Source organism: Ixodes scapularis, unplaced genomic scaffold, assembly GCF_016920785.2.
Source record: "Ixodes scapularis isolate PalLabHiFi unplaced genomic scaffold, ASM1692078v2 PGA_scaffold9__187_contigs__length_104089568, whole genome shotgun sequence".
Classification (NCBI taxonomy): Eukaryota; Metazoa; Arthropoda; class Arachnida; order Ixodida; family Ixodidae; genus Ixodes; species Ixodes scapularis.
In genome coordinates this window covers 13,888,628-14,032,806 of record NW_024609884.1, presented here as the reverse complement: position 1 = coordinate 14,032,806, position 144,179 = coordinate 13,888,628, and the positions used below count along the sequence as shown (strand labels likewise).

General features: G+C 44.3%; 1 protein-coding gene across 1 annotated transcript; it reads right to left on the bottom strand.

Moving 5' to 3' along the window:
• Positions 1–23,020: 23,020 nt before the first annotated feature.
• Positions 23,021–132,445, bottom strand: LOC8039004 (iroquois-class homeodomain protein IRX-4). Its single transcript, XM_040499170.2, has 8 exons — positions 132,142–132,445; positions 77,238–77,507; positions 65,657–65,751; positions 64,367–64,523; positions 61,634–61,811; positions 42,271–43,275; positions 25,342–25,447; positions 23,021–24,901 (listed from the first exon to the last, which is right to left on the bottom strand). Exons 1-8 carry the CDS (start codon positions 132,184–132,186, stop codon positions 24,883–24,885), a joined length of 1,875 nt encoding a protein of 624 aa, XP_040355104.2. The 5' UTR covers positions 132,187–132,445; the 3' UTR covers positions 23,021–24,882.
• Between the last annotated feature and the right edge of the window lie 11,734 nt (positions 132,446–144,179).

Sequence of the window (144,179 nt, the reverse complement as noted above, 5' to 3'; positions counted from 1 at the left end):
AACACTGTTTTATAATATTGAAAAGAAAAAAACATATACAAGCCCTTGGTACCAAAGTACAGAACTCACATGTGAAGTCAATCAGACTGCTCGCATAGTGACACAACGACGGTAGCATGCGCCGTGCTAACAAATTACCCACAAAAAACAAGTTAGTCGTTAATTGTAGACAGCAGAACTTTAATCTGCCAGAGTATGGCGACATTGTTACCCACTGTAGATGAGAAATTAAGCCAGTGCAGTATGACTTCTAGCCCGGGGTTTTTAACCACATGACTGCTTGCCGGTACGATGCTCTTCCAGATCGAAACGGCAAACTACCCACACCGCACACCCGAACGACTTGCTTGAACGACTGACTGAATTGAAGAGGAGAAAGACAACGAAGGCCTGTCAAAAGATGACTAAAACAAAAAAATGACATAAAAAAGAAAACAGGCGATTTGCTGTTTTTAAAAAGACGCACACAATTTTTTTCCCCTGCGTCCAGGGCTCTGGCCAACTGGCGTCCCGGCGACCGGCGCCGCAGTGTCGTGCTCGTCGCGGCTTCGCCTCTTGGCGCTCCCAGATTTCGCCACAGCGGTCCAAACGCACCGACAGCCGTCAACTTTTTGTTTTTATTTTGATGTCTATGATAGATTTCTTTTTCCTTGAGGAATACTGCTTAGCAGCAAGGAAAAAATACACACACACACACACACACACACACACACACACACACACACACACACACAACGAATAGCTCTTTGGTCTCTCGGCATAATCAGGTATAGTGGCGTCATCCAAGGGAGGGGGGGGGGGGGCGCTGACCACCTCGGGTGCAGCGCTCAGTGGGGTGCAGCTGGGCAGTCAAAGGGGGCGTGGGGTCGTAATGGGCCTTCGCTTGGTTTCCGCTGACCCTAGTGACGCCACTGGTCAAGTATACGCCGTTTCACCTTGCGAAGTGCCGCGATGGACGCTACAAGCTACACGAGCCAATTCATAGATCGTAGCTTGTCTTGTGACTTCGCACACCCCACGTCGCTCCGCCCAACCGGGAAGACACGTGACACCCTCCGAGCTATGAATTGGCTCCGGTAGCTCGTGGCGTCTTTTGCGGTCCATCGTGACGTGAAACAAGGTATTGCAGTGTAGGCCTCCAGGCTGACTCGCGGCGCCGATTCCTGCTGCACCTAGACGTGAAATATACTTATTTGTTTCATAATTATGGTCCATGTCGTCGCTGCCATTTGTTTAGTCAAAATTGAGCCGCTGACGCCACCGTCGTGAATATTTATATACTGTGAGCATTTATATGCTCACATTTTATTACGCCAAAGCGTTTCCAATGAACCGGTAACCGACATATGAGATTACTGTTCCGTTCCGGTTCGGGTTCAATGTAAAGTGTTTGATTTGAGTTACAGTTTTGTTCCGGTTCAGTTAAAGATAGCAATTTTGCTCCGGTTTTCGGTTCGGGCTCGGTTCGACAGTATGGTTAAAAGCTACCTGCTAATCTCGTATGATTATAACAGCCGCTTTATCGCGTCTCGCGACGCCCCCGCCCCTGCCCCGCCCCTGCCAGGGGCAGGGGCGGGTACGATCCATGCTCCTGGTCCAATTTTTCGCCAGATCTCTTTTCTTTCCCTTCCCCCAACTTTCATGGAATAAATTTAATAATCACTTTCTCCCCTTTTCGTTCACAATATTACTATGACTGCACTTGTCAATCTTTCCTTACTCTCAATATTTATATGCTGTAAGCTGTCCCCATGGGGAGAAGTGGGTCCCTAAATACCGTGAAAGATGTGTCCCTTTCCCACATTCGCAAACTGAAATGACGTGCTACGTCATTGCCTCCACTCGGAACTTCCATGGACCTTAAATCAGCAACGGCTGTCGTCTACCCAGGTAAGAAAATTCGAAACTAACAGTACGCAAAGAGCTGGTAAAAAATTGAGTCCGCCGAACCCAGTGGCCGGGATGGTCTCCCTTACAAAAATATTGAGCGAGGCAGTATCCAATTTGTATACAGAATTGTGGATTCAGTGAATAGATTACTTATTGAACGTGTATCCAACTTTTTATCGCGTTTCTTGAGCTAATTGGCCGACCACTGGGTTTCGAAAAGCTGTAGACTAAAGTGTCTAAAATTCAGATGGAATGCCTGTAGACTTTCTATCCAATGTTAAGACATTTTATTGTATACCTTTTGTATCCAAATTGACGTGCCAATTAACTGAAGAAAGTCGTTAAAAATGGAGATACATTGTGGATAGAAAATACTGCTAGAATGTCTGTAGATCTTCTATCCAAAGGTCAGACACTTCAGTCTACAGCTTTTCGATCCCGAATGGTCGGCCAATTAGCTCAAGAAACGCGATAAAAAGGTGGATACATTGTGAATAGAAAAGGTTTGCTAGAACTCCTGTAGACTTTTATTCTGTAAATTTCAGACATTTATGCCTATATAGTTTGTATCTAAAGTAACCGGCCCCGGCTGATGTCGTCATCCGTGTCCACCGCAGCCATCTTTAGGTGGTACTCCAGAAGCATGTCATCTGGGAGAGCACGACGTCGGACCGGGCAGAGCATTGCACAGAAGGAGTCCTCGCTCACCCCCAACGCCTTGAGTCCTCGCGAGCGTGTAGGTTGTCGTACAGCGTCTGAGGCGTGACGACGACACATGAGGAATATCCATCAGGCCCTCCTTGTGGTCTTGGATGAGTGCTTCCTGGCTTCCGAACGTCTTCCGCAGGAGGTCCACGGCGTCGGAGTAGCACTGTGTAGTGGGCTGTTAAGCCGGCAATGGCAGCTGCTCCATCGCCACTCAGCGCTGATCGCAGGTAGTTGAACCTTTCCGCCGGCGATAGGTCCGAGTTCAGATGGATGGCGGTCTCGAACTGTTCCCAAAACGGCTGCCATTTCTTCCGTTGACCGTTGAATTTCAGAAGTTCAAGTTTTAGGAGTTTGATTCTCGACTTCGCTGGCGTTGGTGATCTGTTAGTGCTTCCGATCAGGCTACTCTGGTTGGATGGATTGTCGCGTTCCGCACTGCATCTTAGCTGGCTCTTCAGCTTTGTCATGTAGGTCACATCTTGTCCGCATATTCGAGGAGGTGGGTGAATTCGAGGTCTCCGTCTTACTCCGAAATGAGTGGTTCGATGGTGGCGTCGGCGGTGTTAAGTTCACCCTGCTCCGCGATCAGTCGTCCGATGAGTAGCTCAAGGTCCTCGGTGTTGGGAACGCATCAACGTCGTTCACTACCCGCGTCACTTGTGACCGAATCGCCTTGCGCTTTTTCTTGTGAACTTCCGTGCTGTCGTCCTAATAGAAGGAAGAATCACTCACTTTTCTTTCGGCGTTCGAAGTGTTCGCAGTGCTGTAATCCCGGGTTTCCAGCATAAATTTTTCTGTTACAGCTGTTTTCTTTTGCTGGCAGATGAGGCGCTACTTCACTACAACAACAACAACACTTTTTTTAACTCCGCTGCGAACAGATTTCGTTCAATAGTCAAAATGTCGTGCGCAGAGACTCGCTTGCGTTCGCGTTCTGGCCGTCTCCGCATTGTCCTTCTTTTCCTCGCCTCCCTCTTCGAAAGAGAGGAGGACCCCAACCGCCACAGGCGACGGGGGAAGATGCAGCCATTTGTGCCTGCAAACCGGTTCCGATCCGGGGGGTCACGTACGGCGCAGTAGAAGTCACCGGGGGAAAGGACGCTCTTGTCTCCACGAGAGAGTTCGTCCCGAATCTGGGATTCTTTGTTAAACGTTACTACACAGTGTTTTTTTTAGCTGCGCGAAGATTTTTAAATAAAGGGGGGAAAAATAAAATGAATGCGGTTTTCAATGCGTGTTTATATGGCTTGACGGACACTAGAAGGGAATATAACCATCGCTATTATCAGACTAATCAACTAAACTCTGGTATTTAACTTTTTAGTTACTGTAATTAGGATATATTTTTATTGCAAACTTTGAGGTGGTCGTATGCCAAGACTTTCATTTTGTGTAATTCGAATAGCCAGTGTGTGTTCCGCGACATTGCTCCCCGAACTTTGCACTTTTATCCGACTAATGTAGCGAAGGTTTGCAGGAGGTGAGCAGAAACAAAAAGTCAGAATAAGTAGGAAATTCGGGGGCAGATATTTCGGAACACGGAAAAGACAGAAATCTCAAAATTAAAAAAAAAAAAAGTAATTTATAAAGGCCAAAATAATAGAATGATTGAACTTCAATAACAACGCGTCGACCCTGGTCTTGTCCAAAGCAGGCTTTCCGTCCACATCTTTTGGACGTTGCTCTTTACACAGTACAATGGTTTTATATGGTCTCAATGTAAGCTTCAATCTTGTAAAATGTGAGTTCATTAGGCTAAAAAGAGCAGAGTTCTGCCCACTGTGTATTTATAACTTCCGTGTTCATAGAAAGTGGAAAGAGGCTCACTTCTTTATACTTTACTGATCTGTCAAGTTATTTAGTTTCATAGACCACTGATGTTGATAAAAAGTATATAAGAAGGAGGAATAAAACATTAATCTAAATTTAGCACATAAAGGAACAAGTGCAGTGTATAGGCTTTTGTCTCAACAATTAAAGGCTATACAAAGTCTCAACACTACCATTGAATGAGAGTATATAAAAAGTGGATCATAAAAATTAATCCGATCTCAATACATATTGTAACAACTGCAGTGTATAGGCTTTCGTATCAACAAAGGCCATACAAAGTCTGAAGACTACAATTGATAAAAAGTATATAAAAAGCGGACGATAAAAATTAATTCCATTTTGATACACATTGTAACAACTGCAGTGTACAGACTTTTACCTCAACAAAATCTATACAAAGTCTGAACAATACCATTGATAAAAAGTATATACAAAGCGGGCGGTAATAATGAATCCAATTTCGATAAACATTCTAACCACTGCAGTGTATAGACCCGTGTCTGAAAAAGGTGTACACAGAATGTATACAAATACGTTGTTAGAAAGTGGGTAGGGAAGAAAGTCGCAAGGATCGTTAAGAAGTCGCCAGGATTTCAATAGACTGGGCAACGTTTTTTTTGTAAGGGCTAATCGCAACCTTCTGTTTCCGGTACTCGAATGGCTGACTTCTCGGGAGCCGTGATAACGGCCTTATCTGGCTGCGGTTTTGAAACATCTGATGTTCCTCAGGATTATCGAATTGGACTGCCGCCCCTGCCAACAGGTATCATCATGCACAACAGCATTTTTCTGCACTGCGCTGTCTCGGGAAGGCCCTATAAGATTAACAACTTTAAACAAGGGCCTCAGACCGTCGGGGTCTTGCAAGAGCTCAAGGCATTTAGTTCATACCAGACAAACCGTCTTCGAATTTCTACCTTCCGCTCACTGGTATCCAAGCAGAAGATCCAGGTCGCAAAAGAACTGCTCGTCAAGGGCAAGCGGTGCCTCATGCTGGACCTCAACAAGGCTGAGGTACGCTTAACACTGCATTAGGTGCCCTGTGACGTCCCTGATGACAGAATCCGGAGGGCTCTCGAGCCTTACGGGACCGTTCAAGGCGTTGTTTGTGAAAGCTAGCATGAAAAAGGCTTCCGAGGCATGGAGTCTACTACTAGAGCGGTGCGTCAGAAGCTCAAGGACAGCGTGACCTTAGAAAGGCTGCCGCACCAACTGCGCATGCCGCATGGCTCAGTTCTTGTCAACGCCCCGGGCGTGCACCAATGTGCTTGCGTTGCCCGAACGACAGGACACGTTCGACGTGAGTGCAAAGTGCCACGCTACAAACTGTGCCGATGCTCTGGTCACGAAAAAGACGGCTGCGTCAGGACTATACGCTGCAGTCACAGAATGTGCGGCCGGAAAGGACGAATTTGAAGACATCATGGATGAGGAAGAAGCTGAAGTCGCAGCAGGTGGCAGCTTGCCGGCCAGTAGCAACACTGACAGCAGGCGGCAACTGCAAAGGACACCACCCCATCTCCGCCTGCCACTCTCTCAGCCTCCCCAGTGTATATTGCTCCTGCAAAGGAAGACACCAAGAACAGCAGTGCAGAAGTCAGTGCATTTTCGAAGGCTGCTTCAAACCGCCAGGAGGACCGCCCCACCGAAGCACTGACGTAAAGCCGATGCAAGCTGCACCGACAGACACTGTCATGGCTGTCCCGGAATCACTGAAATGTGAAGACTGCGCGAGCATGGACGAAGACGGACAAGGGCGTTATGCCATCGCCATTTCACACAGCGCGGGGACAGTCGCACTAATTAAAAAAAGAGAAGCGGTATCACAGCATTCCCTAAATGGACGACGGACCAGAGTGGGAGGAGTTGCGCTGTAGACGTGCTATAGGCAACCTGCAATGCTGTTTGGTTTAGCGTCATCTAGCGACTGAAGCAAGAAACATTGGGTATGCCTGGGAGTGTGGATTGGGTTGTTCAATCGTGAGCTACTCTGGTGGCGCCGCATAGTGTCTGAAGCAAGAAATACTGTGCATCCCAGGAAGCTGGGATCGCGTAACATGCCATTACGGCGGGAGCTACAGCCCTTGCGGGCCAATCGGAACGTGCTTTTCGCTGTATCAGGCTTTGCGCTGCGTCATGCTCCAATATGTGTGCACTGCGCTCGTATGCGTAGCGCATATCGAAGCCGTTGGCACGCATTTTGGGGCTTATCGTTCACCCTTTGCCAAGTTACAGCAAGGCAGGGTATAACCGTGGGCTTTCACTCTGCTGGCGCCGCCGTGCCGTTGCCGGCTGGCTATACAATAATGAAGCAGTGTGGATAATCGCAGCTCATGCGCCAAATCAATCGAAAGAAAGAAAATATGTTTTTGGAATCAGCTCCGACAACATGTCAGCACCCAGGCTCACACACTACTGGGGGGTGATTTCAACTGCGTGACTCGGGCAAAGATTAATCCAAATGACTTCGACAGGACTCCAGCATAGTAGAACTTAAGATGCTACTTAGAGATTTCGATTTACAAGACGTAACTGAATTTGTACAAGCACCATCTCCAGGATCAACTCATTGGCAGAAGTAATGTCACTCGCGACTCGATTGCATATATTTTTCAAGTTGCTTGACGGCCATTACCTCAGCCTATAACGTTCTACCGGTAGCATTTTTCAGATCACGCTGTCGTTACGGCGCAGATAGGGAAGGCAAAGAAAAAGCAAAACCGTGATTCATCCTGGAAAACGTGGAAACTAAACGAAAGCGCGCTTGAGGAGGAGGAGCACCGACAAAAGTTAAACAAGGCTTAACACGGAAAAAGCGAACAGTCATAAAGTGAACGCTGAGCACTGGGAGCTGTGTGAAAGAAGAAATAAAAATGTGCGCAATCGCCTTCTGCCAGAAAAAATGTATGGAAAGGAAAGCCGCTAAAAGAAACGCCTGGCTTGTTTACGGCTGCTGGAACAGCTAGACGAGAATATCCTTGTCCTGGCAATGGTGAGGTCAAGGTTACGCAAGCTCGAACGGTTAGAAGACCCCACAAAGATATTCAACACGCGCGAACGCGAGCGAGCGTGTCGCAACGACATCGGTGAACTTCAGAGCGGATAAAACATACTCTCGAAACCTGAGGAAATAGAATTAGAGTTAGTCGAAGTGCTAGAAGTTATGCTCATGGTACCGGAGAAACGGGTGGAGGTCCTTAACGGGCCCATCAGCGAGGTGGAGGTACAAGGTGTAATTAAGGAACTAGCACCAAGGAAGTCGCCCGGGGTTGATGGTCTCGGCGCAGCTTTCTACAAAATGTTTTCCTCGGGACTAGTTCCAGTTTTAACCGAAAGTGTATGCGGATATATATAACCCAAACCTTCTCTCCTCTTCAATGCGACAGGTCACAACGGTACTAATTTCAAAACGGAAAAGCGAGGGCCGGGTCAATCGGAAGCAGCGAAGACTTTCAACCAATCACCCTTCTGACAATGGATTATAAGATCCTGCAAAAATTATCTCAAAACGCCTGGAAGTTGCATTCCGTACCATAGTTGGAAACCATCAAACGTATGGTTTTAAACATAGGTCGATATTCACTAATCTGCATACTATGAGGATTATAGCGAAAACGGCAAAAGTGACAGGACGTCTATGGCTGTCCTACAAATAGATTTGAAAAAAAAAAAAGCTTCTGATAAAGTGTCTCTCTCCTTTTTATTTTCATTATTAGAGCACTGCGGAACCGGATAACTTCTGGTCAATTTCATTAAAATATGTTACGGGGACATAATCACACGGGTTCTAATCAATGGACGGAAGTCACGCTCCAATCCCGTAAAGTCGCCGGTACGCCAAGGATGCCCAATGGCGCCCATGCTTCTTGCTATCTATTTAGAACCGAAGTGAAAGGAAATCTTGAATGACCACATCATAAAGGGCACAAGCCTGGGTGAAACGTCAGCACGGTTGCTAGCTTACGCGGATGACGTCACCCAAATTGGCCACACTCAGAAAGATGTAATGCGGGTGGTAGAACGTGTAAGGCAGTTTAGTGACGTTTCTGGAGCTGAAATGAAATCAAAATATCTGCTGGAGCCTGCTGGCCTGTGCACCCAAGCCAGAACATTTCTTGGGCATCGTGTGGTCCACATCAATCTCCAACTGTCTTGGGGTTGGGCTGGGCACAGAGCATCTAAGGACATGACTGGAGGGCATTCACCATGTAGGCAACTCGATGTGCAAAAAGTGCATCGGTTTTGTGCAAAGTTTGCGTGGAGCTCTGGGGTTTAAAGGATGCGCAGAAACAATCTCTTTATAAGTAAGCAGAAAGGAAGGCTCTTGTCAACTTAGGCATAAAAATGAAAGTGCAAAGTTTCCTTGTACTGCGAAAGCGATCAACCAGCCCCGTGTTGACGGCGGCATTGAAAGAGCTGGATGGACCATATTTGGCTCCTTGGACGAAAGAGACCGCTGGCACTCCAGGAAGGATTTCGATCCTACGATACTATGAAGAAATTAGAAATGCGATTCATTTTTTTTTTCTAGAACGTTTTTTATGGAAATACCTAAACAGCGTCAAACGCTATTGGGATAACCTAGACCTTGTAATGCCGCCTCCAAGGTATCGCCGAATAGTTCCTTAATCTTCAAAGGTACTGTAAACTTCACTAATTTTACGGGTTCTTTGGGAAAAAGAGTGATACATTGGCCGCGCGTTTACGTCTGCATTCCGTACAGCCATACCGCTTAGGCCACGCAATCACGCTTGCACGGATGCGAGGGAACGAGCGGAGGTTTATATTTATAGCTATCGCGTTCCACTCCTAGAAATGAAGCTTAAGCGTCCTTCTGTATTTTTCCTTTCGCGTTTCATTTCTTGATATAGACGCCACGTGATGACCGTGGATTGTAGCAAGGACAGTCAATGCTCCGATTTACTCAGAAGAGCAGCGCTTTTTCTTGTTTTCAGCCTGATTTAGTTATTTCTTGATATTTAAATATGTTTTGAATTAAACGCACAATCAATTTATAGACGAACGGGAAATATTCATAACTATTTCTTAATTATGTTTGTTAGAAAAGGTTTCATTGGAATCATCACAGTAAAACCGGTGAGATTTAAATAATGATGTAAAAAATCTTTATATCCATTCTTCACTTTGATCAGGGGCCGCAAGTTCGCTAAATTATGTTTTATATCGCGTGATATGTACAGGGTGCTGTCAACGCACTGTCTTCTCTTCTCTCAGACTTCCTGCGTCAGATGTTATGACGCGGAGTTACAGGGCAGAAACGGCACGAACTACACACACTGTTACATAAAAAAATGGATAAAGAAGTATCAATCCCTGTATTTGTTTTGCACCATATGCGAATGCCAAGATAGAGGTAGTTCTTTCTTTATTTTTTGCTCGTGTGGATATTTAAAAAAGTGTAACACAAGCGTTGTTTAGCTTAATTTTGATGCCGTGACGCACATGGTTCTCTTTAAAGCTGCCTATCGAGTTGACGGTTACGAAATACAGTTTTCCCAGTCGCCAGAATTGTCGCTTATTACTGTCGGCGAACGCGATCGTCATGTTGCGCTGTTCCAGGTGGCGTGGGAAATATAAAAACACACAACATATAATTCAACCTCTGTTCTCCAGTTGCTTTTTAAGCGACATTCGTGCAACTTACAATTTATGGCTCTAACACATTAGGAGCCCGGTAGACGCATTGCTATAACGGGATTTATATACATAGGGTGTCCCAATCACCAGGCTCGATCTAAACTGGAGCGTAAAAATTGACACCTGCACGTAGCATTTTAAACTTTTCGTCAAAGGTGTATTTCACAGGTCGGTTTTTTTCTTGTAAAATTACCAAGCGTAGCCCTGTTTCTGTACAAAATAGGGTCAAGAAACTTGCCAGGGTCTACGGCGGGCGGCGGACACGAGGATCAAGTCGTGTTGCGGGGTGTGTTTCGAGCGCGTATTGATAAATGGCGTCTGGAGCAGCGTCCGAAGGTGTAGCCGACAAGCGAAAGAAATCAGACGACACATGCACATACGAAATCCGTTGGCAGCAAAAGCGCCGTTGTTATGCAGACGCTTTTTTTTCTTTCAGTTTTGCTTTTATTGTCGGTATTTAGTTTTTAACCGAAGGTGCATTACAAAAAAAAAAAAAAATGTTCATTTTAATAAACCATGGTAGTCGCGAGCAGTCTTGTTAAGGAGGTAGCGACATCTATCAATACGAGCGCCAAACGCGCCCCGCTACTCGACTTGGTTGTCTGCGTCGCCGCCCGCCGTTGACACTGGCAAGTTTCTTGGCCCTACTTTTTTACACGAAGAGAGCTACGCTTTCTAATGTTACAACAAAAAAACAACCTCTGAAATACACCTTTCCCGAAAAGTTTAGATTGCTACGTGCTGGCGTCGATTTCTACGGTCCAGTTTAGATCGAGCCTAATGAGTCATGACCAGACATGTACACATTACCCAAAAAAGGAACTAAATACCGTTACTCGTTACTCGTTGCCGATTCCCAAAAGAAACGCCTTGCTTTGCCTCAAAAATAACGAGTTACCTTTCTCGTTACTTTGACGACCAAATACACAACTGCTTTTGTTTCATGGTTTCTTTTCAGTAGTTGTTGCTCTTGAGCAGTAGCCCCCTCAAAGATTTCATCAGTTATATTTCCCCGCTTTATTGAGGATACATCTCCGTTAACGCTGAAAAGTCGCTGTACTGACGCGCTCGAAGGAACGGCAGTCTTGTGCCTCAGGAAGAACTGATGAATCTGGGATTCCCCTCTCTATTTTGTTGTCTCTGCTCTATAGTACGAAGTTGACAATGGGTTCTGTACCTTCTCGCGTTGACAACGTCGGGGTTTACATTCGGTCTGTACACGTTTCTGGAAAGTTCAACCAACGAACTTTACTGCGTTCTCTGGGTGAAGGACATTCCCAACTGTAGAGTTCGACTGACGGGCTCAGCTATAAACGTGGCTCCACTGTCGTACTGTTTTGTTGTTTCTCGGGTTGCCCATCTGCCTTTTGACGCAATAATCGCGTACTCAGGCAAGAATTGAATCGAGGCTGCTTAAACGGTGTTGTACACGTTACTCCTCGAAAGTAACAAAATACCGTTACTCGTCACTTCGCCTTAAAATAACTAAGTACGCTACTCGTTCCTTTCTTTAAGAAGTAACTAAATACGTTACTCGTTACCGAAAAAGTAACTAAGTAGAAGTAACTTCTTACTTGTAAAGCGTTACGTACATGCCTGCTAATGACTAAGTAAATAATTGAAAAGTATGGCATGTGTTATTTATTGATAAATATTTAACTAAAATGTGTGACTGGACTTACAAAAAGGCATCGCGGTGCTTTACTTACTGCTCATCCCGCTTAGCGTAGGCAGTAGTGGTACGAAAAGTGAAACATAACGCCAATAGGAAGAAACCTCTACTAGCAGAAAGCTAATCAGCTGAGCAACTTGCCTATGTTTTCTGAGTGCATGTTGCCGGTGAGGTATTGATATTTAAAGTAAGTACCCGAATTGTCTATTTTAACCAATCAATCGGTTAATAAATTTGTCGGTTATTTCCACACTTTTTGATTGATCGCTTTGAATCCTCTGGAGGAAAAAACAACAATCGCTATTACCTACTAAAAACACGCGACTTAAAAAAAAAAACCGGAACACATATGTTCTCCTTCTCAACACGGGACACCATGAAATAAAACTAATATGTTCCTTATTTACTGAAACATCCAATGAAAGTGCAACAATACTTCGTCGTTGTCTTTTTAACGAACAGTATCCTAAGCTGCGGCACTTCCCCTATATGCCCCCCCCCCCCCCCCCACCCCGCCCCCCTCCCCAACCCGAGTCACTTCCTGAGTTTTGTATTGTCGGGGTCTCGACTTCACTACAGGTATGCTGAAGCCGGTATTGCAGGGTTTTCTGATATGACATTACTATGCGGAGCGCAAGTTCGTTTGTTTCTTGCGAAGCGGATGCGATGATGTCAGAACGCCGAGCTCTTATTGGTTGATTAAAAATATAGTGGGTCTAGGTCTGGCATCTACACTGTTAGCAAGTGCCGTGTATTTGGTGAATATTTGGGGTGAAAAACACGCTATTTACACAAATTACCATAAATTTACACGATGAGTAACGGATAATACGTTCAGATATCATGCGAGGTTGTAAAAAACGTGTTTTGGTTCGGTCATACACGCATAACCGTGTAGCCGACCTCGATAACACGCATCGCCTCCGGCGACGACCGCGGCATTGCCGGCTATTGAAGCACCGGAATGCTTGGGGACACACTTAGAAAGGACCGTCGAGACAAATGCCGCGGAAAGAAACATGTCTCGGAAACAGATAAGCACCAAAAGCAATTACGCCATGTCGCGGGACGTTGGCGAAACCCGCGCTTATCGTGGCTCGCCGCCATTTTCTGGTCGATGGCAATGCGGCTTCCCTCATGTCGCCCATGTTTGCATTTAGTTCAGGGCTCTTGATAATAGTTTCTTACACACCACAAATAAAGTCATGGGTCCAATTATTCGTGCAAAACAGTTAAAATGGATATAAAAAGCGTGTCCTCGATGTGAACACGTGACATTGCAGTTGGTTTCGTTTTTGCTTCAACCTTCAACTGCAAGCGATCTGGCCACGGCGCAAGCGCAACGCCGATGTACGCTGGAAGCAAGCGCCGGTTGGCTTTCGTTGTTTTTGTTTGACCGGAGAAAATCTGGCAAGTACGCATGGCGCCGCTACGGTTTTGGTTTGACGGGACGCGAGAAGCTTCGCATAGAGCTTCGGAGTTTGCGAGCACATAGTGAAGACAATTCGTGCAAAACAGTTAAAATGGATATAAAAAGCGTGTCCTCGATGTGAACACGTGACATTGCAGTTGGTTTCGTTTTTGCTTCAACCTTCAACTGCTTCAACTGCAAGCGATGTACGGTGGAAGGAAGAGCCGGTTGGCTTTCGTTCTTTTTGTTTGACCGGAGAAATTTCTGGCAGCCGCTATTGTTTTGGTTTGACGGGACGCGAGAAGCTTCGCATAGAGCTTCGCAGTTTGCGAGCACATAGTGAAGACGTGACCGGAGAAGTGCCCCTGTGATGTTCCCGGAAGACGGAAAGTACCATTCGTCGTGTGTGCTTTGAAAGCGAGGGGAGTCACAGGGTCCACGAGTGCGCAACCACAAGCCAAGGTTCACGACAGCGCTGCGTTCTTCGGCGATCTCGTTCTGTTTGGGGCAACACGGCGATGCGAGAAAGGGCCGAAACGTTCGTGGTGTGTGGTGCGGTGCTTGTAGGTAGAAACCCGCACTAACGCGGAGCTCATATTGGTTGTTGTGGGGTTGCGTTTGACGGGTTTAGCCCCGTCGTCGTCAGCTGATCCGGTCCAGCTGGTCGGGGAGGACGCAGCGAGCGTTCTTAAAAGTAAATCTTCCTTCGTTCCGTTTCAAAATGTGGAAGATTCCCTACGCATACCGTGAGTAAAATGCTGCGGACGTTTTCAACAAAATTACGTCGTTTTAATTGAACAAGGGACTTCGGATAGTTTCCCTAAATCTGCCGTTTCTATGCTTCGTGTCGTTAGACTGCATTTGCACAGCGACGTGTTCGCACAGCGACGCACACCGCTCGAGTAGATGATTCGGTCCCGCAAACGACCGGTTATACAGAATTTCAGGGAAACTTAAGTCACCACCGATGTTTTCCTGTAAATCTCGTGTGACTCGTGTGAGTTTGTTGCGCTCATCATGCGGTGTGAATAAACTAGGGCAAGATTTTCTACCTGCCCACAGATGCATGAACTGAGACCAATTTTTTACGTAGAGAACATAGTGGTTTTTCTTTACATTGGGAAGAGGCCCGAATTTGTCTCTTTTCCCTCTGGCACTGCCCCAAGTTTCAAGTTGCAGTTTCAGTAGACATACCTACTAACAGGTACAAACTGCTCTAAAGCAGGTAAAAGACTGGGAAGTCAGGACGGTGCGGACACCGTGTTTTGCGCTTCTCGCAAGGTGACTGATGCTTTTGCGAGGTATGCGGAATATGCAAACGATTTTGTTATGCCCTTCGTTTGCGTCTCCAGAAAAAAGAATAAGATTATTTACAAATTTTGGCGCAATCACAAGCCAAGATTTACGATAACAGTGCGTTCGCTTCGGTGGTCCGTGTAGTGGTATTATACGCTGCTTTCTGCAACACCGCGTCATGACGAAGAGCTGGAACGGTCACGGTCTGTGCTGGGCTAGCGGTTGACAGAAACCCGCATCGCCCGCATCGGCACCGAGTGCACTTGGGCTGTTGATGCTCGAGCCTTTCGTACGCGGCTTGTCGCCAGCTGATCCTGCTGCTCGACGGTGAGGAAGCGGCGAGTGTGACCTCTGAAGTAAATGTAAATCCTCGTTCATCCAGTTATCCAGTGTCAAAGTGTGGAAGATGTCCAACGTGTACTGAGGGCGGGAACTACGAGCGTTTTGCCTTGCTTTTATAACCGAAACCAGAGCAGCGAGATAATTGCCTTGCGTACTCCAAAATGACGCAAGCAATAAGTTTCAACAGGTCGAGTACGTCACCGCGGATGTAGGCGAGACTGTGCACTGTTTAAACGCTTGCAGTATCCACGAGTGCTACCAGAAAAACGTCAACAGAGAAGGAGCTCGCGATTTTAGCATAATGCAGTGCCACGGGCTCGTGAATTTTCAATGTGGCTATATAGAAATATATATAAAAAAAAAAAAAAACGCAACAGCGCCACATTAATGATCACGAATAACACCGGTCACAAACTCCCAAGCCTCACCGCTTCGCTCGACACCAACACGACATACGACAACAATCTGCATCAAAACGCCCCAAAAGTGAAGGCGTCTGCTCCCGTACGCGTACTACAACTAGCGGAAGTGAAGTGTTGGGCGGATGTCCTTCACAATAATATATATAAAAAATGCCTTGCGCAAGTATAATTTCGATTGATTATTGAATACGTACTGATAAAATCCCAATCATTTGTTTTTCCATCTGATTCAAGCGAGTCGGACTGCTCATAACACTGGTCGAGCATGAAAATAACAAAAATTTGAACTTTTTCATGGCTGGTTTACGATTTATTGTTAGTACATCGTTGTTTTTCGCAAAGGACTAATTTTACAGATTTTGCCTCCATACTTTTTAAATGCAAACAGTTCTTACATACGGCTGTCCATTGTGCCGTGTTTTGTGTCTTCTTCTATAAATCGGTAACGATCAGCGACCAAAGAGCTCACCCGTACATGTCAAGCATATATACGCCGCGGGGAGAGTCCGTTGTTAGTAGTTTGTGTATGTGTCGCTGCTGTGTTCTACGTGGTGCTCGTGTTGTCTGTGATGTATGAGAGTAGCAGTCTACTCGTGATAGTTCCCAGCATATTAACCCGTATTAACCGACTCCTGCTTTTTTTTCATTGGTTGCTAGAAATCGCACTAGGTGGCGCAAGTTACCGCCCGATTACAAGAGTTTGCTTGAGCTATTTATCCATGTAAGTTCAATATTCGTTTTTTTTTTGTTTTTGTTTTTGTCTAGCGGTTTTGTCGTAGCTGCCGACGCCACCGACCGCCGACGATGCACGTAGGTACCTTTGCACGTAGCTACGTCCGCCGCTCAGAGACTGTTTACTGTGCATAAAAGACATCGAACGAGAACGAACGCGTCCTGTATGCTTTCAGTTCGGCTGAAAGGCGCGGCTGGCTGGGCTCGTCACTCGCCTGTTCTCGGCTGCTGGCCGCCATGTTTCATAAGGAACACGTTGAACCGTGCTTCTCGGAAGGCAAACACGGTGTAGCGTGTTAACTTTACACAGCACCTCATGTGTAGACGAAAAACACAGATGGCTCCGTGTAAAACGAACACGTTTCGACGTGTCCGCTATGGGACAACGGTTTACACGTCTGGGCGTGTTATTTTTGCTAACAGTGTAGCATTGAGGTCTACCCACTATCCTTCCAATCAAAGCCAATCAGAACTTGGCGTCGTTCTGACGTCACAACATCCTCTGCGCCAGACGCAGACGACTTGCTCTCCGAATTGCCGTTACTTTGAAGGCGCGAACAAACGAACGCTCATAGCCCTCCTACAATTGCCCCGACCAAAACTGGATAGTTAAGATAGTGAAGAAGAATATCCATACGGCTGGCCTCAAATAAATTTATCTATTTTTTTTATGACCTCCCTTAAGAAGATTACGAGGCACGGCAAGATAACAAAAAGAAAACAACCGCACGGAACTGTAGATTGCCTTTGCAGGATCGCGAACATTTCGTCCCTTACGTCATCACAGGGCCCCAGTGGTACGTACTGCGCGTCACTGCTCGAGACGCGGCGCGAAATAACGGATGGACCAACGTCTAAGATCGCAAATTTTACAAGAGGTCCCGACAACGGGCAAGTTCACAGAAACATGCGGAACACTGCGTTCGGGCTCGAACGGGGGATTCGATCCGAAGCGCGGCGACGTTGAGTCATCGAGTCTCTCGGCGCATTTGCGGGAAGCCGTAACCGTGTTCCGCATTATAGAGTCCGAGCCCTCTCAGGCGGCCTTCCGAAGGAGGCCAATCTGCGCCGAAACTGGAAACGGGAGGAATTTGAAAGAAGCGGTCGTTTAGAGCGCCCCACGCCGCTTAAGAGTTCCGCCTGCAGTTTCTCTTGACTCCCGCGCCCGACCGCTCTTCAATATTGATATTACAGCGGCGCTCTCGAGGTTTTTCTTCTCCCTCTTCGTTCTCTGTGTTTTAGAGATGGCAATTTTGAGCAGATCTGCGGGACAGGAGAACAGGGGGAGGGGGGAGGGAGGAGAAGGAGGGGGGAGGGGGGCGGGTTGCCCGGTGAAGAATGATTGTCGGAACTCCGCCTTTCCGGTGTATATGAATGCCGCAAAACAGAAGAGCTTGGAATGATTATTTGGGCTAACGGGGAGAGTGGCGGGGAGCGGGAAGGTCAGGGTTCGAAATGATCCGGTGGAGATATCGTAGGGAGTCGAGTCGCTCCTCCCTCAAAATTTTTCATTGTCCACGATTACTCGCTTTTCTACGAGCTTTTGACGGCCCATTTGGTATACGCGGAAGATCGACGAATTACGCCTCTCACCTCTGCATTTTGCTCATATTGTCGTTGTTGTCTTTTGTGTGACCTTCCGTCGTTTAATTCGTTAGACCGTTGCCAGATTACCCCAGCTTTAACAATCGAAAAAATTCTTCTACAGATACGAACTTTCTATACTTCAGATAACAAACAACCATTTTCATTGATTATCAACCATGTTTTCCAGTGAGCGACATGTTTTGGGAAGTTTAAGATGTTGTGTCTACGTGCTTGTGAATATCTACTTGCGTTTAACGTTTGAATTTTATTTGTGTTTTAATATTTTGTGTGCCAGTACGTTGTGCAGTGTCTGCTCTTCCAATTTTCGGTATGTGTATAAATTTAATGTGTTTTGTTAAAGTTTTTTTATCAAGCTGTACAGCAAACCCCCTCCCCCCTTTTTTTTCTTTTTTTAGTGTAATGCCAAATAGGCTTTTATTGTATTTTGAATAAATAAATTAACTTACCCCGGTGGTGTGACGATGCCCTTTTTCAAACCGCAAAAGCCAATAAAAAGCGCTTAAAATCGTTTAGAGCAGTTTTTCAGATATTTTACTTGCCAAGGATACTATGCTCATTTCGTATACAAGTGAATACATGGTGTAGGTTAACTTCCGATGTATATCTAGTGCTGCTGGTACTACCTGATTGGACTACGGGACTTGCGGGTTCGCCAAGGACGAAAAAACTCGAGAAGCTCGTTCTGTTATTTTTATTTCTTCTGAATAGGGAGGAAGTATTCTAACCAATTCACTTTTGCCTTTATTCGGGGCTGCTCCCGCCGCCGTGTATTTGTTCACCGTCTCGATTTTCTGGATATATAACATGTCCTATATACCTACCGGACACACTTTACATCGGTGATAAAGTGCTCCGTCAAGCAGCTGCTCTAGCGAACAGAACTCGAAGCTAAGAAGCCCTCAGAGATTGGACCCCTTATGCATCCACCACCAAAGAGTGGACACCTATGTCGAACTCGTTGAGCACAATTTTATGCATGGACTTTAAAATATCGTTGAATAAAATAAACCAGTAAATAACCCCCCCCCCCCCCCCCCAAAAAAAAAAAAAGGATGCTAGAGATTGAGCGCTTACACTAGCGGATACATTATAGTTGCAAAAAGGCATCACGTACATACATGGCCGTTGTCATAAAACCAATAAGCTTCAATCGACTTAAAAACACGATAAAAAAAACAAAAAAACTCACGCTGTTTGAAAATTTTGAAAGCTCCTTTCAGGGTCGCCAGTAGTAGGGCATTCACCCGGCCAGACACAAGTAAAACGGCATATGGGATCAGTAGGGGCATCTCATCATTGTAGAGCAATGTTGACTATTATTGTGGAGAATACAGAACAATGCAATTTAAATCGTGAATTAACTAAAAAAACTAGTCTCTTTTTTTTCCAAAAATGGGCTTTGAGGTTGCCTATAAGTTATAACCAAGAAGTTTACCTGCATCGATGGAATCCCATTTTTGACAACAGTGTTCTTCAATCCGTACTTTTTTAAGTAAAACACATCTTGCAGTCCTAATACAATGCTAACACAACAAGATTCGCAGCTATTCGAGAGAGCCGATAAGCACTTAATGGGAAATCCATGGCTTTATCTGAATCACGATTTGTATGAATGAACGATACGATTGTTCAGTTTGTACAAACTGAACGTGTTATTCTCTTGATAGCAGGTTTAAGAACATGACAGATTTCTTCACTCTCTGTAATTTCTTTTTCTTCTTTGGATTCAAAATGAAATGCCTCCAATACCAAATGTCAGCCCAGCAAGGTTAATGTTTCTTCTTTTGCCTCTTCCATTTTATCAGTCAATATATCTACGCGACAATTGCTGCCGTGGTTTCAACATGCGCTTAAAACTACTTTCGTTTCTTCTTGCCGGTTACAGTAATTCATAAATAAACAAATCTTTATTTTGTTTCATCACATAACGGGGGACCAAGACAAGAAGCTGCTGCAGCAACTTCACGGAGGTCCTGGTCCCTTTACAGCAGGCGATTCCCAGACAATTTAACAAAACGAACAAAAGAGATACATTGAGAGAAAAAACACTATTTTAAATGTAGACCAAAGAGCACACAAAATGAGGAAAAAAAGGGAAATTAAATTTATAGTAGCAGGCAATGGTACAGTGATCCGGATGCCTTAGCCATACCTAAGAAAACAAACCTAAAATAATGCTCGTGCCTCTGCCAGCGTCATGGCATGAATATCAATACCTTTTAAAAATAATTAACTTAATAAAGTAGTTAATTGGTAATTTAGTGTGTGGTTATAATATCATGTATGTGATGGTGAAACAAACCACTTTTATTTAGGGCGGAGTTCATATCAAGAAGTGGGAAGGGCAAGGTTACTGTGTAGACATCTTGTACGCCACAAGTCGGGACCTATAAATATTGAAACTGGTTTTGTATTAAACAATGAGAACAATTGTTCAGTATGATATGATCATAGTATAAAACATTGGCAATAGCGCACACAGCTTTTTTTTTGTAATATATGTAGGGATTTACATTTGCTTTTGTGTATTTCCCAAACTAGATGACAATAATAAAGTTGCAGCTTAACACAAGGCGGTAACAATGATTTAAATTTGGTCAGCAACCCGACTGTTTTCGATAATCTAGACAAAAGGCAATCAACATGATTATTCTTAGACATACTATTTGTGAACCAAACGCCCAAAGTCTTAATAGTGTCGACAAAATCAATTTCTTCATTGTTTAAAATCGGGGCTTGTGATCGTAACTGGAACATGTTGACTTTATAATAAAAGGGCTTTAGTGTTTTGCGAATTTAACTTAAGGTGACCAAGACGAAAACTTTACTTGTCCCATTGAGTGACGAATAGGAGTAAATGGCTATGAAAATTCGATTGAGCTGCACCCGCCGCTCAATCGTAGGCTCAAAGACGCCTCTCGTCCTTGTGGTCGTCCTAGAGGTCGTCCGAGACCTCTAGGACGACCTCACTTGTCACAGTACGTGAAAAACAAGCGGCGTCCGTCGGCGTTGTGATCGAAATATTGCCATAAAATAAGTCATCAAGCGTCATGTCATCACACGTCATCAGCGTGATGTCACCGCTGGAGCGCTGTGTTCAAAAGGTGCGCTCCGGACTTCATCTGTGCTCGTTGTGTGCTTCCTCCGATGGACTGTGAGGCGACATCTAGGGTAGCTTCCTCAGGCAAACGTGGCCGCCCAGGCAAGTACGCCGCACCCTCCTTAAGTGTCCTCCTCTAGGCGTCGTTCTTGACGTTGTCCTTATGGTCATCCTAGAAGTCGCGCTAAACGTCGTCCTCTACGAACGAAAAGTTAGGGCGTAAACGAGCTCGTGAAGGTCTTGGGGGTTTGTCTAGAATTATGTCCTAAACGTTGTCTCTAGGCGTCGTCCTTAAGGTCGTCCTTGAGGTCGTCCATGACGTTGTCCTTGAGGTCACCCGAGAGGTTGTCCTCGACGTCGTCCTCGACGTCGTTTTAGAGGTCATCCTAGATGCCGTACTTGGCGGTTCTGTGCTAACCGTTTCGCATTTGTAGCCGAATAAATTGATTTTGAGCACCTTGACCAGCCTCAACGAGCAGGCGCACGGCAAATCTATCCCCGTCTCTTCCGCCATCTTGAAACTACCGCACCGCCATCTATTGGGCGTTGAAGTTGAGAATACTGGGCCCACTTCTTTTAAATTTGTATATAAATGACATTGCAAATATTGACAATAAAGTTAAATACTGGAAACGACTTAATTTTCGCGAATATCGCGAATCGCTTACAATTCGCGAAAAATAGATCCCGCGAACAATTCCGGTAAAATGTAAACACAGTGGAATCTATATTGAGATTCCGCGGCGTCGCGAAAAATAGAACCCGCAAATTATTCCAAAACTTCAGCTTTTACGTAAATCGCGAAATATTGAGCCCGCGAAAAATAAGTCGTTTACAGCATGTTATTTCTGCAGATCAGTATATATTTTTCAGCAAATGGTGCCGAGCAAATGACAGATAATGCTAATAAATTATTAATTAGGCGAAACAATTGGACGGCATTAAATTCTTTACAAATTAATGACAGCAAAACAAAATCCGTTATATTTAGATCACGAAATACAAACTATCTTCACACGTCTGTCCTTTCGCACGGTACGAATAATATAGATATAGTGGTAAGTGTAAAAGTACAGAAAAACACATTTCATCAGTTCATGACCTGGGACGACACGGTGCACATGAATGTAATAAATCTCAAACGCTGTTGGCGTTATATATAAATATCGGCTTATGTTTCCCACCCAGCTAATCCTTTTAATTTTCAATTCTCTCTTTTCTTTAAGCACAATGTAACTAATGCTTCTTAGTCCGGGGAAGTACGGCTTTCACAAATCATACGCAAATATATTTATACTGCAGAAAAGGTATTCGTATTATGTACCGTATTACGTATCATAATCATAGAAAGTACTCTTTAATAAACTTATAATTTAGTAAATTTCAAATAATTATAACTATAAACTTGCTCCTTCATACAAACGATCTTTTAAACACAAACAAAAAGGTTTATATATAAATCTCTCACCTGTAGCATAGGGAAGCAGTACATGAAACTCGTAGGTCTGAGGCACGGACAGTACCGCACTCCAGAACGACTTACGGCAATCAAATGTTAAAATGTACCCTTGCCCGACTTCCAAATTGTTTTTGTTAGCATAGTATTGAAATTCTGATTGAATCTGCTAAAAATATAGGGTCATAGTTTGTTTGAGATTCATCCACCTATGCTTTAAAAGTATAACTACTAAATTAGTTGTATAATTTCATTTTTTTTTGTTATGTCTTACGTTATTTTTGTTTTGTATTTTGTTTTAAAAACAAATACAGTGTTTGTGTTTGCTTTCGTTGTTGCTGCTGAGGGAGAGAGAGGCTTGTAAATCAACAACAGAGTTGCTTTTATCTGTTTATCTTTTCAAATTATAGGTATATAAAGAATTTGAATTTGAACCTTCCAATTGGAGATTGGAGAATTTTTCCGATTGGGGGTAGAGATTACTGAGGTGGGAAGATAATTTTGGAAACTTAGTAACGCCATTGAGTTGACACTGCAGCACTTTGTTCAACGTGCACTGTTTTCATTGTTTCGCACCGCCACCGTTTTCGAATAAAAAATAAGTTAAATGTATACATCTGTGTCATTAATTCAAGCATCGGTCGAACAGACAGCGCGTCAACTGGTGGTGGTAAAAACCCGATGAATGAGGCAGATCTTGAACAACGAGGGATCACCGTGAATTCAATATGTCTGTTTATTATCTCAAAGGTCACACATTCCTTGTTGCTACACGTGAGCTTAGGTCTTGGTGAACCAGTGCCAGCGTTGTATCCAGCAGTGGCACAGAGCCGATATTATAGATCTAAGGGGAAAGATTGGGTTCGTCGTGACTAGGAAACCGGTGGAAGGAGGAAGGGGGGCCGGGGGGGGGGGGGGGGGAGGGGGGGGGTTCAGCAGGCGTTTGTACCTTAAGTTAAATTAAACAATGTCTCTCTCTAAATTAAAACGTAGTCTTTGGCTAACCTGTTCGCACAGTATTTGTCTTACGCAGCTGGTAATCATTAATTTAGGCTCACGCATTATGTCTATTGTTTACGAAGATGTACATTTTGTTCATCTTCGCGCGAGAAATAAAAAGTAACGTATATTGCCCAGAGACGACGACAAACCAGGTGTTCTCCTGCGCGAGATGACGCTCGTAGAATAGCAACTGGTTTCTCAGCTTCACGTTTATATTGGCGGTGAAAGAAAACCAAGAAATCGACGAGAGAAGGAAAGTGGACGCAGCCAGGAAGGAAGGTGGAAGGGACGGAGGCGAAATCTCGAATCTCGTGGGTGATCAGCCAACCTGCGCCGCGTGAACTGCGCAAAGGCAGCTGTTAGGATTTTTGAGCTGTTGTGCCCTGGTAAAGAACCTCTTGCGAATTTCCATTTCCATCTGTTAGGGTTATCTCACGATCACAAATTTCCCAAGGCTAGGATTCACCTTCCCCCACCTTGTTCTTTGTACACTTAATGTGAAACCTCCCGCAGCGGGAGCCCGCACTTCTGCTCACGACCTGAGTGATTGATCTCGACGTCCTCGATTAAGAATGCCTTCACACGAGCGCACAGGTTGCGCAAAAACTGTGGCTGCTACAAGTGCTGGACAGATACGATGAACGCGGATGTAATGCCCTTTCTCTAAAAGCGAATTCTAGAAGAAGAAAAAAAATATAGAACACTGGTGCGTCACAGGGTATATTCCTTCTCTACAACACCGCCGGTAAGTATGTATGTACATGCACATTTACCCGAAGCAAAGTGTGTCTATGTATATTATGTACAGTACCTTAAACCTACATAAAACGACTGTAACTATTATCAATTACAATTGCCTGCGTCTTTAGAGGATTTTCTTGTTGTTGTTATAGGTTCAAGCAGATTGCGGCGAAAAGCTTCTGTTCTGACCGAATCGACAAGGCAGACGAGGGGCTCACTTTCATCTTTGGGAGATTCTGGGTGTGTGACTGCTGACGAGGGAACAAATCTTTGGTTGCTGAGTAGATACACATCGTGAAGTGGTTGGCGCTGAAAGTAGCGCTCTTCTCTATTGCACAAATTATGTGCGATGGAAAAATGAAGCGCTGGCGTGAATGGCATGCGCACGGCTGTGTGCATATCATTCACGCCAGCGTTTGGTTTAAGATGGCCTGCCGCTTCCAGGTAGCGGCAGTAATACTGATGAACACTTCCTGGGACTCTATCAGGAGGGATACTGAGCGCTGTAAAGCTGCTGATCGGACATTCAAGTGTGATTTACTAGTGGCATGACATCATGTGTCCTCCTGGTGTAACGTCCTGTTTACCTTTGGTCTAACGGTTGAAGGCAGAAGCCTACGTTTCTTGAAGTTCGACACATGGGTCAGCAACGTAAGCTTGACTAAAGGAAGTGCCGCCCCTTCCGACGGCGGGTGTAGCACACACCAGCTACACGTACCGTCCGTATCCCAGGGAGGCTCACGCACAACTCGAGTTTGTGGAGAGGAACACAGCGGGTGCAAACACGGTTAGTCAGTCTCTGGAGCACTTTTGACGATTAAGTCACTGGCGCACATGGTCCTTGTCTTCGTAGACTGCCCGCCACTTGGCGTTTGCGCGTCTTGGATCTCAGGCGAAGTTTGAATATGTGCACTGTCGTCTTATGGATCCTTGCTAAAAGCTCTCCTGCGGCACACTGCTCTTGAAGTCTTCGTGGAGCCAAAAAGCGTTGTTCTGTTCCAACTCTTCTTGTCAGATGGACTTCGTATCACTGGAAAGAAGAAAAAACGCAAGAGCAGAGATTTAATTTTTAACATAAAGGCATGAGTAGTATAACTCGTCCAGGCTACTGCTTTCTGTCAGTGTGCAGCCGAACTGTCTGGTAATTCAAATCTTTATATCTATATATATCAAGTTAAAATTGATACATTCTGTATCACCTGACTATCGCGTAATGTTCAAACTGAAGGCCGCTTTTCCAATGAATGCAAGTAATGCAATGCAAGCATATGAAATACCGTTAGAAGGATGGCAGAAGTAGGGTTCGCATAAAAATCATAACGAAGCACAAAAGACGCCGAAGCTGGTATGGCGTTCTTATAGTTAGGTGGTATAACAAAACGGCAGGTACTCGTCGGAGGATCCCATGAAGGAAACTCCTAGAACTCTCAGGCAGGCCGTCTCAAATAATGGGTTTGGAACACTACGCACCTTTTGGAGACGAGTTTGAAGGCCGTGTTAGAGGCGCAGGATCCCCCGTTGCTGTTGCCGAGGGAAGCGTTCGACTGCAGGTGCGGAGATCCAACTTTTGTACCAACTGGGTGAAAGAAAAATGTCATCGGTTACTGGTCGTGCATTTCCTTCACCAGAAACACGCACATTTCTCGTTAAAAAACAACAACAAGAACAAAAAAAAAAAAACGCAGATAAATTTAACAATTTTTTTATGCACCGGTTTATGACAGTTATTGTGTGTCTTTCTAACAGAGAATCACGCTGATTTTAATTTTTTGACACATTTCCAGGATAACGTTTGAAGCATGATGCGGAAGACAAAAATAGCTGCATGTTTTGGTCATTCTGGCAAACGCGTTTAAATCCGGTATCTTTATAGGGTGAGTGGCGTTCTTAGTTCGGGTGGTGCCCAGGGTTTTGTATGGGAACAGATTACGTCTCACCATTCTCTCTTTGTGAAGTTGGGCGCGCTTCTCTTCAGCACCATACGTATTCGAAACCTTTGCGCTGAATTTTTTGAGTCACTAAAAGGGGGCGAGCGCGCTTTCCTGCCTTTCTACTCCTCGTTCCGCGCCTCCCTGTCTGCTGCTCTCTTCCTTGCCCTTTGCACCCTTCCCCGCTCCGCATGTTTTCTCACACCACCTGCTTCAGCTCCTCCCGTTCCTGCATGCAGGGAAGTGGGTCCGTAGCTCAGCCAGCCGCTCACTCGGCTTGCTAGCCGGTGGCCGGGGCTCGTTCCCTGGCACCGGTTGCTAATATTTTTCTTCTTTTTTTTTTGTCAAGATTGCTCAGCGGTTACGGACTGACCGACTTACACATTTCGTGTTTACGCGGCTCCTGAGGTTGGTTGGCCCTATATTAGCGCCGACATGCTTCGCTGGCGCGTCCTTAAGGTTTCTTTCGTGACGTCATGACCAGGAGTTGCCTCGCTGTGATTGGCAGGATTTGCCTCGCCATGAACAGGCGATTGGGCAAGCATTATCAGTATACAGGACGCTATGGTTTCACCAATCGCAAATGCCGATCAAAGCGACGCTTTCGGTCTTGCGCATCGGTAATAAAGCTAGTTCTTTAAAACGCTTTCCGTTTAATTGCGAGACAAAACAAACATTGTGACGCTGGACAGAGTCCTGATCTTATGCATAAAGGGCATCAATTAACGTTTTGTTTAAATCCACTAGTTTCAGTAAAACACGTATATGTTACTGAGGTTTGTTTTGTTTTTATTCAGACTCGATGGATATGGACCTCTCCGGGCTCGATGTTGTTGTGTTATACGGAGGTAGAAGAGATCGTGGCTGCTCTTATAATGCACATCTTGAATGCGCATCTGGGAAGCAGTCGTCCATTGCGTAACAAAGCTATCCCATACTGCGTCGTAGTGCCGAGCGACCGTCGCGATTGTTTAGGCAATGGATGCTGAGCGCTCGGGAATCGGTACAAATGCTGTCGCAATGCGACTGCTGGTGCGCTCGAAAACATGTTCGGCTTAGACGGGACGAACTCGCATCGAGAGGAATTTTGCACACCGGCGCCACGAGGTAGCCTGCATTGAAACCCCACCGAAGTAGAGCACGCCCTAGCGAGCGACTCGAAATCGCCTAATGGGCGCCGCATTGAAAGAGTCTGCACGAAGAAAAGAGGGGAAAACGCGAGCCACTTAATGGATGTTTGGGGCTCGGCGCTACGGTTTCCTCCCATATCATTAGGCGCATAAAGCCCGTATCCCTTCGACGTCAGTCACGCTTATGAACGCGGTGCTTTGGTGCGGTCTTGAATGGCAGCGTTCGTCGTCGTCGCCGCCGTCGCACGCCGACGGTCGCTCGCTCGGCAGTGAGCCGCCGCCGCCGTCGGAGCTAGTCGGGAATCGTTAATTTGTAGGCTCCGCCCCCGTTAATGGAAGCCATCAGGGGGCTCCCGCTGAATATTTAAATGAAGCTGCAGCCTCCGCGCCGCCGCGTGTCGCCGATGCTCGCGAAGATCAGCACCGTCGGCTCGGCTGTGTGCGGGGAGGGAGGCTTTTGCGGCTCGACTCTGGGCGGGCGGTCGCGACGCCCGCGCCATATAACCCGCTTCCCTCTCTCCCACGCTATTTCCCCGCACTATCCCCGCGTCACCGGCTTTTTCCCGGCGACCGGAGAATGCGACGTAATTGAGTGGGCCCCGGTAAAAAACGGGTCGCGCAGGCATCTCTCCGGGAGACAAAGTTTGTGTTTGGGTCCCTGAGGAGATCAAGTCACTTTGAGCGAGTTGCACCTAGCGCGGCGCGCCCGTGTGTGTGTGTGCGTGTGTGTGTGTGTGTGCTGTAGTGCGCTTGTGTGTGAATTTAAGCCCCTTCGTGCCGTGGGGAAACTTTGAAGAGTCGTGGCTGGCGGTGTCCGTCGGTAGAGTTGAAAGTTTGTTGGCCCGGCGAGGTGCGCCCCGTCACGTGGCGAAGCAAGTGCCGAAAGCGAGGGGAAACTTGGCCTTCCTGATTACACACACGAGTAGTACGGGGAGACTGCGGAAATGCAGGCAGGTCCGCGGGAACGTCGCAGTGGGCGTTCTCTGCTGTGCCCTGCTAATTTTGCCGGAAAGGTGTAGCGTCCATTAACTCGAATACGATGTAGTCGAATTTCGGGCGCGCTCTCTCTCGGACACAATAAAGTTGCGTTTTCTAGTTTCCCACTCACTTGCCCAGTCGCGTCGGTGCCTCCGAGACAAAGCGAAGGCGTGTTCTTTCGCCCAATGAAAAGCGAATAGACAAACAAACATGCTGCGACCGGCTGCTATCGAAGCGCTTTTAATGTCCTCCATAATGTCTCGTACTGCTCTGCAGTCATTCTTGGACGTTAGCCTCACAATTATGAAGTGGCTGGCGCTTGAATGGCATGCTACAAGACTCTGCCTGGGGGAAAACAAAAGTAAAACAAAAACGAACGATACAACAGAGTCCTGAACTGTCAGTATTTGATTGTTTAGTTCAGTTTGTTTTTCATTTGGATTAGTTTTAAAACTAGGCGTTCCAGAAACAGCTCTCCCTGGTCTTTTAATTTATCTCACTACTTAACCATGTACTAAAGCACTAGTATAGGATAAATGCTTTATAGTTATGTTACGTAACTTTACTCCTAAACTGATTATGGTGGCGTAAGTGCCACGTGCCTAGTGCACAAAATGTTGACCTCCCTTGTAACGCGTTGTAACGCTCTCATCGCAACCCATTTATGCCGACAATCGATTGACACGCTATTATGCAGTCGTTACGTAGTGTGCATTTCGCAGCACGCTTAAGAGTTAACGATACTAGCTTTAGACACAAATAGAGAAGACAAGCCAAGAAATCTGAGCGTTTTTTAGGGATTGCGCTCGCGCCCCCCTGGCCGAAAAAAACAGGCCCCAGTCTCACGGCGATTGTCTGGAAAGGCTACAAAACGGTTTTTAATTTATGAAAATAAATATAATTTGGATAATCAAAAGTAGATTTGGTGACATATTCCCTGTGTCATTGGCAATTCTAGGGTAATCTACTACAGTCGTAGGTTAATTAATAATATAATTAATGAGTAAATATTACCTCATGCTTCTCATTGTTCTTTAATATTACGGTTAAGAGGGTACTAATTTTAGACCGCGTACTGAGTATTCTCATGAAAAAGTGGACGAGAGCGTTTGTTTTAATAAATTTTTGTTTTAAAGTTATTTTTGTAAACAAAAAAGCTGTGTGGTGTAAATCACTTTAATAAAACACAATTTGAAAAACAAAATATTTTTTTAAAGCTTTTGTTAACTTTTTTATTATAATGCTGAGTACGCGGTGTAAAATGCTCACCCTCTGAACATTGATATTGGAGGACAAAAACGAGAAGCACGGGGCAATACTTACTCGTTTATTATCTAATTAGATAATTAACTTTTACAACTGTAATAGCTTGCCCTAGAATCACCAAGGGCACGGAGATAATGAGAGAAAAGTTACTTTTCAACATGTATTTTTTAAATTCTTCTTAAAAAACGTTTTGTAGTTATTTATTTAGCATACGACCGCATCATGGGGTGGTCGAAAGACGTGATAGAAGTTTGCTCTGAACCGTCTATCCATCAAATGCAATTTCTTCGGGCCGTGGTATACGCGTTTTCATTGTAAGTGCACCGGAGATGAATACGAATACTTTATCTAGTAGAGTGCTTTCAGTACGTACAGTGTGCTCAACTGTTAAATATAATGCACGAGCACTGGATGGAGAGCCTGCGTGCTTTATCTGTCTGGGAGGTCACACCGCAGTTCTTGTGTTACACTCCCAGTTTTAAATCGGTGACGAATTAGTAATTCGGCGATTAAAACAACAACAACAACATTGTTTTTTAAGAAATTTTTTCTGCTGCTTATATAAAAAAAATAAAAAAAATTGCACGGTAATCGAACTAAGGCGGTGCCTTGTGAAAAACGTGTCACACCGACTGACGAGGACGGGGTTTAATTTTAAATTGAACACGCGTGTCTGTGTGGGTATTTTGATTTGCCTAAATATATATCTATGTAGTAGCGGAAGGGTTGTTCAGTAATAAATAAAACCTTTGTTCGAGATTTTTTTATAAAATGTATTTTCTTCTACAAAAATTCTTAAGTAGAGCTAGGTGAAATGCTACACTTCGGCTGCTTGATTTTTCTACCCAGTTCTGCCGGTTGTTATAAATAAGTAAAAAAACGCTATTTTTTATACGAATGTATAAGGCGTGACATTTTTCTTTTAGTTTAAATTAAACTTTTTCGGTATAATTCACGCCAGAAAGAAATAAAAAAATTAAGAACTGCTAACATGGCAAAAAAAAAAAAGAATCTAAACAGCGTACCTTTGATGTTTTGGTGAGGTATTGGGAGATTTGTATCTTAGGATGAATCACAAATATTGCTTACTAAATAGTGTTCACCCGCAGTCCTCTACATGGGTTATCGACTGGTAGTACTTTAGTTTAATTTATTTTCGGGAAGTACTGTATATAACTTCTAAATTTTATCAAAAATTAAATTTAGCCATATTTCGGACTTCCGGTATTAAACAAGTAAATTTTTTTATTCATTTATAGTTTTTTTTATTATTATTGCCAATGATGTCACATATCGTTTGGCATAATCACAGTTTCCCCTCTTGTTTATACTTTTAGTAGAAGTGACCAAACAGAGATCCAGGGATCCGAATCGACGAAATGGTAGTTTCACAAGACGGTTTTACGGCAAGGATTTTCAGGCTCGAAAGTCTAAGAGCAGTGGCATTGCAAGTATTCGGAAGGAGAAGGGGTGGCAGTAGCTAACGGTGGAGGCATTCCGGCGGGAAAGAGGAGCGTGTTATGGTGAACGCGCCGCCATTAGAGAAAAAAATGTGTGCCCCGACCCCTCCGCTGTTCCGACACCAATGGCTACGCGTGTCTTTTTTCCCTTCATTTGAATTAGGGCACTTGATCGAGGTGTATATTGTTGTTTATCTAAATTTAGTAAATATAATATTTTTGTGTGCATAGTCTTGTTTCTATTTTTCAGCCTGTCGTGTTCTTTCGCTCCCGAAGAGGGTATGACTCGACACTAACGGCTCTTAAAACCCTGAAGACGAGATGTACCGCATTTACTCGAGTAATAACCGCACTGATTATGAAGAAAACCTGAGGGTTCGCTTTTCCGCGGAGCATGCGGCTTGCCAATCACCGCAATCGCATAATGATTCCAGCAATTTACAGGACAGAGATAACGTCTTCGCGCGAAGATACCATCTGTGAAGATTGCATTTGTATGGAGAATCGTGTTCTCGATCTAGTCATTCGCTATGTTATTTAAGCGCAACGCAATGATTGGCTGTATATGTGTTCTGCGGGAAAGCAGACGCAAGGGCCTTGTTCACAAATAGTGCGGCAATTACTCGAGTAAATACGGTACTATCCTGGTGTTGTGTGGGGTGGTTTCATTTGAAATCAAACACGCGTGCCAAAGTGGGTATTTTGATTTGCTTCAAAATATGATATATTATAGCCTCATTTCCGCAATGAACAAAACCATTTTTTTAGCAAAATTATTTTTTTTTTCTAATTATTCAGAAGGGCAAATGCTGAAATGCTATGTTTATGCAAGGTGAAATGCTCCGTTTATGCTGATTAACTCTGTCCTGTCGGATGTTATGAATAAGTAAAAATAAAAACACGCACTTTATTTTTTATATATATATTTTTCAAATGTATGACGAATTTTTTTTTTCATTCAAACAAAACTGCATTGGTATGTTTCATACCAGCAACTAAAAAAGGCCAAACACCGCATCTTTGACGTTTTAGTGACATAATTGGAGCCTTCTATCTTATAATTCATTGTATATTTAGCTTATTAAGTTTAGCATGTGTAGGCCTGGTGGCCTATACATGGGCTATCAACTGGTATCACTTTAATTTATTGCCAGGAAATAATTTATATATATTTTTAATAGCATTACAAAGTAAATGTAGCCATAATTTGAGCCCGTGGTATAAAAAAAGGTAGTTTTCTTTATTATTTTTCTTGTTCTCAATGATGTTGTCTTTCTGTGCGCATAATAAGAGCTTCCTCCTTTTTTTTTTTTTTGTATGAACGCTCAAACACAGGTACATGCACCCGAATCGGCAAAAGGGTAGTTTCGCCAGTTAGCTTTGGTGCAAGATTTTTTAGCCTTAAAATGTTAAGGGAAGGAGATCGTAAGTATTTGGGAGGCGAAGAGGCGATGTAAAGTGACGGTGGAAAGGGAGGAGTGGAGAGAGGTGTGTGAACGTGACCCCTTTAGGAAAAAAATTCTGCCCTTACACCTCCGCTGTTCCAACGGCATTGGCAACACATGTTTCTTTTTTCTTTTTTCAAGGGGGGGGGGGGGGGGGGGTATTTAGGACATTTGAATCGGGCTGCATATTTTTCTGTATCTGAGTAAGTATATATAATATTTCAGTCTCTCATCTCGTCCGCAGTTCTCTGCTGTTAACAACCATAAGACGAGATCAGCAACCGGCAGTCTTTGTGTTGCCGTTATCATTTCAGTCCTCTGCTCGAGCTTTTTACATTCGAAGTTGCTTGTGTTAAATTCTATCAATGGCTGTCGTTCACAGTTTTGATCAAGTCTCCTTACGATGGTCGACATAAAAAAGAAGAAATATCAGAATGAAAGTTTTTTCTCTCTGAAGCACCTCAACGTGGATCTCATGAGCCCAGCCATGACAAAGGCTCGTGGGTATCATCTCTTGCTTTGTACTCTCATCTTAGAGGGAGTAGATAAACAAATATAGAAATTGGTACATCACATATAGGGCCACACTGTCTGCTCTGAGTAGATCTTCATTCATTATAAATTATGAATCTTCATTATTCCGGATTACTCGTATAATCGCTAAATGTTCGTGCGTGTTCTTGAACGGTATTTCCGACCCTATGTTTCACTTTCGGATGTGCCACAGGGGTTCGTACTTGGACCAATGCACTTCTACTTTTTATAAATGATCTAAACACATGTGTCCAGCATTAACACATGTTACGGTATAGAGATGGTATCAAATTGTTTCGGCAGATCTCATCTCAGAGGGACCGTGACATGCTGATGAGCTATATAAGTTAAACCAGTGCATGATTGATATTCTAGAATTATGTTGACTCTTAACCCTTCTAAAACTGTCGTTAGGTCTTGATCTAGAAAGGTTAGACTTGTACATTTTTGTTATCGACTTGTCAATGTTTCATTACGCAGGGTCGAGTGCACGCGTGATCTTGGTGTATATGGGTGGTTTAATTTCAAATCGTGCACAGACAAATCCTAAAAAAAAAATAAAAAAATGTTGGTGTAAAATTTGTGACTAGAGAAAAACTGAATACTCTAACTACGGAACATCTTTTGTTCTTGAGTTTTGGGCTTCGAAAGGGCCATTTTTGCAGTTTTCACGAGTGACACCATATGGAGTCTCGAAACTTTTAGATTATTTTTTTTCGCAACAATTATGACTTCTTTTTACTGTTTTAAGACTTCGTATAAAAGGGTTAACGTTATCTAGAACTGTGTTTTTTAGTTTATTTTATGAAATAACAATTTTTTAATCTTGCACGTTTGACAATAACATTGCAAGTGTGAATCGAGCTAGCTTTCGATCAGACCTGTGCCCGTTACTTGAAAACAGTAATGAATTACAATTACATATTACCAAGCCTCAAATGCAATGGATTACCGTTACTAATTACTTTCGCTGAAAAATAGCGGATTACTTTACTCGTTTCGTTATAAATTACTTTCGCGTTACTTTTCCCGTACAATTATCAAGAAAACAATGAAAACAATTTTGGTGTTTTAAGAATGTTCCGCAACACTAATGTACATTTCTCATGCGCAAGCATTACGATAGTCCTTGAAAAAATAAAATATTGTATTTAAGACAAAGAACGTAGGTGCACTCCGTTCACCTGTAAGCTGGCAAGGCAGCGAAAGTTGCAAGCACACCCGCCATCCCGCTAGCTGAAGCCTCACGAAAACCGGAAATAATCCCTGGAATTCTCCGGACAAGGCTAGCGGTGCACATGCTCAGTAGCAGCGTCTATTTCTGCTAGGAGATCAAGAAGTCAACGCCTACTTGGCGTTGTCTTCTTGATCTTTGGTTTTCGCATATTTATATGTGCCTAGTTGTTTTGCTATTTGTTTTCTTCACGATGTTGTCTATTTTGTTTAACTTGGTATCTTTATGCTGCTGAATTGCCTGCTAATCTGGCTCCAGTTTCTGTATTATGTTATTAATCTTTTTTAAAGCAACGAGTAATTAAAGTAGTTTGTTGCCAATATTTGTAAGGAAATTACATTCCAAATTAGTGCCGCAAAAAAGTAACGTGGCAATTACAAAAGGGTGATTCCACGTCAGTTCATGCAATGATGGTCCGGGTCATAATTTAGATATTTTTGTTAAAAATATATATGAACGCCATGTTCTTGGGAGGAACATTCAGCTAGATATGAACGCCGTAACAATTGTTTTCGCTGAGATATAAAATAGAGAAGCTTGAGGCGTGGAAATTGAGAAGATTTCACAATGCTACTTTGCACAGTCGTCATTTCCTTATCGAACCTTTCACGGCACCATAACTTTTTTAATAGGTTTTACAAAGGTTATACAACACATACATAAAAAATTAAAAATATCCATAAAATATTTCAATGCAAACAAAAATATCAAACATGGCACAAAAACGCGTTTTAGAGACATATTCACAATTTTTTTGCAAATAAACCATCTTTCATAATACTTCACAAAACATATCAAAATGCGCGTATTTAAATATTCTTTACGAATATATAAAGATAATATGCCCACCCTTAAACATATTTTTGTTATCAACGCGGAAATTCGGCTGATTTCTCAAAATGTGGCAAGATTGGGCGTCGATATTTAAAAAACTCCATCTTTTATTTTCTTTAAACTCCCCTTGGCACTTTGCAGTGACTTGAACTAATCTGTGATGGCAAAAGATTGAGTAACATATGACCTCCAAGCGGGAAAAGCTACGACAAACCTTCACTCGGAGCGAGCCGACGTCTTCGTCATAGCGGCTTTGCCGCACAGCACCAAACGTTTGGGCGTTAGTTATGGCATGTATTTTATATTATTAAAATTCTTTTTTTATACGCGGTGAGTATTAGTGACCTCAAAAGGAACTTTGAGCTGGAATACCATTAATTAGCTTACAATTCACAGGAATAAAACGGCCCCACTCTGCAAATTCGCTACCTATGCATCATACATAAGCTTAAAACTCTCAGTTGCGCGAATGGCCATGTATACATCTGGCCTCTCGGCATATGATGACTTTCACAGATGAGTTTCCTGGATTCCTTTGACAGGTTTTACGGTGGTCCACTTTGCTTGCTTCACCGCACGAAACTCTCGAACTCGAAGACAGTTGTGAGCACTGCGCAGAGTGGTTTGACGCGTTTTGCGAAGTGCTGAAGGCATGTAGTTCCCACCAGGAACGCAAGCGATTGTACGTGCTTCTGCCACCAATCATCCTGAAGAAAACAATATTGCGTCTGGTGTCGGGTGCGACTGCCTACATGATTGATCAAACATAAAAACTGAAGCGCAAAGGTGGTGTTTGGGCAATCCCTGATCCCTACATGGGGAAAAAGGCGAATGCCGAAGACGTGGGGGTTGCAATTGAGTACTACACACGCGAAGACCTCGCATGCTCTGTTCAAAGCCCCGACAAAAAGGACGTCGTCAAAGCCATGATCAACGACATGTTCAAAGTCGTAAAAAGGTTTATGACCCGCTCTATTAAGGAAGCTTACCAGCTGTTTAGGAAGGACCATCCCCAATCCAAACTAGGCATCTCCAAATTTTATTCCCTACGACCAAAAAGGGTAAAAAAAAAAAGTCCCGAGCACGAGGTGTGCGCATGCATATATTGCGTCAATTTTCAGTTGCTTTTAACGGCAATAACAAATGCCCCAAAGAAGACATTTACTGAAGACGACCTCAAGCGCATCTACCTCTTCTGCGCTCCACAGAACGATTGCTTTCTGCGCCGTTGCGAAAAGTACCCAAAAACGCAGAGCATCTCGCTGCAGTCGCTTCATCTCGACGAAGACGAAGAGATCTGTTTCGCGTTATGGGACGCTGGCGAACTCGTCAAAAAGGTTATGGACACTTCTGCCTTCCTGCGGCGATAGGAGAGCGAAAAGTATATGAGGCATTCTTACATCCTTGACCTTGAACGAAGCCTGATACATGACACAAGAGCCGCCTTACCACCCAAGGCAGTGATGTTCCACTTCGATTTTGCGGAAAAATGGACAGTACTCTTTCCAACCGAAGTGCAGAGTTTTCATTGAAAAAAAACTCAAGTGTCTCTCTCCACAAGTGTGGTTACGTCCACGCAAGGCACGCAAAGCTTTGCCGTTGTCACCGATGGTACACGACACATGACACAGCTCACGCTCTTCTAGCCACATAGGCCATAAAAGAGTATGTTAATGTTCATTTCCCAGTCTTTTTAGAAATAATTTTTGTATCAGACGGAGCGGCGGCGCATTTCAAGAATCGATTCCAATTCCGCGAATTGTCTCGGAAGCCGCACTCTTCGGCAAGATGGATCTTTTCAGTCGCTGGACACGGAGAAAGCGCTTGTGATGAAGTAGGTGGAAGAACCAACGCTCACCCAAGTTGAGATCTTCGCTCAACTCAACAATTGCCACCGCTAAAGACTTTGTGGAAGTGCTACGTAAAAAAGTAACAAATGTCTGCATGTTCCACCTGTCTGTGGAACGGGTTCGAGAGTTTCGTGCGGTAAAGCAAGCAGAGTGGACCACCATAAAACCTGTGAGAGGAATCCAGGCTTCTCATCTGTGGAAGTCATCATATGCCGAGAGGCCGGATGTATACATGGCCACTCGCATAACTGAGAGTTTTAAGCTTATCTATGCATAGTTAGCGAATTCGCACAGTGGGGCCGTTTTGTTCCTGTGAATTGTAAGCTAATTAATGGTATTCCAGCTCAAAGTCCATTTTCGCGTCACTAATACTCAGCCCTTATGAAAAAAAGAATTTTAGTAATATAAAATACATGCCATAACTAACGCTCAAAACGTTTGGTGCTGTGCGGCAAAGCCGCTATGACGAAGACGTCGGCTCGCTCCAAGTGAAGGTTTGTCGTAGCTTTTCCCGCTTGGAGGTCATATGTTACTCAATCTTTTGCCATCACAGGTTAGTTGAAGTCACTGCAAAGTGTCAAGGGGAGTTTAAAGAAAATAAAAGATGGAGTTTTTTAAATATCGACGCCCAATCTTGCCACATTTTGAGAAATCAGCCAAATTTCCGCGTTGATAACAAAAATATGTTTAAGGGTGGGCATATTACCTTTATATATTCGTAAAGAATATTTAAATACGCGCATTTTGATATGTTTTGTGAAGTATTATGAAAGATGGTTTATTTGCAAAAAAATTGTGAATATGTCTCTAAAACGCGTTTTTGTGCCATGTTTGATATTTTTGTTTGCATTGAAATATTTTATGGATATTTTTAATTTTTTATGTATGTGTTGTATAACCTTTGTAAAACCTATTAAAAAAGTTATGGTACCGTGAAAGGTTTGACAATGAAATGACGACTGTGCAAAGTAGCATTGTGAAATCTTCTCAATTTCCACGCCTCAAGCTTCTCTATTTTATATCTCAGCGAAAAAAATTGTTACGGCGTTCATATTTAGCTGAATGTTCCTCCCAAAAACATGGCTTTCATATATAGTTTTAACAAAAATATCTAAAATATGACCCGGACCATCATTGCATGAATTGACGTGGAATCACCCAAAATTACTTGATAAAAGTAACGGCTTACCTCCCAAGTCTGCTTTTCATGTACAACTATTTAGGGCATAAGAAATAAATCAAACGAAAGCTTGTATCTGAGCCAATTTGAAAATTATAGCATTGTTAATTTAGGTACAGTTTATATAAAATAAACAACATCGTAAACTTGAGAAGAAATGCAAAAATACGAAAGTCTACAGTATTTAAAAAATACGTATTTTTCTCGTTTCTAATTTTTAATATGAAAAGCTTTCTATGTGTTCTTATATAGGAAATGAAATTTCTATGACATATACGGTTTTGTCATATAAGCAGTGCTTTTCAAAATAAGAAAATTTTACCTCCATTCTAAGATGAAAAGATATGAGCCGTTGCCAAATCTTTTATGTAACCATTCTATAGATGCTTGTAACATGACCATAGTATTTATGATATACCTCATGTACCATTTAGTAACATGAGGCATGACTGATAAGTTATAATTAAAAGAGTGCTCATGCACATGCCCAGTTAATTTATAAAATCTTAAGATGCACAACATTTTTTTAAATAAACTATTGAAACGTCTCTTCTTATTTAACAAGTATAAAATTTAAGTTTCATAAAATTCTGTCAGGCATGCTGCTTCACTTTTCAGGAGTACAATCGAGGGCACTCCCGGGGACACTAATGAGGAAAATCTTCCAGTGGTTTCTAGTTCTGACGACCTCAGGTTGTTCAAGGAGGCTTGGTAACAAGGCGGTAAGTTGGGCGAGTTGGTTGAACATCTTCAAACTCCCTCTTTCACTCGTCTCTTGTCAACTTTTTTGCGCTGTTTTCACGTTTGAAGAGGCTTGGTACTTGAAGACTCTCCCCACGTTATTCCACGCAGTTTTGGCGTGTACCGTAGCTTACAAAATAAATTAGGTCACCTGTTGTCACTTCGCCATCTCCTACATTTAAAACCTATTTTTGAAATGACTAACCTCCCCGTCGATGATGTGGACAACTTTTGTAAATATGGAATCTTTTCTTTCAGCCACTCTTCAACTGTGCTTACAGCGAACAGTGCGTGTGCTGTATTGTGCACGATGTCATCACGGACAACTCCGAAGCTGTCGATTTTGCACTTCGTTGTATCGACGCCGGTGAAGATAGACACGATTTCGTTCTTCCAATGAAAGCATTGTGCCCCTCGCGGTACAATGGTACAATGATACCGTTCTATTTTTTTGCAACATCAAAATGCAAAACAGTGGTACGAGCCTTGATATGTGACTTTTGTGAGCTTATAGCAAGCCGCTGAGCATGTTGGATGAATTAATGAGGGAAGTACTTTGTTACGCTCTTTGTGATCTCATTGCACAATGCGCTACTTCCCATTCTTTATCAGTTACCCACATTCCCACAAAGCTACTTCATTTATTCATCTTTCTTCATTGGCAACAATTTCAGGGTTAAACCATCTTTTTTTGGGCATACCTTACAGGTGAGCAAAACACACTCCTTAGTTGGGTTAACACACAGGCAAAGTCTCGTAATGTCTTCAAGATTGAATTTTTGGCAGCCCACGTTTAATATTGCTGTTTTTGGTTAAATTTTGGTTAACTGTGTCTACCAAACTGGGATAACATACCATGTATGTGGACAGCATAGAACCTGCCAGCGAAGCAAAACGAAAGGGAAAGGCTGCCGCTCTCGAAGGCGGCGGCTCGTGAGCTTTAGCTCTGGTTGCTCATCCTGGTAACCAAAGGTTGTCTATAGCTTCTTTCTTTCTATCACGTGCATGGATCGTCATATGATAGTCGTTTCTAATGTTCATAGTGACCCTGTCTGTACAAAATAGACAATCACGACAGCTATCCAAAAAGGGGATGCAACAGTTAAAAGGTGTGGCGGCATGTCTATGTCCCGCTCAGCCCATAGATTGCCCTTTCGTTCCCACTTTCCGTTGAAGAAAAATAGCCAGTGCACCTTACGAGAACCTTGAAGCTACTTAAATCTCAACAAGAAAAAGATATAAAAAGGACGAAATTAGGGAACACTCGCACATTGCAGAAAAGCGAAAGCAAGCGCCGAAGCGGCGTGATGCCATCAGAACTGATAGTTTCACCCCAAATCATTCTACGAGGTTTGGAACGTACGTTAGGTGTCGCAAAGATAGAAGTGCCTAGAGTAAAGACTAAGATTGGGATGTTCTAGCTTAGCTATAGTGTAAAGGAAGTTGTTTGAAGAATGAAAAAAAAAAAAAATAATGTACGCTTATTGACGTGCCCGGCGGGCCGTCGCTTTGAAAACCGTTTTCCCCACAAAAAGCTCTATTATCTCGCGGAAAACGTTTAAAACGTCCTATATATGTTTTTTTAATCTCACATGACAACGCTTAAACATTATTTGAGAGGGTTTCGATTTCTGGTAGTTTACAAAGTAAGCAAACTGAAAGTGCGGAAGAACCTCTTGCCATATTATACTAAAAATACAATCGATGTATAAGTTTTGCCGAACTGTGTGCAGACTCGAGAACCAATTCAAACTGGTCATGTAACAAAAATAATTCATATTTAAGTGAAAACCGAAATGACAGAGATATGCGTCACAGAATGACGGTCCAAATATGTATTCTTTTCAAACGTGCTGCTTAATATGACAAAACCATAGATGTCAAAGAAATTGTATTGCATTTATAAGAGCACATAGAAAGCTTTTCATATAAAAAAGTGCAAAAAGCTACGTATATTCTTTTAGCTAAAATTTTGTAATTTTAGCTAAAGCTAAAATTTTGTAATTTTAGCTTTTCTTCTCATGTTTACAGTGTTGTTTCTTCTATATAAACTATACTTAAATTAACAATATTATAATTTTAAATGGTCCTAAACACAAGCTTTCATTTCTAATATTTCTTATGCCTTAAATGCGCATCTAAAGCTAGATTGATTCAAACTTGACCCATTATTGTCAAAGGTGAAAGGTTTAAGAATTTTCACTTTATAAAATAAAATAAAAAAAGCACTTCTAGGGAACCTTATTCCTTCTTATAAACGATCAAAGGCAGTGAAAAAGTTGTCATTGTTGTTAAAAAATAATCGAAATATTGCGAGACTCCAAAATGTGTCACTCGTGAAAACTGTAAAAATCGCAAGACCTACCTTCTTCCCTATCAAAACACATAAAAACTAAGAGGCGAAAAAAAAAGTACGTAGTTCCAATTTTCAGTTTTGTTTTAGTCACAGATTGTCCCCCAAGGTATATTTTTTCCAGACGTTTTTGAGGAAACCATCACATTTTCTTGCATGGTTTTATATGACATAACCCATATATAGACTCGTTTGTCTTTAAGGTCGAGAGTAATAATATAATTGTGGCTTCTTTTTGTACGCCTGGGTGTTATTTCTAGAATTACATTCAAGATTTGCACGGCAACCTGCACTTACGAGCATACGTATCGCTAATTCGGTCCAAGCTAGAGTTTCATTTGTTGTCTGTAACTGTATTGGGCGTACAAGTCAGATATGGCAGAAAGTGTTCAAAAGCGTTTCTTTAGAATTTTTATGATCGTTATTGGTCGTACAATTTATTATGGATATTGGAGACTTTTAGAACGGTGTACTTGCCCCACTGAGTTCAAGACGCGAGACAGATTTAACATTTTTGTATAAATGCCTCCGTGGATTAATCTATTGCCCTGGTCTCGCGTCATCTATATTCATGTTCGCGTTAGTTTTTAGAGTTTATTTTACTTTTTCTTGTTAATCAAATAATCTTAATTGGCCCCACGACCCGCGTACAACATTTGTGCGGCTGATATCGACGTCTTTAACTCAAAATATTTAGCATTTAAATTGGTTTTGATTAATTTGTAATCCCGTTGTTTGTGCGTCATTACCAAGGAATCTGCTCTTTATGAGCACGAAAAATGAAGGAATGAATGATTGAATGAATGAATGAATGAAGATGGCCGCTGTGGGACCAGAGCCTTCAGAGCTCAAGATGCGTTCCGATACTAGCAGACTTAGTTGAATTTTACATGCATCCTTTCGCAATGTACTTACAGTGTTCACTCAACTTCTACGAAACACGCGAGCTGTGTTTTAACTCATGGGAGTGCTATCTTGGTGGCAGCCAAAGAACTGCTCCATGATGTAGCGCTCAATGGAAGATCCCAAATAGCGGACGCCACTCGCTCAAGGTCTAAATCGCGGCCGGGCCTTGGCCACCATCATAATTTTGCCGACCGGCCAAGCTAACCTTATCGCCACCTTTTCGGCGGCCAATAAAACTTGATTTAGCAAGCAAGCAAGCAAGCCACTTTTTCGTACAAAAGTGCTTAGATGACTGCCGATACCGTCAGTGACTGAATGACTCAGTCAGTAGGCATTTGATATTTCTGCTGAATGAATAATTAATAACTGGCAATTTCAGCGTATACATCGCCCGGCAGGCAAAATTGACTTGTTGTCCTCGGATCGGCCGCTATTTTGACCTTGAGCGAGCGACTTCGCTCACTCGGCACCAGGATACCATGATATAAGACGAAGTTGGCGTGTTCCGGCGATACGCTTGGTGAGCACTATACACGAATCAATGCAAACACTGCTGTCACCTTTGTCCATCTTGCCTCCGGTCGTCATGTACGGAGAATGGATCGGGAGCCTGGAGACCGGGAGGGCGGCAGCCGAAGTGGCCGTTTCCGACAGGCACGTCCCTTGAAGCGACACGAGAGACTGCTGTCGCCGGCAGAAGTTGGCTGTATCCCCCGTCGCAATGTCCAGAGAGGAGGACTCGTATACCCCGGCTTCGGGCTTGACCACGCACTGGTCCGAGTGCATGACTGCGGACTCCTTGTCTTCGCTCATAGAGAAACGCCTTCCGACGGTGGACATGGACGACTGCTGCGGCTGCGGGGATATGCAGCCCAGGCTGGACCGAGAGAGGACGTACGACGTGGGCGACCCTTCCGGAGTTAGGTTGAGCACGTCCGGGTGCCCTGTCGATGAGGCCGAAGACGGGGCCATGGGGGAGTGGCCGTTGAGCCAAGACTGCTTGTTGGACGTCTGGTGGCTCAGTTGCGAATGCAGAGGCTGCGTCGTCGACATGAAGCTCGGGTCCGTGTGTAGATCCCGGTAATAGCCTCCCGATGCGGCCGCGTTTCCGGCGTTGCCGTCACTGACTAGTCTCTGCTGGAACCCGTAGCGGTCGCCCATGGGCAGTCCCGGGGAGCGCCGGAGTCCAGGCGGGCTGTCCGAAGTCGCAGTTTGAGCCAAGGACCAGATTTTTGGCCTGGAGCCTTCTAAGGGGTCGACAATCACTAGTGCGTTTGCGGGGGAGCGGTCGTCGTGGTAGCTACCGGAATGACGCAGCGAAGAGTGTTGCATGTGGGGTGATATGGGGCCACTGCCGTCATCCGACGACGTGTCGTGGACACTGTGGTTGCTGCTGCTGTTGGCAGTAGAGATGGCGTTGCCGGAGTATGCTGGGAAAGCGGTCGCGTGCAGGGACGGGTGCGGCCCGCCCTGCCGCGCCAGTCCCTGCATGTCCAGGCAGCTGACGTCGGTACGGTCCAGGGAGCTTGGGGGCTTCCTCGTCTCCAGGTCCGAGTCATGCAGGTCTGGAAAGAAATAATGATTCGTGAGACGTGGTATGAGGTCCATCCTCTATGAACTATTCACACGTGTTTATCGGCACGAGTTGTGTGTAAAGGAACTTATCGCCCAGCACAACACATTTTTCGACGATGCGAAATGAATAATGCCAACGCTTGCTTCGAGAGCGCTCTTAACCGCTAAGAGTACAACGGTTCATGTCCTTGTGCGAAAATATATAAAATGTTTATATGTCCCTTTGAAAGGACATAAGGAATCACTAAGGCGGATGAAGGTTCCTTTTATGCTCACCGAGCGACATCATCAAGTGAGTCAGGCGGACACGTTGCATAATATTTTTTTTCTCTAAAACTGTATACGTCTTCAGAGCGTCTCCTACAACGCTCCCTGTCACACATGTTCACTGCCTCCGGTTGCATATCTTGTATCCATTTGCTGAAAACTCCATGTCAATTGTATAATAAATCATTACCCTGAAATAAGGTTTCTGAGTTATTTCGAGGAAAAAAGACCGAAACAAGTGTCGCGAGCACGCACAGTACGGAATAGTGATCACATAATTTTTTTATGTTCCCCTTGCAGCTGGACGGATGTGAAAAACTACTAATACTTATGTGGGGCGCCAACCTAGACAATAAATTGTGCGCGGTGTTCAACACTAGCATGTACTCCTATGAGTGGAGTGCGCAAAAGCGTCGATGCTCTGTTCGCTGGAGCTGTGTAAAGTAGTGTACATTTACGTGCTACGATAGGATTGAAACGTTTGCAAAGCACCATTTAAAATGTAAAAAAAAAGAACATGAAAAAATGTACAAGTAATTAGCCACCAGCCTCTTGGAGATAACTAAATATGTAATTTTCTTTATAAATGCTTATACATTTGAGTCCTGACAACTGATATGTAAAGTAGGTCCCGCTTAAAAATTAATGGAGCGAACGATTTCGAAACACGTCGTTTCAATCTCAGAAAATTGTTCGCTGGAAACCAAAGGAAAACATTACAGCATTTGTTTCTAGGAAATAAAAAGCTGATATTTATGCCACGAAAACGCTACACGCATAACAAAAATTGCCACCGCATTGCATAAAATCGGTATAGCCGGATTTGTTCCGGCCGAGCTGCCGGCAAAGGATATGAAAAGAGACATAAGATGGATCGTAATCAGCATTTAAAATTCATGCACGCTGCATATTCGCCGATGGCGATGGAGCGAGCGAGCCAAACCAATAGCCGCCGATATGTTCCCCGGTGGCTGCTTTCCTCGTCGTGTACCGGGACTGCTAATCGTCGGGATAAGAGTTAAAAGTGAACACGGAAAACATCTTCCCTTCCAATTAGCCCAGCTTTCACACGGGGCGTTATACGGGACGGGAGCTCCGTCTCGTGTATATTCTTCGCTTTTTCTTTTTCACCTCCGCCGGCGCTATGGCGTGTGACGTTCCAAAAACACACAAGCAGAACGAACGCCGAGGCTTATCACTTATTAGTAGCTAACTGACGCGTGTTACTTAGCGAAACGCTGAGGCACGGGGAGACACCGTTCCACAGACGAAACAAAACTAAGCAAAAAAATAGAGTATCTCTCTCTCTCTCCTTTGATTATTCCACTCCGTTTTGACCCCCGTGGGGATATCTAGGCCCCAGCAGAAAAAAAGGAGGCGTGCTCTTCGGGGCCTTTAATTAAGTCATATGACCCCCCCCCCCCTTTCCCCCCTCTCCCCTTCTTTTTTTTTGTCTCCTTGTTTGATTTACCCCGACTTCCTTTGTTCCTGAGCGGGCCTCGAGCAGTGCTTCGGCGGCTGTAACGTAATGGTTCCCAAGACATTGGTTGGGAGCGTAGGGTCCTACGTTAATGATAACAAACCTGCCCTCGTGGGGGCGTCGGGGCCCTCCGAATTTGGCCGGGGCTTCATTGTGCCGCCGGGTTAATGCGGAAGTGGGCCACCTAATGAAGCGATCAAGGTAACGGGCGGCCTCCAAACGCCGTGCCGCGTTGTTCAGAGCTCTGGCGCAGGTTCCGCTCAGGTATACGGGACAAGCTGGAGTCTCAGCTTCTGCCGTTGACGGCGAGGGGACATCAAAGGGGTGCCGTTACGTGGTTGCTTTTGGGGGTGTGCCGTTGTGCTGTGGCCGTGTTTATGGTGGTACTAGATACCGGGTAGAAAAGTAAAGTGTGTGCGTTTGTGTGTTTGTCGGGGAGGGGGGTAGAAAGAAGGAGCGGTAATTATTGTTTTAGAGCCTCGAGTTTTCGCTCGATTGTTTTGGGGATTGCTAAACAAACTTTGAAACGCATCGGCGCTTTCTGGTGGTAGAAATAAATTTTGCGCGCAAGTCATTTAAAAAAAAAATATAGGATAAAAAATGGGTGTATGTCTGTGTGCGGTGGGGGAGGGGGGGGGGGGGGGGGGGGTTCAGCCACAGTTTTCAGCATTTCTCATTTATCCCGAGTGAATTACACAGAAACCGTCCGACGAATGACTTATTTTTGTTCCTTTTTTATTGGGAGGGGGGGGGGGAGCTGTATACATTTAACGAAGAGAACATAACGAGTGCTTGACTTTTTATTCCAAAATTTCAGCGATTTGATCGATGAAAATCATTTACCTTGAGTCTAGACGTAATCATAGAATGGATGATGAAGACAGACACATGTGTGTATGGATGCATAATGGTGGCAACGCTCACAAAGGTTTAGATTAACAAATCGCAAGTTTAAACAGATAAAAAAAACTAAATAAAAAAAAACGTTATGAATTTAGGGTTGTCGACCGGATAAAAAGAAACTCTCGGTGACCAAGGAGCTGAAGGGGAGGACATCACGTGTGCCATATGTATTCCATCATCATGCTAAGTAAATTTTTATTGAAGGAATCGATAATTTGATCCCATATTCGGCGCCTCGGAACAATTCAAATCAAGGAACGGTTAGGCTGAATGATAAATGGTCTACAATTATCAAGCGGCGCTCGAGGATGAGCTACAGCTCCCACTTAAACGCGCTCGATCCTGTCGGCCGAAAAAAAGGGTTAGCTCACCGAGCGGTGAGACCGGCCCGAGGAGATTCATCGTCATGGGAGCGCGTCCTCCCAATGCATTACACGGCAGTTAAGAGGCGATGAGTCGCGAAAATGCTTTGTTCGCCTTCCTATGCACGCCGCGCGGGGGCCGCTTCGAGGACCAATTATACGCCGCAGGCGTTTCTCAGAGAGCGGCGCCGCTGTTCCAGCCTGGTGCCGCACCACCGTGTGCGGCAATTAGTGCCGCTAATGAGACGTTTTGATGCTGCTTGCGGGGCGACTTTCCGGTACGGTATCCGGTTTTCGGCTCTCGCCCGACCCTTTGATTATGTGGCACGCGGCCGCGGTGTTATCAAGAAAAGACCCGTCTGCTCCTCGCTCGGATCTCCTCTGCGACGCGGTGGATTAGCTCCGACTCATTTATTTGTATACACGTCACGCCGATGCGGTGGCGCTGCTGTCGGTACTGCGCATGCGCAGAAGCTTCCTCTCGCGCGAATCTGGTTCCCGCGCACGCGCAGTGCGCCACACTCGGTGCGGGTGAACCGCGGCTTGTTGGTAAACATCGTGTTGGTGTATAAAGGGCAGCCACCCTAAACTGGTGACACATTCCCATACACGTCCCGCGCTGAAGTAGTGCAACGTAACAGCTGGAGTAGTGAGGTAGACTGGAACCATCGGCCCTAAACGTTGCACGAATTTCCTCGTGGTTTCTTTTATCTGAATGTAACTGCGAGTTCTGTTTTTCGGGGAAGTTAACCTGACGCGGGCACCTGAACTCGTATACGTATATATTGCAGCCATTATACGCGGACGGTTTGAACGGCAGGCAGTAACAAGCAAGTCTCTTCCGGAGGGCCGTTGGCAGCTATCATTTATAGCGAAATTGGCCTACTCGCCGGACGAAAGAATATTGTTTCGACGGCCATTAGTCATTTTAGGATAGCTTCGAGGGTCCGAGGCGGGACGAAAAAGTTTAGCAAGTCCAATGTCTAAGTGACAGGCGAATTACGTCGTCCGCCCGTGCGTGGCTGGAGCACCGGCCCCGGTCGTTGGACTCTATTTAGGACGTCTTCATTTTCGCATTCTTTCCCGGACAGTAATGGTTTTATACAAAGCTGTCTGGGCGCATCATTCATCACGCTTCAAATCAACTTGCAGGCCGGAACAGCTGGCTTTGAAGACAAATTGCCGAAGATGAGCCTCGCGCCCGGAGAATGCACACGACGAACATGATTATGCGAATTACCCGCAACCTGCGCGATAAACGCTCTAGGAAGGGACGGCGTCCTCCTAGGAGTCCTAACAGTCTAAACATTATTTTTTTTTTTATATCTATACGTATAACTGGCCCGTAGTGAAAAACGCTAAAAACTATTTTTTTTTGTATGTGATTTTATTGTGCCCATCGTTAACGTAGTGATCTTGAATTCGAAACACATTTTTACTGCGTTATTTTGAAATTTGAACACACTCGCAACATTTAGTAGATGAATGTCTCACTTGTTTGTTTTTATGTGTGTGTGTGTGTGTGTGTGTTGTTATTATTATTTTTTTTTTTATAACGGAGATTTATGCATTTGTATCAATCCAGCTTGTCATGCGTCCGCAACGAGCGGTGTATCGGATGATAAAAGTCGGGATAGATTATTTGGGCGTCACTCTGATCGTCGTGCGTATAGGATGGGTGAGCTCTGCTTCGGAGCAAATATTACACCAGTTCAAAAATGATCAGAGGGCTCCTTTAAGACTTAGACTTAGTCTTGGATTTAGTCCAAAACAAGCCCGTTTGCATCCAGACCACGAAAGTTTGCTTGCCGAATGCACTTGCCGACGACTAATAAAAAGTGACGGAGCGGCTTCGTGCATGGCGAGCACGGTCGAGTCAAGGCTGCCACCACCTGCCTGCTGCCTTTGTGTGAGTTTTTTTTTTTTTTTTTCTTCCCAAATAGAAGAGCGCCATATTCGTTGCGCTTTTCCAGCAGACCGCGACAGGATATATCCTCATCACATGACCACAGCTCCACTACCCAGAGAACGGATTCCGTGTTAGCTCGCAGTTATACTGTCTCCATTCGACGAGCACGTCCTTCTGTCGGCACGATTTAACCAAGTGGAACAGGACGCCCGGCTTTCTTTTTTTTTTTTATTATTATTATGATTCTGCGCATGTTGTTACAGGATATGGCCTTTTTCTTGCCCACAGTCGAGGCTTTTGGGCCTGCGTTTCCTCTAATTGCAGCACTCGAGGAGGAATTTTCAATGAAAAGCATTTTTGGTTGGCGGGAATAAGACGTAAATGCACTCAAAGACGGGACACGAATGACATGGAATACTTATAACCTACAACAAAATGATTAGGGCTCTGTTCAGCAAAGATAATGCACGCAAGTTTGACGTATCTTTTGTTTTCGTTAATCTTTTTATATATTACTCTTCAACATCTGTAGGGAACGTAACCATAAAAGATTTTGCAAAAAAACAAAATTTTAAGAGAACAAAATTTTTGATTGCGCCAGAACGGCACATTACATTTATGAAGTTTTCCTTTATGTCATGTTTGGTGGCACCTACTACGCAGACTGGAAATATAAGATATTTTGTATATTTTCAATTAGAATAAATCATGAAAACTATTGGTTTAAATAAAAAAAAAAAAAGCCTTGTGGAGGTTCTATATTTTGCGTAAAAAGTGCGCAAACATGGCTCCTTTGATGTTTTGTCATTATATTTCTGAGCTGTTACCTAAACAAATGGCATAGCTACAACAGTGAAACTTATGTCACATATTGTTATTAAAACGCTCTTTCGAATGGTGTACACATTATTGCTTTATTTAAAAAAAAAATATATATTTTTATGTCGCTCCAAACTTGTTCTAAAGAACAAAGATAAGATAATTCAAGGAACATTTAAAATATTTTAAAAAATTTTTTTGATTTTTTTTAAAGTTTATAGTGATTGTTCTTCATCATATTCTTGCAATATTTCATAAAAAAAAACATGTTGCCATCGTTTTGTTACTTTCAAAGTTGCACCGCTGCAAAGTGTACTTCCACGCTGGCATTTTGCCCAATGCCACTGACGCGATTATCTTTTGATTCCGTGTATTTTTTGACTAGATATATTTTTGTGCTGTATTCAGGTATTGGGCTCAAGTTCAAGTATTTTACGAATTAACACAATACCTGCGTTGCTTTCTATTTAATTAATTTAACCAATAAGCCTCTTTTGCCCTTCAAAACTACAAGTTCTAAAAGCTTTAGCTGAACTTTTTCCACAAAAGCGATACGAAAACAATTGTAATTGCTACTAAAACATTTTTTTTATATAGAATGTAGTACAAAAGTAAGTACAGCGGTGCAAGTTATATGCGAGTATTTATACCTATATTCGCGATGGAGTGAGAATGTTTGAGCCCAAGCGTGTTACACTGCTATTCATGACTCTTGTACGCCCGGCTGACCGAGGTACACCTGCGGCTTCACTGGCGCACTTTCAGTAGGACGTCCGTTAATTTGTAATAATTGATCGCCATAAAAAAAAAAAAAAAAAACATTACAAAAATTACGAGTAAAGATATCGAGCGCACTAATTGCCTGCGTTGGCAGGAGGGCGTCTTGAGAAGTCCGTCTTTTGTCCCTCTTCATACCAGACTGACGAATTCCGCGAAGCACTCACCTGTGCTGCAATAATTCTAACGAGTGCTAGAAAATCGGTCAACTCCAAATGTGTCTATGTACATACATATAGGGAATGCACGAACTGGAGGATTTTGCGCGATCCTCTTCGGAGAATTAACATCCAGATCTTACACACTGCGAAAATGTCTTTGCTTTGCTATCTTCTTTTTGCCTTTTTGCGTTTACTAAGATAGTCAACACATAATACACTACGGACGCTGTAAGTCGCTGCCATAGCTGAAGACGTTCTGTCAAGACGCAACTACACGGGACTGACAACCACTTCGTTTGTTTATGACCGTAGCACGCGTGTTGTCTTGTCTCAAGACCACAAGACTCCGCGACCTCCCGGAAGCATGACAGGAGAGAGAGAAAGAGGAAAGATAATGCGGTATTAGTTTTTCTATGAAGCTACGCACAGAGTGAGACTAAGCATGTGATCATCAGTTCCTCCGAAAAATGCCCCAGGAGAAAACGGGCGATTATTGCGTGTTCTCTGCGGTTAATGTCGTCTCTGGTTCCCTAAAGGCCGTCTTTACGGTCACGAGGGGGGCCACCGCCGCCTTGTGTACTTTGCTTTCTGACTGAGCCAACGCCTTTCTGATTTAGCGCTGATTAGGTCGGTTCCGCTAGTACTGAGGAACCAACATAATTTTGTTTTCATTTTACTCTAATAAATAATTACAAGTATTCTTTTTTTTATTTTTTATTCTCGATTGTCGATTTATAAGATAATGAAATGATTTATATATTATTCGAAATAAAGTTTTATAAAAAATATATGACATAAATTGTAATATTGTAGCTATTCAATTTTTATTTAGATAGCGGCTAAAAAATCTAGTGACAAATCCTCAAAGGAGCCATGTTTGCGTATTTTATACGCAAAATATATAACACCCAGAATGCTGTACATTTCTAAACCAGTAGTTTCCATGATTAATTATAAGTGAAAAATATATAAAATATCTGACATTTGTAGTCTGCGTAGTAAGTGTCACCAAACACGACATAAAAGAAAAAAAAAAAAAATCGAAAATGCTCTTCTGGCGCACTTCCAATGTGTTTTTTTTGTTTTGTTTTCTCTTCAAATATTATGTTTTTTGCAAAAATATTTTTAATATGTTTTCTACACGAGGTGATTTCTAACACAAGAAAATCAACACAACAAAAAATATGTCAGGACTCGCGTGCATTATGCTATCTGAACAGAGCCTTAGGTTATTTTTGAAGACCTCTTGTAATGTTTTATTATTGTTTCTGCTGTTCTTGTTTAGAAACGCGAGACGGATTGCTCTTTATTGAAGGTCGCCGAGTCTGCCAATGCTAGTTCTTAATTCAACTAGAGCATTCCTTAGCTGTAATAATGAACAAGTCTTCACTAAAAAAGTCGTAAACGTAGAAAAATATTTGAACAGCAGTAGAGGCTTTATTACACGAAGTTCCGGGAAGAAGTAGAAATCTAATTGTCATATGTGAAAGAAATTATGCTCGGAATGCCTAAAACATTATTTACGCAAGGGATACGGGCGTTCATTTTATACTTCTTGATTCACGTTTCTTCGGTAAAAATGCATGTCCAGGGAATCTGTGTGAATAATTTTTCACCATGCTTTCACGCCTCTTTGAGTATCTAATTTGACCTTGAGTGAATTTCACATTGGGTTATTTTGCACCCATTTGGGAGGTTTATTTGTTTCCTTATGGTCGCCTTCGCCTTCTGAACTCCAATCAACAGCAGTGGTTTAGGGTGACCAGTTCTAGATATACACCTCTCTGTTGTCCGTCACCGAGACCTTTATTCCTGTATTATTTTTGATTCTACAAAAAACGGAAAAGCATTTTTTATCATACACAAAAAATGAGGGGCAAAAAAAAGCTTTTAACTTTTTTTTGCGATTGCTTTTTCGTTTTTTAAAAATAATATTGATCATCTGCTTGGCTCACCGATTTGTAATCATAATTAGTTTATCAATTTAGCATGGCTCCACTGACAGGCAGAATGGCACTTTTGTGGGCCAGCCCTTTAATTTGCATGACCTGATTTGAAATAAAAATTGAATAAAAAAAATTGAACTGCATATCAGATCAGTCTGCGAATATAAGCTAAATCGACGAATATGAATGGCCGCGTGGTTAGAAATGAAGGCCAATGAGACGAAGTCCACGATACAGCTAATCCCAATCGGTTCATCCATTTCTCGTAGTCTCGTTTCCACCACCTTTGCGCGATCGCCGCAATATTGAAAATACCAGTAAGAAAAAATTTGAGCCACCAAGGCGAGGAGTAGCGACTTGGCAGCTGCCTTTCTCCCCGCCGTCGAAATCCTCAGATTAGGCGTTCGGGACACCACGCCATCCTCGCCGACCAAGTCGCCAAGCAAGCGTGACAGCGAGCGTGAACGCAGAGTAGACACGCTTGTCACGGAGCCTCTGTTGTTTTTATGATTGTTAACGCGCTGCTTCTCCGTGTGTCACCGCCGCCGCTCGCTGTCGGTATTTCGCTTCTGGTGTTGTTGCTCTCACGCCACGCTTACACGCCCGAGCAACACGGCGGCCGCCCCCGCAGCCGGTTTGCTCGCGACGGTGACATCGCGTTCGGGACACTCCTGCCGGAGTCTTGCTTTGCGTATCGGACATCGCAGAGGACGCCGTTATTCCGGGCATTGATCGAGAGCGTGTTGCCTCGTTGCCGCTGCGGTTCCCCCTCAGCCTCGACTCGTCCTCGCTGGCGAGCTTGGATATGATTCCAATCGGACGACTGCGGTGGCGGCACTACGTATCTGCCGTCGGGATCTCGCCTGTGCATATACATGTATGCATGAAGCGTTAGACACGGCTTCGCTGCCGAGAAGGGAAGCGTTGCGGGTTGTTTGCATGGAAAGCAGGCTGTCGAATTGAATGGACTGGGAACAGAGGGAAGATGCCTCGCGTGTCGTGTGTATGGCGGAAGTCTTGTCGTTGATTAGCGACAAGGCGTTTGTCGGTTGTGGGCAGCATCCGTGCTGCACTTGATAAGCCGGTTCTATTTATAGCCGGAGAGAGAAATTCCGCCGTCGCACCACGCATGATCCTCCTGATAATTGGGGGCTCGTCCTGTAAGTGCCGCGTGACAGGTGATTATGCATGCGTGTGCGATTGCGTGCAGGTTGGAGACATGAATCGCGACGAGCGGGTGGATGCTTGCGAAGAAACGCTACGGTTGGAGTTGCGTGACGTAAAGACGGAATGAGTCAAACCGGCCAGTTTTTTTGTTTTTTTTCTTTCTTGGTCCTCTGCCTTGGATTTTCGCAACGCTCAAAGTTTGTCGTCTAATCTGTGTTCTCAGTGTTTTCTCTAACACCCTCTAGGACTTGATAACACATTTTCTACGCGCAGAACACATAAAAGACAAAATACGAAGAACTAACCTGGTTTGAAATTAAACAAGCTCTTGCGAGTAAAATGGTCAAAACAATACTGCCCTCAGTTGGTTAAAGTTCTCCTATGGCGATCGAAGAGCCTGGACTCTGTTCAATTGACCCAGAGTACCCCTAACCAACCGAAGGCAATATTGTTTTTGAGCAAGCACGAAGCATTGCATATTTTTCGCTTTGCTTCTGCAGCGGAACGAAGAAATAAGTAAAAACAAACCTTTGGGCGTGAAAGTCGTAAATAATTGGAGGCAGTGTGCATGTAGCAGAAATGCTACGAAAAAGGTGCGCTCTCAGTTATTTATTCACAATCGAAAGTGTCGACCCCAGACTTCTTACCAGATGGTATCTAGAACACCAAAACACAGAAAACAATAGGCACAGACGGCACTCCTGACCCACTTATTTTGCTTGCTTATATTACGTGAAGCTTTCACGCTCTCGTTACAGTGATACTCAGCACATACCCTCTTTTTGGGGTCAATTTTAAACAGACAAGGAGAACGTTTTGAGCCCAAAGTACCGCGTTTATTCGGTCTATGCCAGCGCTGTCCTCTCTATCTAGTCTCCTTCTGTCCTAACTTTTTTTTTTTTTAATTTATTTCGGAGGGTATATTAGATGCCAACGCCGAACGAATATTCTGTGGAAGACTATTCATAACCTATAAGTTATCAGTCAATTTTTTTTTTCATTTAATGTTTGTTTGTTTTTTAATGAAAAAAATGACATATTTTTTGTGTTAGTTGAGCACGCAATAGTCTTATTGTTTTTAAAGATCGTCAAATCGTAAAAGAAAAACATAACTGAATAATCTAACATTTCTTCCTTTGACAAACGAGTTCTTTTGCGCAATCATCATTAAAATTAGAGATAATCAGTCAGTCTATTAACGAACTGCGTATTGCTGACAGTAGTAACGCGCTACTGTAACTTGATTACTTTTTTTTTTGTAACATTAAGCTTTAACGAGTTGATTTTCTTTTAATTGCAACTCGTAACTGTAGTTCCGTTATTTTTTTTTTTTTTTTTTTTGAAGTTGCGATGTAAATAACAATGTGACTTTTGTCGCGACTTTTTAGTTTCTTGAGGAATAAGATATTGAACGAGTACAATCTACTCGTTCCCTGTACTTTCCAAATTATTTGTTACGACATTTCGAGGGTCCAGTTTGTCTTGCGCCAACTTGTGATTAAGTTGTTTCTCGCGAGTCACAACCCGAATATAACACCGTGTAAATTTGATTAAAAACCCTAGTTATCTTTACGCACGCTCGTAATCTGTTATTGAACACTTACACCGTAACTACTTGAAGTTCTATTTATGTTAAATTTCATGAACCACGAAACGATACACGCACAGGTCACTGCGTATGTTCCGTATCTTGATTAGCGCCACTACTCCGACCTGGTGTTAACATTCAAGGCAAAACTTGCTGTTATTTGAGCGAGGTTTGTTTTCATGGCTCGCTAGGGGCAAAGTAAAATACGTCTAGGCCTCTATATAAAGCCCAAAGCAACTGTCAACGAGCTAGCCTGTCATGTTCTACCAGGGACAGGGATGTTGATGAGGGTAAGAAGGAACTTCCGTGGTCGGATTATACAGAGAGCATTTTTTGATATGTTTAAAGGCGTTACTAATAACTTCACCGCAGTTTACAAGCTTTGCAACAAGTACTTCACCAAGAAGGCTTTGAGCTTCTACTGGTTGCCGTGATACACACCTTAAATTTATGTTTTCATGGATAGACAACGATGATCGGACCGTAGGTGACGAATGTGGAAGAGAAGGTGCTGCTGGCAGCGCAGGAGAAACATTCCCGACAAAATCACCCCAATAAATATGACGCCTTTTTTTTTTCAATTTCGCCAAAACGTTGTATCTACCAGTTAGGCGCAGCGGTGGCAAAAAAGAAACTGCAGAGGCAATGGCTCTCTGTAGCCTCAACGCCTAACCCGGCAATCAAACATCTGTTCGTGCTATACACAACAGAGTCATTCCGTCGATCGCGCCAGTCGAGTGCTTGTTCAACAAGGGGAATGGGTTCGCCACCAAACGAGGGAAACGTTCTGAAAATATTTTCGAGAAGCAACTGCTGCTTAGATACAATATGAAGTAAAACGCTTACTTTCCTTGCACTTCATGTAATAAACTTGGGGCGGGGCGCGCTTTCTCGTTTTTCCCCGCGATCTTTTATTTGTCATGAAAAAAATCATTGAAAGAACGCCGTTACGTTTTGGAAGTAACCAACCGTAACGAGTTACTTTGGCGCTACGGTAACTGTATCGGGAACTTGACTATTTTTTTTGTAAAAGTAACAGTAATTGTAATTAATTACTTTTTGAACGTAACTTACCCAAGACTGATTGGTGATATCCCATTTGAAGCTGAATATTGCGTGCGGCCTCGGGGGGGGGGGGGGTTGGCAGGCGGCGGGGTCGTCCTAACCTTACCTTTAGAAAGTTTCAGATAGGCAGGCATACTGGCACTTGGTTTCTTTGAGTGCCTGCCGCGCTCTGGCTTTTAACTATACAGCTTGCACACTGGCTCCGCGTTTGCCGAGGGGACTGAATCTCAAAGCTGCATGGGCGTGGCCGCCCGTAAGGTTGGCGCACTACTTTGCAAATTATTGCTGACCTTCGCAAGAATAATTGGGGGTATTTCAGTTATCCGTCCCATCAAGGAAAAGCGGAATTTGACCAAGTCTTACCAGGCTGAAAAAATTCGAGCATTTAAGCAAAAAGGAGCACACTAAACTAGCTTTCACAGCTTCGTGTTACTATCCCAGCATTGCATAAACCTTGAAAAACGGAGTAAAAACATATCCCCGCAGTATAGTTTTTTAACTCTACGAAGAGACATATCACTTCCATATTCGCATTCTGATCATACGAACATCAGACGCTTTTAATGTTGGCTCGTTAAAAGCGTCTGTAGCGAAAGTTATGTACACCGAGCTGGTGCTTCCCGCCATAGTGAACCTACATCGAAGTTTTCGACATATTGTAATCATCAATTCTCGATAAACGAGGGCAGCTGAACGCTTCTCCGAGAGGTTAGGGCCCGGTCACTTGAGCGACCACATTGGTAAAAACGTCTTTTCCACGTTGACGCTAAGAACGCATTTTGACAGAGCTGTTGCATCATACGCAGATGCCGTGTCGAGTACGAACTTCTCGTGGCCACCTCGCGGCGCCATCGAGCGATAACGTACTCCTAATGGGCGGCGTTCGTTGCCAGCGCCAATTAGAGTCCGGATGGCACAACAAACAAAGGCTCCACTTTGAGCCGTTACACGGAACAGGCACGGAAGCAATAAACGGGGCTCTATAACAGGCATTGTTTCGGTCTTTCGGGTCCTCGGCTTTCCTTGCGGGAAACCCCAACAGCCCCAAGCACGAAACGGAAAACGGCCATTAGACATGATAGCCTTCGTGATCGTATGCAATTGTTCTCGCAAGGCCCGCTGTCGACGCTGTTGATTATACCATTCCCGAAATAACGACAATTACGTGTAGAAAGATGCAGACGTCCATTCCGCACGCTGACAAGGCACTCGACACTGATACGGTCCGAAATTTATAACTACGTTTGCTAATACGCGACTCATCGCAGAGGACTCTATTCGGCGGTGACACGATAAGAGCCTTGTTTCAGGAGGATATTGAGTCATCGGTTTACGGTGGGATCTTTTTATAATACGTAATTGCACTTAATTGCATGTATATCTTGAATTGCTCGTGCTTTGCTCGTACAGCGGAAGTGCGAAATATAACCGACATCGAATGACTCTAGTTTTTCCTCGATGCGATAGGCACGTGCGTAGGGTGGAAATTTGTACCGATACATTAAGGCGCGATGCCTTATGCCGTTAAATCGTACACCATTTCTTTCATATATGACTGCACATTTTATAAAAAAAGGACGACAGACATGGGTGTCTCTCCGTCCTTTTTTTGTGTCCCCTCGCCCCAGGGTTATCATGCCTGTCCTAAACCAGCTCACTTCCCTACTTGATTTAACTGCACATTTTATACTGTAAAGCCAGCTTTTGCTTCAGGAAGAGTAAATAGCTAACTGAGTATCTATATCACACCCCGAACAACATTGGTAGTCGCCATATTTAAGGCAAGGTCTATATCTATCAATTCTTTTATGAACGTCCAGGAACACGATTGCATATTCTTTGCAGGTTGGCAACCAGACCCCTAGGCACAAACACCCTAGTAATAATTGTAGTGGTTGGAAGGTGGACGGTGCCCGCGTCTGTCCTCACTCGTGCACACGGGCTGTCCGGATGTGGAAGACGGCTGCGAGATTCGCTGTGCTATCGGTGTACGGATGTCTTACAAAACGGTACCTCAGCCGTTCCTTGGTGCGCCAGTACCACCCACTCTAGCCACCATGTATCATGGGCTCAACAGCTGCGATGCCGCGTCATGGCATCGGTTTCAAGTCTGCATTGCACTTCATTGAGCCACTTCCAAGATACACTTCGATGCTGCCTTGGTTGCTTTAGGCAGCGGTTGGACTGTTTTCTCCTTCGACCACGGAAGACTCCAGGGTGAGTAAAAAGTTATCCGCGCCCTGCCTGTATGATTTCTTTCATTCAGAACTTTTCCAAATCCAAACCTGCCATGAATTGATTTGCAAATGACTCGTTACATCATCCATCATCCACTATCATTTGTTTATCGGACAGAATCATTTCACGTGTACGCTCAGTATTGTCATCCGGTGTGGACGCGGACGGGCGTCCGGCTCCTTGTTTATTGCTGACACTTGTACGTTCTTTCTGTAACCTTTCAAACACACTTCTTTGCGACCAACCACTTCTTATTCGTGGTCACTATAGTTCCTATCGAAATGGCTGTCATCTGGATGAGCATCGTAAACAGCTGAACGAGATTCGATCTGGGACCTTGTAAGTAATTCTTATTTTTTTCAAATACGAGCGATACGAGGCCTTACGTCATACTTCCGCGCCAGGAAGGTGTAAGCAAGTGCCTTTATTGCGAAGCCGACCATCTAGTAACTATAGGGAGCGCGATTCTCACACCACGGTACTAGAATCACTGGAAGTTGCGAACACTGTGCACAAGGTCTTCGATAAATATCGCCACCAGACAAACACTCAAGCCACATGAACAGTGGCTCCCCCAACTTGTGCAAATCACAAATGGGGCAGCCATTGTTCTCCCACCTCAGTCACAACTGCTGTGCCCGGGGAACAGCGACCACGTAGAAAAAGCGCTGATAACAGTGTGCGGTAAACAGAAAACTCTTAAGATGATCGAAGTGTGGATAGTTTTTTTCATCACCCTCGCATATCGATTGTATAGTGCTCTGGATACGGCGCCAATCGCACGTCATGGCTTTCGGTCACTTTTCCTGGGATTTACCTTTGCTGGTTGTGGAAATCATCAATAAGTCGCGTCGGTCATCTCGAAGCACTGCGGTATATTTGATCCTTTTTCTATAGTCACTAAAAGCTCAAGAAGCGCAGGGTGTGGCAGATTATGTCCACGCTTCTTGCTTCGTAATTAATTCTTCGGCCTCCTCAGCGACTAATGCCGGAGTCTCATTGGCTGAGGAGCGACGATGCGATCCTTGTAACTCACCACACCCTGCGGTTCGTAAGCTAATAGTGACTCTAGCACTTCTAGACGTTTCGAACGAAGTTGGAACGGAACTTGGCCTCGCATTGGCTTTTCCTTCTTTCCACGTGGACTGTTCAATTTGCCCAGTCGCCGAGATTAGCCAGATTTGGCGTAAGTGCTGACAACCGCATGATTTCCCTGGCGCTCGCTAGAGCACGGTTGTCTGCAACCGAAAAGATTCCTACTGAACAGGAGGTGATCTGCGTTTTAGATAGGCTGCTTTATGAACTAGCAACATAACTTACGCAGGTAGAAACTGAGTGAGTAGAGGAAACAAGAGCGCGGCGAGGACGCCGAGGTCTGACTGTTGGGATTACTATGGGTTGTGCAGTTTACAAAGTAGTGCAGTGGACCAAGGCAGGTAACAATGCTCACTCGTCGAACGAGTTAGAACGCGGAGCGGCGGCGTCTGGCGTTTGACGAGTGCAGTGGAGACAAAGGGAGCGAGTTTTGCCAGCTACCTTTGTCAACTGCACTTTTTTGTCCACTACCATAACCTCCTGTATAATGACAAAGCCTGACAGATCGCCACGAGAAGCGGCCGCCGAAATGGAAAAGGTGGAGCGGCAGACAACGGATGAGAGGAGAGCCACGTGACTGGCGCCCCGCTGCGACGAGACGCCGAAACACACTTCTCTCGAGTGAACAAGTGTGTTTCGGGTACTTGCCGCTGCAAAAGCTGTGCGTTGATGTCCAGCTTTCCCGAGAAATGGCTCTTCGACGCTCTGTGCTACCATATCCTCGAAATCCAAATCTGCGACCGGGCACTATATGGCTCCGTCGTCGAACTGCCAGGCTTTGTGAGTATAGAGGAGTCTATGCCACCGCACAACTCACTAATCCTTCCAGTCAGAGCTCGGCGTACTGCCGTCCTCACGCGAACTCCGTTTCCTCATCTCTCTCACTTTCTACCTGCATAATTCGAATCCTTAATTAGTAATGCAGCGAAGACTGAGCGCAAGCGTGTTGTTTTGCGATGGGCCTGTATGCAACGGGGAGCAAGTGTAGTCCTGATGTTACTGTTACTTTAAAGGCTGACCTACAGAAGCGTCTTTTGTCGGGAAGGAAACCGGTTTCAGTTTCCTTCTCTCCACTCTCTCTCGCACTCTTTTATCCTCCTCTCTCCACGGGAACGGATCTCCGAGCTCCTCCAGACGACGTCGCGCAGGCGCACAATGACCGACGTTTTCTGCTTTCTTCAACGCCATCGTTCCGGCAGAAAGAAGAGAAGGTTTCTTTCTTCTCGAATGCAAAGGAGGAAGTGAGGGAGAGTTTCCCTCTTTCCGACTGCTCGTTGGCCTTTTAAGACAAAATTAAATAGAGAACACAAAATACTATTAATTGCCTCCTCTCTGCAGCTAAAAAAAAAATTAAAAAATAACGCTGATTGATCCTATGTTGTTGGCAATTGACCGCTCCCTCATACCCGAGTCCCACTAGAGCGACAAACAAAAACAAACGACAGCGACAAGCCTCCAACCCATGCAGCATGCTCGCGATGGTACCTTTGACAGGGGATTCGTCGTTCGGTGCTCGTGCACGTGTGATTGCAAGCCTGCCAAAATTACCCTCGCGTGCATGATGCTTGTGTTTCAGCATAGCCTCCTTTATTCTACAAAGCCAGTAAAACCTCGAAAGACTCTGGTTTGAGGCTTGTCGCAGTCGTTTGTTTCTGTTTGTCGCCCTAGTGGGACTCGGGCATCAGAGTGAAGCAAAAACAAGAACAAACGGGAAATTGAGAGAACTATTAACCTTGCTGCGCATGTTAGAACATACCGCGTTACATGAATAGTGAGCGTGGGTAACTGGGGTATAGATACCTTTGCAAAAAATCGCCTTCTGCGCGCTGCCATCTTTGTCTGCTGGGCTGTGGAATGCCTACCGAGCATGCGCTGTAACTCTGCTGTGCGGTACATCAGACGCTGCGGATGCGTCCACAGCTCAGTGACTCGACATTTTTCTCCGGAGCAATAGGCGATGCAAAGGTTTCTACTCCGTTTCGCTTCGGAACCTACCGCTGCCGACGCTGCATGCGATCCGACGGAGCCGAATCAAGCATTGGCAAAAGTGCCTCGCCAAGCCGCTTGCTGTATTTATGGGTATGCTACCGCCGACTAAACCAATCACGAAGAGCGAATGGGCAGCGATCCTGGGCTAAAGCGAAACGAAGTACATATGCAGACATCGCGTTCATGGTCGTATTGCTTAAAGTGACGCAAGAAAATCGGAGAGAAAACCAAGGCTGACTCTTCGACTGTCAATCAGGTTCTGTATCGACCAACACACTTGTCTATAAATAAGCCCACGTTTTCCCCCACCGGGTGTGGGCATTGCGCGTGCGCAGAATAGCCAATTTGCCCTAGGCGAAGCATCTGCGCATGCGCTGTGCCGACAGCAGTGCCACCGCAGTGCCGTGACGTCAGAGGGTTCAGTTGTTGGTCTATAAGGTTTTCATATATTTCCACTGATAATCGTTCGTCGTTCTTTTGACGTGAGCGGACGTCCGATTGTGTCAATGAAGGAGAGTATATACCTCGGTTGACCGACGACACGCATCGCGGGAGCTGAGTGCTCGATGCTGTAAATCACACCTGGTTTGACGTCCCGTTGAGCGTCACTGTCCGCCTTGTCTGCGCAGTCGTTGTCGGTGTCCGACGCGGCACCGTCGGCCTTGTCGTCCCCAGATTCGTTGTTCTTGTTCCGGGGTTCCCAGGTCATTTTATTTTCCTTCTTGAGCCGCCGACGAGCGTTCGCGAACCACGTGGACACCTGCGCAAGCAAAAAAGTGGAGCGTTCAATTCCCTGATTTAATTGTCCTTTCCCGCCCGCACTGAGTCGAACTCATGAACATAGTTGCAAACTTTCATAGAATGCGTAGATGGGCCAGTTGGTACATCATGGGAAATAAGCACCGAAGGTACACGGACCAAGAGTAGAATAACAACGACACAAAGCGCCACCAAGAGTAGATAAACAACGACACAAAGCTTTCCGCTTTGTGTCGTTGTTATTCTACTCTTGGTCCGTGTTCCTTCGGCGCTTATTTCCCATGTTGCAAACTTCCGTCGTGAAAATTTGGAAACGTCCTCCTCATTTGGGTAAGCGACATGGTAAAATTTACGGTCTCCATGATTCGGTTCTTGGGAACCGAACTCTCTCGCTGGGCCCTGAACTCGTGAAACACAAAGTTGGAGCCGAAAGTTCGCTGAGTGCGCAGATTGGACGTCGGCGAAAAAAGCGCAAAGTCATCGTCGTAATAGGACAATCGGTGCGCTCCGTCAACTTCGGTTCGAACTTTGTGATTGACAAGTTTAGCGACCCTTATGTGTGTAAATGCAATTTCCAATGCCTCCTTTATTTTTTTTTATTTTTTTTTTGCAGTATGTATTTTTATTATTGTTTTTAGCAGTTAAAATATCTTTTTTTTTTCTTGAGAGAAAAAATGATTTAGTGTTACCAGTTGTTTTGCACTTCCGGGTACCACGGCACTGCAGGTATGCGGCATGTATGCATGCCACCGAAAAACTCAAGATTTTGTACATGTTTTTTTTTTTTTTTTTTTAGGATTCACAAACTCTCGCGCGCACACGCACACATTATAACTTATCACCGCGAAATCATGACAGTGTGCGACTTTTCATGCTCCGTTCCCTTTTATTTTTCGCACAGCTGTATGCTGCGCGTCACATATATACGTATAGCGCAAACATGACATCAGCTGTTTTTTGGGTTTTACTTGAAAGATATATTTTAGTGCATAGGCAGCGCATTCTATAAGCACATTTCCCTACACAAGTATGCGCCGAGAAAGCGAGGGAGAGGAAGAGACGGAGAGGGACGTCAGAACGCCGAGCTCTGGTTCGAACGATTAGTGGGTAGACTTAAAGCAATAGCTGCCTTTGTCTCCACTGCGCTCGTGGAACGCGTTAGAGCGCGGAACGCCAGCGTCCGGTATTTGGCTTTCGAATTCGAACGCGTTCGACGAGTTCAGTGAAGACAAAGGCTGCTACACTCTAAAAACAAACTGTTCTTGAAACGTTCTTTGACGCCCCAAGACCTCTTTCAGCTCGTGAAGAACGGTTTCGCCTCAAGCTCTATCGCCTCCTGGCGCACTAGAATGGCAACAGGGCGATGAAGAACTCTTTCGCATCAAGAAAGCTTAAAAGAACCCCTATAGGTTTTTCAAGGACAACCATTTTAAGGGGGTGCTTAAAATAATTAAAAAATACAAAAATTCTAAAAAATAGAAGAGTCGAAAATATGGACAATCCGAAGAACCCCTTGGTTCTTCGGCTTGTCCATATTTTGCACCCTAACAAGTTATTTTAAGCAACCACCCAAAAAATTCTTCGTGGGAAAACCCATAAGGGGTACTTTTCAGCTCCTTTTTTGATGCGAAAGAGTTCTTTATCGCCCTGCTGCCGTTCTAGCGCGCCAGGGGGTAATAGAGCTTGAGGCGAAACCGTTCTTCACGAGCTGAAAGAGGTCTTAAGGCGTCAATGACGTTTCAAGTACAGATTTTTTTAGAGTGTAACTGTTGGTTTACCCTTTAATCATTTGAGCCAGTGCTCGGCCATCCTGACGTCCCCCGAACGCTATCTTCTCCTTCTCCGCCTTTGTTTCTAGGCGCATAAAATAACAGCTACCATCTGTGAGAAAAAAACAAAACAAAAAAAAACTGATAAGTTGGGGGTCAGGTGTTCGCGTTAACTGTGTCGCGCTCTGCATTACAGGGTGCTCGGGACTTTTTTTTTTTTTTTAATGTTTTGTTAACTGCAAAAATAAACTACGCACCGCCGAACGTTTGCTCTCCACCCACTTGAAGCACTAGCGGTCCGGACCAGGTACCAAAGTCTCAGAGTTGCCGTTTTGTTGGTTCAAAAGTTAAAAAACGATTTTCAGAAGTTTGCAATGAGAAAATAGGGTCCGTTCCTGGTAGCGGCACCCTTCAATTTTCGAACGCATTCGTGCGCTTCGTAGGCCGCATTTTTCCAATTAAAACGTTCCGAAAATCGCTTATGATTGTTCATTCAGACAACGGCAAGCTCCACACTTTGTCATAGTCTCTTTTTGCATAGTTGCATAGAATTTGTTTTTGACACCCTGTACACGGATCCGCTTAATTTCATCATTTGAATTCTAATGCATACCTAGTGCGAGGTAATTGGAATTGTTGCACCATTCCTTTTAAAATAGACACTGTTAATTGCAGGTAATATTACTTGAATACGTTAAAATAGTTAGCAGTAAAAATTTAATTTTCTTCGAAATTTACGGTGAAGTCGGATGCGTTTGGTTGCGTGGAACCTCGACAAGTGACTTGCCTGAGTGAGCGTCATCTTGGTGATGATGGCCAACATGATCTTCTCGCCTTTGGTGGGGTACGGGTTCTTGCGGTGCTCGTAGAGCCAGGCCTTGAGCGTGTTCGTCGTTTCTCTCGTGGCGTTTTTCCGCCTGGCGGCGCTGTCCATCGCTCCGTACCTGAGAAGTGTGCAGCCGGCCACCTTAGTTTTCAACAATGGTCTCGGTGTTCTTTGTTTTGATTTTTTTTATTGGAAAGGTGAACTTAGTGTAAAGTAATGTCGTTAAATAAAATTTCAGAAATGGACACTGAAGTGATTACGTTTTAATTCAACAAAGTCTGACGTTGTTAGCCTTCAAAGTGTGTGTGTTGTGCGTGTCGCCTGCTTGTGCTGTGTGTGTGCGCGCGTGTTTGTATGTGGGCGCGCGTGTGATGTGTGTGTGTGTGTACGCGCGTGTGCATCCCCAACTTTCTTGGACATCAACGCCTCGGCGTGTGCATTAAAATGGCAACTTCAACTGAATAACAAGAAACGACGCAATGCACCCCTGGAATATTTTAGATGACAGTAATAAAATATCGCTAAGCGGTAAATAAAATTTTGGTTTAATGCCTTTTGTTATCCGGCAGCAAAAGAGTGCGGAGATATTCGTGTCTTCGGCTTTACCACATGTGCAGTCGAGCCCTCCATTAAACCTAGAAGTTCGGGCCTGTGCCCACTCGTGCAGCCATTAATATTCGCGACTCATCGAAATGTCAGCTTGATCGTAATTGTGTTCCCAAAATGTGTGTCTTTAGTCACCGACAGCTTACGAAGTCCACTTATTTCTAGGTGATTTGTTTCTTTGGCATTTTCATCGAATCACGAAGCAAACTCATTTGCTACGAAGCCAATGGTTCCTTGGGCTCCCGCGCCCTCCCTTTCTTCAGCTGTCCGAGACCTGTCTCGGAGCTCAATGGTGGAGTAACGAACGTTTGAACACACACGCTCGTTGGGCAACGCCATCGCGTTGACGCTGCTGTCGGTACTGCGTATGCGCAGACGCTTCACTCCTCCCGAATTCGGTTAGTGCGCATTTCGGTTTGTGCCTTTGCCAGCGGCAAACGCACAAAGACAACGAGCGCCGGGACGGTTTGCACTCTTTGGTGTTGTTTTTGATTGACTCCAGCAAATCGTAGCGGTGGCTGCGCTTGGACACTTGGTGCGAAACGGAGTGTAGAAGCACCCGTATGGGTTTCCGGTGCTTTGTATTGCCAAATTCCGGCATTTATGGCTAAATTGCGTTATTCCGTGTACGACGAGAAAGCGTACCGGTCTCCATATGGACTGTACGCTGCTAACGCAGGGTCGTAAGGGTAGCAGGCGGCAGCGGCTTGTGGAATTGTTCCCCAGGTGGCTCTGTTGTCCTAGAAGAGAGAAAGAAGAAGAACAAAAAAGAGAGAAGTGTGAGTGAAACGTTTGATTGGAAATGGTTGGACATTTTTTTTTGTTCTTTCAGAAATTATTGAGGTTATTAATAGTTATTGCCCCGCAAACACTATCTGCTTACACTATTGGTAAGTGCAAAAACAAAATACCTATTATGACGTTCGCAAAGCAAGCGAAATGATTGCAGCCGCTGAAGTGTGCAGCTTACATCAGCTAAAACCAATACGCAAAAAAGGGATACTCAATACATGAATATTGGTTTACTAATTGTTTCTTGTCCTTAACATGTCCTAGACAGCCATTCAGATAAAGGGTGTCCTAGAAAGTTTTCAGGTTGAGCGGATAGTCCTCTTTAAAAACTAAACACAGCGCGAATAAGACGAAGGACCAGAGAAGACGGACGAAGCGCTGATTTTGAACTGATTTTATTAGTAAATCACGCACATCGAAGTGAAAAGAAGAGACAGAATTCCTTTCACTAAGTCATTGACTATGCAACCTGTCAAATGCACCTACGAACCCAAGTTCCTCGTCATATAGCACTATCGATGCAACACTAACAGACTTATCATTCTAGCACCGCGATATGAAGTATGCCTCTGCAATCTCCCTTTTTCATGAAGGCTATGTCTTCCCGGAAGGGTCGTATTTTCTAGCGTAGACACACACCCCCATCAGCTCCAATGAACAGCAAGATTGGCCGAGGGCGATGATCATAACTGACAGCGCGTGTTCCCTCAACCTGTCATTTACGCACCTTCCGGTCTGGCCGATTCACACTCCTTCACAAGATAGTGGCATCGACCAAACCGGAAGGTGCGTGTATAACAGACTAAGAGAGCACGCGCTGTCTGTTAGATCATCGCGATCGGGCAATCTCGCTATTCATTGCAGCAGATGAGGGTGTGTGTCTAAGCTATAAGATATGACCCTCCTGGGGAGTATGGCCAGCGAGTCACGAGGGAGATGCAGAGGCATACCTCATATCGCGGTGCCACATTGATAGATGTGTTAATGTGGCATCGATAGCGCTATATGACAAGGACCTTGAGTTCCTAGGTGCTTTTGACAGATTGCATAGTCAATAACTTAGCGAAAGCAATTTTGTAATTTGTTTTTTTCACTTCGATGTGCGTTATTTATTAATAAAATCGGTTAAAAGTCAGCGCTCTGTCCTTCGTCTTGTTCGCGATGTATTTAGTGTTTCAAGATGCATAGCCAACTCGCCCAAGTTTCTACCATTCTTCGGATAATCCTGTGCTACCAAAAAAGAATAAACGTACGGGCTGTGAGAGAGGGTTTTAAAATTATTTAATACTGCCAATAGGCCAACATGCGTATCGTGCCACTATATGGGGTGACGTTTTATTTCTTGCAACCGCTGTGCGTATCCTCCCAACAAGGAGCAAAGGGTGGAACAAATGTGTTTTGGAATGCAAAATAACATTTAATGACAACATTCCCAAGCGCTGTGCATGTTCCAGTGACCTTACATGTCACCATTAAATCTGGGTAAAAGCTGGAAGCGTTAGGGCAATCCAGATTATATTCTCAAAATGGTTTCATTTTTCCCCACTCTTCTGAACCCCTTCCAGCTTTTAAGTCCCGCGTCACTTCATCGAATCTCGTTTTTATTTTGAATTATTATAAAGCAACGAAACAAATTAATGAAGACGTTGTCTCCGTGAATGTGGTACTGTGCACGCTAAGTACTAAAAAAAAAAAAAGAGCGTCGCGTTTTCCAACGCCACCTTCCCAATTACAGTGGAAGGGAGGGAAGTGCTCAGCGTGGGTTTTGACTTCCCTCGGCGACGCCGTTGGATGTCTCTCTGAAGGGCAATCGTAGGGGGCGTGGAAACCCGCACCACTCTCGAAAAGCGAGCCTGTCCGTTGCAGAGCGCGAGGAAGTTCTAAAGACAAGATTTACGACTCGACGGCACACTCTGCCGCTGCTAATTACACTGGCCATTTCGTCGCGTTTCTCTTTTCCAAGCCGGTTGCGTATGCACCACGCGTACAACGCTGTACCGCCAACAAGAGGAAGATGCCCGAGAATCACTGCTAATGGCCGTAAGGACCTAACTTGCGTGTCCGCAATGCGTGTCTCGCGTTTTTCTTCTTCTTTGCTTTCTTTCGTCACCGAAAACGATGTCTTACTCGAAAAGCTGTGGGCCACCGACCCTCGAAGCAGTCGTTCAGTCCGTTTAGGGCGCCAGGGTGCGGCGTTTCGTTTTCCCATCACGTCTGCATTTTTTTTCTCTAGAATCTGATATAGGTGTCCTGGTGCGCCGCGGCGCGAATCTCTTTGGCTGTTTGTGTGTATTTCTCTGCATGTCTCGAAACCATTTTAATGATGAGTAATTTTCTTCTTTCGTCGGTTGGAGACGACGATGTAATTAGAGAAGATTAATATAATGTCTCTGTTACATGAAGTGGTCGTACACATTTTGAGATGACTTATGCTTCATACTCCCGAGAGTGTTGGCGTTTTGTGCGCCCCCTCCTCGTCCCCGAACCACCACCACCATCTTTACTCGTAGAAACCCGGGCATAAGGCATGCCACTCCGCTGAAATCTAAATTTTGAAAAAAACAAAAAAAGGAAAAAATTCTTGTTAATATAAACATTCTGCTCGTTAACCATATTTGTGTGTATTCATTGCCTTCAAAGTTTTGGTGATAGTGACAGTTTGCCGTATATATATATATATATATATATATATATAGTTGCATATTGCTTGTTTAGCATTTCTATTCATCTCTGAAATCGTAAACTAAACTAAAATAAAACAGCCCTAATCACTATGCGACCGTGCCCCTGCGTACACGTGAACATCGCAGCCAATACCGATCGCAACTACGAAAGAAGCGATGCTAAACGCGGTCACGATTTGCATCAAATGTGTCAATGCTGCACAATTACGCAAATATATTTATTAAAATGAAGGTTCCGTTTAGATTTATGGCTCACTCTTGGCGAAAATGGCATCGTGTTCTCATGCCTATTGTCTGGGACGTTGTCCAGGGCTGAACTTCAAGACTGTCTCAATAAGGTCAGCGGAATTGCTGCACTGTTTATTTGGAATATCATTTAGAAATATACATCCCTCACAAAAGTCCTGCTATCCACTGTTTTCAGAGCCAAACTGGACATTCTAATGACAGAATAACAAAGTTCTTTTCGGGACTAGGAACACAAAATATTTATCTTTATTTCATTTAAAGTGCCCCAAAACAACCGCAATGGTCTGTAGATCAGTGCACTTCCCGAAGAACACCGCAAGAAGCAAATATATACCGGATCGCACTGTAGACACGCTAATAGAAATGTAGTACAAAACACAAAAATATAAATTCATGAGGAATTGGTCAACAGGCTGCGGAACTCAGAACGAATACAGCGGACCGAAAGCCAAGAGCCACTAGCGCTTGATGCCACGTCGTCCCCTTATTTTTTGTTGGTCCCGAGGACATGCTCACCATACCATTCTTCATTCTTTTTGCGGCGTGCCTTTGATCATTCATGTTTGTTGTTTGTCTCTCGGATGATATCTGTTTCTGTAATAAACGTGATCATTCAGGTAAATTCCCTTCGCATCAAAATAGTCGTTAAACAACTTCCTTGCTCCCAAGACCTCGTGTTTTTGTAAAGGAATTTCTTCATCTCTACCTATATATACATGTATGTATATTTCCACCACTTCATGTTGTTGTTTCCTCCGTTCAGGCAGGATTAGCTAAAATTCCAACTGGTACGTTTTGGAACCATCATGATTAAATTTGTAATATATTTGCAATAATTAGGTACACATTTACGTGTTAATGACGTCGTTTTAGGTCTTTAAATAGCGTTGAAAATATTAACAGTTCTCCCGGAAACTATTTAGTCGTGAAAATGATCAATTTCAAACCACAACCAAGTTAAAACCCTGTGTTCAGTTATCATTATCACTACCACAAAGTGGGGTCACGTGACAATATAGCATTCCTGATTGGTTGCTGCGGCTTGAAACGACTCCGAGCTGTAGGAGTTGCTCGCCCGTTTCGATTCGGATCCGATCCCAGCAATTCGTGTTACGGCGCGAAGATCAATTTTCCCGGCGACCCCGAAACTGATCAAAATAATCCCTGGAGAACTGGAACAGCTGGGAAAATCGCCCCCCGTCTGAAGGGGGTCTGAGAAAACAAAGATAAATTAATTTGCATCGTAGGATGTCGCGAAACAGAAAGCAGAGATCGCAGAGCATCGGGTAAATTCACACAAAAAAAGAAGAAAAAAAGTAACACTAACAAGGGTCAGTTGAAGGTCAAGCCTCGTGCCTGAGAGCAAGAGGTATTTGGAAGATGGAGGACGAAAGGAAGATAAAGGGGGGATTTCCACCCCCTTCCCGGGAACTGTTGACTAAACACATCGTAAATGACCCCCCCCCCCCCCCCCCCCCTTTCCCGGGGGGGCGAAGCCGACATTTAGGACGTTTCTAGTCAACAAGTCCCGAGAAGGGGGTGGAAATCCCCCCTTTATCTACCCTTCGTCTCCGCATCTTCAAAATAATTTTGACGAGCCTAATTGCTTAAGCCAGATCGTCAGCCTACTTTCCTGTCGTGCAAGGTCAAGCTTCCTGACAGCAGCATAGAGAGGGCGCCTGATGTTCACAATGAGGGGAAGCAGAAATATTGGGGGGGAAACCACTCTGGCTTCGTTTGACCATTGTGAACAATTATTTTTCTATCCCAGCCAAAGGAGACGAAATGCTTTCGTCTTGAGTTCTGTTAGAGCTCCAGACCTCCACAGCGTGTCCTTCGGCTTTGGCTGGCGACCGATTGTCTTGTCGTCGCGAACACGGGAGGCGTGGGAGGCAAGTGCCTTGCAACGTCGTGTCCGAGCTTGTTTCGCCCGCGGGATGCCTCTCGATGGCTCTGACTCATTCAGGCAGACTATGTTTAACGACTGGACGGTCGGGGCGCTGGCCGGGGAAGGAAAACAAAGACCTCCGACATCTGAAAAGACTTCACCCCTCGCTACCCATCTAAACGTTGTGCCTACGTGTACGTACGTTTGTGTACCAAGTTTTTCCCAATTTCTTTATTTTTTTTTTATTTCGAACACTGTTACTTTGGCTGGTATACGGAACGAAAAAAATAATAAAACATTTCAACCTGGAATATGCGAGGAAAACAAGAATGTGTGACAATCACGAATTTTTTGTAAACACCTTCTAGCGGCGTGGCGAAATAAAAACGATGTTTTACCGCATACCAGAAGTGACGACATTCAAGATGGTTGCGCCCTTGTGGAAAAGCCACGGCGAAGATGTCATATCCCCCTTGAAAATATATCCGTACACGTCCGGTAAGGATCCGCGGTTTACATTGCACGCCGTGGAGTCATGGCAGATATACCAAGACTCAGACATGTACGTAACACGTTTCGAGGTCACAACAACAAAACTTAAAAGAAGAAGGTTGTTTTAGAAAAAAACTTTATAAAATCCCACGGTCAGTGGTCTTGACGAAATGCTACTTCAGCTTCGTTTGGAATCTCGAACTAACAAAAGAGGTTTGCCTATTAGCTTGTCAAAGTTCATTCAGGGCAACTGTTCGTGGTACCTGGATTTTTTTTTTTTAAATTTTGAAAATCGGGAACACAGTAAAATAAACTCAGAATTTCAGGAAATTGAGCATCTAGCAAAAATAAACTCAAATAAACCCCCATCTTTCAGCGGAAAATAAGCTCCGAAAAACGCGCTCTAAATTTCACAAGAAATAAACTCCGAAAACACGGAATCCTAGTTATAACTTATAAGTTATAAATAAAAACCAGTAACGGGAATCCCCTCTTCCTTTCAGTGCCCTACCTGCCTAAAAACGTCACACCTGAGCTAGATACTTTTGTGCGTGTCGTCGCCATTTTTTTTTCTCGGTCCTGGGCCACGATGTATAAAGTTCACCAGCTCGCCTGTATGTTTCCTGGTATTTCTATCAATCGTATTTCCTCGACAAAGAAAAAAAAATACTCCGGAGGTATTTAGAAATGCTCAAGAAGCAGTGTTCCAGCGAAAACCTGGGACAGGAAAAAGTTGTAATTGGTGACCTTTCGGCGGTAAGATGGTTTCAAGTTGTTAGAAAGAGCAATGTACGAAACTCGGGGGTTGGGAGGGGGAGGCGGAGGGGGGGGGGGGGGGGGGGGGGAGAGGGAGACAGCCGGGTGCCAGCAAGTGAAGATGTTCGCGGCGCGACTTTCTTGGGTTTTAATCTAGAGGGTTTTTTTCAGTCGGGGGGTCATCACTCTGTTTTAGGTGACAGCACATTTGACGTTATGGGGGTGAGTAGCTGAAGCGGGGAAGCTTGAAGGAGGGTAAAAAACAACGAGAAAGGAAGGAGGTGTGGCTTCCGCATTACTTTGCAGAATTACTGACCTGCCTTTGAACTAACGTTTTTCAATTTTACGAAATTATTCTGAGCTCTATCCCGCACTTGAAAAACAGGAATCAGGCAGGCAGAAAGTAAAAGGTTTAAGAAATGGCGTCATAAAAAGGAGGCGTGATTTTCTTTATTCTTGTTGCAGGAGGAACGGCGAGAATGAAAACGAGTGTTGACGAAGGCGGTGTTTATCGCAGCGACTGGCTCGACGCTTGTTCCGTGGAGAAGAGGACGTGGAATATACGTATATGATACTCGTCATGCGGCGATCAGGCTGGCTCTTATCCGCTCAGCGGAGGAGCACCTCTAGGGTCTTTCTTTAACCCAAAATAAATTCGTTTCTCTCTCACTGGAACGCTGGAAGCAAACATTACGAGCAGACTTGGAAGTAATCCGTTACAAGTAACGGAATTACTTGTAATTAATTACTTTTCTAGTAATTTTGTAATTAATCCGTTACTTTTCTGAAAATGTAATTTGTAATCTAATTTAATTACTTTTTCAGTAACGTGTTGTTACTGAAATTACTCGTTACAATTCTTCCGCCCCGTCAAAGAGGAAAATTGAGTGGAAGAAGGGCGATGCAACGGCCTTCGCGCTTTTAGCATGGTAACACAAGACGGGGGTTCGCTCGCGAAGAGAGTGCTGGCGAGGGAAAGGAATTCACGGAAACCGCGACAGCCCAGCCAGAGCCCGTTTCTGGACTACTCGTTCGTACGCTCAGCCAGGCTGGGAGGATTCGACTGTCTACATCAAGGCAACAAGCTTCGATTTGAAAACGAACGGACTGCTTCGAGCGCAGAAAAGAGCAGAAAACTAGCGGCCCATAAAACCGTCGCGTGGGGGCCGTGAAGAGTACAAACGTGGACACTGTGACAGTGGTGCATATGTTCACTCGCCCCCCCCCCCCCCCCCCCCCTCCTTTCCCGTCCCACACCCTGCGTGTTGTCCCCCAAAAACCAATCAGCATTTTTTTTTTGTCACATGAGACCGTCCTTTGCTTGTCGATGTTCTGCCAACACATGCCCATCCCGCAGACAAAAAAAAAAAAAATTGTAACGAAACCTTGATTCTCTTCTGTTCATTTTTGACAGCGATGTGAAAGCTAAATACTGGCTGGACCAACCAGCTTTGTGGCTTCTGCCACTTGACTTCGCACTAGCGGATGCGTAAGGCACAAACATAAGGGAAGTGATGGCAGCAGCTCATTGGAACAGAAAAAAAAAATTTAGCCTCAACAGTACTGTCAGTTCAAACAGTAACTTTCGACAGCAGGCGATAAGGTGGCCGGGGAGCACAGCCAAAATGGCTTGGGACTTCGAAGCTGAACCCATATTCCTAGAAACGAGAATGTTGGGGTTCTCGTCAGCGGATTGTGTCTGCGGGAACTTACTTCGACATTTTAGGGAAAGGGAACACAGCCCGAGGTTTTTGAGAATAGGCAGTGGCTGACTGGGACACAGGAGTTAAGGCAACGTAAGGTGGCAGTAAACGCGTGAGATACATTGAAGCCTGCTGTTCACTGACAATTTGTGCTTTTCTTAATAATTTCTAAACAAAAAACGTCAGCTTAGTTGAAAAATTGTGGATTAATATGTCGTGTGAAGTTTCGGTTTTTATTAGTTTGATGATCAAGAAAAAAAGATCAAGTGGGTCAAGGCCGGATAACAGCCTTCAACAAGCGGGACTCTGAAGTCTGCCCAAACGCAAATACCGCATGTAGATCTCACAGTCAGTTTGTTTTAGTGGCTGAACCAGCTCCTATTTAGGCAATATGCAGCAACCATAGAAAAAACACATCTTCAGGAGAGTCGTGTTTTAAAGTTTGCCGATGCCATGCATATTTCGAATGGTGTGCGTGCCTCCGCCGCCCATGTGCATTCGTCGCATGTTCATGGGATTCAGTTTTGTCCCGGGTAAACAACGCTAGTTTCGTTCATATTGAACACCTGTTCCAGTCCTTTACAGCTTTATAGATTCATCCTCCTAAAATTATTATCCTAAAATAATCGTTGGATATACTACTGAATCTGTTTTTATTATTGATGGGGCCCGAAATTCCCCCCACAAACACACAGTAGAAATTACAGGTATTTTGCGTGTTTCTTTGGAGTAACGCAAAAGTAATTGAGTAAAGTAACGAAGTAATTAATCGATTACATTTTACGGGGAGTAATTTGTAATGGTAATTCACTACTTTTTAGGCCAAGTAATTGTAATTGTAATTAATTACTTTTTTGGCGTAACGGGCACAATTCTGATTACGAGACGCCTTTGTTCTCTCACGCCTCATTCAGTTTGCTCCATCCGGTCACATATTCTGTAACACCGCAGCGGCTCGCGGGTGCTAACGCTAGCATAGCACGAAGGGACCCGTTCGGATCACCCTCGGACATTCGCTCAGCGTGGTGGATAACCGATGACACCTCTGTTCGAGGCAGAGAGGGTGCACGGAATAGCGCGCTGAATGACACGGGGGAACCTCGTCCTGTTGTTCAGCGGTTGTTTTGGCTCGTCGTATGTTTGTATCTGGCTTGGCTGAGCGCGCGTGTATAGACTCACTCGCCGCGCTCGCTTCGCGCAGAGGATATGGCGCGTGAATATAGGCTGCGCCTTGTTGTAAGGCGGGCGCGCTCGTGTTTTCTATTGTGCTACGAGGCTTGTGCTAGGGGGAGAGGAGGAAGGTGTAACCCGATTTCATGACGGGCTTTAATGTTTTATGTATGCTCTCGCGAATGAGCACCAGGACGCGTCTACTTTGGTTCTCGATCCGCTGGAATGCAGCGTACCTTATTTGTGACTGCCAATGCGTGCCCCAGGCTGCGTTTCTTTTTTTTTTTTTCTTTGGCGGCGTTCGGGAGCGTAGTACGGGCCTTAGTAGACGGCGTAGCGGCGGCATAAATTATGTCGGTGCTGCGCACAACACGGTTAATCTATAAGGAGTCCACAAGTCCGTGTCTCCAAACGCAACGCGAGTCCCTGATGACAGCTCGCGTGGCGTGCTGCTACAACTCGCGTAATTGGTTCACCCCTGGCTGGCCTCAATCTGCGGCTGGAATTGGTTTTGCAAGAGGGTATCCCTGAAAGGGTTCCGTGAGTTGATGTGTCCGCCTCTGCATGCTTCACCGGATCGCTGGTCGTACTTATTGTTTTGTTAGTTATTCTTTTGTTGCTTGTTATGAATGCACTATCGGTACGCATCACGACGTTTCCACACCTGGTCGCCCGTGTTCTTCACTTTCCGGTCCTTCGCGGCAATTCGATAAATCGTGCTTTACGTGAAAGCTCGTCAAGAAGGGATTAGCCAGGGATGCAAACAAAAGTACGGAAGGAACCCGGATGGATGTCGGTATGCTAGCTTAGCTATGCTTTTATAGCTTGATGCGTGTTTTTTTTTCTTCATTTGTAAGCACTTACGCGATAATATATAGGGAGATATCTCATTATGGATCGCATGCGCAAAACAAACGGGCATAGTGGAGCTGGCTACGTTCTCATGAATGTAACCAGCTGCGCTCTGACACTGCATTTAATGTTTAATGCATTTATTTGTAAATATTCGAGATGCAGAAATTATCGTTATTATAAGATGAAACAAGCAAATTTCCAAGTTTTCCATGCCGACTTTTTTTGTCTTTCTTCGAAGAAGTTTAAAACTAAAAAAAAAATCGCGATATTTTTTTTTTTTTTTAAAGGAAACGGGGAGTTTGCTACGTGAATTTTTAGAAAGCACTCGTAGACAAACGGTTGAAGAGTCGCAAGAATGAGTCGTGGAGATAAATGTAAGGGTCACCCGGTATTATGAAATCTGGAGTCGTGTTTTTTTGGGAAGCTATCCGAATCTAGTCGCACCGCATGTCCTAAGACCTACTGCATCTTGCATAGTGTGCTCAGCGCTATGATCAAAAACACACGAGATAGAGCAGTCCTACAAAATGCTTTGTTGATAGGACTCTTCGCACCGAGCAAACCTTTCCAGGAGTCACAAGCGGGTGGCAAAGCTGCACAGAGAGCGCTCGAAAATGCATATAATGAACGGCTCTAGAAAAGTGCACCTGGCCGCCGTCACTCTATGTGTCGGCCTGGTTGGAATTAGTCACTGGAATATTTTTAGCAGAAACGAGTCGTGCACTGCTGCAAAAGCAGTGTAATGTCATTTGCATTCTTGTTTAATGGAAACATTTTTTGTCACATTGCCATTTTGTAACGTCTAGAGAACCAAAGCGCTGATGCGATAATAAATTAATCCGATAGAGAGAAAACGAAAAGTACTTTAATTAAGGATGCAATTAGTAGCTTATTTTCTTTACATCTTTAGTTCCGTCTCATTTTTCTCTTTCCCTGTTTGTAGCTTGTTTACTCAGTAGCAATCTCATTAACAAAACACCGGAAGCCTTTATCGTCGCATCAAAGCCGTACATCAGAAACTATAAGAAACTTAATGTACCGTCTATCATCCTTATACCCTTGATAGCCTTTCTTTATGAGATATACTAGCGGTCTCGCCCCGAGACGAGGGATTGAACTATCGACCGACACACTGTGCCCGCACCGGGTGGGGACAATGCGCGTGCGAAGAAACCGGATTCCGAAGCATCTGCGCATGCGCAGCGCCGACAGCAGCGCCACCGCAGTGGCGTGACGTCAGGGAGTCGAGTTGGTCTATGTAGTCACAGAATGATTATAGCTGGGCACGCAAAATCGAAGCTGGCTAAAGCGCGCTTTGTATGACCTGGCTGGGTCAGATGTCCCTGGCACCGTACTCGTCGGCATGCTATTTCTCGCGCTAGTTCCACCGGTATATCTCGTTCGTCACTCGGTAGTTAGCTTACCGTCGTCTAAGACTGTACAAGAACAAAGATTGCAGTGGATGTGACTCGGTCAAAATAAGACCCGAGTGTATTATATTCGGAATTACTGAAAAAAAAAAAATACCAACACGAGGCCTCGAACACCATCGTGTGTCCGTCACTATGCACCCTGTTGCGTGTGACGCTGATGTCGTATACGGTTGGTTAGTCAACCCGAATAGCCGAGGACCTCACCAAGGACGGGTAGAAGGCTGCGGATCCGGTCCCGAGAGCGGCCACGTAGCCCGACTGGTCCGCGTATGTGGACGGGTAGAGTCCGTTGACGGCCAGACCGGTGGCGAGCCGCGGGTACAGGAACCGAGAAGGCTCGTAGCACACCGGCTGCTCGGCTGCCATAGGACTCTCGGGCGCGCCGCCGCCACCTCCTCCACTGGATGTGCTGGACGCCGCTCCCGAAGACGGCTCGGCGCAACCCGGCGACGAAGACTGCCCGGTGACCAGCAACTGCGCCAGCGAGCGCAGACCCTCGTGTACCCGGTCACAAGTGAAAGACGAGTGCTCGTCTTTTTTGCGGGGAAATATGTCAAGGGCTTTTTGCTCGTCAAGTTTGCTCGATAACAAATTCCACCCTGCCTCGCAACATCTCCTAGGTGGGAAAGGCCCGTTTAAACTGAGACTATAGACTTTAAGAAATGCCTGCGCGTCTACTTACCTGCAAAATACTCAAAGAGCCAATCATTGCGATCTAGGAAATCAGCTCAGCGAATGATGAGGCCGAACATCCGTTTAGACCTAAAAATGAAGTCTGCGCTGTGGCATTACGCAATGCAAACCGTCATGTTTGGATTGCGTAATGCCATAACGCAGACTTCATTTTGAGGTCTAAACGGATGTTCCGCCTATTCATTCGCTGTGCTGATTTCGTAGATCGCAGAGATTGACTCTTCGAATGTTTTGTGGGTAAGTAGACGCGCAGGCATTTCTTAGAGTGTAGGTTACAAGAGTTGTCTATTAGTCCTTGCTCGCCATAAAACTTTACTAAAGAAAAAGCTTCGCCCTTGGTGCTGTGCTTCACGGGAATGTATATTGACTGTCGTGAAGCAGTTTTACCTTTTTCTCCCGTAGAACGGGTTACTTGTTTACTGGTCGAACCTTCGACACCAAGCGGATCATTGCAGTCATGCTACAATATATCGCACGGCTCGTTCGCTTAACAATATGTTGTGTTGATGTTGTTTAATATTTTTTTAGGAACGCACAAACTGCATGACTGAAAAGTTCCGCGAGCAAAGAATGATACGGCCTGCCTACCATTTTATGGTACGGACGACACACACGAGCCTATTAACGTCTCGGTGCTTCACGTGATTAGAGAAAAAGTGGAAGTGCGGACCTTCTAAAGGTGAAAGATTTAAAATTCAGAATTTAATTATGCTTTAAATAAATCACCTAACGTTAAAAAAGAAATTAAACGTCAAAATGAAAGTTTGCTTTATTTTCTATCTTCTCCCTAACAAAGAAGATAGTGCGCTTGCGATTTCGGAACAACTCTGGTGCGAGCTGTGGTTTTTTACAGTTATTCCGCTGTGCCTACGTGGTTGACGCTCAGGTGCTGCCTCAGTGGTATAGGAAAAAAAAAAGTATATATTGCGAACACAATGAACTGAACAAACGAAAACACAATTAAAAAAACGAGTGCCTTAACGAAAATATGAAAGGCAGGAAAAAAAAAAAAGAAACACTCGGGCGAACGTTCTTTTTCAGGCGATTGTGCTAAAGGCCCGTTCCCACGCTTGCGCCTGACTATGGTGCCTGTATCGCGTCTCCGACTGGTGTGTTTAGCGTCCTAACCCGCTCATACATCAAAAGTGGTCCCAATGTGGCAACAAATGTCGCCACAGAAGCCGGAGTGTCATGCTGTTGCCTGTCGCGATCCTGGCGGTTGGCCGTAGAAATGCTGGCGAAAAGCACGAGCGAACGTGAGTGTCGCCGTCGTCACGGCGTCCCAGGCGTCCCAATTTCCGACTGCTGTAGTTTCCGTGGACTGTCACAGTGGAGAGCGACCTGCAGCAGAACAGGCGTCGGCTATGAATACCCCAACTGTTGGGACGCCGCCAGGGTCGCGACCGGCGACAGCATGACACTTCTATGACGTCATCAAGCGGAAATCGAAAGACCACTTTTTTGGCCACGGTAAACACACCAGTCGCAGACGCGTTCCAGGCACCATAGCCTGACTACGACTGGCTTAGACACGACTTGTTTTTCAGCGTCTTGCGATGGCTTACGACCGTCTGCGCGGCAATGCAGCCGGTCACAAGCTTTCACAAGAGACTTAAAAACCGGTCTTGTTTCAGCCTCGTAGTCAGGTGCAAGTATGGGAAGAGTCCTCAAGAGGTACCCCAGACAACGTGAAAAAAACATCCAGAGGGTGATGTCAAAAGGGGGCTATGGTTATCGGGTAAAGAACGACCGGAAAATGGCTTCTACTGCGTCATTGAACTAATTATTGCTCTAAAAAAAAAAAGACTGCAAAAAAAATTTGTAGAACTTTTTTTTTTCTTGATTTAGCCAATTGATGAGTTTATCAACGAGAATAACTTTCTCCCGTTCTAAACTTCCTCTAGAATCCCACTATTTGGGTTCGTACAGGTGCCCCAGCTTTATCTCCGTTCGTGGATACATTCGTGGATAGAACAGTAAGTGGGCGGCTTCCCGAAGCTGTGACAGGCTGTCGGGTGCTGCGATGTGTCGATGATTACCCTCTAGTTAATCTCGTAGATACCCCTATCATTTTGATTCTGCCCTGCCTTCTAAGCGCTGCAGGGAGTCTTAAGTTAAGAGAGGACTCTACTACTAGCGAAATTCTTTTAGTTATTAGATATTCGTTTGACTGCCAGCATCGGAAATTTCCTAATCATTCCAACTAATAAAAAAAAAGAAGGAAACTCCGTGCTGCCGTTTTGCAGTTCCCACTCTAGTGCGGTTAAGTTGGGTGGTGACAACTTTGATTTATTTCAACATCAAGAATCAAGTCTTGTGGTCCCCACTCAACCTCCAGCCTAAAACCGCAACTCAGAGGCCTGCTCAAGGTTTCTGAGCCTCTGTGCCGTCAATTTGTTTCTTTCTGACCACCCCGTGCCTTTTTTTTGCCCTTCTAATAATAACGAACTTGTTAACTATAGGTATCTAGACGCCCCATTCAAAGCACTGGGGTACCCTCAGTTTCGCCAGATTTCTGGTTTTATAACTTCAAAGACACTGAAGTCATACAACATATTTTTGCAAATTTTGTTAGTACATATCACTAAGCTTAAATTGGAAGAGTTGAACAAAAATCGAAAATTCCCTTGTTTCAAATTGATTTTCAAAATAATCCGTATTTAGTAAAATGGCCCCATCTGAGCATTTCTCGTAAATTGGTCGCGGTAATCAGGGTGTACCAAGGTTGTACATTTACATGTACGTTTTAAAAGCTCACGAAAGTGACGTATTGTCGTCTGACTGGTGGAAGAAATTGCCTCCACCAATCAGATGCCGATACGTCGCTTTCGTGACGTTTAAAATGTACGTGTAAATGCACAACTTGGCCCTCCAGGACAACAACGTTCAGCACAAAGATGAACAAAATACAAGGCAACATGCTGGCAAAGTTTGAAAATCCTAGGGTCTACAGATCTGAAGAAAACAAAATTTAAGCATTCTTTTGCAATGTGCCGTGTTTGCGATACAACCTAGCTCTCCAGGACAACAACATTCAGCACAAAGATGAACAAAATACAAGGCGATACGCTGGCAAAGTTTGAAAATCCTTGCATTTATAGATGTGAAGAAAAAAAAATCAAACTGTAAGTATTTATTTGGAATGTGCCGTGTTTGCAATCTTTCTTTACAAATTAACGACGTCCATACTCCGTGGTAAATACTTTAGGTCAATTCTATCTGTGCCTAATTTGTCAATAAATATTTCTAAACCCGTAGCCGCAGAAGTTGTTTTGGTGAAGGTGCCCGAAAATGCCAACTCTGCGCAATCCGCAGAGAGAGAGAGAGAGAGAGCTTCAAACTGAGTGTGCTTCTCATTTTTTCTTTCCTCCAAAGACATTTTTTTCCCCCGTAAATTAAGTTGGTTTGGTCTTGCTGGAATTATTGAGTCGACAAAATAGAATTTTCTTCAGAAAATTAAAAATGGTCGCAGACTCTACTCCGCCCACCCCTAAGCTGACAGTGCAGTGGAAGCTATGGGATCGTTGGACCAGTCACAAGCCTTTCCTTCACCACGTGATCACGCTCTCCCGCTCATAACCAATTGGAAAAAAAAAAAAAAAGCGGGGTCAAGGGATAAAAGGGAGGCGGCTGATTGGTCCGTTGGGTGCGTAGCTTCCACTGCACTGTCAGCGTCCTGGACCGGCGATTTCCAAAAAAAATGGTTGACTGCTCCCTGAATGCCCTCTTCTTCGGAATATTTCGACGAGCGTGATGACGTAGCTTAAAAAAAATGAAACTAAAACACGCCCAGGCAGAGTTAAAACTGCATAGCTCGTCCAAGCCTTCTTCTCCTCAAATACTTCCCCCCTCCTGCCCCCCCCCCCCCCCCCCTTTCCCGCTGCTTTCGCTCGTTAACAAATCAGCGTGCTCCCTTTTTGACATGCACTGTCGTGTAGTCCCTTTGCGCACTTTGACAAGCGACGGTGCATCAGTTGTCACTGAGCGCCTGCTCGAGAGGTTATGAATCTCCCGTGAGTCTGTTTTTCTGGGGCGTTCTAAGTTTTTCTATCTCGGCTCCCGTTCGTAGGTAAGCGAGGCCATCTCTCTTCTGTTGCTTTTCATCGGGAGCTTCGGAAGTTTTAGCATTACATAGTTATGGCAAATATAAATGCAATTTAAACTAATATTTAAAATGATACTGACGTTGAGAAGTAAATTAATTGCAATCACAATTACTTTTTATTTACAAAAGAAAACCAGAAGCGCCGAAACATCGGCATTATAGCAGGTACAGCCCATAAATTAACACGCTAAATAAAGAACAAAAAAACGGAACACTTTAACATACAGTCTCGGCTGTCAAGAAAGGGAATACACAAACGATAAAAATAAATAACATTAAAAGTCAAGACAATTTCCTGAGGTAAATGTTCCCACGTCATCATTAATAAAAAAAAAAAAAAAAGACTCGGGTAACAGGTTCCACTGAGCGAGTGTGTGTGGAAAAAATGAAAACTTCTTATTATCTGTTCTACAGAAAATTCCTATTATCTTTCTGGAATGATCCACACGATTTGAAATATAGTTTGGTAATGCTATGTATTTGCTTTTATCAATACCTGTCAAATCGTTAAAAATTGCGAGTAGGAACCTCAATCGAAAATCTTTGCGTGTTAACAATAAAGTTTCCCAACCAAGTACATTTTTAATCTTTGTAACACCGTTGTTTCTACAATAATTTCCTGCTACAAATCTCGCCGCGCGGTTTTTGAAGTTTCTCTAACTTATCTGTAAGGTACTTTTGGTGCGGATCCCACAAAACAGGTGGGTACTCCAGTGTTGGTCTAACCAAACATCAGTAGGCTGTCTCCCTTAGATTCGATATGTTTGTATACCTTTTTTTTATAGTGCAACCAAAGGGCTGTGATTGGTTTCTAGAATTATGCGCCTGCCGTATGTCAGGTGGTATAAAAACTTTATGGCTCCCATCAGGCGTTGAACAGCAGTTTTGTTTGTCGGTGCTTCAAGGTTTAAGACGGTTTTGAGAGAATTCGGGTCAGGTTTGTTACCTTCGTTGCTCACAACATCTCCGAGTAAAACCCCTTTCTGAATTCCAAATTTAATTTTTCGGCGTTCAGAGTCAGACCTGCTCCCTGTGAAGACTGCAGAGCCGATCACAGCCTCTCATCATGCTCGTGTCGTGTTGTTTAAACAAGCCCGTCATCTATGTAAACATGTGCAACCTTCAGTCCCTCGAAAGTTCGGACATCGCGCGCTGAAACACTGCTGGCGCGAATGCCATTCCAAACTTTAACCTACAAAATTGGTATCACGGGCGCTCATCTTGATTGTGCCGTCTGTACACGGCACGAGCATGACACAGATACGCAGCCTTTAAGGCCTGTTCACACACTTGCATCCGTCTACGACTGACTGAGACAAGGCCGGTTTTTAAGCCTCTTGAGGCGGCTTACAATCGGATGCGCTGCTGCGGAGCCGGTCGGAAGCTGTCAAAACAAGCTTAAAAACCGGTCTCGTCTCAGACAGTAGCCAAACGCAAGTGTGTGAACGGGCCTTTACTGCTTAATGCTGATTATGTTGTGACACAACTGGTGACTTTTGGAAGTTGTTGTTTGTTGCCTTGCAATGGCTCCCGGGCGTCAATTTCACTTGTTTTAAGTGGCGCCACCTGGCAGAAAACAGGGTTCGATGATCCCGAGGTTGAAACAATGCGCGAATTAGGAAAGATGAAGGAAGAGGCGTTCTTTAAAGGGAAGCAGAAACACTTCTGGAGAAAAACGAGGTAGAAGCGAATTCTGGGGTATTTTCATCCAATGAATGTAAATATCACGTTCCTTTTCCCCGAACATGTAACTAAACGCAAGAAAACACGAAAAACCTCCGACCAGTCGTGACGTCACACTAGGATCTTTGGGCCGCCAAGCGCCTGTAGCTCGTGTGGGCAGCGCGTACAAATGTAAGGTAGCCAGGTATATTCCCCCGCACTGACACCAGTCGCCAGGCCTGTTTCTGACCTTTTTGAAAATAGCATGAGTGCGCGTGCATAGCTTTGATAGACGCTGAAGGTGAATGAAAGCAGAGATTCCGGAAACTCCTAATATGACGTCACGCCCGGAAAGGAGCGGTTTCAGCGGTACTTTGAAAATTAATTTCTGCGGCCTCCGTGCACCAAATTGAAAAAAAAAAAAAAAAAATCATCTCGATATTCGTGATTCTGGAGGCCAAATGAAGACGATTTAAGTGTTTTTTCTCAAATACAAAACCCCTTCAGATTCCCTTTCAACGAACCTCGGGACAAAAAGATAAGCCACACTAGGAACCAAAAAAACTTTTGGGGGAGCCCAGTCTAGGTGACTGCAGTTAATAGAGTCAGCAGCCCCTTTCAGCCAATTTTGAGCACGTGTTCACGCAGTTTTTGGGCTGGGCGTTGATTAAAAGTGTTAAGCCAATTAATCGCGTTTAATCGATTAATTAATCGATAATCGGTGTCGTTCGTTTCCATGCAATTTATAATAATAAAGTTAAAAAAATCTTCTTTTTTTTTTGTGAATAATTGGGGGTTGTGGGGATATTTATACAGCGTGGAGTTGGTCAGCCATTAAAGTATGTAGTAAAGGGCGCAATATACCTTTTTTTTTAAATTATTAATCAGTGTAGTTAACGACGTGTTCAAAGGCGCTCTCAGATTATTACTTCAGCCGCACGGGACAGTTCGCTGATATTCTCCGGCAAGAGCGACCTCCTTTAATTGTTTAAAGTAGCCTCTGCTGCGCTAAACGGACACTCGAACGGAGCTGGAGTGACAGGGACACGTGTATCCTTCTGCAATTGTCAGGAGTTCAAATCTTGCACCTACAGTTTACTTTTGGCTAAATTTTGACCTAAAGTTTTCCCTTTATACAGGTGTGCTCGTCCACGACTGCGCGGTGAAAGCGTGCAATTTTTACTTTCTTTTGGTTCGTCAAACTTTCACCGATAAATCGGTTAAATAAATTAACCGCGATTAAAGCATCAATCGATCGATCGGTAGGCTAATCGATCAATTTCTCAGTCCTAATTTTCATACCAGAAGCTACTAAACCGGCGATTTCGTCAAATGGTCCATTGTTATAAATGCCCTCTTTAAAAACAAAAGTTTTTTTTTTTTTTTTTTTTAGGAAAACAAATGGGGCAAGACACGCCCAGGCAGGTCCGTATATTTCGGTCTGGAATTCCTTGTCTAAACCTCCAAAACGAGAGAAAGAGTGAGGGGTCTCCTCTCTCTCCCCCCCCCCCCCCCCGGCCTTCTCGTCTTCAAATGTATCACCCCCCCCCCCCCTCCCCCTGCTCGTTAACAAATCAGCGTGTTCCCTTTCTGTAATGTTCTGTCGTATTGCCTCTCTGGTACTTGTCAACGCGCGTCTTGCTCGAGAGGTTCGGCTTCTTTCCTGTGGACCCGTATTCGTGGGGCACCCAAGTTTTTTCACTTCGGCTCCCGCTTGGAGGTAATCGAGGCAATTCCTTATTTTGTTTCTGTTTCATCGGGAAGTTGGGATTTCTTTAGCATTGCATAGTCGTGGCGATGATAGCTGTAATTTAAATTAAATCTTAATGTTCATACCGACGCTGAAAAGCAATTACTTGTAGTGAGAGCAGTAAAACGCGATGGTAAACTAACACAAGATATAGTGAAATTATTCTAAATAAATTGCTACAATTTGCTTACTACCAAAGTATAATTGATGGGCGAAATTTGTCCCACAATTCACTCTATCACACTTTAAGATCACCGGCTCCACACTGCTTGAAAATGATGTAGAATAGTAAGCATTTTTTTCGAGGTTTTGGTCGTGCGTTCATTAGGCCAGTGGCAGAAAGTCAGACATCGTACGAGGAACGTTTTTCGCTACGATGATTACCGTAATTAAGGCTCCATAAAACTTAAAATTTCGAGATTTGCTAGATAAATGCCCGCCACAAGAGAAGTGAATGAGAAAGTGTAAAGTAGTTCTTTTGAGGCACCTACATATTTTCCCCAAATTCTCCACATAAAGAACGAGGCAAAAATTGCTTGCCTTCGTGCCTCTCATTTGAAATTACGGGAATATTCGGACATTTTTCACTGTTGTGTTTGAAATAGGCAACTAAGTCTTAATCCATATGCACGAGTAAATAGGAGGTCTTTACAACGCTTCCATACGCCTGAATGTACGCGAACCTTTGACTCCTTTGTATGATTTTATTGGTGAACGGCGTTGCATTAGAAAACTCCTATATGCGAAGTTTTTTTAATGTTTTCGAAAACGACTTAGCGTTCGCGAGGACCATACGGAAAAATACATCACGCCAATAGATTTCCCTATGGTAGCAAATACATAGCATGCCATTGATAATCGCGAAATTTTACGCCCGCGAATGTTCCCAATCTTAAGCCCTCAAATAAAAATATTTGTTTCATTATTGCGAGTCCGCAAAAAAATATTGCTTGTAAAGGTTTGTCACTTTATTTTTTTTTTGTAATCTGTTAAGCGAACTAAGTACAAAGCTGTACTCTCCTCGATGTTCAGGACAATGTAATTGTTTGTGCCACTCGCTAACCACCAATATGATACGACCATATGATCAAATGAGGACAGGGTTTGCATTTTCCACATTGCCCTTACTCGTCTTTAAATTAAACTTTGGCCTGTCACAACGTTTTCGTTGGATGGCCTCTCCTATGGGAGCAGCCGTCACCTCGCGTATCCGAATGCACACGAGCGCTCGAATTGCTCTGCTGCCAGCAGTCATAATTCCCCCTGCCAAATTAAATACCCTCGTACACGCTCGACTTCCTAGTTCCTTCCCCGTTCTCTCTCTTAGTGACGCATCATCAGCGTATACGAACTAAGTGGTTTCCGGTCTTTCGGGGCACTAACAACCCGGAGCCTTCAAATAAAAGGCTCTGTAACAACCGTCGCGGAGAAAAGAAAAACGCGCAAAGAAAAAGAAGACACGTCTAGTACTGCCTTCAAATCCGCCTCGTTTTGGAACAAGTGCGCTCGCGGGAACAAAGAAAGGAAGCCCGACAAACATAGAAGACATACAGATCCGGAGTTTCGTACGGACAAAGTCAGCTCTCGTGGGCCCCGCTGTCTTCGGCCGATGCCTCCCCTTCGCCCCCCCCCCCCCCCCCCCCCTTTTTTTTTTTCGGGGTTGAACAGACGAGCAGTTATTTTAAAAATACGTCTGTCTGTTGGTACACCGTTAACCTCGTAGCCGCATTTTCTGTCTCGCGTTCCCAGGTGAATCCGGTCGTAACCAAATTATTAGCGGATCGCCGATTTTTCGAGCTGTTTTGGGGGAGGAGGGGGAAAGCGGGTTACCGTGCGAGTGGGTAGGGTTGGCGTTTTAATTCCCCTTGGTGGGGGGAAGGCCCCCATGCGGATTAAGTGACTGTCGGAGGGTGGTTGGCGAAGGCAAAGCCCGGGGGCTGGGTGCAGGCTGTGAAATTCGCACGCGTACTGTCGCAGCTGCGCGCCGCCTTGATCGTGGTGGAGTTCGTTGCACTCGCGCGGGTGTGCCACGCCGTCGGGAAGCTCAAAATTCGGCGCCTTCACTGTTCTTTTTCCAGATGTGTGACACGGGGAAGAGCAAATGTAAAGGGGCGCGTGTGACATTAATTGCTGGTTGGAAGAGAGTTTGAATTGCTGTTCGAGCAAAAAACAGCGGTGTATGTCGCCATTTGGTGGGCGTAAAATTGCCTCGAAAAGCTCTTTTTTTTTTTTGTTAACAGCAACGTGCAAACAAACAATAAAAAAAAAAAAGGTTTTGGTAGTTTAAGTTTCCGTCAGATGGCAGGCACCTCGGACGGGATTCGAACCCGCCACCTGGAGATCCGTTGGCCAGTGCTTTTCCTCGGAGTCACCGAAGAGATCTCAATAGAAGTTCAACATCCGCAACCTAATTAACAAAAAAAAAAAAAAAAACACGTTTTTGATTGCCGAAATGAAGAACAGGTTAATACCGGTTAGCGTGACTACTCGCTCGCAAAATGCAATGTTAGTTTGAACATAACATTTTTTTGTTTTTGTTTTGCCTTTTTTTTTTAAAGCTTGAAAAACTTAGCCACGGTTTTGAAAACGACACGGTAGGTTGTCTCTCAACAAACTGAACCGTATATATATTGGGGGGTTTGCAGACAAATTAATATTTAGAAAGTTAGCTAAATGCTCTCTTTTAATAACAAGAATGACGATAATAATCCCTGGAGAAGGGGAACACAAAGGGACAAAGAACGCGCACCAGTCATCTAGCTGTGTTTAGAGATTTGTGCTTGTCCTTTGCTTCCCTTTGTTCCACATCTCCAGGGTATATTATTGTCCTACTTGTCCAGCTCGCTTGCACCTTTGCATCAATTGCATTATTATCATAACCTTCAAATGCAAGCCTTTCACCCTTGTTAGTGTTAGAGTGATGGCAGCTGATAAAACCCATTTACTCTACGGATATCCAACTCCTGGTTAGCTCAGTTGGTAGAGCGCTCCACTGGAGATGGAGAGGTCCATGGTTCGACACCAGGACTACGCGTTGTTTCGGTCACGCACTAGTCACCTAGCTGTGGTTGGAGATTTGTGTTTGTCCTTTGTCCCTCTTGTTCCCCTTCTCCAGGGATTATTATCGACATTCCTGTCCAGCCCGCTAGCACCTTTGCATTAACTGAATTATTATCTTAAGTAGCCAGTTTGGCATATCGAAAAATATACCCTGACTTGCTCAGTAGAACTGTGAACAACGCTACGTTGATTCGACACGTGTAGCGTGCACCAGCTTTTCTTTTTTTAAAGTCTTGTCACAAGCTAGTTTAAACACCCTGCATATAATCAAATCATTTTGCAAAAACTAAAAAACAATAAAGGATAATAAATCACATATACACCGATTTTTAAGTTCGTAGTTTACGTTTCTTATTGCATTGTATTTTCATTGATCATCCATTCGAAAAAAAAAAAAAAAAGAAGTAATTTCTGTGCATACGGAGGAAACTAAAATACGACAATTCATGATCATAGTACACAAGGAGATAAAAGTTTGAGTAAAATTTTATATTTAACTTGCTAAATCAATTGCCATTGTTTGAAGAGTTTCGAGTCTTTTATTAATATAGAAGCTTAAAAAATTATAGGCACTTCATTGCTGTTTTTTAACATATTAAAATAAACAGCAGTTATGTATGCGACGTCGGCTCTGGGTGACCACAGCGTTAATGTGTGAAAGGCATGGAAGCATGGATAAATACGGGTCCCCGTTTAATAACCGGGCGTTTAAGTGTGGCGCATAATAACGGGGAAAGGTAGCCTTCAGCAGCACCTGGTTATTTATGTGTCGGGTGATTAACTTGTATTGAAGACCTATACTTATTCCCTTATTAGGGGGACACCGAACGATCGGTTTGATTTGGAGATGATATCGCCAAGCATTTATCACCTTCTCTATGCATACACCAACAACAAAAAATGAAGAAACAAAATACTCTTTTGAAGTGTAACAAAGTTTCGGGCATTTCGAATAAACTTAATTGGATAATAATTTTCTATCGGAAATTGAGCTCCCTTAGATCGAGGTGTGAGTGCCGAGTTCTCGCTTGCCGATTTCATGCACGTATCCAGCTTACTGTGTGTTGATGTCTATGTTGGTCGCGTCCTACGGTCGCCGACAGCATGAAAATGACAGGATGTGCTTCTTCAGCCGAGCCTTCATTATCCAAATGTCATCCTTAACGGATCTGCATAGCACGTGAAGTCGGTTTGCATGATCGCGGCTCCCTCGCTTCTATGCCGCTATCAAGGGCAGCTAGATCCGATTGGAGGTTAGACAACCCCGTCTCTCCTAATGGCAGCAGCATTAGACATACGCTTATATGTGCGTCCTTACTATTCCCAGCTGCTAAATTATACCGGCTGGTATCGAGAGAGGACGGCTGGCGCTCATGACACTATAGCTTCCAATCGAGCGCGCCTCCCTTAAACTGCCACTTACCCAAAATGTGTTTATTGATAGCATGAGTAACATTCATCTTAGTTTTTTTTTTTTATTATTGCCTGCACTACCGGAGGTTAACAACCCAAGTACATTAAACCACTATTTAACTATCAACGTTAATTATCTAGTTGAAATGAACGCAGCAGAAATATTTGAAACGAGTCTTTTAGGAGAGATTTCCATTCGTGTAGACTTGCACCGCATGCGTATGAACGGGAGCAGTGATGTGTGATAGACGTGGAGGTCATTCGATTAGTGGCGTCAAAAAAAGTTAGCGAAATTCCGTACGAATCTGTGTTGGGCCACGTGGATGAGACGGGTCGTTAAGTAAACGACCGCCTCCTATAGCACACAATAAGTGTGAAAAATGTGTCTCCAACATACCAACTTACCAAATGTATTAAGTATTTAAGTTTCACTTTGTGAGAAGAAACTCCAATCCGCTCTAACGCAGGGACTCGTTTAAAAGAATATCAAAGGAAACGTTGGGTGCAGGGGAGCATGGCAGTTATGCAAGCCAACCGTCTTGGTTTGAATTGAACCCGTGAAAGAGTTATTTATTGTTTAGCGTGGACGGGTTTTTATTGTCGAGCTCTCGGAATCTACTCAGCTGTGTTCAGAAGTCTGTGTCGTGTTGTCAGTTCTTTTTTTTTTTTTTTTTGCGTTGTCTTAGGGTTACGATTACGTCGTTTCCGCACCAGCTCACATTTATCCGTTGTCTCTTCTTGAAATACAGCTAACGCTCACTTTTAATCGTTGAGCATAAGGTCATTCATACTGCTTTTGAAAATAGAGCGAGTGATATACGAGTGCACGAGCGCTTCTACACTTCCGTTTTAAATATACGGAAGCCATTTAGTAACGCCCGTCAACATACAGTGCACACATATTAGCACAAAGCAGCATAGCCCGAAGGGGCGATTACCGCGAAGAAACCAAGCATTTCAGCGAAACGTCGGCTGCCACTTTAGGGCTTCCAAAACATCTATTTTCAGCTTCTTCCTATCATCTTCGGCTACCTTCGTGTTTTGTTTGGACTTCAATAATGACGTGGAAACATCATCAATTATAATCTAGTCACGGAGAGCCTTCGCCTGCATAAAATAATGCCAGTGTAACCAACCTCGTTGTCAAAAAAAAAAAATAATATAAAATTGAGTTTATTTTAGGTTGAGGCTACACCAGTGTTGTAGGCATTACCGAATAAGGTAACGAAATACGTCCCTTGCTACTTGCAAAATAAAGGACCTCGTTATACCGACCTCGAAATAAAAGGAACGAGTTATCCTTAAGTAATGCACGTTACTTTCGCGTTAATTTTTATTTATAAATTGACGGTAACAGGCGTTTTTTTTTTTTTTTTTTGGCGTCAGCTTTTCGACACTGGGACAAAGGACGTGGTCCTTGGAGTTTTTCTAAAGTGGCACGCTTTGCGTGGGGAAAAAAACGGCCAAAATTTCGAAGGTATGTGGAATGAGTGCAATAATTAATGACTTGGCGCATATACTCCGTTTCTGCTCAAGTGCAGACGTAGCCAACGCTACGAACTAATAGAGCGAATCAAGCAGTGTCAAAAGCGCAAGTCATTGGGCCTTTTTTTTTTGTTTATGACATGGTTCAGCGATGATAAAACAAGCAAAGAAACACGGCGAACACCACTATGGTGCCCTTTTGGCTCTGTCTGATTGGTCCTATCAACTCGTAGAGTCGGCTGCGTCTGGACTTAACGTAACACAACCACGAGAACATGTAAATGTACTTTTTCATGTTTACGTTAAGAGTACGTTACTACCTTACCGACAACACCGAGTCTCGTTCTGATTAAAGCAGAATAAATAAAGCCGTATACAGGATGGATGGACAATTTATTTTATAACTGTAAGCGTCCAGGTCCCGCCGTCTGGAGCTCCGCGAAAGCCACGGGATCAAAATCTTTTGGCTCTTGATAACGAACGCGAAAAAAGAACGTCAAAAACTGACAATTTTTTTTTCTGGCCGCTTACACCTGTTAAGAATTTGAATATGCGTGCATCGTAACAACAGTCGCTTTCAATGTGTATTGCTGTACGGCAATGCTTCCTTGATCTCCTGTGCTGAGTACATGGGCTTACAATATGATTGATTTGCGAGTTCTATAGCGCGTGCTCCGCAGTGGTGCCTTAAAAAAAACATTTTAATTCCAAAGATTTCTACATTAAGTTGGTTGAATTCGATTGCTTCGAAGCAATGCCAAGAATTATCGAGTTTTGCCCATCCTTTTTTATATTCTGCGTGCACGGAAGCATACTACAATTTTAATTGCTAGGCCGTCCTATAAGACTCTCCGAGTAATCCACGGGAAAGTAGAAAAGCGGGCCAATATATGAGCGAGCATGGTTTGCTGACAAAATTAGAATGGCATACGAACATATATTATAAACGAAAACATAATCATTCAATAAGGTCATTCGATCCTAACACCTTTTATAGTTTCATTCCACTGACGAATCACGATGCATGAATGAATATTCGTCATTTAATTGCGGCAGGTTAGTTGTTTCCGGAGTCACTGTAATTAAACGCGCTAGAGCCGTCAGGCACACCATTAATAAACACCAAAGCTGATATTTTCTTGTCACTACCTCGCACCCGATCCTTATCTAAACACAATCTTAGACTTACGTAGTTTCCAGCTGTATGGCTTGTAGCCACCTGCATCATTAGCCCGCACGAATTAATATGCAAGACGCGCACGGTGCAGGGTGTTAAGGGTTGGAAAAAACGGTGAATGGTCCTCGATTTGAGAAAGGGAGATCCATTCCTCCGGGCGTTTTGCCATCCTTTCTCACGTTAATTTGCATTACATCAACTCATGTTTCTGATGTCGCGCCAGAGCGGTGGCTTTGGGATCTTCGTTCTACTTACAGCGACAAACGACACCGACAAACAACCTGCTAGTCGGATTCTGCCAGTCCTGGTAAACAGATTGCAACACACACGGACAAAAAAAAAAAAAAAAAAAGAAAAAGCTTGTTTTTTAGTGGGACTGCAGTTGGCAACAAAACACCTCAAAATACTAAGACAGTGTCGGGAGACGCGGTTTTCGTGTTCCGCTCTTTGGGCTTAAAATGCGCCGACAAACACGGTGGAAGTAGAGATGATTACTTTTTTTTCTTAATTAAAGCTTTTGCTTAGTTTTGACTTGCCGTTGGTGTCTTTTCGCGAACCGTCCTGATTATGGCCGATTCACACGACGGGCTGATGCGCGGACGGATTGCTTACGTGACGACATGTCCGCGGTTCGTCCGTCTCCCAAGCGCATCCACGCGAGGGAGACGACGAGCAGACGCCAGCGAGGACGGGCCGAACCTGGTCGCCACCCCACAGTGCCGCGAAACTCCAACATCGCACCGCGGCACTGTTGTCCAAGAGAGAAATCGACGTTTGCTACCGCGATAAAGAATTGTACGCCGCTGTTACGTACAGATGGAGACAAAACACCGTAATAGGCTTCGCGCGAAGCGCCACTAGCTTTACTAACCCGAAGCATGAGAGTGACACAGGCATGGTCCTGCTCGAGAAGGCTTCGGCGTAAAAGCGACGAAGTTCTGGGCTCGCGGAGGGGCTTTTGGAGATGCCTTTACGAACTCCGCACTCGTGCACAACACTTAAGTTCACCACAGCCACAAGAGAGGTCTTGCTCGTTGAAATCCTGATTGGACGTGCAAGAATGATCGCGGCGTGCTAGACGAGTTTTGACGGGAGCTTCTTGACGCGGACCCGGAGGAGTACCGGAACCTGCGTCGCGTCAGCCAGACAAAGTTTCTGCAGTTTCCTTCACACGTGGAACCAAGATACGCGCGACAAAATGAACCAGCGAACGCACAAAAAACAACGATGCGCCATTTTTGTTTTTCATCGTCCAGAAACAAAAACAAAAAGGCCGAGGCTACATCCACGCGCGGGGACGCAGCCAAGTCGGGAGGAGATAAGGCTCCATCCACGCAAAAGGTTACGTGACTTATCATACAATGACACAATTTGTTTCTTTATGTACATATTATGCTGTCTCATGAGTAAATATGGGATATAAAAATAAAGAGGTTAGATTTCATTGTATTAAAGTTAATATGTCACGTGACCTTACAAATGTTTAGACAATTTATCCATTTCTTTTGTTTTCTAAGACTAATAGCAAATATTATGCGTCATAAAAATAGTATCAATAGATATCTTTAGAGTTATATTGTCCAGGAGTCCCACACACGTATAGGCGGCGTGCGTGTCATCCGTGCTTGTGGGTGTGCAGCAATGTTGTGCGGGTGCGGCCTCCGGGGCTTTCGCCCATGTGTGCGTCGCTGCCGAGGTGAGGCAGTGAGGCTTCGTTGTGTGTGTGGTTGGCTTGGTTCGGGGCGTTTTAGTGCGAGCTTATGTGCATCAAAGGGGGCAAGTGCGAGCCCATCACTCCATACGTTCTTGACTTGCGCGGACACTCACAAACTCACAAAGATTGTGAGAGAAGGGAAAACATGCATTAGGCCCAGTAATAACAAACATAATGAGAGCATTCAATCGAGAAAACTGGTTAAAATATTCCAGAAACAGTTTATTCCACAACAAATGAAACAGTAGCCGATGCACAGGTGCCACTCGTCCACGAGATCGCCGATGAACACGAAGCCCTTTTTGCGGCAGAACTCCTGCAGGAGCCAGTTCACGTCTCTGTGCCGATCATTCCACGCCTGAATCTCGGCACTCTGACTACGCTGACACTTTAATGATGAGAACCTGCATGTTCTCCCGCCTCGGAAGGACGGAAGAAAAGGCAATCTGCATCGTCGGAATGCGTTCCAAGATCTGAGCGGCCAGTCGACGGTACTTGTCAATGTACGCGCTGGCACAAACGCTGGTGTTGTTTGTGCCTACGTGCAAAATGACAGCATCAAAATCGAGCAGGAAGCCTCGATCCTAATGCCACTAAACACCCGCACTTCGACAGCCACACGGTTGGTTATTCGATGGGAAATACTGGGACAAGTATTTCACGATCGAACCCCCGGCAACCAAAACTCGTGGCGTGTCAGAAGCGCTACCGTACTAATACACAAAAAGCCAAAGTCCTTGACCAAAAAAAAAAAAAAAAAAAAAATCAAGAAAAAAAAATGAGCGAACACGGTAGAAGACCTGCCTCCGTTCACGCAGGACGTGACGTGGGACGCCTGAAGTGATGTAATGCGTGGATGGAACCTTATCTCCTCCCGACTTGGCTACATCCCCGCACGTGGATGTAGACACTCTCAAACAAAAAAACAGGAAAACAATGTATTGTTGCCAGACTAAACGCTTTTCAAGTCAATCTCGTGCCAAAAATCCGCGAGTAAAAAAGGCGCTCAATTTTATCAGTCCACGCGTCCGCGGACGAGGCGCGGATCGCAGGAATCGGTGACGTGCCGGTCACGTGGTACACGGTCCGCGGACGAAAATCGCGATTCGGTCCGTCGTGTGAATCGGCTATGATAGACACCAAAACCTTTTTCCAAACCCGAATTCCCGAAAAGTTCCTTTTTTGGGTCGTGCCGATTTCTAAAATGTTTTTTTTTTTATACAAATAAGCAAAAACGAGCAGTTTTTGGCGATATGTCCGGCATCCCGACTATCACGGAGCGTGATGGCGAGCCTCTTGCCTGCCGGAATGGCTTACCGTAACGCCCTGTCCTACTTCGGGATAAGTGCCGTCTTAAGCGCGAGACACATGCGCGAAAAAGCCATGCGATCCGACGTGCGAACCGCCGGAACGACGTCCGAGGGCGAGGGTTTTCGTCGCACCGGAGCGTCGGACGGGGGCTCCGTGCGGCGCCCGCATGCGTCCAACTTGCCAGATATCGCCGCACGCACGGTCCGATTTTCGGAAGGCCGCAGTGGCCGCAGCCAATGAGCACGGATGGCGAAGGTCATGTTGCCAAGTGACTTTCGGACCGATCGGGCGAGGAGGCGCCATGTGGTTCGGGGAAGCGGATGTGGCGGTGCGCTGTGCGTCACGCGCGGCGGGTCGTGGTTGTGAAGGAAACGGACGCCATCGAGTTTTCCCGAGCGCACAAAACGAGCTGCTGATTTCGAGCGCCAAAGCAAGCCTGCCTTCTGGGACCGATCAAGCCCGTCGAAACCCGAATATACTCCGTTTCACCTTAGGATGGACAGCAGCGGACGCTACGAGCCATTCCAATGTCATGTGTCATGTGAGTTTCGGGAGAGACGCAGCAATGCGGGCGGTACGTAGTCACGTGATTTGTACGCAGTGCTCGTTTCGCTGGGATGGCTCTAAGGTCCGCTGCGGTCCTTCGCGATTAAGTGATGTTGAGCACAAAAATAGCCTCACAGAAAATCTTCACACACGCACACTTTGATAGAATGTAATAAAAATATTACGTTTGTTTCAGTCAGAAAAACGAAGAAGGGCGAGGGAAGTATTTTAGTTTTCTAGGCTAGGTGGCGCGAGTTACCGCCCGTTATAAATATAGCCATTAGCATCCATCCATCCATTTGGTAGAGGTACACCCGAAACTGGGCGGAGCTGAACGGAGCGACGCAACGACGCGTCGGAAACCATGTGTCGCGAACCGTCCGGTGCGGCGATTCGGAGCAGCCATCTTCCCGACAGTTCGCACGCCGGATCGGACAGTTTTGACGCGCATGTGTCTCGCGCTTTACTTTGTTCAGCAAGTCTTCGATCGCCGCCGTGTAGGCCTCGGCGTCTCGAAGCACCGCGTCGCGCATCAGGTTTTCGCGAGCAAAAAGCGACACGACCGCCAGCGAGCAAGCGAAGACACCGGCACGACGAACCGGCGAGAGACGACAGCGATCAGGAAGCCAAGGTAGCTAAGGTGACCACCAAGGCCTTCCCCCAAGGCCGAGCGGTCGAGCGAGCCACGGGAGGAACGGGAGGAACGATGGGAAGAGAGGCAGCGGGCGAGGAGAAAAGGTCCGAGAGATCAGAGATGTTTGTTCCTCGTCGGGACTGCTCGCGGAGCTTCAGAGTCGGACGACGAACAAGAACTTGTCCGTCGTCGATCGTTTGTCGGCGTTTTTCAATGGTGTTTGTCGCTACCGTGGGAGAGGATCAGTGACAAGGAACTTTGCGGTGTTGCCGGACAAAAGTCGGTTTTTGTCACTCTATTGGGATGAGGTACATTCAGGCGGCTATCAGAAACCGGTTCTGATAACAGGATTCTGATAGCCGCGTCCCACTAGAGCGAAAAACAGTAACAAACGACAACGACACCGACGCGGACAGCCTGTTTGTCGGTGTTCGCGGTCACACCTGGCGGATATGACACAGAACACGGGGACAAGGAAATGTGTTTCCTAGTGGGTCTGGAGTTGTCAAAAAGACACTTCAAAATACACAGACAAACAGAGCCTGGCAATCCGGTTTTGGTGTTTTGCACTTTGGACGTAAAACGCGCCGACAAACACGGTGAAAGTGGAGGCGATTACTTTATTTCTTAATTAAAGCTTCCCGAAGTCTTCATTTGCCGTTGGCGACTTTCCGCAAACAGTCGTGACAATAGACACCAAACTTTTTACAAACTAAAACTCCCGAATCGTTTTTTTTTTTTTTTTGAAGGAGGGGGGGGGGGGGGGGGGGGTTCGAGTCGTTTTAGATGAGCGCCACGGAAGTTTACGTAGATTTCGAGGGTGTTTTTAACTTTATATCGAAATGATTGAGGGCAGCCGTTTCTTGAGGGACACACGTCATCCCGATTATCACAGAACGTGATGACAAGTCTCTCACCTGCCGGAATGGCTTGCCGGAACGTCGTGTCCTACCTCGTGGTGAGCGGTCTTACTTTAGTCAGTCCTCGAACGTCGTTGTGTCCAGCCTTATGCAGGGGCGTAGACCTCCGCGTCTTGAAGCACCACCTCGCGCACCAGGCTTTCGCGCGCTAAACACAGCAAATTTCCTTTCGCAACACGACTGCCAGCTAGCAAGTCACGACCACTACGAGCAATCGAGGGACAGGAACTGCGGGAGCGATCAGTGGTCGCCAAGGCCTTCACTGAAGATCGAAAGGCGGCGCGTGTCACGGCCACGGGAGGAACGGGAGGAAGGGTAGGAGGGTGGGAAGAGAGGCAACAGAGGGTACAAGCGGGCGAGGAGGATGAGTTCGCGTCTCCGAGAGATGTTCCTCGGTGGGACTGCTTGCGGCGCTTCAAGTCCAACGACAAACAAGACCTCGTCTCGTGGAAATGGAGCGTGCTGGTTAAGATGAGGTGTTAGAGGAGAATAATATAGAGGGCGTGTCTTCCGGTTTCCGTCCTCTATGTTATTCTCCTCTAAGACCTCGTCCGTCGTCGATCATTTGTCGGCGCTCGTTGACGGCTGTCGGTCGACGAGCGTTCCGTGTTGACAGCGACACGGAACTTTGAGGTGTCGCCGGACGAAAATCGGTGTTTGTCGCTCTAGTGGGACGAGGCTATGAGCATGCCCAGTGCATGAAGCTCATGAAGCCAAACGTTGCCTGTTTATACACATTCAGTCGGTCGGTGTGTATACGTTTATTGATACGATGATTCTGAACTTGTTTATGCAAAGCTTTGGTCTTCGGCAATATTCAATTCCTAACTAAAAAAAAATGTTTCGCATGGAGTGGTCTTCACGGGCAAACTCGCACGCTCAATGACGGCACAAGGCAGACTTGGAAGTAATCCGTTACAAGTAACAGGATCCCTTTTAATTAATTACTTTTTAATTTAGCAATTAATGCATCACGTTTTTGAAAATGCAATTTGTAATGTAATCCGATTACATCTTCATTAACGAGTTACTCAAATTACTCGTTACAATTCTTCCGCCCCATCCAAGGGAGGGAGAGTGGAAGAAGGGCCATGCAATGCCTTGGCGCTTTTAACATGATAACACAAGACGGGGGTGAGAGTGCTGGCGAGGGTAAGGAAAATAATTCACGGAAAGCACGACAGCCCAGAGCCCGTCTCTGGACTCGCTCGTGCGGTCAGCCAAGCTGGGAGGATACGACTGTCTATATGAAGGCAACAGGCTTCGACTTTTTGGAAAACGAACGGACGGCTTCGAGCGCACAAAAGAGCAGAAAACTGATGGCCCATAAAACCGTTGCGTGGAATTCGTGAGGAGTAGGACCGTGAACAGCGGGACCGTGGTGCTTATGTCCGCTCCTCCCCCCCCCCCCCCCCCCCTTTCCTTCCCTCCCCACCCCTCTGCGCCAAGTCCCCCTAAAACCAATCACCATTTGTTTTTCGTTGTCAAACGAAATAATTTTATACTTGTCGATGGTTTTACATACACGCGCCCAAACCTCAAACACAGTAAAAGCTCTAATGAGACCTTGTCCCTGTTCATCCTTGACAGCGCTCTGAAAGCTAAATACTGGCTAGGCCAACGAACTATGTGGCTTCTGTCACTTCGCACTAGCGGATGCGGGAGGTAGAAACACGAGGGGTACGATGGCAGCAGTTCATTATATACCTGTAAAAATGTAGCATCAACCCCGCTGTCCGTTTGAACAGTAATGTTCGACAGTTTGCTGGGGAGCAGAACCAAAACAGCTTGGGACTTCGAAGCTGAACTTATATTCTTAGAAACGGGAATAATGGGGCTCTCGTCGGCGGATTGCGCCTGGGGGAACTTGGACCAACATTTTAGGGAAAGGGAACGCAGCCCGAGTTTTCTGAGAATAAACACTGGCTGACTTGGACACTGGAGTTGGGACAACGCAAAGTGGTTGTAAACGCGTGAGAGACATCGACACCTGCTGTTCACTGACAATTGTGTTCTTTTTTTTTTTCAATAATTTCTAAATTGTAAAATTAGTTCAACTGAAAGATTGTGCAACTGGGTCACGGTCGGATAACAACCTTCATAAGCAGGACTGTTTGAAATGTACCCAAACGCAAGTACCGGATCTATAGGTCTCACAACCAGTTGTTCTTTGTGTGTAAACCAGGCCCTATTTAGGCAACATGCAGCAAACAGAAAAAATCACATCTTCAAAGGAATCGTATTTTTAAGTTTGCCGATGCCCGAAATCGAATGGTGTGCGTGCCTACACCGCCTAGGTGCATTCGTCGCATGTTCATGTGATTTAGTTCTGTCCCGGTCGGACAGCGCTGGACTCGTTCATCTCGAACACCCGTTTCAGTCGATTAAAACTTCATACATTCTGTCCTCCTAAAAATGTAACCTAAAATAATGGGTGGATGCTAGATAGTACTAAATGTGTTTCAGAGATGACAGTAATGACATTACTGTAATGAGATTACAGTAACTAAATTACTAGATGTGGTAATGGTTAATGAGCAAGCTTTAAGAAAAAGCATAGAAAATTATTTTGTACGGCTAAGTGCCGTGACACAGACATCAGAGCAAATTAACGAAGGCCATCTGAGAGAAAAGTCTTGTACGAGGAACGCGCCAGACGCACAGAGGCAGGCTCGAGAGGCGAAGGAGATCGAGAAAAGCTTTCGTGTGAAGACATCGCTGGAAGGCCACTTACGATTGAACTCCACACAAGACAGATTAACGGTGCCACGACGTCCCGATACTTCGTTCACTCCTAAGCTGACAGTGCGGTGGGAGCTACGAGCTCGCCGGAACCAATATCCCATCTTCCTTGAACCCCTTGTCCCCTTCTCTGCGCTTGGGTATAAACGACAGCGTGATTACGTGGCGAAACGTAACGTGTGACTGGTGCAACAAGTGCGTAGCTTCCACCGCACTGTCAGCTTTGGGGTGACTGGCTTATAGGCTACAATGCGAAGGGCACACCACAAGTGAGGTCAGCACATTTTAAGACCTGAGAGGACAGCACGCAGATCCCCATCCATCTTGCTCTTTCGTCAAGTAAGGCCAAACAGACCTTAACCCTTTCCCTACCATGGACAACCTGAGTTTCGTCCACACTGTTTATAACGCTCCCCCCGAAGACGAGCTGGGCTCGTCCACGTTGATTCGGGCTCCAATACGCTACCATAGACGAACTGGGCTAGTCCACCTGTTTCTAGTGAGCTTTGCCGTGGATAGATGCCACTTCACGGAAAATAAAAACCTGGTAAATTTTTGACTTTGGCAGAAAATTGTTCCACCGCAGGCGACAGGGGATTCAAAAATGGCGACGTCAACTTCTCGTCGCTGCGTTCATAGTGACGATCTTGCCTCAAAATTGGGGCAAAAACGAAGATATTGTGACGTCTCTTCGGATTCAGAAGACGAGGAAATGAATCTTTCATGGAACAGCGAGAGCAATGAAACTGAGTTATTGGATTTGAGCTCAGACGACTCCCATTTCGATGAGGAAATCATGTCGGTATGGACTAGAATTAGTGTAGAAAATCCCGCTCCAGCCCCTCCAGCCCCTCCACGTTTTGCGTTCACTTTATGTGCAATGTGATGTGAACTCTCTGCAGTACTGCTACGCCCGGCCTGAATGCCCATGTGCAAGGTGATGTGAACTGTCTGCTGTAATGGAGTAAATCGGAACTAGTCCCTTTTTTTTTTGGCAGTGTGTTCAAAGATTTCTCATGTAATAAATATTTTGGCAGTTGTTTTTAGCATTTGTATTGCATGTTAAATTTATAAGGCACATAAAAAAAATCGGTATTTACAAATCGTTTTTTTTTTTTTCAAAATTTTTGCGGTAGGCAAAGGGCTAAGCTTCGACGATCGCGAACAACAAACGACCGGAATAAATAGTTAAATTCCTAATGCCTCGTCAAGGCCCTAGAACGTTTCGTGCGTAGCCTTAGCTATGGCAAGTAGAGATGCTTATGGTCGGAAAAGACGGAAAGCGAGCAAAGCTGGTGCAGCTCGCTCTATGCCTCTCTGCCTTCCCTTGGGGAGCTCAGTCGGGAATAAGCCAATGAGGAAATATCGCCACCCGTTTGTTGGGAAAATACACACATTGTAGGGGGGAAGCTATAGTGCCATCCCTTTGCACAACTGGAGACGCTTCTGCCCAGCAAACATGCAGCCCCCTTGCATGACAACGCCCAAGAACTGAGGCTCTTCGGCTGTCTTGGAACAATAGTCCTCGAGAGGAATGAGGGGGTACGCGTCAAACTGGATCTCTTGGGGGAAAAAGATCGGACTGCGTCGAGTCGGAAGGGAAACGTTTCACACGACGACTTCTCGTAAGAACGAGCTCCCTCATGGCCCAACTGAAGTTACTGAAACGAGCTATAACTTCTTCAAAATAAGGAAGACGTAATCATATCACTCTTTAACTAAGGACATTCACCGTTGAATGAAGAGCGAAACCGGTCTTTGAGTCACATCTAAAGAAGCTATATTCTCCATTGCTTAACATGTCCATCCTGTGAGCCAGCGGAACGACTGTTTGGTTTACTTTAAGGAGTGCGAGGTTGTTACGGTGTAAACAGGAATATCCAAGTTGTAGTACATATTCTATAAATAAAATCAGCTGGAATTATCGCCTCAAGATATTGAAAAGTAATGTCAAAGTAATTTCATTACTTTGAGATTAAAGCAAAGTGGTTGACAATAGTGGCGTGCCAAAACAGCGCTGCCTGAAAAAGAAGAAAAAAAAAAAAAAGAAGAGAATTACGTGATTTGTTTTAAATTTTTTTAGAGCCCGTAACTTGAAAGAATCGAGTGCTTAAAAATAATGTTCCAGATCTAAAAATTAAATTTTGTTGCCACAGGACAGCATCACAAAAAAACAAAAAAACAATGTAGTCAGTGTGAGTTTAAATTCTGAGGCTCAGTTGGGGATGCATCAAACCCTGTTCTAGCAACATGTTGTTAACGCGACATTTTAAAGAAATAGCATCACTCAACCAAAAGGTCAATAACTGTTATCCCCCCCCCCCTCCCCCGATTCGATCCTTGTTTTACTATTTCTTTTTTCTTATGGATTTATTATGCGTAAAGTATAGCAAGTTTCATGCCCTTTGCATATGACTCTCATCACGAAGAATGTCCAACATTGCATTCGATTGCGAGGAACAGTGCCCAAGATTGTATTTGGGCAGTATTTGAAGTACAAGTATTTGAAATATTTTTAGCATTTAAATATGACAGACAAATGCATTTCCCAATATGTATTTTAATACGAAATAAAGCTACTCAGAGTATTTTAAATCCGTATTTCAAATAATTATTTTTGATATACTGCCCATCCCTGGGTTGAGCTCTAATATTCGCCAAAACCATAGAGTGAATAAGCAGGAAACAGAAAAGGTACTCAAGCTTTTCATCGTTGCTAGGTTATTTGGTTATTCCACCTTTACATACTCGCGCGTGTGTCAGTCATACATGTTTAGAAAATATGAGAATTCCAGCGCGTGGCAGTATCGCCATACTCTGGCAGGCTAACATATCAAGCTGTCTAAATATCTAACGACATTGTTTTTTTAATGCGTTTTACTTCCGGCCATAGTTTCCCTTCCGCTAGTGCTTGCGTGCGTTAGAGCCGATGTTCCAATAAGAAAGCGACCCACCCCTATGATACTAGGGAGTCGGGACTTTCATGAAAACCGTTTTTGTAGACGTCTATTCTGTCCACGCTTAGTGAGATGCAAGTGCCCGATCACAGACTTCGGCAGTTAACACATCTCGTAAATAAGTAGACTATAAGTAGTTCACATAAAATGTTCCTATTTTTTTAATGTCGAAATTGGTTTTGATTGAATCAAATGTTCGTATTCGCGTCCAAAAGGCTTTGCCAATTTTTCCAATATTTGCATTTTCACGTCTGCGTAATAAGACTCGTGTATTCAGATTGCCCCCCCCCCCCCCCTCCCCCCAAGCCCCGGGTGAACTTTCCAGCGTGTATGCGGACTCTTGTGGAATTGCGTCTTTTCAGACAGTTGTTACCTCCTGCATGCGGTTCTATTAGAACTGTCCTTATCATCTTCCTCTGTCTGTTCCCCCTTTTAGCGTGTCGCTCTTCATCCCTTCGTCACAGCCTGAGTCCCTAAGTTCAGTCGTCGTGACCTCCTTTCTTTTGACCTCCCTTTTTCATCTCACAATTTGAACTTTGAACTTTGAACTTTATTTCAGCAACATTATGCCGAGGACACCGGACAAAAAGCTAACAGAAGCTAGCTTGACTGGGTCCGGTGCCCTTGGATGTACAGGGACACAATCATATTTAAACAATCCTAAATATTTCTTACAATATTCAAATCAAACAATTTATTTAAAATGTTCCAATAAATATTTTAAAAGAGAAGAGATCGCACATTCGCTCGTTGTTTCGTGGATATAATGCAACGCTCTCGCGTAAACAAGACGATAAATGACGCTGAGTGAAGCAAGAAGTATACAGCAAGAATTATACGCGGCAACCTTAAAAAATTAGTAGCTGGCGTTGGCCCTCCGAGAGATTTTCTCATCACAGCGCGACGCGCTTCTGCAGCGAGCCCAACGGCGCGGTGAAGGTAAAGGGATTCTTGAAGCCGCGGCGATTAAAATCTTCCTCAATTAAAAAATTCAATTATGCGATAATCGTGAGCGAACCTCGACCCCCTACTCCAGTGATCTCGTGTTTCTCGCGAACCATCAGCGGCGTGGCAGCCACGCCGAGCCGTAGATTAATTGAGAGGGAAGACGGCCTCCCCGTCTAATGACGCCATCTTATCCCTGACGCGTCACGAATTTTCGCGGACGCATCCTGCCGCTAGCCGGCGCACCGGTGCCCATCTAAAAAATGAGTGTGTTTTCGGAGCGCGAACTCTGCACTATCTTGTCGGCAACATCGCCTACGCGACGACTCGTCGTCGCTTCACGCTGCGCAAGAAACAAACGCGGCGTAAAAACGCCAAAGCGCCTCCCCGAAAAGAAAGCGAAAAAGGGAATCGGGGTTGCGATGGAAGGAGCCGGGGTTCTGCGGTTCCAGGAGTAATGAAATTTGGGCAGAGTCCCCCCTCCTCCCTGGTGTGTCGCGCATGCACGCGCGTCTGAGCCCGTGCGCGCTTCCGCCGCGGCCTTGGCCCGAGTAATTGGGACTGCCGGTCCTTCGCGGGGCGTGCGTTTCCGTCTACCGTTGCGCGATTAGACGGCGGCCGCCTCGCAGGATCGGGAGTCATTTTTCACGGGGCTCCCCGGCCCACGACCGACTGCTTTTGCTTTGATACCCGACCGACCATTATCACCTCAGCGGGGGCATCTGTTCGCTGCGCGGCAGCGAAAACGTCGGCGGTTCCTTCGCTTGGGTGGCAGTCACTTAACGCTGTTCGGGCGGCTTTTGTGCTTTTTGTATTTTTTGTTTCGCTTCTTTTTTTTTTCGGCAAGGGGAGCGAGGGAGCATGTCTGCGGCGGCTCCCGTGACGTGACTCGGCAATGAGATTTCCGTTTACGCCACCAGGTGTTCGGGCCGTGTTGATTCTTGCCGGACCAGGGCACCGCGGAGTGCTGGCCCTCGTTCGTACCTGTGCCCTCTCCCGCCGCCCTCCCTCTCCCCCGCTCAGTTTTGGGCCAGCTAAACCTGAACTGCCTTTCGGCGGTAGTGCGCTCAACGTTGCCGGCCGGGGCACCTCGGGGCCTGCGGCGCTGTCGTGGTCCGCAAACGAGGGGCTAATTATGTGGGAGACTTAATTGTCTTGTATAAACATCTGCTTCCTCGGGAACCTCTCCGGGAGCGGCGGGGAGAGGGCAGCGAGATGGGAAGACGCCGCCACTTCGCTCTGTCTTCCTTGGCTCGCGAGCGGGGGCCTAAAGTGGTTCTCCGATTTCACGGAGAGAAGGGGGGCTCCCGGGAGCTGATGCGTTCGCTACAGGTGCACGCCCGAGCTGTTCTGCGCGCCGACGTCCATTCATGCGCCTGGAAGGGGAAAGGTGATCGCCAGAACGGCGAAAAACGTCTGTCCTGTGCCGCCGGGTTCAACCCGAATAGGAAAGGTATTCTCGCACTCGGCACAGCTTCGAGGATAACAATTAACCCCCTAAGTTGCTCCCAACAATTATTCAGCCTGCGGTGTTTTGAAACGAGGATGTAAAAGAAACATATCAAAGATTCCCGAGCATTTGAACTCACAAAGGCCGTTCGTTGTCGTCTTCTAATTTTGGCTTCTATGTGGTTGGTTGGTACGGTCGAACGAATACGTATTCCGTGCAATCTTGCGTGCAATCTTGCGTGCAACCGGTCCCTTAAAAAAAAGCCACAGTGTCGTCAATGAAAAGTGCCTTGAGAAATCTGGACAGTCTGCCTTTCCGCAGAGCACTTGGGTCGAAACACACACACACACACACACACCCAAACGCACACGTACACACACGCACGCACACACACACACACCCGCACGCGCACGCGCACACGCACGCACACGCACACACGCGCACGCGCACGCACACACGCATATATATATTCTGCCTCTTCATTCGCCTAACACTCTTCCCAGATTGCAGAGATTGGTTCTAAAGTCAAATTGGGGAAATCGGGGGGGGGGGGGGGGGGGGGTGATGTGTCAAATTAAAGAAGGGCATCGGGCAGGCCCCAGCGGAGGGCTGAGGGTTAATTTCGACCACCCGGAGATTATTTGACGTGCAGCCGACATCTCGGCGACGCCTTCGCTGCAATAAGCATCCGTCAGATTGCGGGCACTTCGGCTGGGATTCGAACCCGCCACCTGGGGATCCGCAGGTCAGCGCCTTGCCTCCGAGCAGTCTTGTACGCGTTAAGGTCCGTTCACACACGACCGATTGCGACAAGAGAGGTTTTTAGGAGTAGTACACCCAAAAGTTGAATCTCAAATTATATAATGTGCAAGGTGTTGTAATGTAGTAATATGTTTATGCTCAAGTAATGACCAGTTGTTAGTTAAAAAAACCTTCATAACCAGCATCTTCATAAACGGAGAAACATTCCAATTTTCTTTGTTACAATATTCGATTAATTGCGATAGTTTCAAATGACAGACGTCAACGTCATGGCGCTCCGTCCCTCGAACACTTAGCGCCCAACGAACTTCGATAATAGAATAATAGAACTATAATCACCGACAACTTAAGAAACGCCGGACGTGGCTCATTATGGTAAATTACGCTACTTGCTTCGTGATTAGCTCTTGGGCGTTCGTATCGGCTAATGCAGTGGTCTCATTGGCTGCGAAGTGACATTGAGAGGCCCGGGATTCACCACGCCCTGCGTTTTGAGTATGCACTCTTTTAAACATAATAAAAAAAAAATGTTTTTTTTTTTTTAGAACACAAAAAGAGTTAATCACGGTGGCCAACAGTTGGAGGACCCCTGGCAAACGACAACGCTCAAATTACGACAAGGACAAAGGACATGCGATGTGCAGCAGGGACAGTGGGCATGACGTTTCACTTGCTCACACTCCCTGCACAAACGTCACGTTGTTTTCTGTCGAATCCTATTTTAATTGTCGTCATTCGCTGGGCTTCTTTTATTGTTCGCCGCCACAATTAACTGTTTCTGTCTTACGCAAAAAAACAAAAAAAGTGGAGAATTCGTTTATGTTTTTCTATTTGGGTTTCATATATCTTATATTTTAGTGGGTCCTGTTCGGTATCCCCAAAACCACTATGCTACACGAGCGAAGCTCGGACGATTAGACACAAAAAGGCATAAAGTGTTTGCTGAAGGCTCTCAACATGACACACATAGGCGGCCACTTTGAAACTACCGATAGCCATAGCGCCTTTGATATTATCATCAGAACAATCGACGGTAATGTTTGTACCGGATGAACAGTTGCACACCCTAAGAAGTCGGAGCGTCTACGTGTTCCCGCAAAGCGCTTTGGAGCTCCAATCTCTGGGCTCGGAGGCAGACGGCACTCATGCCAAGTAATCGAATTACGTGTAATCGATTACTTTTTGGAGTAAGTTTGTGATAATTTGAATTCATTTATTGGGAAGTTATCGCAAGAGGATCAGCACAACTTCGCGACAATATGTCCTCTCTTTCTATAAACCAAGCTCGCGCGCTTACCCTTCCTTAGAACACCTATGAGAAATCCCATCGATTTATGGAAGGGAGCGACCCAGTGATTGACGAGGCCCCGATAGATTTGGGGCCCTGAAATGATATCCGTGGATTCTGAACTCGCAAAAGGTCGTGCTCAGCGTTCCGGGGCAGTCCGTGTTTTTAACTCAAAACGTTATCCCAGCCTCACCATTAGCCGGACTCCATTTGTTAATCACAGCAATTAACCACCCACAAAGAAAGAAAAAAATCTACCTTTTGGATGAGCGCGGCATTTCGATTCGCTTTGCGAAGCACCGACTACATCACCGATGTATACGTCAAGTCCACAGAAGCGGAATATACGTGGTTTTACAGAAATCGACGAAAAAAAAAAGAAGAAGGCGAGAGAAACACAAACAAAAGGGGCCGTGTTACGGAGCTTTGTAATTCCTCCGCGCGATTACCTGCAGGGCGATCCGCCAACACGGCTTTTCCGGCTCTGCCGTGAATAACGTGGCGACACTGCACAGCGGGAGCTTGTTAGCGGCCCAAATGAGCTTCCCGGCGTGCTACGCCTTGGACCAGCCCCAGTGCGACGACATGCAACAACTCAATGGAATTTATAATGACCGGACGCGTCCTTTGACGCCGAGTTAGCCCGGACCCGCGCGTGACGCTGTTTGCTTTGTTCTCGAGGGGGGGGGGGGGGGGGGGGGGGCGCTTTACGTACATTGGTGTTGGTAGACTTTGTTGACGCTGCGGCGGCGGTTCGCGTGCGCTGGCTTGTTTCGGCGGTGAGTGGTTAGTCCGTGGTCGACCGCTTGATTAAAATCTTTTTTTTTTTTCCGGGCAGTATATCACATGCCTCTCCACGTCCCCCTTTTTCCCTCGGGGTCTCTCTCACTCTCTTTCTCTTTTTCGCCCATCGCATACATACCCTTCCCAGTGATGATAGAAAAAGTCGTGTTCGGGATATGTTTACCCTGTCTTTTCGGAGGTTGCCATAGGAATGCATCATATCAGATTTAGCCCGTACTATATAGTGCCCCAGTCATCAAATATGCATATCCTTATATAACGAACAGCGGAGGTTGTCACGCTGCTTGGGAATGGAATGCAGGGACACGCGCCGCTTAACGTTGGCGTGGAGTCGAATATTCGTAGATAAGTAAGTCTAGAAATGACTGTGCTCTATGCAGCACCTTTTTTATATAGCATCTCACTGACAACTCATGATTATTGATTCGACGTTTAAAAACAAATATACACGTACGCTTTTCTGAATAAACCGCTTAACGTTGGCGTGGAGTCGAATGTTCGTAGTAAATAAGTAAGTCTAGAAATGACTATGCTCTATGCAGCGCCTTTTTTATATAGCATCACATTGACAACACATGTTTATTGATTCGACGTTTAAAAAAAAATATACACTGGAACAAATGAACTTCGCTCGCCGATAATGATAGAAATGATGATCTTTATTTGGAATTCTTGAGTCACGTGTGGGGAGGCAAGACGTAAGCAAGCTTTACCTGACTAGGCCCCACCACCATTGTACATTGCTCAGCAGTGCAGTGTAGTAGCAAACACAAACGGATTTAAAAACATAAAAACGAAAGAAAAAGAAAAAGCAGATAAACAGGCACATGAATTTTAGCGATGACTCTAAAAAGTCGGAAACATTTCACGATATCATGTTTTAAGAGGTGTATACTTTAGTATCTAATTAAATGGTTTAAACGTCATCAATTCTACGTTCAATCGAAATTTTGCTTTCTTCTGAAAGGAACAAAACCTCGAGAAAGACATACTCGCGGGCTTTCCCCTTTAGTACTCCTTTTGCAACTCTTTGCTTTGCTACGTCTTAATTGATTCCATGAGGACGTGAGTTGGAAGTGTGTGTGTAGCACACTCTACCAACTCTTCGGGTCTCCAAACATTCTCTCATAAACAGCATAGCGGTACTCCAATGAGAGAACGAGTGGACGTGGTCTCCACAAAACCACCTTAAAATATCCCCTCCCGCGTAGCGCCTTCTTTTGCCCAAGCACCGCGCTGTTTACTCGCTCTTTGTGATCTCCTGCGCCGCCCGCTTTAACGAGGCAGCGCGGCCGAGGATATCACTTAAAGTAATGTTCGACCCGTGGTTCGCGTCTACGTCGGCCCTGTTCCGAGCAGTTTACGTGGCACCGCGACAATGCCCCCCTTCCTGGCCAGTAGTGCCTCCCACTTTGTGGCGTCCCGCCAGGCGGGGCCATCCATCGTGCCCGAGTGCCGCTGACGTTTTTACAGCGTCCCACTTCGTACTCGAATTACGTTATTGCCGAGTAAAGACGACAACGCTACACTGGTCACTCGCCCGCCGCCGGGAGGGACACTGAGCGCAGGCCGGCGAGTCGCTGCCGGGGCGTGGCGTCGCGTTGGGTCCCCTATACACGCTGCAGCGACACGCTCGCCGCTACTTGATTCAGCAAACAACAAGGCGACGCGATCGAAGCTGCGCCAGCCGTGCGCGACGTTCGACTCGCCGCGCGGGTTCGGTCTCGTCCCCCGCCGGCGGCTGCGGCTGGAAGCGGTCGCTGTCGTCTCGGCCCTGGGTCCGGCGCTGTGGCCAAAGTTCGGTCGCCTGCGAGGCACCGGGGGCGTTTCTCGCGAAGAGGGCGACGCGGTCGCCCGCAGCGCACACGCCGTCGCGGGGGTTTTCGTGTCCCCTATGGCAACGACTTCGCTCTCGACATGCATGCACGGCACACCCGGGCTGGCTTATTAATAGTCTCCGGACGAGCTCCTGCATCAGCTGCAGAGGCTGCAGTATTCACTGTGTTTCACTTTTTTGTTTTGTTGTATTGCTCTTCTGTTGTACACACCCACGCGTGGGTTCATGCAGTATTTACAGGGTGATTCTCGCTGGAACTTATAACGGGTTTATGCGTGCGCGCGTGCGGGCTTTTATTTATGTTTTATAAACAGGGCTCCCTGTCGCTTGTTTGCCCGAACATGTTGTTAATCCAAGGTAGATGTGATTCATGGGCACCTGAAGGCACGTTTGCACGCACCACCTTCCGTAAACGACGTTCGCGGAAGGGCATTCAACTGCGGAGACTCCGACCATCGTCCACCCATGAACCGCTCGAATCGTTCATTAAGTGGCGAGCGGCAAGATAATATTTTATAAACTTGGATTTTATTTACTATTCTACCGCTTCAAAATTGATCGTTAGTGTCGCAGTAAGCGGGTCAAAATTTCCGCGCTCTGAGATGTCTCCAAAGCGTTGTGTCTGACAGTCACAAACGAGACGTCAACTTTTCAAAGACCTCGTCAAACGGCGTTACCGATTCGCCGGCAGGCAAGCTTACCCTCTGACTGCGGGATCCTTCATAGCGCTGCCTGCAACTTGTGACACCAAGTGTCGACGGCGCGTCCTCGCCTACCCAGATCCGAGCGGGTGTTTTGCCGATATGAAGCCGAGCGCCGACCGCAACGGTGCAGTCCGCTTGCCACAGGCTGCTGTGGCAGAATGTCAGACGCAGCTCATGCCTTATGCATGGATGCAACGCGGCCGTCGGCGGTGCGACCTTCACGGGCATTGTTGGCGCACGAGCGCTGTAATCGAGAATGGTGTGAAACTACATGCATCAGCGTGTTCTATAAGAGCGCGTATATAGAGAGAGCGCATCATGCAACGCGTTTCTGTTGCAATTTGGTATGCAGGAGACGTTTGAAGTTGGTTAGGCTTCTGGCCTCACGGAAAGATCGCGTTGCACGCGTTAAAATGCTGAACATCGGCGTATACGGCGTTTGGCTCTAGCATTCGACGAGTGCAGTGGAGGCAGCTATAGCTTTCGGTCTACCCACTAATTATTCCAACCAGAGATCGGTGTCCTGACGTCTCTTTCGTCTCCTCCTCTCCCTCGCTTTCTCGGCGCATACTTCGCTTCCCCTTAATTCAAGACGCAACCGACGATACGAGCCTCTAGTACCATTCAGAGAGCGTCAAAACACATACACATAACCAAGCAAAAAAAAAAACAAAAAAAAAAAACAAAAAAAACATAGATCACTATATTAGGAATCTCCGTAATATATCGTAAAAACGATAAGCATCGGCATCATAAACAATTTCTTCCGGCAATACATTCCAAGCTCGAATAGCATGATAACGAATAAAGAAAAAAGAAAGAAAACAATCTCTATGATAACGAGATTATTCCACTTCTTTAGAACGATTCAACCTTAATGACCCATGATGCGGTGGTAGGATGTATGAGACTTCTTTCGATGCCTGCATGCCCATGCTATAAAATGGAAAATAAATATTGCGAGCGTAAGCACTTTCTTTTTTTTTTTTTCTTCAACAAGGTTCCAACCTAATCTTTGTTTCATTTGAGTAGAACTTGTACATGGGGCTGTAGTTTCTTATCACAAATTTTAGCGCTTGATTTTAAATTCGCTCTAACTTATGTGCGAGGTACCTTTGAGGGGGTGTCCCATATACCCAGTGTTGGCGGTAATAAATCTGCTCCTCCAGGGAAATTTCACGGGGAGCTCGGACCCACGAGTCGCCCCGTAGTCGGCGCTTGTCTTGACACCGGAGAGTAATTTTCCACTAAATTTCGTAACCCTGACTAAGAAATCGGAGTTACATTCGCCTTTTCCCAGTCGCTCAGAACTGCACCCGTTTCTAATGGTTTGGTAAAAATAACATTTCAATAGCGTGCGATTTCATCTTTACAGTTGTGAAAAATTCTTGGTGAGACGCCATCTGGTGCATAAGTCGTGGAGGTATGAATATCTTGGAGTCACAATTATGTCTACTCCGACCACCAACTGTGGCATAACCCTTCATATTGGTCTGAGCAGAAACATAACAATTAGTGGTGACAGCCCAAGATGCAAAGACAGATTTGTAGTATGCTTTTCAGTGTCACTATTTACTAGATTACCACTAGATAACAAAAGCAGGAATAGAAGTATCCTCCTTTTTATTTGATTTTACCTATTTCTGGAATTCTCTTGGATCACTTACAGATTTATCGTGCAAGGACTCAAGAAAAAATCTGTTTGCTTTCCTGCACATTTGTTTTCAGGTCTGCGGTTACTTCTTCCAGCTTTTGTTTCGAAATACTACAGGGGTTTCTCCGATATTTTTAATAAGCCATACGTTTTCGTTTTATTTGTTTCCGAATCCAGACAAACATAAACCATGAATAATATATTATTCATTGTTTATGTTTGTTATTTCCATTGAAAGACTTTGGTGGTACGTAGCAGTCGGCGAGCGTCTTAAAGGGACGAAGCAACGATTTTTGTACTTTGCGCAGATACCTCTAAGAACGAATCCCTGACGTTAATGACCCGTGAAACACCCATTCGTTTTTCACCACAGGTAATAAATGTCGCAGAGAAAAATTAAAGAAAAACGAGCAGGGGCGTTCAGTCCCTCAACTCGCAGCCAGAACAAGCGGCATGTGATCTGGAGCCGGTTCAATGCCGCCAATGATGATCATAGCCATGCGCTGGGGTTGGCAAGGCACAGGACACGCGCTAAGTTCCAGACATTGTTATGGTTCGGCTATTGTCTTCATTGCAGCGATTGGACACGGGCCACTACCGGAATGCTTCTTGAGCTATCGATTATCACAAGCCCAAATCGAGTGCCCACGCAATACTCGGGTATTATCTATGAGCCACATTCCAATATCATCACTGGGCGGTATACTGCGAAAGCCCAGCTACGTCATCAAGTTTTGCGAATGAGAAATTGAATGAAAACGCTCGCTTTTGTCCTTGAAATAGCACCGCAAAAAAGGAGTTTCTTGGCCAATGGCTTTGTGTGCGAATATCCTTGAGTCCCACTAGTGCCAGTAAGCTCGTGTAAAGTGAAAAAAAAAAATCCAATTGAATATCGTTGCACCGCCCTTTAAGTTATTGTTTGAACACTTCCCAGAACTGGTCAAGATTGCTTTAGTAGCTCAATTATGAAAAAATAAAAACCAAGCGAAAGTTTTGAGGAAATACGTTCATACTGGCAATGACCATACAAAATAAATTTGCATCCTTGTCTTTACATGTCTACTACTTGTTTTTTGTTTTTCTTAATTCAGAAAAGATAGAGAGAGAGAGAGAAAAAGAGAGATAGGGGGAGGGGGGGGTTCTATCGTCGCTACATATATGTTACAGCCCAAACGCTCATGAGCTCGTAATAAATTCTAGGGTTTCCATACACGCAATTGCCGCCAAACACACATGCTCTGCTAATGACTCGCTGTCACGCAACCAACATTTGGTCGTACCAAATACGTGCATGCGGTCGACCTGCGCCATCCCTGAATAGGCCTCATCGATTCCCATCATTATTACAATCCGATAAAAAAAAAAAAAATCGAGCTTCGCACAGACTCGTTTTTTTTTCTCTTCACTTAGATAAGAAAAAGTGAACAGAAAGAGAGGTGGAGCTTAATAAGACGGAAAGCTTATGCCTGGATGAACGTGTGAAAACAGGGCAGAAACTCAGTTGTCTTCAAGAAACCGTTTAATCTCGACATGAATTCACGTTGGGTCTTATGGTTGTGTCTTTAACCAAATTCACGAAGCTTAGATACATACTATAAAGGAACGATCAAAAAGTTGCAGTTAGCACAACGTCAGTATTGGGGACATGTATATGTTGTTGTAGGATACTTGGCGCCTCCTTCTGAAGACTGTTTGCTCTTCGATTGCTGACATGTTTGTTGACTTACACGTCCTGTAGGTATTCTGCCCTGTGTCGGATACAGCCATTGTATATGGAGCTTTAGCTGCCAGAGTGACACCACCCATTTCCCCGTGCAGCCTCTCGCTACGATGGGCCCGTAAAGATCACGTGCGTTATTACCATGGAGACGGTCCAAACTGATTAAGGTTTCATGACAACCGACATTCGCCGAAGATCTCCGAACGCGCTCGGGAGGGATTTGGACGTCACCAGTTTTTCGTGCATCCCGATGATACTGTCGCGAATAGGAATTGAGGGGGGAAAGTAGAACTGAAAATACATGTTTATTGAGGCGAACTTCTGTGTGGGACTGAAACAAAGGGGAACCGCACGTTTTGTGTCGGCGACGGAAAGGCGACTACCTCGGCGATGCCAGCCGTGGCTTGTTTTGTACAAGTTATATTGTCGAGAATATTCTTTACAAAAACACGCAATATAAGTTCCGAGATTTTATACTGGAATGTTCCGGGTGAACAGTGAAAGGTAAAAGGCAAATAGGCTTGTAGGCTTTTGATCCCATGCGCGGGGCAGCCGCGTGCGCTTTGATCTCGTTCACGCACGCGGCATTGCACGGTAAAAGTCAGTGACGTCGAAAGACACACAAGATGATAGCCTAATATAAATGTTCTTCAAGTCGCAAATCCGTCGTGGTCACCTTGCCACCAGAAAATCATGACTGTCCTCGTTGTCTCTGTTGGTAGTTTTTGTTCATCTCTGTTTTTCCCGAAGCTTCTTGGCATTTTTTTTTATTTCGTACACCGTACACGTCTGTGCAGAGTGACGATCTTGGGAAGGCATGATGGAATGTCTGAAAAACCAGGCAACCTTTGGGGAGGGCATATAAAAGCTTGGGTCACGTTACAATAACCACCTAAATCTGTATGGTCTGTATGTGAAGAAGTATCTATAGTACGTATATACATTTTGTGTATATTACACGATTTTTTTGTCACTCTTGCTTTTTTTGTTTTTTTACTCAATTCATCGGAAGCTGAAAAAAGAAACAATAACAAAACTGTCCTCGTATATTGTCGTCTGTCCCGTCGTTTCTTGGTTTTTGTTCACGATCATCGTGTTCGCTTGTCGTCTTTGCATGTTGTCATCGTTGTTCGTTGTCGTCCGTCGTCGGCGTGATTCGCCCTCATTCATCGTCGTTCACACTCGTCGGTCTTCACTCGTTGTAGTCGTCGAAGTCTTCTGTCGTTGTTATAGTCTTTAGCCTTTATGGCTCGTCGTCGTCATCGTCAAAGTTCACCCCCAGCAGTGTGTCATGATTAGAAAATGCGTCGGCGACGAAAGGGCGAGTTCCTGGACGTATTTTCATTCAAGAACATTTCAAATAAGGACCAATGATAGTTCGGAGATTCTACTGGACGGCGTCCGCAAAGAACGGCCAAACGTATAATTTATTTATTTATTTATTTACTTACTCAGGACCGTTAGGCGTTACAAACAAAAGTAAGTGAAACAAAGTAAAAAAAAAAAAATATGCACAAGAGCGGTCACAACAGATGGTGATAGATCCATGATTCTTTTGGGGATAAAGAAGTCAAATTACAAGTTGGTTCTAGAATTTGGTACAGCAACTTTCAGTTGGTTATTTGGTTCGGGATGATACATATGTGGGAGCTGTAAAAAGCAACTCGTTATGACCGTTATATAGCACTATCTATCCCATTGTCATGGGTATACTTTCAAGACCACAATGGAGATTCCATACTGCGGCTTTGTATTACGAAACACATATATACGCGCGCTTGCGTGTACGTCTATTGTACGCTCCTTACCACCAACTGTCATTGTATGATGCCAGTGGGTATGTAGTTCTTGTCATTAAAGTGCATCCTTAACGCTAATAGGTCTTTCACAACCTAATCTCACGCTCACCGTTAAAGCTTAATTTAATTAGTTTGGCAGATACATTTGCAGAGTCGTCTTCGCATCTGCCAGTTGCCTCACGAGCTCTCTTGTTATATTTCTGCTTACATTGCCTTCTGCGGGTGCCACAGTGCGCTGCATGCCAAATTTGGAGAGACTGATAGGACCCGAGGAACTGGTCGTGCGAGTTATCTCTCTTCCGATGAAGCTTTCATTAGCAAACGGTTGGGTCTCTCCCTTGCCGCAGAGTAGCGCGCCGTCCTCTGCTTCTCATTAAATGTGTACGATGTTTGTGTTAAACGAGGTGGTAGACTTTTTTTTCTGTTTTTCTTCCGATTCGATTGTTGTTGGTTGTCGTGCGTGTCGTGCATGCGAAGAAGTCGCTCTAAAACTTCAATAAGGACTGCTGTTTTTTTTTTTTTTTATTTTAGTCCCGCTGTCGGTTGTCGTACATGTCTTTATAGTTAGTTGCGTGGTTTCCTAACACGGGCTACGCAGTGGTACTGCCGCAAATACATGTCGTTATGTGCAGCATCCAGTCACAAAGAATTAAATGTGCGCGAATTTGGAAGCGGGACGCCTTGGAATGTCAGAAGTAACGAGTGTTTATCATTGCCATCTCAAACAATCGCGTTCTTTCTGGGCCGATTAATCGAGTAATGCTTTACTGGCAATTATTTTTTAACCACTTAATCGGTAAAATTTTGACGAGTCAAAGGCAAGTAAAAAATAAACGCTTTCATCACGCAGACGTGGACGAGAACACCTCCATGAAATGGAAAATCTTTAGGGGAAACTTTAACCTAAACTAAACTGTAGGGGAGAGATTTGTAGCTACAGACAAGGTGCAGAAGGTTACAAGTATTCCGGTCTGAATAATCAAAGGAGATCGCTCGAGCAGGAGGATATCAACGAAGCTTTTAGTCTCATGCAACTGGAGTAATAATCTGTGAGTGGGAATGTCTTTGAACCTCTCTAAGCTATGCATCGAGGTTGATTCATAAAGAAAATCGTATACCGCGTCGTTCATTATATTATCACCAAGAGCAAAAAAAAAAAATATATATATATATAACAAAAATGTATATATATATATATTTTTTTTTACTTTTTAAATTATTATGCAAGGAAATGAACGAGATCGATTAATTGATTAAATAAAGGGTGGCGAATAAACGGGTTAAAAATTTTAATCGACGCCCCGCCCTACTTTTTTCTTGCATACGCCTCTTTCTTGAGAGTCCTAGCTGTAAACAAAAAATGGAATCCACGCGTTGAGAGAGAGAGAGAGAGAAAAAAAAAGAATTTAGGTGGTATAGAGCATTGAAATCGACTTTCACTGTGAGCTTATTGTCACTCGCTAATACCTCGTCACGTAGAGCCCACGTTTGCATGTCGGAAGATGGTATAGGGCAAGACATTTGCTTGCATTCCATCGTGAGACCGATCAAACGGCTTCTGATAAAGAAACTGGATATTACTCATTTCAATATTTTGTTAGCGCCATAAGAATAACCGCATGGGCCCCATGGCCATTCGAGCCACACTACTCTCATGTTCCAGTCTCTCTCGGTGAGCACAAGGCCAGACCTGCTCTCGCTCACATAACACGAACGGCTTACCAGCCATACGAGTAAACTTTCAGAACCCCGCTTGTCTTACAACATCTTGTTTTGTCTCCGGCTTGTCGCGCTGAAGCGCAAGAAAGTGCATGTGGTACGTCTGCAAGAAGTGTTGTTAATTTATTTATTTTAATTTATTTATTTACAAATACTGCAGGCCCCACACGGGCCCGCACGAGGGATAGCACACATAATGAATACAATAATAATACACGCAGCAAAACACAAGAACGCAACGCGTACGTGGGCAAGTCTGCCTAATACAATTTAATATACAACATGAACAGCACTTTGTAACCGGGGTTATACAAATGCGCACATAAACAACAAAAGGAGTGCAGTTGATGCGAGCAGTCTTGCTGCCCAAGTGTACGCCGCCCTATGTACGACAGGCCACATATGTTAGGAAGGCTACTCTGTGCACATGTTTCCGTTGGAAATAAGGAGATAAACCACCGCCCGCTGCCTATCAGTCCGCTGGGCCCAACTTCGGCTCTCACCCGGATGCATGAAACACCAAGACGAACGAAACATTGTGGATGGTGGACAGCGCAGCTTGCATTTTGATGTATGGTCTTATCTACCTTAACGTAGGGGAGCGATAAAAACCATATGCAATGAAGCTGGAATCAAGATTATGACACTATACGCAGTTTTCCCGTGTTCTGTCTTTTATTTATATCTTTATATACTATATCTATATTGATTATCTTTCTTTTAAAACACGATGTAATTATATTTTTTTTAAATATTAGTTTCAGGTGCGCGTCAAAAATATGCGGTGTTATTTTTGCTGAAGGATTTAGAAGGCATAATCTGCTTAGGTAGTAATGAGTACGGCAAGCGAGCAATTTAGTGCAAAAACTAGGTTTCGGAGCGTTTTAAAAATGAATTTAAATTCTGTGAAAAGTCATTCTTTTTCTCTTTTACATTTCAATCTTAAACCGTAATCATAATCGTTAGCATTATACAACTCACCCTAAATTCTCAGCCTCTTAGTTTAACCTGGATAATTTTTTTTATACTGAAATAAAGGAAAAGTAAAGGAGCTGAAAGGGTTTATGTAGTATACTACAGTCCATGGCATTGTTGCTTTGTTTTACAAAGCTCAAAAGAATGATCAGGTGCGCACTCCTTTATTTCCGCCGGTCGGATCACTTCTATGTCGACATTACTGTACGATAGTCAGGCATAAAGAGACGAAGTGACGGTTAGCTAAATGTCACTCCGGGGATGATACTGGTCTAACATGCATGTTCACACTTTTTGTTCTACGCCGTAAAAAAAAAATTAAAACGAAGAGAATAGCGCCGTGTAGTACATGTTTGATCGAACAGACAACATGTGTGCTGAGAACATTAAAGCTTGGAACGAGGAATGTAATAATTTTTTTTCTTACTGAACAAATCCTCTTGCTGTGTACTCCACACTTCAAACATCAGGGTTTATTACTGCGTGAGTATAGATTACAACATTTCTATGTAATATTACAGAGGCCGTCTGAATCACCGTACATGACTGGTAATTCAGCTCGGCTTGACGTGAGCAGGTGTAATGTTGAAGAACATGTAAGGATAATTTAATGAAAAATTGAGATGTTCTAAGGGATAAAGCTATAAAAAAAAATTAGGACTTCCGGGGGGGGGGGGGGGGGGCTAGTTTTCTCCTGCTCTTTCTTTAGCATGGTGTGACCAGGCTGTTCTCCGTTACGCAGCCCCGAGATCGAGTTCCTTAGAAACACTCTATAGAATCATGTCCCCCATTTAACGTAACGTAATGATGCGAGAGCTGCTACTTTCATCCGATGAGCTTCCTTCCTCCAGTTCTATACTTATCAAATAGCCTAGCTTGCTGTAGAAATAACCGTGCAGTGTTGAACTGATGTAAAAAATAATTCGACTTAAATTTCATCGCAGTAAAAGCAAAACTTAGAAACGTTTTGCGAAAAACACCAACTGCTCCATCTTACTCAAATTCACGAATAATCTTAAAAAAATGACGATGGTGTAACCACTAGATACTAATTACCCACCGGGAAATAATACATCGATGCGAACATGTGATTCTTGGTATACACACGCCGAAGCTGCGAAAAACTAAGCGACGGGGAAACGTCGCTGTTGTTTGTGTTATCCAACCTCCTTTCCTTTTGTGATCGATCGCAGGGGTTGGAAATGAGGCTGGCGTAATACAGCGAGTAGGCATATACTGTTCGCATGGTGCGCACCCATCAAGGGAATCCGGGCGTCGCCGAACAACGTTCGTTGACGGAGTGGCGACGAGAATTCGCCCGCTGGCGGACGATGGAACAATGTTGCTAGATCAGTGACGCGGCGCTGCACGCCAATTTGAAAGCGGAAAAGTAGGAATAATCATTGAACAAAAAGGTGTGGTGTCGCTTACTCAGCACAAGACGGGTCTAATTTCATACTTCAGAATTACGTGGTCTACTTGTCAAAGGGCCAGTGTTGATTGATGCCTCCTTTCGCCGAAACTTATAACGTGCGCGAACATTGCAAAAATGCGGTTCTTTCTTTTTTTCTTGCTGTCATCGCATGCGAATTTTTTCATTCTCCTCCGCGTTCGTCTTCCCCCCAATAAAATGTATTTTCATATTATCTACAAAAATGAAGAATGGTCATGAACAGATACGAACCGTTGTAGTGACTCATCTACCAGCATCTATGAACTATCACCTGTAGCTCCTTGTACAATAGAAAACAAACTTTTTATCTTTTTATGTAATGGTATACTTCTTTGATATTTGTAGCACGTGGTGCACCGTGTGAAACCATGTTGCGCTACAGGGGATGCTTTTCTTGTTCTGTCTACTCCATGGATTAGCTCTGAAATGGCGCTATGGCAAGCCACGACTACTTTTCAAGTATTATCCTCCTTATTATTATAGTTCCCAAGTGACATCCAAATACCTTCAGCTAGAATTAACTTCATATAAGAAAAAAAATTGTCACTAAATATGCCGCGTGCCATTGGAGAGCCCATTACATCGCTGTAACACCACTGGTTACACAGAGATGGCGGTTCACAAGTGTACACGATCTCATTTGAGATTAGAGGTTTCGTATTATGGCAGTCTAAAAAATATACCCACGTCCAGCGTTGTCGTATTTACGTTGTCACGTCATATGACCCACTGAAGTACCTAACTCAGATCCACTTGAGTAAGGTTTTGTAGAATGGCATTTAACGGGTGCGATCATCAACTATCTGGGAGGCAGCACGCACCGAAACGCTAGGCCGTCAACTTCATCGCGTACGGGGTGGACCATACATCAAAAAGTGCAAGCTTAGAACATTGAAATGCGTATCCGGTAGATGAGCATTGCAGCTGCCGAGGCAACCTTGAAACAAGGTGGCAAGCTGAGCGCGTTGGTTCGCACTCAAAAAAAAAAAAGGGGTATACACGCAGTGCACAGAAACAGGGCAGGCTGTTGAAAAGAGAATAAGTAACTAAACAGAACAAACGTTTCGGCGCTTTTCCTGTTTAGTTTCTTATTCTCTGTTTTGGTTCTTTGTGCGCTGTGTACCCCTTTTTGCGAACTTGAAATTCTGATATGGTCCTTCTCTCCAAGGCTTCCCTTTATATTTATGGGCCAAATAAAGTTCCTTCTTGTAATTTCTCAAGATTTAGGACAAGAAGCGAGTTGGTTGGAAGTTGAGACATGCTTACGTTCATCCTTTTCTCACGCCCTCCTTGACCAGATTGCGACATATATAGTGACCCATTTCTCCGACATTTCTTGCAAGAGACTGCGGCATGTCTCGTGTTCAGTATACCTGTACGTCGAGAAAACTGAGAGAGAGGAGGGGACGAGAGGGGACGTCAGGACACCGAGCCTTGAGTGGAATGATTAGAGGGTAGACGTAAAGCTATAGCAGCCTTCGTGTCTACGTCTCCTTCTCTGAAGAAAGTCGTTGCATCTCCGCCACTTTAGGGCACCAGAGCCGGATAATTATTCCCTTAATTTTATTGTGCCTGCAGCGCAGATCGCGTGTTAGGATCAGACCGTTTTATTTCCCCCTTTTTTGCTTCTTCTGGGCCGTCATTTTCACGATGTGTAGATCGCAGTGGTTGGCTCGCAGTACGGTCCGTATAGAAAAGAAGGCTCGTCAGAATTTGTTGAGTTAAGACGATTATACCCGAATGGGGGACTGATTCACGTTCGGTGGCGAGAGCGAAAGCTTTCGCAGCTGCTGATTGGACTGACTCCATAGTTTTCTGCTGGAGAGGGGTTGTTGACAAACGAGAAATGATTTATCCGCTCGCAAGTCCATGATCGGGCTGTACCTTTGCGATAACTTTTCACCAAAACACAAATAACGAGGGAGATTTCGAGGCCTTTGATCTCCTTGTCCCTTTTATCCACCGGTGGAGTTTAGCTTCGCAACGGCCTCAGAACAACTTGATATTTGCAAAGGAAGCGAAGGTTGTAGATAGCTTCGAACGTGAAATAGCAGACGGTAGGAATTTCAGGTTACGGTACTTTCAGCTTGTGCCGCGGCACTCGCTTTGTAGCGGACGGCCACCCTTTTTGGCTCCCGTTAGCAGATGACTTGAATGTGTTTTCTCGTTTTATTTTGTTCTGTGAATGACGCTTAAACGAACCCCGTTCTTCGCTGGCTTACACAAATTTGGTCTGTGAACGCTCTCTTATAGCTCACTCCCCCTTACAAAAAAGATTTATCTACTTTCTTGAACGTCTCTAGGAACAGTGTATAGAGGCTACAGACATTCCTAAGAAAATATATCGACTTTTTATTTAATGTCTATAGCTTTGTGACATAATTTTGCTATTGACTTTCTATAACACAGAATGTATAGGGGTTGAACTTGTATAGAAAACATGTATCTTAAAAACTCTTCCATCCCTTTTTTTCGCGTGAAAAAAAATTAATCATGAATATTAGTTCTAGGTTTGTCACAATACATCATGGAAAGACGCACTGGCCTTTCTCTGCGTGCACATGCATCAGAAATGAACACGCCACCGAGCACTACCGACATACTGTATATAGCCTACACTTGAAAGGCAATCATGTAAACGAGGACCACCTCATAAGTTAAGAAAATTAGGAATCAGGGCTTGTTTCTCGCAAATAATTCGTTGGAAATGGGTGTTCTAAGGGTTGGGGGGAGGGGGGGGGGGGGGCTGTATCTCCATCTATAAAACATTGCAAGAGGCGATAATTATTTGACACCGTCGGAACAGCAGCCTCAGCAAGGAGGCTCCAACTGGGTGTGATGTCGCTTCTCCGCACTGCATCTTATTATTTTATCGAGTCTAGTCTATAGAAATTCTAGGGAAATATGACGACAGCAAGTTTACTGAGACGTGGTGATAGAAATTCTCTAGCTTTTCTAGCGTCTTTTACTCAATAGACTTCGGTTGAAAGGAGGTCTGTAGAAAATCAATTGAAAACTATCGATATTACGTGAGTCGTTAAAATATTAATTTTTTTTTTGTTTTGTTTTGTGAGGGCCGTGATAGCCAAATTAGTTCTCGCTTTCGCTTTGACGGTGACCTGACTGGGACCCCAGCAGAGAATGTCGTCTCTTAGACACGCCTTCACGTGCATTGACGCCTGTTCCCGGTGTAGCCTCCAAAGCGAATACAGCAAAAAAAGAAAAAGAAAAAAAGAAAAAAAAAAGAGTCCCGTATAGGAAAAGCGAGTCTGAGTCAATTTACCCTCTATTTAGGAACGCGGTGGTGGGATAAAATAAAACTAATGGCCGGTGAGCTCCTGAGGTGACTCTCGATGCACTAACTTCGGGCGAAATTGAACATACGAACGACCATTCTGATGTTAGCCTGAGACTGAGGCAGGAAAAGAGGAAATTTCAAAGTAGAAGAGAAAGGAACAGTCAAGGATACGAACGATACAAACGACCTTTGTAATAGCAAGGTGATAAAAAAAAGTTTAAAATTTGGCAATGCCTTTCGCTTTAGGATAAGTTTCTCCTGCCTGTGTTTCGGCTGGGGAGTTAACACGCTCGCACATTCGAAGCGAAGCAGGCTTTTTTTTTTTCGCTTAACTTGGTGATTTTGCAGTGGAAATAGTGCTAACATCGGTGTGAGGTGGGTGATGCGATAGAGCCAAGACTTTGCTATGAACATACAAACTTTTATTTTGAGACAATCGTATTTTACGCTAGCTGTTGCTCAAGACAGTTCTCAAGGCAAGCCAATATCTTATTTTATAAGACCATTAGTTTTGAATTGAGCACGCTCGTCCTACGTTGGATATAAAAGAAGCGCAATTTCATGTGAACAAAGGGAACTTCCTACCCTTAGAAGCATTGAACCTCAGGACTTGTAGCTCTGAAACGTTTTCTCTGACAAAAAGATACTTTCTGAATAATCACTTTGGGGAGATCAGCGTGGTATATACTAAAAATAGCCCCGCACCCCTACTAAAGCAGTTAATTAAATTAATATTTTGTTACAAATATTCTTTTTGCGATTGCGAACATTTGAATTAAACTGTTTCTGATCATTTTGGGGGTCAGGAAGCGGAATTTTGGGACCCACGAATAACGATGTCAAAATCGAATCAGACAGAGGACGTTTATATTAAAAAAATAAATAAATGTCCCGTTAAAAAAAAAAGAAGGAAAAAAAAAAGGAAACGTTATTAATTTCCTCAGATCTGTGCTTTAGTCAGGCGGACTACTCTCCAAGTAAACGTCTTCATTTGAGAATTCGAAGTCCTGTTAGTTTCGGCTACGAAAGTGTAAAACTTTAGTTTTTAGCGATTTTTTTTATGTTTTTTTTTTGGCACGTTGCTTAATATATTACTCAGAGCTGGGCACACAACTTGCAGAGTGGATAACTTCAATGGTTTGATCGCTACGTGTAATTACAATTCGAGGGACCAGCTTTGTCAAACACATATTTCTGGACGAGATTCACCTGGATATTAACCCTTATCTAAATTGGCTGCATGTCTTATTTAATACTCAATGTTGGCTGGGATTCACTGTGAACGTTGCTTGGCGTGGTTTTCGTCGCGCATATTACTAAATCTGGTACCATGACGGCACTTGAAGATTTTATTTGTGGAATTTTCAACCTTAGTTTTTATTCAACTTTATTTTCGGCGGTAAATATACTATCAGAGCCCAATTTATTCCTTTTTTTTTAAATTTTCTGATCTCGTAACACCGTAGCATATGAGTTCATTCCTCTCCGACTTTGTAACTGCCGTCTTTTGTTTGTTCGTTTATATGACAGTTGATACGTTTTTTTTAATGTTTTTTAGCGAACTTCTAATAAGCATAATAACATAATTGTTTTTTTCAACGCAACTTTGCTTGCTTCAATCATAATAATATATATTGATTCTTTGTTCTGCTTGTGTGCATAAGCAACCACATCGGTTTTCTGAGTGGTTCCCACAGACTGACATTAAACACAAAACCAGTATAAATCTCAAACCAGAACACTAGAGAAACAAAACTAAAACAGATACAAGACATGAATTGGCATACTAAGAAAGAAAACATCCATTTACACATATCTAAATTAAAATTCTGAAAACAGGTAGAAATGTCACAGTTATCTTGATGAGGATTTACATGACGTATAAAAAAAAAGTTAAAAAGCTGCGGCTGACCTGAGACGGGTTATGAAAATCTGTCGACCGTAATAAATCAACTGACAAAAAAAAAAAAATCAAACGACAAAAGAGTCGAGATAACCATTTGGGAAACTTCGAGAAGAAAAAGAATACAGGAAAAGGAACGTCTCAAACTCGGCTCCTGTGTTTATTTTCTCCCAAGTTCTTACTTAGCCACAAACCTTACTCCGACCTCCGACGTCACGAGTAATATCAATATGATCAACGTCCACCAGCTCGCCTGCACACTCACCGTATTTTCGATAACCAGTTCGCTCGTTCAATATACAATTGAGAAATGCGAAGAACACCTCTTGGTTGATATACCCTATGAAACCGGCTCAATAGCCCCGTATATACCATAGTATAAGCTTGTTTTGTATTCGAATTCGATGAGTTTTTTTTTTTGTTTGTACTTATGTTTAACAAAAAAAATCTTTTTTTTTTTTTTTTTTTAGAGGCTGCTCTACCATTTGATTGCCATGGAGTGTATGTTTTTGGTACGGTCACCAATAAGCAGTAGTATCTACTCTCATTCCGCAATGCTTTGTTTTTTTTCGTTTGAGGATTTTGTTGTTTTATGCAACCCCAAATAAACGGCTGCGCCCGTTTTTCCTGTTCTGTGCCTTTGTTAAGCATAGTGCTGTCACAACTCTGTGAAAAAACAAAATGTATGGCAAATGGCTAGGCGATTGTGTTTCATACGTGAGACGTTACAGCATCACGAACGTTTAGCGATACTCTCAGTTTCCATGGACTCAGAGTATCGCTTCTTTAGATGTGACTCAAAGAGAGTCGACTCACGGGTTTCGCTGTTCATTCATCGGCGTACAAGGAATCGTCACGTTAAACGTTTCCGTTTCGCTTCGGGTGCAATCTAATCCTTCCCCCAAAAGCGCTAGTTGACGCATTCCAGGTCATTTCTCTCAAGGAGCATTGTTCCCGAACACCCGAAGAGCACAAGCTTATGTGAATTGTCACACGAAGGTGCTGAATAATTGCTAAGCAGAAGCGTCGCCAGTTGAGGAAAGGAATAGCGCGAGCTTCCCTAAATTGTATACTTTACCAACAAACGGGGGGCGAAATCTGCATGTAGGCTTATTCTTTAACAAGCTTCACAAAGGAAGGCAGCGCGAGGCATACCGCGAGCGGCACCTGCTTTGCTCGAGGACGCACGAAACGTTCTGGGCCCTTGACAAGGCATTTGGGATTAACTATTTATCTCTGTCGTTTGTTGTTCACAATGGTCGAAGTTTACGGTTTGACCTTGCTTGACGAAAGACCAAGAAGGTTGGGGATCTGCTTGTCCTGTCCTCTCAGTTTATAATGTGTTGACCTTCGCCTTGTATAGCCTAAAAGCCGTTCATCCCTAAGCTGACAGTCTGGTGGAAGCTACTGCTCGTTGGAGCAGTCACACGTCTATCTTTCGATTACGTAACCACGCTCTCGTTGATAACCACGCACAGAGAAAGGGATGGGTCAAGTGTTTAAAGGAAGGTGTTTGATTGGTTCCGGTTCGCTCGCAGCTGCCACCGCACTGTGAGCTAAGGGATGAACGAAGGATAGTAGCTTCGTGATTACGTGACGCCGTGAATCTGTCTTGCCTGGAGTTCGTAAACCATGACATTCCAACAAGCTCTAAAAGTAGGCCTTTCTCCTTCGTCTTTCCAGCCCGCCTTTGTGCGTCTGTCCAATTCTTCATACGAAGCTTTGCGCTCAGGTGGCCGTCGTTTATTTGCGTTGATGTCTATGTCACAATATTTCACCATGGAAAATAATTTTGTCTCTTCTTTTTTAAAAGCTTTCAAACGAACTTTCTAATTTGGGACAAAAGTAATTTCAAAAGTAATGAGTATTTTTCTCGAAATTACGGCCTGAAAGTAATATATTACATTACTAAATTACCAGCCTAGAGAAGCAATCCATTTCATTACTCATTACCAGAAAAAAGTAATTTAATTACTGTAATTTCATTACAGTAATCTCATTACTGCCATCTCTGGCCTGCGGAGAGTCTCTCTGCCGCTTGTCGAAGGCGTCGCGACGTCAATGTCGGCATCTCCGAGAGCTTAGTGGCATGCAAGGGTCACCTGCCCCGCCGATGACGACACTTTCCCTAGTTTTAGCCTCCGTTCTCGTGCTTTTTTCACTCTAAGAAATGCCTGCGCGTCTACTAACTCGTAAAAAACTCGAAGAGCCGATCTCTGCGGTCAACCAAATCAGCTCAGCGAATGATGAGGCGGACACTCTTTAGACATAAAAATTAAGTCTGCGCTGTAGCATTAGGCAATGCAAGCATGACGCTTTGCATTGCGTAATGCCACATCGCAGACTTATTTTTGAGGTCTAAATGGATGTTCCGCCTCATCATTCGCTAAGCTGATTTCGTAGATCGCAGAGATTGGCTCTTTGAGTGTTTTGCGGGTAAGTAGACGCGCAGGCATTTCTTAGAGTGCTGCACTCGGCGCGCAGCGGCGGGCGGAGCTACGACGAGATTTTAATTATCGATTACAACGTTCATCCTAATAAAATCGAATACAACATTGGGACAGTTAATTTTTAAGGCGCCTGCATTCAAACTTTCATAGTTTTTACATATACAAAAACCTCTTCAGCTTCCCTTTAAAAATCGAAAACAGCTTAGTTGAAAAGCCAAAACAGATTAGTTAATACTCGTATAAGCAAGAAACACACTATCTACGCAAGCTTTTGAATCATCGCCAACTCTGCGAATGCCTGTTTTCTGATAGCAGTATGTTTGATGAGGTGCTACCTGGCACTGGATCGGTATTGGGTAACAGTTGAATATGCAGTCCTTATTACTCTAGTACCAGCTGCTGTGGGCAGGGAACAAACAGATCACTGCACTCGCAATAGTATAAGCACCTGATCTTGTAGGAACGTACTACGGATAGTCTAGTCACTCGGTGATTCAAATGTGAGGGATTGGGGTCACTACGTAGATCCGCGGTGACGCGGATCTGCGTAGTGACGATGAGCACACATTGTGATAATAGCTAGAGTTGCCGCGGATCCGACCCCGTCGTGGGTTTTCCTCACCATTTTTGCTAGTCTGGCATTATTCATTATTTATCTTCCCAAACTAGAAGCAATTGATATAAAGTCACTATAAGTTGAGTCATCATTAGAAAATAGATTTTGCTCGAAAGTAACTTGGTCCAACGAAACCTCGGTACATAGTAAATCGGATAAGTTCGTTATGTTGCCGGGGACACTTGGAAGAACAATTTTCAAGGCGTGATGTTTGTATTTTTATAGAAGTGCTCAAGAAGCAAGAGTCTATTGGTGTCATCACTATTTTTTTTAAGTTGATGATTAAGAGCCCATCTTTAAAGATAGCCTAAAGATAACGCCTCCCATATGGCTATGATCGTAACCGGATGATTTGTACAGAAGAGAAGTTCATGAACCAAGCCAGCTGAGAATTTATGCGAGGATTGTAAATATTTCGACACGTCAGGACGACATAGACATTTCCTTGTCATCAACAGAGGTCTGGCAGTCAATGATTGTGCTGCGATTTCGACGTAATAGGTCATAGGATTTTTTATTGTGATTACAAAATATTTTTTTATTTACGATGCTTGACTCCAGGCTGCAAAATCTCGTGAATTGTTTGGATTGAGAATGCAATAGGTCATAAACCTGCCGCTACTTGTAAAATAGCGTATACATACGGTATAAGACTTCATAAAACTCGTAAAAAGAGGACAGGCGTTGTTTGTCCTATATTTTGGGTTTATGGCATTTATTGATGTATTCTACCAAAAGCCAAGTTCCCTGAGTGGATGATGCGAGGTAAAGAAAACAACAGGTGTGGAGTTGTTATTACATTTATTTAATGCCAACGCAATCTCCACTCGTGGAACGCGTTCGAATGCGAAAGCCAAACGCCGGCGTTCCGCGTTCTCAAGCGTTCGACGAGTGCAGTGGAGACAGAGGCCGCTAGCTTTAGCTCTACCCACTATTCCTTCCAACCTGATGATGATGATGATGCGCCGACGCTACGAGATAAGGGGACCCATTCAGGCTTGTCCCTATGTTGAATACTCTTCTCAAGAGCATATCATCGGCTAACAGCTATCAATTTTACGCTGTTTGTCGCACAATACCTAAAATTGCCTGTCGAAACGTCGTGAGAAGCATTGAAATGACACACATAATCCCCCCCCCCCCCCCCCCAAACTGTGGCAACGTTTCTTAACAAAATCACAGCAAACCCGTCACAAAGTAGGCGGGTTGGCTTACCTATAGAGAAGTTCTTTTTGAAGAGAAATTTCAAAGTAGATCAGAATGAATAAGTTGGCCGATATATGTGCCACCGTTTGCCTGATTTTTGATAGGTTTTGCTCTTTTTGGAAGCAACTTTTGTCCACTTTTAATCTCACTTAAAATTGACCTCTATCGTGATCCGTCAGTTCTTTGTAAATGAAACGATGTCTCGAATTTAACACCGTGATTGATTGAACAAGCGAGTCATTCCGGGCAAAACCCTGCTGCGCGATATCCCTTTCAACGAAGATGCCCGAGTTCTTGATGATTCAAAGTACTCACTTTAAAGTCTGAACCCCAGACTGAAACTCGAGCTTCCGCAGCATTTCGATTCGTATACAGACGTGCCTTCTGCGTTCTTTCTTTTACAAGTATTTTTTAAGCTACAATGGCACACGCAAGACCCTGGTAAATATGTTTCCAGAGTGTACTCCATGTAGGCTCCAGAAGAACCGGTCGACGTATTCGTTTTGAAGACGGGGATACCCATATCCAACTGCAACGTTTTGTTGCGCGCGGTATTGAATAGTGTGGCCCTTAAAGACTTGAGTCTGAGTGTCGTGCGCCGTCAGTCGAGTGACGAAAAGTATACGGAACATACTCGGAAACATGCCCATAGCACGATGCAGCGAAAGACGTGGACTGAGTTTATTCTTTAACCTCGATTCTGCTAACCTTCTCTATAGCGCCAAATGTTTTCACCGAGGCCTATTTTTCGGCAGATAATGAACACCGAAAAGTGCCGAACATAGAAAATAAAAGCCAAAAACTGGAGTTTATACTAAAGAAAGAAAGAAAAAAAGGATAGTAATAATAAAGAAGTCCCGAAACTTGGAAGGACATATAATTTAAAAAAAATAATAATAAGAAACACCTGCGAAATCTGTAACATGCCTCTCTTGCCTGTAACTCAGAGATGTCTTCATATTCCCTGTGCAGTAGGCCTGTCGTTGGCCTGGCATGGATACATATATGAGACTGACACATTTAAATCATGTTTATTTTTATATTTTTTGTTGATGTGCTGCACCTTGTTTACATCTGCATATATGGCAACAGAGGGGACCCATAATCATCAATCTATTGTTGTTTCAGAAATTTCTCTTAATTTTTCATTGTCATCAGAGCTTGTTTTCTTTTCCCTTCTATATGTTTCGTGTTGCCGTTCCTGTAACCGCATCCCACCGACCTCGTTTGTAATCTTGGAAACGACCGGGGTTATGTCAGAGTATCTCAAACTATTGAAACGACATGTCGCGAAACGAGAGGTAGGCGCAAACAGTACATAGCGACATAGAAAGCGACATCAAATGGAGTTTAAAATTGACATACTTGTGAACCCTAAAACATAAAAGATAAAAACAAACAAGAAAAAAAAAAAAAAAAACGGACAGAACAGTTGAGTCTGTTCTGTCCGTTTATTTATTTTAAATTTAATTTTTACATCTTTTTGTGTTAGGGTTTACAACCATGTCGCTTTCTAACCAGCTTGCCTGCACTTTGTTACGACAGGTTTTGCATAGACTCTCACTACCACTGAGGATGGCCTCGCGTGTATTTTTTTTTTTTTTTTTGGGGGGGGGGGGGGGGGGGGGTTAGTCGAAGGGCATGAAACGGATGTTTTGCATTATGCCCTGATGTTTTCTTCTGCCTATTCTCCTTCCTGAGAGAGGAAACACAGGTGTTCTTCGGGAGCCCGTAATATGAGCCCTGCGCGCAAACACTCCAAGCTCACGAGGCGCCGAAGTGTTCTCGGAGGTAGCAAGCTGGTGCTTGAGAGGGCAACGAAAACTGAATAATTCTTATCTTCTCGGTGACTACAGAATAAAAGTAAAGGGGCCATGGTAGACAGCGATTACCCCTAATGGTAGCAGACATTTGTTTTTTCTACTCGTAGCTTATACTAATTCCTGCTGTCAATTCATTTGGTGGCCCAAGACGTCTCTGTTTTCCTTTTCCATTCAGCGATGATTGTGTGGTGTGCGTTCTCCAAACTCTCGTAAAAAATATTAGTACCCTCAGCCAATGCACTAACACAATGAACTGAGCCCGCGAAACCAGAGAGCAAAAAGGGATATTTCGCGAGATGAAAACAATCCGAAAACATAAATAAGGTATTCCGTTCTTCTTTTTTTTTTGTATTGTACTGATGCTATGCGGAAAAGAACTCGTGAGGCTCAAAGCACGGAGAAGCCCCGAGAAGGGGCTTCTTCGTTCGTTGTGACCCCATTACCTTGGACGCGAAGACACCATTGCGAATCTCTGGATAGAAGCAGAAAGAGAGGGCCGTTTGCGGTCAGGTCGAAAAGGGGGGGTTCCTCACCTGTGAAGACGTTGGGTAGGAGTATCCGAATGGGCCGTAGGACATCTACGAGCCGGCCGTTTTCGGGAGGCTGCCGGGAGCCCGGGCTCGGACTCGCGAGCTCGGTTCTGACCGCGGTCGAGGAGGGTGCAGCGCCGCGCGGGTTTCCGTCGTCGACGTGCCGGACACGTGGCGCATCAAACCGCGATCCCCAGCAAGACCGTCGTCGGCCGTAAAAGAAAAAGAGAACCAAAGGAACAGCCGGAGGCCGGAAGAGTCAGTGCGGCGTCGGCTGCTGGGAGAGTGCGCGTAGCGTCGAACGCGGGCAACGACGCCACATGGAGATAAAACTCCGCTCACACACTAAACTAGCGGCCAAGTTGCCTTGTCGCGCGGTGTTGTTCGCCGGCAAGGGGGAGCTCGGAAGTAAGGGGGGGAAGGCAGATGGGGGGGTCTGCAGAAGAGGCGGGGCGTCGCCTCGGGCGCTCTTTGATTGACGGCGCGCGTTGGAAAACCCCGCCTCCGCCGCTCTTGACTGACGGCCGGCAAACCGCAAGCCACGCCTCGCCGAGTCGGCTCCCGCCCAGTCGTGGAGTCGACTCTATCGCGCGGTCCGCCAGACGGCGTTTCGGCGATGCACATGGGGAAGCACCATGTGCAAATGAAGCCGCGGCGAGAGGCGAGGGGGAGCACCCCCCATCCCCCCCCACCGGAGAACAGCGTGTCGAGCAAGCCGAGAGGAAAATGAAAAGTTTGGATTGGCGGTTCTTTTGGCCCCGGAGTTGTCACACAATGCGTAGACACGACATCGGGACTATGGAGATACGGCGAAGATAGGGCCAAACCCACCCCCCTCCGGTCCCGCGGCTTTCGAGCTCGTGTTGTTTTATCTCGCTCGCTGCTCGCGTTCACGCTTTGCATTAGAAATACAACAAAGGGTCTCGAACCCTCTGAGATTTTTGAACTCCTGGTTTAATTCTATCTTTGCTTCAGTTTTTTCTTTTTGGATTTTTAGGTGGTTTTGCTATTTTGTCGACTGAAAAAGGAGCTCGAGTGGAAATGTTGTGACTTTCCCCATGAGTGGTAGGGCGCAGTATGAGCTCAGTAGGCGACCGTCTTCCCAGTGGGATTGACACCTGGATGAAACATCCTTGTTGTTTGATTGCGTTTATCAGTATTTTGCATCGTTTGCGTTTACCTAGGTTTGAAAGGAACGTGCGAATATGATAGATTTTGGCAACAACACGTCTCCATATGCGTCTCTATGGATATTAGCCATACATCCTTCACCATATCCCGAAATAGGCCGTGTGAGATTAGGTTGTTTGCAGACGCAAGTGAAAACAAATGTACACGAAAAGATGTCCCATACTATTCATCATGCGCGCCATGGGCGGATTTAAGGGGGGGGGGGGGGGGAGGCCCCCTTTAATGTCCAAGGTGAACTCTTTCTTAATGAAAAATCCACATGTACCAGCTCTGTAATCTCCTGCCGATAACTGTCAGCTTTTCGTCTATTTCTCCAGCGACTGTATTTCAACATGCAGGAGCAAACAAAATGAATAATGAATGAGTGAATGAATGAAATAATGAATACATGAATAGTAGCTACAGAAAAGCCCCTCCTCGGGAGATAGGAGAACGGAAGCCCCAGCCGAACTCTGACGCAACGTTCGGTTACGTCAGCCAAGCGCTACGTCATTGTTGTTGTTGTGCCCAAGGCTTCTTTGGGCTTCCTAAGATCCCAGAAAAATCCAGATGGTTGCCCAAAGAGCTGTGCTACCAGGGTGGGGTTTAATCTGCTTCAGAGCTTCAAAGTTGATTTGCTCAAATTTAGTTTTCTTCCGTTCCTTTGTCACTGTAATGATTCAATACTCCTCGTCCCCGGGGGTTGCCCCCCCCCCCCCCCCCCCCCCCCCCCCCCTTACTTTTGCTAATCCAGAAGGGGTTCTCAAAACATTGGTATTTGAGAGGCACTGCTATAGATGATGAAATTTCCTACACAGAATTTAAGAATTGTGGGTGATCAGATAGTCATGGCTTTACCCTTTTTTCGTTTTGTAGTATTCTAGAAAGAGAATAAGAGAATACATTTTCTTGAAGCCAATCTAATTTGTTTACTTGCAGTTTCTGCTCCGGACCTAAGAGCCTGTCAGGCCTCAAGAAAAAATCACGAGCTCACTGTTGAGAAGGTATGTTGGAAACTTTGATATAGCTTTGGCCGTGTCGCATGAATCTTGAATGTTCGATTGAGGTGTATGTCATGAACACACTTCTTAGGGGACAGTGTCAGGGTTTACAAACTAGTCTTACCTCTCATTCCTTTTTGTTTCAGTGTTCTCAGCAATTTGTCACATATCACAAAGAACATCTTTAAAATGCTGTCTTCTAAAACTTTGCAATGAAGACTTTGTGAATATTAACATAACTGTCACAAGTGTAGCAACTTATGGCTGCATCTTTTTCATCTTTCCATCACAGGCACACATAGTCTTGTGCAGAGACTGAGGGGACGCTCAGCAGGTATTATGTGAATATTAACATAACTGTCGCAAGTTTACCAACTTTTGGCTACATCTTTTTCATCTTTCCATCACAGACACAAATAGTCTTGAGCAGAGACTGAGTGGACGCTGAGCAGGTATTAAGTAAATCCAATGTGTTCCCAGAACTGCTTCACACCTGGTATTCTTAGTTAAGGTTAGATTGTGTATAGCAGCAAGTCTCACCTTGACACATTTTGAGACAGAGCTGGGTAAATGTCTGCGCAATTTAATATGAGACCTGTACCTACCAAGCATCTAAATCCCTAAATATACAAAATTAAGGTGACAACGGAGGTTGAAGGCAGGTCAGAACATAAAGACAATGTGAGGAGAGCTCCACATTGTATTCATGACGTTTCATTTCTTTGAAAATGCCAAATTTTCCCTGATGCTGCAAGAAAAAATACACAAACAGACCAATGGTGTTTAAGGAAAATCGATGTCGTGCAAGTTGCTGTAGGGCTCACATTCCACTTTAAGAATGATAGGGCATGTTGGCAAACACAAATTACAAGGACCTCTACAATGCTTGAGTTTTCACAACTTAATCCAATCATTACAGCCTTGATCTGTGCAGACAAATTATGGAAGCAAGAGGAGCTTGTAAGAATTCCAAAAATAAAGCTTTTTTTTTTTGGGGTGTCAGAATGGCAGCCGAAAGATTTATAGGAAACATGCTATCTTTAACTGTGTTTCCCAGGCCCGCTTCAGACGGGGCAACTTTTCAGCAATTTGGGGGTTGCTGGCGGGTTGTTCCCTAGCTTTTCCTAGATCGACACGAATCGCAAAAATTGGGTCCGGCTCGAAACAAGCGAGCAACTCGGAGCAACTCGGAGACGTCTGAGGGGGCAGCGGACAATTAGGGACGCGGTATTTTCACGTGATACCCCGTGCCGGTGATGATGATAATTGAAGACTTGGTTCTGGCTTGAAATCGGTCGTTTTTAGAAATAACCCACATCAGAAAGATGCGTTAGTTTTCTTAAGGCCATTTTATTACATAAAAACACATTTTTAATGCGTAACTATGTGTATAAATAGTTTAAGAAAAGTAAAATTTAATAATGATGATTGCAGCAATTGGTTGCTGCGTGTGAATGCGGGCGGCCCGTGTTGCTGGTGTTCCGACGTCAAGTTGCTGGGAGAAATTGCCCCGTCTGAAGCGGGCCTTAGCGAAACGCTTGCTGTCTTAGATTCTAAAAGATTTCTTTTTTGGGCTAGTGTGTGCACGGCATCCCCAGGTAGGGGCTCACTAAAGCTAGTAACCATATTGGCAGCTGATTGTGCAGTGAAAGCTTAGCCACAGCCATTTTATAATTTCTGTGCCTACCGTTATTTGTTTACATTCATTCTTCTGGGCTCATTTAATGAATCCTGTTGGTTGCAAAACGCTTTTTTTTCCAGAAGCCATGGCAAGTATTGTTTTTCCTAACGGCAGCAGAAAACAAATCTTGTTGTATTGTCTAAAATTTGTGGAGTTTTAGACACAAAAAAAATATTACAAAAAAAGAGACTAACATAAAATACCGGAAAAGGGGGGAGGGGGGGGGGGAGAGCGCCCACTCCACTTTTACTGAAAACTGGGTTAAGTTTACGTTAAGCGCCCGATTTGGCCGGGCAGCGCCCATGTATTAACCCAGGTTTCAGTGAATGTGGGATGGGCCCTAACCCGGTATTTTCAGAAAGTCCCGATTCCATATCAATGCTGAACTAGCCGTCGATAAGATGGTGAAGTATCACTGTTTATAGTAACCCTAATAAAACTTGAAAGAGAAAAAAACTAGGTTTTGATTTGTAACATAATAGTTCCAGAATTTTAAGTTTTTAAGCTATGACATCATATTCCATTATCTGTAATCACTCGCGGGATAAGAACAGCAGAGGGGTGTTTCAGCTGTCCCAGAACCTGCACGAGCTTCCTACCTCTGATAGCACTTGAGCGTCTAGTGAGCTGCGAGGATAAAAGGGGAGTATTGCTTTTAGTCTTGCCTTTGCAAAGCTTGATGACGTAAATGGGGGATCTAAAAAACCACCCGCCTGACGACAGTCGAGCGCTGCTCATGGATTGGACACGAGAACTGCGTGAGCACTCGACTTCGCCTCGTAACAATCAATGCCTCGGCGGAGCACTCGGGTTGTGGCTCGAGTCCAACCACTGCGGTCATGAGAATAACAGAACTCAAACAATTCCGGAGCTCAGCACGAGTTTTCTACTTTGCCAACCCCAGCGCGTGGCTATGATTAATTTTGGCGGCATAGGATAGGCACCAGGCCACGTGGCCGTGTGTTCTGGATCCCAGTTGAGGGGATGGACGATGCTCATATTTCTCGAATTCTTTCGGCGACTGCCATTGCCTAGAAAGAAAACGAAAGCAAGTTCATTCAGTTATTGACATTAAGGAGTGATTCTAAGTAGTCTTTAGCGGAAGTGGAGATTAACTACGACATTTTTTTTGAAATGTTGATCGCGGCAGGGTAGAACCATTGTGCGCGCTTTTTGCCGAACACCGGTGTACTGTGGAGAAGCAACACGCGCGGAAGCTAGCTCTGCAACAATATTAATGGACTGTGTCCTCAGAATGTCCACTAGCACTGCGTACATTGGGATAGCAAGTAAGTGACGCATTTGGCGTAAAATTAAACCTGTAGGGATACTCAACTATACCTAATCGAGGGGATTTATAAATCTTAATATGCGAAAAAGTGCTTTCTCGAATTTGAAAAAAAAAAAAAGAGAATCATGAATGTTGAGCGCATGTTGCAAAGACATCTCTAAAATATACTCTTGCGTAATAGTAACAGTTTAATTATACAAATTTTACTAGTGTAGTTATTAACATTCACAAAATTTCCGTTTTTTTTTAATACACGAGGGGCGCGCGTGCACCATCCCGCATTGAAATTGTGCTTTCCCCCTAAGCACGTAACTACAATATTTGTCTATTTCGAAGTGTTGATCGCGGCAGGATAGCCTAATTAAGCGCGCTTCTTGCCGAACACCGTCGTACAATAGCGATCTTGGTGGGTGTTGCTTCTCCGCAATACACCGGTGTTCGGCAAGAAGCGCGCTTAATGGGGCTACCTCGCCAAGAGTAGCACTTCGAAAAATACGAATGACGCAGTTCATCTCCAACTAAATATCAAATAGAATATTACTCGAAACTACTATCCTAATATTCACGCAACCTTTTTATTTAAGTTTCTAAAAAATGACGAAAGCTGTAATTGGTTAGGTTAGGTTAGGTTAGGTTAGGTTAGGTTAGGTTAGGTTAGGTTAGGTCTAACAGAGTCGTCTCATAAAAATTAGGGCTGGGCAAATGATCGATTAACCCACCGATTAATCGATTAATGCTTTAATCGCGATTAAATTTTTTAACTGGTTAATCGGTAAAATTTAGGCGAACCAAAAAAAAACTCAAAATTAAACACTTCCATAACGCAGACGTGGACGAATACGCCAGTACGAAGGGAGACCTTTAGGTCAAATTTTAGAACAAGGTAAACTGTACAGGGGCGATATTTTTATAGCATCCGATTAAGTACAGAGGTTACGCATGTCCCCGGCCATTTCAACGTAGTTCGAGTGTCTGTTTAGCACAGTAGAGAGTATTGTGAACAATGAAAGGAAGCCGCTCTTTCTAGAGAATATCAACGAACATCTTTGCCTCACGCGGCAAAAGTAATATTTAGCGAAAGGTCTCTGATACTCTTCTTAACTACATATCGAGATTAATTCATAATCTAAGTTGTACATTGCACCGTTTATCACAGATTCAGCAAAAAAAAAAGACTTTTTTAAATATTTTGCAATGAAATAAACGAGACCGATTAATCGATTAATTAATCGATTAAAGGGTGGCGATTAATCGGGTTAAAACTTTTAATCGACGCCCAGCCCTAATTAAAAATATTTGTCTGGTTTCTCAGCAGCGGTCGCGGTTTCATATGATAGATAGCTCGTTATTCAATGTCTGCTTTGACGATCTAATTATTAGCGACAACCAAGTACAGTTAATTGTATATGCGGATTTGAGTAATAGGTATTGTCTCTAAGTGCCGCAACGTTTACCCCTCAACATTAAACTTAAAATTTACCAAGCATTATTTCAATGTTACTCACATTACTGCCATCTTTTATGGGCTACCACAATACAAACAAATCTTAACGACAACATTTTACTACAAAAGAAAATATTACAATGCATTGCTAATGTTTTTTATTTAGACTACAGAGATCCTTTATATTCAAAATATCAAATAACTCTTCTTGAACGCATGTATAAGTATCGTTTACTTTGCTCTGTTCATTTCTCATCTACATAATGTTTAGACTTCTTATGCACTGTTTCTGAACTTGCAAAGCATGACAGTGGTGTCAGCATACGCCGAAAAGAGGCATGCGTCCTCCCTCATTTCCGTACAAACTACAATTTACATTCCTTACATGACAATGTACCACCCATTCAAATAAATGCCTCACGAATAACATAAACATGTACGCGATCAGCAAACAAGATTTGCGCTCTTATATCCTTGTTGCTTCCTAGCTCTGTGTATCGTTTGATCATTTTTTTGTTCTATCAATATATGTTCAAACTACCAGAGTGTATTGTTCCGAAGCTGCTGCCAATGAGACGAAGATGCCATACCCAGTCAAGCTGTTTCAAACAGCTTTTTGTCTGGGGCTCCCTCCAGTTTTTCTGGAAAATAAAGCTTTGATATGTTCTGATTTTGGTTTGATTTGAAGTGAAATTTTTTTCTGTTTTTTACAGGAAAAAAGCAAGACCCCATTTGAGTGCTGCACATCAAGGAAAAGGCCTCAGGTCTGTAAGCATCATCTCTGTGGAGCCGCAGCAGTGCTCATTCTTGCATTGTTCTGGGTCTATAGCATTTACTGTTCAGCAACTTAAAGAACGTTTGCAGTGATGAGTTATTGGATTGGTCAGTTTCAAATCATGCTGCCTAGCTTCTCTCAATACAATCACAAAGTGGGATCTTTATGAATAATTGGGTTTTGAAATTATAATGCATTTGGTTAATGGGCACCATGACTTGTGTGAGTATTTGCCACACATTGACCTTTCACAAGTACTTACGTGACCTTTGGTAAGCAGTTGTAGGCACCATATTAAGGGACTCTTGCTGTGTTTCTGTGGCATTTCAGTTCTGTTTCGTACATTCTCGACCCAAATATTTCCCAGTGGAGATATATAAATGACAGCCAGGAGTTTTGACTAACATTGATTTCAGAGAAATATTTATTCTGAATGAGGTGAGGGCTACACTTGTGGGCACTGTGTGCAACGGCTGGTAACCTTCTAGTGGAGTTAAAATACACCAGATTTCAGAGCGAAAGCAACGCTATAGTACACTTAACACTGTAACAAGATGTTACAGCCACCATGTCACACTTAACGCTACCCGAGACCTACTTACTTTTTAGAGGGTTAACATAGTGTTGCACAAAAAGAGTATCTATAGCTATATTTTGGAGTTAAAGCAACCTTTGCGATGAAATTGCTGTTATTCTGCAGAGGTCAAATTAACTGTTTATAGGGAGGGCAAGTTCATCTGCTTCTTTCGTAGGGGTTGTGGTGAGGTCAGAATGCCTAGCTGTAATTGGTTCTGAATGAAACATAGTGGGTAGAGACCTCAAGGCAGCTTGCCTTGAGTTCACGCACTATCGTTCATTCAGAGCCAATCAGAGCTGGGCGTCTTTCTGACGTCACCGCAACTCTTGCGCAAGAAGCAGACGACTTGCTCTCCGCATAACGAAGCGATTTTATATCCATGAAGGAATTGCCTAGTTGCACTTCAGACAAGTAGCGGATACACTCACTGCCTAGTGCATATAACCCTACTTTTGGGAGTTGACGCCACCTTCACAACAGAGTTGAAAGCGACGCTCTACAAGAATAAAATTGACTATTGATATGGGAGAGTCACTTTGACGCTTCGTAAGAGTCGTATTAGCTACACTATACCAGAGTTGCCATGACCGACACTTCCAGAGTACATACAACGACACCTGCAGGGGTTAACATTATACTTCGAAGTGTCAATGTCACACTTTTTTTCAAAGGATAATTACTTTAGACGAGAGTAACTCATCAAGCGAAAGAGTAGCAGTAGTTGCTCTCTCAAAATGTGAAGTTTGAAAAGTAGTTATTACCCCTCAAGTAAGGTAGATTCTGCATCATTTAAATTACACTCCAAAAAGAGTTAGTGTGACGCCGTTTTTTTAGAGTATACTATCGAAATAAACAGTGAGGGCACGAACTACAGGCACATGTAAAATGAGTGGAACCAAGAACGAAGTAATTTAAAATCACCTTCAATCTTCTACAGAGCGCCTTGATTTTATAGGGATTGATCGACAAACAAAAATTCACGAACACCACTTATGCACGCGTGACACGTCATCCTGCAAAAGTGCACAGTCAGCAAGTTACCGGATATTCAAAGAAAGCTGCAAGCCATCGGCAAATAGCAACAACTGAGAAGTCTTGTTGCACAGTTCAATATCATTAATCAATAGAAAAAAAAAAACAATAGTCGTACCAAGTTAGGCCCTTGGGGCACATCCGACTGAGGTTTTTTTATGATTATGTTCCTTCAAGGACATAAGTACAAAAAAACTATTAAAAATTCGGACACTGCTTTTACAATGGGTGAGATAAGACAAACTAGCTTGGGAGTGCAGGCGAAGCTCCACACATAAATAACTTATGGAGAAGCAACTCGTGGCTTGCTCTGCCAAACGCCTTAGACATGTCCATAGACTTTTTTTCAGATTGACCACGAGCGAAGACAAAGGGAACGGAATAGTGGAGGAAAGAACAAATGTTTGTTAGCACGGAACGACCATTTAACAATCCATGCTAAAGTTCGCTTAGCTTGTGCCGAGAATAGTAAGGCAAACGGGCACACATAACGATCTCGAAACCTTAAAAAATGTACATAATAAAGAAGCCGGTCTACTGTAATTACCAATACAAACATTGCCGATTTATTTTTAAAGAGGTACTACAACTGAACTTCTGAACCGGAATACACCCAAACACAAAGAAAGGTTGAACATGTGTTTCAATTAAAATATTTTTGAATGGCAGGTTTTTATATGTTTTATGAATCCATGAACTTGACCAGATGCCCGCCGCAGGGTAAGATTAAGATAAGCCGGTTTTGTTTCTCGAAATTGTTTTTACCAATGTTTATTCCTCGAATACAAAAAAAAAATCTAGGCTATTCTTTATTTTATAATTTTTTGAAAATACCTCCGAGCATTAGAAACCACGATCCATGACTCTGGGAACTTATACCCCCTGAGTATTGTTTTTGCGTATACAGCACTCACAATACATTTTTGCATATACAGCCACAGTCATCATCCGTGAATGTCCGAATTCTGCATTGGAGCACTGGAGCCACGGAACGTGGAGACCAGAGACTGGAGAGTAGAGCCTGGAGTCTGGAGCCTGGAGACTGATGAATGGGAACTGGAGACTGAATTCCGAAGAGTGGAGACTAGAGCCTGCATGCGTGAACCCTTGGAGACAAGAAAAAGGCGATAAGTTTCAAACAATGCCAATTTTATAGATGAACCTAGCTTGTAATATGCTTGGGGAGAAAAATATTTATATCCGAGCATATATTTTTAATGTTATTCTTCAATGATTCCCACTGACAGTAACCGGGATTCCTTGATATCCACACTATGGCCAACTCAATCTTTGGACAGATGCCCTGCACATAGGATGCTACAAATTTAACGCAACGGGGTTGCAATTCTGGATATCATGTGGCTGCGTATGTCTTGTGCACTTAGGTTAGAGGTGCCATGTAATTACATAGTTCATTTTGTGTGGGTTTTGATAAGGGTATCGAGTGTGACCAGATGCCGTATGATTTTGGGGGTTGGGTATATGTGCTGCTTCGTCCAAAAAGCTGGAGTTAGTACCAATGAACATAAACATTTTTGCTTACCATATAGTTTGGTAGTCTTGGAATTTGGTTCGGAGAAATAATTTGATATCCAGTTTTTTTAAAGTTTTTATTAAGATCTTTGGGTCGTGTTTACGAGAACACCAACTCTTCGTGTCTCCAATATTTAATTTATTATTTAGATCCTCTGGGATGTTTCTATTAAATATATATATATATATATATATATATATATATATATTTGAACCGCCAGGGCTTTTATGGCGTTCGAACATGTGAGATGTGCGTACATAAAAACAGATATATTCGCCGTGTGCTTATGAAGAAAAACAAAAACAAAAAAGGTTTCTTGATTGGAATGCATGGTTTTCTCAAGGCGGGCTCTTATTTTTTTATCGATCCATGAACTTGAGAAGATGCTACTCGCAGGAGCAGATTTAAGTAACCCTGTTTTGTTTCTCGACATTTTTTTATCCATCTTTATAGCACGTGTTACAAAAAAAAAACAAAAAACAAAAAAAACAATGCTTAGGGTTTCTATATTTCATTTAGAAAAAAAAACCATGCTTAGAGTTTTATATTTTTTTATTTATAATAATAAACAAGGCTTAGAGTTCTATATATTTCATTTATTATTTAGAGCATGTGTGATGTAAGTCCATAGAAAAAATATACTTGGACCACTGGTGTTTTTCCGAAGGAAAAAAGCTAGGTTTCCCGATTAGAATGTTTTTCTTAATGGCTGGCTCTTAATTGTTTTATCAATCCATGAACTTGACCAGATGCCCCCCGAAGGGTAAAGCTAAGATAAATCGTTTTTTTTTTTACATTTTTTATCGATGTTTTTGCCCCTGTTTACAAAAAAAAGAAAAAAAACGATGGTTAGAGTTATACATTTTATTTATTATTTAGTACGTGCGGTGCGGGATGTGAGTTCATAGATAAAAACATATTTCGGCCACTCGTGTTTTTACAAAAAACAACAACAAAAAACTAGGTTTCGCGATTATAAGCTTTTTCTTGATCTTAATTTTTTATCAATTCATAAACTTGAGCAGTTCCTCCCAGGGGCAGATTAATATCGGCCGGTTTTTTTCTCAAAAACGTTTTATCGATGTTTATTGCTCGTTTTTACAAAAAAATTAATAAAAATGCTTGGAGGCTTATATATTTCATTTTTTACTTAGAACATGGGGGAGGTGAGTTCACAAGAAAAAAAAACACTCATTTGAACCACTCGTGCTCTTACAAAGAAAAAAAGTTTTGCGATTATAATCTTTTTTTTTTTTAATGGAAGACTCTTGTTTCTTTTATCAATCCATGAACTTGACCAGATGCACCCCAGAGGGGCAGATTAATATAGAGCCAGTTTTGTTTCTCGAATTTTTTTAAAGAAATGTTTCTTGCTCGTGTTTACAAAAAAAAAAAAAAAGAAAAAACGGTTGGAGTCATTTATTTTACTTATTATTTAGAGCATGTTGGGTGTTTGTCCATAGAAAAAAAAATATATTTGGACCACTCATGTTTTTACGAAGCAAAAAAACTATGTTTTACTATTAGAATGTGTTT

What these genes read in the sequence shown, in the direction of transcription:
- LOC8039004 (XM_040499170.2), bottom strand. Translation starts at nt 132,186, where the DNA reads ATGTCCTACGGCCCATTCGGATACTCCTACCCAACGTCTTCACAG. An exon ending in CCTACCCAACGTCTTCACAG is followed by an intron (nt 77,508 to 132,141) that starts GTGAGGAACCCC and finishes TCGCTGGCGCAG; the next exon opens with TTGCTGGTCACCGGGCAGTC. An exon ending in CCAAGATGACGCTCACTCAG is followed by an intron (nt 61,812 to 64,366) that starts GCAAGTCACTTG and finishes TTGCTTGCGCAG; the next exon opens with GTGTCCACGTGGTTCGCGAA.